General features: G+C 42.2%; 2 protein-coding genes and 2 long non-coding RNA genes across 5 annotated transcripts; 2 read left to right on the top strand and 2 right to left on the bottom strand.

Annotated features, from left to right (window-relative positions):
* Nucleotides 1–14,984: 14,984 nt before the first annotated feature.
* Nucleotides 14,985–29,395, top strand: CDO1 (cysteine dioxygenase type 1). Its single transcript, XM_077817342.1, has 5 exons — nucleotides 14,985–15,163; nucleotides 20,319–20,396; nucleotides 23,705–23,862; nucleotides 26,595–26,764; nucleotides 29,323–29,395. Exons 1-5 carry the CDS (start codon nucleotides 14,985–14,987, stop codon nucleotides 29,350–29,352), a joined length of 615 nt encoding a protein of 204 aa, XP_077673468.1. The 3' UTR covers nucleotides 29,353–29,395.
* Nucleotides 29,396–30,186: 791 nt separating this feature from the next.
* Nucleotides 30,187–90,164, bottom strand: LOC144265109 (uncharacterized). 2 transcript variants are annotated; one of them, XR_013346180.1, is made up of 3 exons: nucleotides 90,094–90,164; nucleotides 88,544–88,606; nucleotides 30,187–31,532 (listed from the first exon to the last, which is right to left on the bottom strand). It is a non-coding gene; the product is annotated as an uncharacterized LOC144265109 (long non-coding RNA). The 2 variants fall into 2 exon arrangements; XR_013346179.1 differs by lacking the exon at nucleotides 30,187–31,532 and adding an exon at nucleotides 76,515–79,135 and having other exon boundaries at nucleotides 90,094–90,157.
* Nucleotides 64,966–66,485, bottom strand: LOC144265110 (uncharacterized). Its single transcript, XR_013346181.1, has 3 exons — nucleotides 65,976–66,485; nucleotides 65,685–65,865; nucleotides 64,966–65,568 (listed from the first exon to the last, which is right to left on the bottom strand). It is a non-coding gene; the product is annotated as an uncharacterized LOC144265110 (long non-coding RNA).
* Nucleotides 90,165–90,210: 46 nt separating the features above from the next.
* TMED7 (transmembrane p24 trafficking protein 7) lies at nucleotides 90,211–100,344 on the top strand. The gene is made up of 4 exons (XM_077817338.1): nucleotides 90,211–90,318; nucleotides 90,502–90,728; nucleotides 94,547–94,792; nucleotides 97,259–100,344. The coding sequence occupies exons 2-4, from the start codon at nucleotides 90,531–90,533 to the stop codon at nucleotides 97,493–97,495; spliced, it is 681 nt and encodes a 226-aa protein (XP_077673464.1). The 5' UTR covers nucleotides 90,211–90,318; nucleotides 90,502–90,530; the 3' UTR covers nucleotides 97,496–100,344.
* Nucleotides 100,345–110,606: the final 10,262 nt, after the last annotated feature.

The raw sequence follows: 110,606 nt of genomic DNA, 5'->3' as shown, positions 1-110,606 counted from the left end.
GAGAGAAACCACAACCCTGGCTCTCTTTAATTAGTTTTAGACGGAGACTGTAAATCTTAGTTGTCTTAGTTAATCAAACTACTGGTGTGGTGCATATAGCCATTTGGAATGATGCGAGAAGCAGAAAATGAAAGAATAGAAATGAGAGGTGGAAGAGATGTAAGTCATCTTATCTATCCATCTTCCACTGCAGGATTGTTTGTCTTGCTGCATTATCAGTTTTATCCGTTTGAGTTTTAAATGAAGCAAGGGCTTCTCTTGCTCCCTTGGGGGCTATTTTACAGTGGCAATAGACCTCATTGTTAGGTGTCTGTTTCCTTGCATTCAACATATGTATTAATTTGCTCAGTTTTGTCCTATTTCAAACTTAGAATCGTAGGGTTAAAAGGGACTATGAGGATCATCTAGTCTACCCCCTTGCCAAGATGTAGCACCTATTATTTATTTAGATGTATAAAATGTGCTTTTGCTCGGGACTTGGCAGGTCCATTCAACCACACTAAATCATTCCTCTTTGTCCTTGCATTTTCACTTTTTATAGACTTAAAGGCAGTTGTTCTTTTCCTCCCACACTTGTTAGCTAAAAAATGTTTTGTTCTTTCAGTCTCTTAACTGGGGGGGAGGGAGGGTCTAGGGAGATTTCCTTATTCACTTTGGTTCCTCTCCTATGAATTCATTCTTTTTCTGGCATTGAGAGGGAGTGCTAGTCTTTTAATCTCCTTTCAGTAAAGCGTTTCACACATACCAAAATTTTGCCTCAAGGTTACAGGAGGCTTCTCGGTGGTCCTGTTTTCAGCTGCTTCTAGCAGTGATCAAGTGGCCATCTCTCCACTGATCACAATAAAGTACTTCGAAGACCACCAGTGATCCATATGCCACCATTCAGGAACCACTGATAGCAACTCCTCCCTAAAAGTGGAAATTCTTTATCTGTGTCTGTCTGAAATTATGGATTATTGTATAAACTTTCTAAAGGTGAGTCACGTAGCTTATTAAAGTGAGTGAATAAATGGCTAGCAGGTAAAAAGAATTTGAGTCAGAAGTGTGTGGTCTGTGGAATCTGGCAAGGAATGAAGCCCCACAGTAAATAAATTGATTTAGTCAAAGCTATAATGTGTAATATCTCAATTTGCAGATGAGCCTAAAATGAAGAAAGTGGTTAAGAAACACGGGAGGTAGCTGTATTGCAGGATAATTTTGATAGATCAGGCATCAAGTCAAGAGGTGAAATATGAAGTGTAAAATAATGGAAGTGTAAAATAATATCTGAGCTATGTATAGTTTAAATGATGCTGAGTTAATTAATGCAGTACAGCTGAAGAAATACATAGCTAAATTGGAGGGAGTACAGTCTAGGGCAACAGATAGTAAAGGAAATAAGAATAGTGATAAAGTTTCTTGATCATGAAACATGATGAGTGAGAGGTGACAAACTGAAATATTTCTAAATTAGATAGGATTTATTATAAAATTAAATCATGAAGGTTGATGACTGGGACCATTGACATCACACTAGGATGAGGTTGCAGACTTAATCTGTGAGGGAATTAAGGGAAGTCTTACACATCCTGGGCCCAGTCCTAAAGCTTTTAATCACGTGGAGCTTGACTATGCACCTTTCCTTGTTAAGGGTAATCGTCACTATTCAGAGTGTTCACCAGTGTGGGTACATTTTAAACTTTAGAATCCATTTGAGTTGTAGGATGAGTGCAAAAAGATAAACTAATACAAGTAAGAGAAAATATGCATATTTTCATTTTTTATTTAAATACATTTCATAAACGATATTAACTAGAACTGTATCTGTGGTGATACAACTTCTCAAACTCCCAAGTTCATTTAATGCATGGAAGGAAAATACAATAGTCATGTGACTGCCAGAGCAATTTATGGGCGTCATGGCATTACTGTACTGTTTGGTGTATCTGGACCAAGAAGTACTAGGTTGTGTGCAGAAATGACTTCTATTCTCAACTATTGCTAAAAATATCAGAAAAACTGACAAAATAATTTGGAAACTGATATGAATTTAATATTTTATGTGTAAAGCTACACATTTTTAAATCTACAGAACTAGATAACCCGCATTCAAGAGTTTAAAAAATTGGCTGAAGAACTGTCTGAGTAATTAATGTTAATTCTTGACAAATCTTGGAACATTGGGGAAGTCTAGAGACTGGAAAAAAGCTAATGTTGTGCCAATACTTAAAAAAAGCCTACATTATCTTGACATTTGATCCAAGGCAAAACCATGGAAAGGCTGATATGGGATGCAATCAGTAAAAGAAAAAAAAAATAATAAAGAATGGTAGCATAATTGATGCAATCATGCTGGTTTTATGTCAAATACGTCTTGACAAACTATTTTTTATGACTTTCGAAATTTAATTGATAGAGGTAACTATTAATATAGTAACTATACTGACATGTTCTACATAGATTCCTGTAAGTCAAATGACTATCTCATGTATATTCTGATATTAATAAATACCACTATACAAAATCCATAGATCTATTAGTGGATTAAAAACTTACTTTTTAATATCTATCAGCTATTAATTGTAAATAGGGAGGCATCTAAGGGGGTGTTTTTAGTGGGGTGCATCCAGGAATGCGTTCTTGATCTGGTGCTATTTAATATTTCCATCAGTGATAGCATCATTTTTGGTAAAATTTTCAGGTGACAAATTTGTGAAGCGATAAATAATGACAGCTCAGTTCTACAGAGCAATCTGGATTGTTTGGTAAACTGGGTTCACTTGAACCTTGAAAAAAACACGGTGTTTTTGTTTGCTGTTTTTCACACAGCTAAAGGGGAGCCAAAGGTATGTAAGGTCATAAATACCATTATGAACAAAAAATGTAGGTCTCACAGGATGGGGAATTGTATTTTGGAAAGCAGTACTTCAGAAAAAATGCTTGGGGCCACAGTAAGTAATCAACTGAACATAATGTGTCAATGCAATGTGGTGGCTAAAGCTAGTGTGATCCTTGGATGTATAAGCAGAGGAATATAGAGTAGAAGTAAGGAAGAGGTGGTATTACCACTGTGTATAACAGTGAGACATGTTTCAGAGTGGTAGCCGTGTTAGTCTGTATCAGCAAAAACAATGAGGAGTACTTGTGGCACCTTAGAGACTAACAAATTTATTTGAGCTTTTTGTGGGCTAAAACCCACTTCATCAAATGCCTGGAGTAGAAAGTACAGTAGGAAGATAGACAGATATACAGAGAACATGAAAAGATGGGGGTTGCCTTACCAACTCTAAAGAGACAAATCAATTACAGTGGGCTATTATCAGCAGGAGGAAAAATCACTTTTGTAGTGGTAATTAGGGTCGCGCATTTTAAACAGTTGACACCACTGTTTGAGTTGGTATGCAACCTTCATCTTTTCATGTTCGCTCGCTCTCTGTGTGTGTGTGTGTGTGTGTGTGTGTGTGTGTGTGTGTGTGTGTGTAATATCTTCCTACTGTATTTTCCACTCCATGCATCTGATGAAGTGGGTTTTAGTCCACAAAAGCTTATGCCCAAATAAATGTGTTAGTCTCTAAGGTTCTTTTTATTAGTGAGACAGTTACTGGAATACTGTTTTCAGTTCGGGTGTTGACACTTTAAAAATACAAATTGGACAGAGTTCAGAAAAGAGTTCTACGTGAATGGTCTGGAGAACCTGCCTCACAGTGAGAAGCCATTCTATTTAGTTTATTCAAGAGCAGGCTAAGTGGTGACTTCATTGTGGTCTATGGGGAAAAGGTTCTGATAGTAGAAGGCTCTTCAATCCAGTACAGCAGGCAAAAGTATAACCAGATCCAGTGCCTGGAAGTTAAAGCTAGACAAACTCAGACTAAAAATAAGATATAAATTATTCATTGGAACAACTTATTTAGGAATGTGGTGGATTCTCCATCACTTGAAGTTTCTGAGTCAAGACTGGATGTCTTTCTAAAAGATGCTCCAGCTCAATTAGGAGTTATGGGCTTGATGTAGAATTATGGGGTGAATTACAGAATGAAATGTATTGTGCAGGAAGTCAGACAAGATGATCATAATAGTTCCTTCAGATCTTAGAATCTATGAAAAGTTTAAAAAAGTAAGTGTGACAAGTGTCAAATCAAATTTGACTTTCACTGTTTCCTCGTCAGTTTGTTTCTTTAAACTGGAAGTTTACTTGGTATACAGCAGCAGGATAATATAATCATGATCTTGCCTTGCTGCGACAGTCTCTCTACCATTTTTGCCCCTTGTCACTTGTTACAGGCATAGTATTTGATATAGCTGAAATACTGCACTATCTGCACAGATGGTAACGTTGATGTGAATGTCTAAACTACTTCATTTGGTTTAGTATGGTCTGAATGTGTTATTAAAGGTGTAAAGTATTTTTATATTTCCTCTCATTATTTCCAAATTAACAGAAATGCTACATTTCACTCTGTGCCTAGCAACTGCTTCCTCCCTATGCAGACTCCAAGGACCTAACCTGTTCCTTACAACACCTAAATAATTTCACTTTCCAGCTAACAAAGTCTAGAACCTCTTTTTCAGCTTCATCAGAAGTGTTGATGCTACTGGAACTCCAGTCATCTGATGATTGCGCCTTACAGCCTCTCGCATCTTTTTTAAAAAAAAAAAAAAAAAAAAAAGCAGTGACAAAAGCAGTATCTCCCACCCTCTCAGACTAGGTGAAGGGGTAATTTCCTGTCACCCTCTTAGAGCTCCATGATCAGCCCTATACATCCTCTACCAGCTCCTGTATCCTAAGAAAATCAGTATGACCACCTGCCTTGTATCCAAAAGCCACTTGCCTTTTATCAACGGATATGAATGAATATTCCATAAGTATTTTCTTATATAAAAAATTAACTTGTACTGTTCAGTTTTTTAAATTAAATATAAACTAATAATTGAAATAAATAGTAAGCCAGGTAATCAGAGGTACTGAATGAAACTGGAGTTGCCTCAATTGGAACCTCCTTAATAGGGAGGTATTGAATCAACTGGTATAAGTATTAATGTCAGCTCAGTGCCAACTTTAGCAAAGACCTTCTCAACCCTGTTTAAAGTGTGGTTCTAGTCTGAAAAATGACCCCCCATTTTGATGTTTCTATGTTTGTCATCCCAATAACACCAGCTCAGATATCATTAGCTATCTGTCACCTCTGCAAATGGAGCTTTTGCTCTGAGAGACCAGTAGGTTATTCCCATGCATCATTGCTAGCACTAATGATCCTACAAATTAAGTTTTTCTTTAATGGCTGTAGAAACCATTGTGTTCTCAGCTAGCCATCTGAGGCCTCATTACCTTTTGGGCTTGTATGGATGTTACTGAGGGTATAATTGGGCCTGTAGCATTTTTGTTATTGGTGATAATGCAAGAGAAGGAAAGAATGCTCCTTGTCCACGGATCACTGATGGGGATAGCTAACAAAGTTATCAGCCTTGCATAAAACAGCATGAGCTGCAAGATAGTCAGTGTTAATCTTTATATGTTTTTCCATATACAAAGATATACTTTCAGCATAAGTGACTTTTATATTAATCAAAGACCACAAAGAAGGAACAAAAGTAAAGTCCCCATTAGGGAGCATGATATGTTTGTGTGTCTCCTCTGCCAGAACATGAGATGGCTGCTTGTCTATAAATAGTCTTTAGCTATTTAAAGGTACAGTACACATAATATAAAATAACATAATTTCCATAGCTAAATTTACCATGGTCCTGTGGCAATCTCCATGTAAATTGATGAAGCAGATGAGTTTGACCTACTGGATCGTGGTAGAAGTGAGTTAACATTAGTTTGTTTGCTTCATATGCTGTTATGGAATACCCATTCACAACTGTCAACTTGATCTAATTAAACTTTATATATATAATATAATGTTATTGCTAAATATCTGTACCAAAAGATGATGGGGTGTGCTGAAGCATAAAAATATCAAAACAATAGATAAAAATAAAAAAACATAAAAAACCATAAAAATAAAAAATCAATATGGGATGTTAAAATGGGCAAAAAAGTCTGACACACACTCTTGGCTTAGTTTTGGAGCTAATAATCCCTGCCTTCTCTGGGAAATGGAATGCACAAAAGGAAGTCTATTTCTAAAACAGCACAATTGCAAAGTAGAGAAGAGGGGCTCCAAATAGAAGACCCCCCAATAACTATTCTAGAGAGTAAGGCTTAGGGAGATTTGATTTTCTCATTATTTAACTGTTGCAAATTGAGAGAGTGGAACATCTTAGTTAAAAACGTGTTTTCTCACAATGTACATTAAACAAAAAACATAAGTGAAAACCTAAGGTTTACCACATACTTCCAGCAGGCTAATGTATCCCCAGACTGAGGACAAACCGGTGGCTAAGGGGGCCAAACTGGGGGCAGGGTTGGGGCTGAAAATCACAACTCTCTGATTAACAGTATTTACTTCGCCCAGCAGTTCATACATCAATGTGAATGTATCTGTGTCAGTGGGCAATACGTTATTCAACATATAGCATGACTTAGTGAAATGCGTACATCACACACATTGTGAGGTATATGTTTCATAGTGTGATGTGATGTATGCTTGTGATGTTTGTTATATATTTCTGAATAGTAGAGTTTTAATTATGCTTGCAACAGCTCCTGACATGCTTCTGGTTCTCACCGAAAAGATCATACATTATGTAAATAATTACATCCACAGGAATTTAGAGCAAACCTTTATGTGAGATAAAAGACACAGAATTTTGTGTGGTGTAAATCAAAACACTTTCAATTTTATTGGTACAGCCCCTATTTTATAAAAAAGTATTCTCCATTAAGGGTCCAAAACACCACAACAACATTGTAAGATGTAGTGCTTTGGAGCCTTCCTATAGAATAAGCCCAACAAAGAAAATAACAGAACGCCACTAGCCGTCACCTTCAGCCCCCACCTAAAACCTCTCCAACGCATCATCAGGGATCTACAACCTATCCTGAAGGAAGATCCATCACTCTCACAGACCGTGGGAGACAGGCCAGTACTTGCTTACAGACAGCCCCCCAACCTGAAGCAAATACTCACCAGCAACCACACAACAGAACTACTAACCCAGGAACCTATCCTTGCAACAAAGCCCGTTGCCAACAGTGTCCACATATCTATTCAGGAGACACCATCATAGGGCCTAATCACATCAGCCACACTATCAGAGGCTTGTTCACCTGCACATCCACCAATGTGATATATGCCGCCATGTGCCAGCAATGCCTCTCTGCCATGTACATTGGCCAAACTGGACAGTCTCTACGTAAAAGAATAAATGGACACAAATCAGACGTCAAGAATTATAACATTTAAAAACCAGTCAGAGAACACTTCAATCTCTTTGGTCACTTGATTACAGACCTAAAAGTTGCAATTCTTCACCAAAATCTTCAAAAACAGACTCCAACGAGAGACTGCTGAATTGGAATTAATTTGCAAACTGGATACAATTAACTTAGGCTTGAATAGAGACTGGGAGTGGATGGGTCATTACACAAAGTAAAACTATTTCCCCATGTTTATTCTCCCTCACCCCCCACTGTTCCTCAGACGTTCTTGTCAACTGCTGGAAACGGCCCACCTTGATTATCACTACAAAAGGACCCCTCCGTCCCCTGCTCTCCTGCTGGTAATAGCTCACCTTAAGTGATCACTCTCGTTACAGTGTGTATGGTAACACCCATTGTTTCATGTTCTCTATGTATATAAATCTCCCCACTGTATTTTCCACTGAAGGCATCTGATGAAGTGAGCTGTAGCTCACGAAAGCTTATGCTCAAATAAATTTGGTAGTCTCTAAGGTGCCACAAGTCCTCCTTTTCTTTTTGTGAATACAAACTAACACGGCTGCTACTCTGAAACCTGTAGAATACCATCTACTTATAAAGGAATATTCTTTGTAGCATATTATTTACATTATGTTCATTTTTATTATCTGCTTGACAAAATGTTTTATGCTGTATATACCTGTTTGCTTATTTACAGTGAATTCTGTGGTCGTCCCAGAATCTTTAAGGCACATTACCTTAAACTGATTACCTTAAACTGATAAGAACTGATAAGAATTTAGACACTTAATATTATTGGTAAATAATGAGCAGTACAGGGATCTATGAATGAGCAGTGAAGACTCACACCAAGGGGGTGAAGTGCTAGCATTCTTTTCTCTCAGGTTAGCAGCACAGAGGGGAGGTAGGGGGATCAAGTAGTTAGGGAATTAGCGTGGGAATTAGTAAATGGCTTCAATTTCTTGCTGCACCACAGGCTTCTTGTATGAGCTTGGACAAGTTACTTAGTCTCTCAGTGACTTGGTTTTCAACCTGTAGAATAGGAATAATAGTACTTCCCTACCTCACGGAATATTGTGCGAGGGTAAATGAGGCACTCATGAAAACAGAAACCATATGAGAACTAACGTAAATAAAAAGAAATTTCATGATAAGTTGTTTAATTGCTGGCCTCTGAAATACCCAAATGTTTGGTATTGTGCAATTCTACTATTGCTATTGGTTTCGTGATTTTTTTTGTAAATCGAAGTAAGAAAGAAATTGTCCACTGTCACTTCATTCAAGAGTCTGTTGCACATCCTGCAGAGGCCCACATGTATCTTGGGCATTGTGATAAAGGACTACTTGAGTATGTAGTGTCACTATGAAATGATGACCACAGTGTCATGATACAGCTCCACGACTACCAAAGGTGAGTGGTGTGGCTCCTGGGGAAAACACAAACATGCGGCATTCCTAGGCTAAGGGCTAATAGTTCATTTGGAAAAAAATAAAGGTATAGTGGTATAAACCTGATTATGGGAACTGGAAAACATGGCTTCTTCTGACTCATTTAATAGGTATTGTGATTGTGATGTGCATGTGGGAATTATGGGTCTGCAGATCATGAAAGTTGAAGACTGGGACCATTGACATCACAGTAGGATGGGGTAGAAGACCTAATCTGAGGGGGAATTAAGTGAAGTCTTATACATCAAGGGCCCAGTCCTAAAGCTGTTAATTACATGAAGCTTGATTATGCACTTCTTATTCCTATGGGTAATCTCCACCACTCATGACAGTGTTCACCAGTGTGTGGGTAAGAGGTGGAAAATCTAGCTCATGATGAATGGTCATGAATTAGTGGTATAGGACTGAGTCCCATATTTAGAAACATTTAGATTTAATACATGGGACCACTTGCCTCAACATGTAGCTTTTCTTTAAGTATGTTTTAAGTAATCAGTTTTATACAAACCTATTTAACTCTGTTTTGAAATGTTGCCATTTACAATATCTCTAGTGAATTCACTCTTTTTTGTTGGAATAAGGTGTCCTGTAACCTTATATTCCGACATTACAATGAATTATCTTGAATATGTATAATGGCTCATCTTCTACAGGAGTATAAGTACACACCTTTCAGGGATTTAAGGAAGTGTTTAAAAATGTAATGCATTCATTCACAATAAATTGAACTCTGAATTTGAAAATGGTTCCCATTTATATTGGGATTAAATCCCCCTACCACTCTTTTTTTTATTGTTTTCATTGGGTAAATCCTATGTTGACTGGGACTATATAAGACCTGGATCCTAAATAGTTCCATGCAGTCAGGAATCTGTGCCTGCATGGAGTCCATTGACTTTACCACAGTGCTGACTAGAGTGCTTAGTAATATCTCCAAATAAACCATTTTCCTATTGACTTCAATGGGGTCTTTTCACAGGAAAACTGTGAATATGGCTGGAGATATCTTTCAAGCTTTGCTCTTGTGGTTATGATACCAACAAAAGAGACAAGGTGAGTGAGTTAATAGCTTTTGTTGGGCCAACTTCTAACGGTGATAGAAGCTTTCAAACTATACTGAACTCTTCAGCTCTGAAAGGTTCTCTCTCTCACCAACAGCAGTTCGCTCAGTAAAAGATATTACCTCACCCATCTCGTGTCTTTAATATTCTGGGACCAACACGGCTACAACAACACTGCACAAGATCTTTTATAACTTGGCTATCTGTGTGCAGTGGCCATCACCATTACTAAAATCAACACAATTCTGCCTGTGAAATAGCATGGGAATATCATACTAATGTTAATTTTTTGCAAAGGTAAATCTGCACAAATTTTAAGTGTCCATTGTTCTTTATATATCTTCCTGTGCAAATACATAAAATGAAGCACTATTTACGTTTATAGAGCTTTCACCATTTCTATTTGGTTATTTCCATTCTGCTAGATTAATTTTAAAGGTATTTCTCCAGGATAAACTGAGGGGAGGAGGGGCAGATTGAGGGAAGTGTCAATTGTGTGTGTGTGGAGCTATTCTCTCTCTTTGGTGAAATGACTAGCCATACATACACAATGGAACAGTTTCAACAGGGGAGACAGAGAGATCCACTCTGGAATACTCAACAGCCCAGTGGTTAGGGCACTTATGTGAGAGACCTGGGTTCAAGTCCTTGCTCCATATCAGACAGAGTGGGGATTCAAACCCCCATATCCCACACTGGGTACAAGGGGGCCACCTCTTCCAGCAAATGTAGGCTTATTCAGAGCATGCCTACTGGATTGGGTCCCAAAGCAAGAGAGGGAGGGAGAACCTGGTTTGTGAATCCCACCAAGATTTAGCCATGAGCTAGGTAGTGAGCTGCTGGACATCATCAGGACTTAGGTGACAGTGTTTGTGCCCAGCCACTGAAATTTAGGCACGTCTGGGATTTTAAGGTAAAAACATAGTTGGCACCTAACCCTGTAGGCTTCTAAAGTCCCTTGGGGTCTGAGGGTTGGTTGTGTAAATGCCAATGTTGGACTTAATAGGCACTTAGGTGCAGAGGTGCTGGAACAATTTTTATGGGGAGTGGGGTGCTGTGAGCCATTGAACCAAATTGTAAAGCCTACATATAATGGAAACTACTTCAAGCCAGGGGGTACGGCAGCAGCCCCAGCACCGCTAGTTCCAGCACCTATGCTTAGATGCCTAAGTCCCCCTTCTGAATCTAGACTCAGAAGCACAGTTTTCTGGCAAGGTGTGAATTCAGTGTTAGTCTGTGACCGTGAAATAAAGTGTGGTATACCTGGGTCCTGTTTATAGAATTCCAGTCACCATGGCTAGGTGCTAATGGATGTGAGCAGTCCCATTTAACTGACTGGTACTGCTCAGATGCAAATGCTGTGCAGGAGCATGGCCTTAATGTGCTCTGGTAGTGTAAATTGTATTTGAACTAAATATCCTTATCATGTCTTTTACCTACATTTTATAAAAAATATATACATGTTTAGGGCTTTTTTTTTTTTAATCAATCTCATGTCAACCTTTACATTTCTTCATTACAGCTTTCCTGCTTGGAGACTTTTTGAAGTGTCTACCTCCTTCTTATGTCCATAGCATAAACAGAAAGGTGAAAGATTCATTGCATGTCAGTTTTGTTCATAAATGATGACCCTGTCCCCATGGTGACTGCATGTACTGCGCTTTGTCAAAAGAGAAGAGAAGCCACATGGAGAGGCCTCACACAAGTGGAAGAGAGGTGCTGAAGATGGTGTTGCTCTTAGTTTCTCCCCTTTTCTCAGCAGCAGCCACCTGTTCTCTCCCACCCCAGCCCTCTATTGCACACCTGCCATATTTAAAATCTAGGAATAGGTTTGTTTGGGGAGATGGGGAAGAAATCTTTTTTTCTCCACTAAACTACATGGAAGTAAGAGGGACTATTTCTGGAGGGACAGAATGAGGAAAATTATAAATCGTTTTGCTAAAAAGCATAGGGTCTGCCCTTCCTAAATGGGTCCAGCTGGTTTGAATTAGGGCTGTTGCTTAATCACAGTTAACTCACATGATTAACTACAAAAAATGAACCGCAATTTAAAAAATTAATCGTGATTAATCACACTGCTAAACAATAGCATATCAATTGAAATGTATTTCGTATTTTTGGATGGTTTTCTACATTTTCAAATATATCAATTTCAATTATAACACAAAGTGTACAGAGCTCACTTTATATTTTTGATTACAAATAAACAAAATATATTTGCACAAATAAAGAAAAGAAACAGTATTTTTCAAGTCCCCTCATACAAGTACTGTAGTGCAATCTCTCTATCATGAAAGTGCAATTTACATACGTAAGTTGTTTTTTTCTGTTTGTTACATAACTGCACTCAAAAACAAAACAATGTAAAACTTTAGAGCCTGCAAGTCCATTCAGTCCTATATATTGTTCAGCCAATCACTAAGAGAAACAAGTTTGTTTACATTTACAGGAGATAATGCTTCCCACTTCTTAATTACAATGTCACCTGAAAGAACAGGCATTCGCATGGCACTGTTGTAGCTGGCATCACAAGATATTTACGTGCCAGATGTGCTAAAGGTTCATATGCCTCTTCATGCTTTGGCCATTGATCCAGAGGACGTGCTTCCATGCTGATGACGCTTGTTAAAAAAAATGTGTTGATTAAATTTGTGACCGAACTCCCTGGGGGAGAATTGTATCTCTCCTGCTCTGTTTTACCTGCATTCTGCCATATATTTCATGTTATAGAAGTCTCAGATGATGACCCAGCACATGTTCGTTTTATGAACACTTTCACTGCAAATTTAACAAAATGCAAAGAAGGTACCAATGTGAAATTTCTAAAGATAGCTACAGCACTCAACCCAAGATTTAAGAATCTGAAGTGCCTTCCAAAATCTGACAGGGATGAGGTGTGAAGCATGCTTTCAGAAGTCTTAAAAGAGCAACACTGATGCAGAAACTAGAGAACCCGAACCAAAAAAAAAAAAAAATCAACCTTCTGCTGGTGGTATCTGACTCAGATGATGAAAATTAACAAGTGTTGGTCTGCACTGCTTTGGATCGTTATCAAGCAGAACCTGTCATCAGCATGGAGACATCCTCTGGAATGGTGGTTGAAGCATCAAGGAACATATAAATCTTTAGCGCATCTGGCATGTAAACACATTGCAACACTGGCTACAATAGTGCCATGTTAATGTCTGTTCTTACTTTCAGGTAACATTTTAATTAAGAAGCAGGCAGCATTATCTCCTGAAAATGTAAACAAACTTGTTTGTCTGAGCGATTGGCTGAACAAGAAGTAGGACTGAGTGGACTTGTAGGCTCTGAAGTTTTCATTGTTTTATTTTTGAATGCAGGGGTTTTTTGTACATAATTCTACATTTGTAAGTTCAACTTTCATGATAAAGAGATTGCACTACAGTACTTGTATTAGGTGAATTGAAAAATACTATTTCTTTTGTTTTTTACTTTGTATTCTGTGTTGTAACTGAAATAAACATATCTGAAAATGTAGAAAACATCCCAAAATATTTAAATAAATGGCATTCTATGATTGTTTAAAAGTGCAATTAATCACACGATTATTCATGATTTTTTTTTAATTGCTTGACAGCCCTAGTTTGAATGACTGGGGAGCTCTCTTTTGGCTATTGGTTTGGTGGTTGCCTCCTAAGCCTGTGCTGTCTGTTGCTCCTCCTCCGCTTCTGCACTTTTCAGGAGTGTCTATGACAACCTGCCCCTGTTATTTAACAGTTCCCCTCTCCTTTTGTAAGCAGCTAGGTTTGAGGGAAGATATTGACCTTAATGGCCTGCAGGTAGCCCGTAGAAGAGGTCTTGGTGCTGTAACCCCTTTCTCCCCGCAGCATAGGGAGATGGTAAAAGGAGGGCCTGGTGCTTGATGAAGCCAGGGATATGCACAAAGGTAAGTGCAGAACTAGAAAAGGAGAAGGATGATATGTTTAGGGGACCATCTTAGAAGTCAGAAAACCTGGGTTTTATTCCTGGTTCTGCCACAGAATTCCTATGTGGCCTCAGACATCACTGCTTGGTGCCTCAGTTTCCCTCACGGTGAAATGGGCGTATTTTCCTACCTCACTAGGTTGTTCTGGGACTAAGGGTGGGATATTCAAAAGTGCCTCAGTGACTTTAGGAGAAAGAATTCCTTAGGCATGTGTTCCTAGGTCACATAAGTGTTTTTGAAACTGTCTCCCTAAATTCATTAATGTTTGTAAAGTGCTTTGAGGTGCTGGGAGGGAAGGAAGTATTGAAGGGCAGTGTATTTATGATATTATAAACTAGGTGTTGCTGCAGAAGGAGGATCAAGGAATTCAAATCCTCAGAGACAATTGCAAATGAGCTGAGATCTGCAGAGTTGATGCTTTTTCACCTCCAGCTGGCTAGGAAACTTTATCCCTTCCTCTCAGACAAGGATGGGGACACAGTGATCCCTGCTCTGCAGAGCTGATGCAGCCAAGGCAGGGCTAAGTAACTGCTGTGAGCTTGGGAAGAGGAGTCCCCTATTAAGGGGCAGGGGGAGGGGCTGAACCGGGTTGGTGAGTATGCTGTGGGGAGAGAAGGGGTCATTCTGAAGCTATGTTGTGTGAGAAGGAGGGATACTTCGGTACTGCATGAGGTGAAGCAATGCAAACCTCTGGGATAGATAATATGGTGATGGATACTTTACTACACTAAGCAGACAGATTAGATGGATTAGAGTGGGGACCATTCATGATTTATTTTTTAATGTTCCTGCTTTTTCCCTTGAGCATGCAGGGCTGGGGCTTTCTAGCTGCTACAGAGTCTGGCACTTAAAGAAGAGATTCAAATGCACTTTAAAAAATGGCTGGGAGTGGGGCAAAACATTAGAATGAAGAAGTGCAACCTTCCCATACAAAAGGAGGGGGGACTCTAAGAAGCCATACCTGAACTCTTTGTCAGGAGGGGGGAGGAGGTTCTTTCTGTTTGCATAACCCAGGATCCCACAGCTCACTAACCAGTTTTGTGAACTTCCCTCCCACCCTCCTTGGGTAGTTGGTACATTCCCACTGTAACTTCAGGAGCATAAATACAGGCAGCACCAAGCTGCGAGAAAATTTGTTGTTTGCTAGGAAGGGGAAGGTGAATCTGCTTGTCCAAGCACAAGCAATTTTGCTGCTTGCAGCCGGTTGTGTGGAAGGTGTATCATGGAGCAGCCGGTGCAAACAGAAGTGTGGAAAGCGCAGACTTTACAGGAACTGATCCAGATCCTGCATCACTTATTTTCTAGTGATAAAGTCAGTATAGAAGAGGTGCAAGCCTTAATGGAATCGTATGAGAGCAACCCTGTGGAGTGGATGAAATATGCCCAATTTGACCAATACAGGTAAAGTCAGCACTTCTTATTTCAGTGCTTAGAGTGGTAATGCAAAAAGGAGTCTGTCTAAATAGTAAATGAACAGCGCAGCAAGCAAGACAGACAAACACACCTGGTGGGAATTGAGGGACGTCGTTTGTGCTATTTTTGGGGGGGGGGGTAAATAAAGTGAAATTAACAGAGCTCGGAGGAGTGGAATGTAAAGTCTAGGTATGACCAGTTTCCACGAAGCCTGAATTAAACCGAAGTAGTTCATGTGTGCATGCATACATGGAGCTATGGAAGCATTCACTCCAAATATCTTTTAGAATCGGTTTGAGGAATTAGAGGAGGAGTCTTTGCAATCATCTGGTGTTCTAATAGTTCGGATCTACATAACGTGACATCTGGGTGAAGGAGGCAACTGGCATCTCGGTGTAAACTTAATTATAATAGAGTGTAAAATAAAGAACATGGTTGGAATACACAACAATGATGAAGAGTCACTGTAAGGGCTGGATAACAGGACTGTATCCTCGCCCCTGCTTATACTGTTGCGATCATTTCAGTTAGGTACAGCTGTGGGTAAGAATCTGATCTAGATGCACGTGGCTTTTATTCTTTATTTTATTGTCTGCTAAAGCTAGTACACTCCGTGCTTTTCCTAGACCGCTCCCTTCAGTTCTAACTGTTCTCCAGATGCGTGGTTTTCATAGGAATAGCAAAGATGTTTTAGGAGGTGACGGATGGGAGGAGGCACCTCCCCAACCGTGGAACCGTTTGCAAATTCAGAATGAAGCCAGTCTCCTGGAAACAGCTCAGAAACTACGAACCCAGAGAAAATATCTTGGCAAGTTTCCCAGACTGATCAGCAGTAGGAGACTAATTCAGCTCAGCTCGGTACTTTCGCTCCGCATCGCCGCGCTCCACAAAGCCGGTCTTCAGGGCTGGTGCGCGCCGCGCTGTGGGAAGGGGGGCCGGGGCTCACCTCTCTTGTTCGGTAACGGTGTCCGCAGGGCCAGTTATTTACTGTTGCCTGCTGCGGTGACTCGTTAGGGACAGGTCAGCGAAAGCGCTCGCTCAAACCCACCCAGTCCCCAGCCCAAGTTCCGGGGGCGGGCTGGCGGAGGTCAAGAAGCCTCGGTTGTGCAGCGAGTGGTTTGAAATAAAGTCTACTCGGCACCAGTCATCCGCCTCGGCTTTTGTTCTGCAAAAACTCTTCTTCTCCCTCCGCCCCCCAGCCCCAACCAAGGGGTCACGGCAGTAAAACCCCCTCTCTCAACACTATCCTGCCACCTCCCGCTGCCTTTCCCAGGCACTCCTCCTCTCCCGCCCTGCACGGGTCTGGGGTGGCTTTTCCCGTGCCCTTCGGCTCTTCCTCTGCCCCCGCCTCGTGTTCCCTCGGGGCTCCCGCGCTCCGCTTCCTTTGCGCGCCTCCTTTCGACCCCGCACACGGTGCGCGCGGGGGAGCTCCCCTGCAATCCTCCTTGGGCCCTTCCCCGCACGCCGTGCTCCCCCGGGGGGTGCGGCGGCGCGCGTGCAGCCCTCCGCCTTCCCCTCTGCTCCTTGTGCTCCGCGGGCTGCGGATCCCCACGCCATGCCCGCTGCGCTATGCCCTTCTCCTGCCCTTCCCCACCAGTTGCTTTGCAGGGTTCCGCGCTGGCTGGCAAAGGGCTGTTCAGAGGTAGGGCCACGGGCAGGGCTCCGGCAGCCAATCAGAGCTGCCCCTCAGCGACGCCCAAATCAGAGCCCGCCAGCGTCAGTGACCTACGTGGCTGCCTGGCTGGCCGGGGCTTGCTGTCTAGCCTGATGAAGCTGGAGGGCGTCAGGACCAGGAGCAGTCTCTGCCCCATGGGCTCCTGGGCATCACTTGCCGGGACCTGGCGCAGATTGTTGGGGGGAGGGATAGCTCAGTGGTTGGAGCATTGGCCTGCTAAACCCAGGGTTGTGAGTTCAGTCCTTGAGGGGGCCATTTAGGGAGCTGAGCCAAAAATTGGGGATTGGCCCTGCTTTGAGCAGGGGGTTGGACTAGATGACCTCCTGAGGTCCCTGCCAACCCTGGTAATCTATGATTGTTTGCCCTGTGCTGCAGCTGGCACCCAGACACTGTTTATAATAAACACTATTACCATGGGAAGGACATGGACTGTGGCTCCAAAGTTACCCTGTGCAGCTGCTCTCCAGTCTAAGGGTTGAGCGGGAAGCTCAGTACTGGTGTAGAAGAGTATGAAGTCAATGGGCAGACCTGAGTGCATGGGCAGTGTCCTAATGCAGGAGCTTAGATTGATTCCCCCACCCCTCTCAATTTCTCCCATCCTGGCTAATTACCAAGATAATAGACAAACTTTAGAGCTGTGCTTATGTATGACTATCTGTTTAGGGTAGGGGGTGCCCAGACATCCTGTTTGGGCCGGGACAGGGCTGTCCCGGCTGTCCTGACTTTTCTGGCAAAAGTAACTTAGACATTTGTCAAGAGCAAGCGGGACAAATGCCACTTTTGTCCAAAAGTGGGGTGCAGGGGGTGAGTGGCAACGGCAGCTTCATGGGGGTGGGAGGGAGAGGCAGGGCTCAGATGTGGGCAGGGCTTGAGTGAACAGCGACACCAGCTGAGGGGTGGGGGAAGCAGGGCTCAGGCTATCGGCTCGGGCCAGCCCCACATGGGGGGGCAACAGGAGGCCTTGGGCTAGCGCGATGTGGTGTCCCATTTTCCCTTTGGGAAATATGGTCACCCTAGTTTATAGGATTTTCTGCAGTGTTCATCAGTGCCGCACCCCCCTCCGGACATTCATGAAGTTGTCCTCATGCCACCCCTGCAAGGTAGGGCAAGTATTATCCCAGTTTGCAGGTGAGGAACTGAGTTACAGACTCAGCTACACTAGCACTCAGCCCAGCATCCTTGAGCTCCACTAGTGGAAGGGCAGGTGTAGACAGAGTACAGGGATTTCTACCACTGTGTCAGCTGGCACCCATACATTGTTTATACTAAACACTATTACCATTGGAATAGGGCTAGACAGTGGGAAAAGAGTAATGAAAATTCCCAAGATAAACTTATCCTGAGTGATTTCTCCAGATTCACAGAGGCAGTCTCTGTCAGAACCTGGAATAGACTCTACATCATCTGTATCCCACTCCCGTACCTTAACCTCAAGAACATCCTTCCCTTTAATATGATGACCAGAGAGAACTTGACTGATTATGTCTTAGGTGAGTGCCCTAATCAGCTGGCTTTTGGCTGTTTTGGAGTGGTATGTCTCTCACTCTGGTTTCTTGTGGAAAGCTGTAAAAGGTCTCAGTTTCATCTTGATGCAAAACCGGAAAACTTGCATTCTTGAAAATATTTGTCGGACGGGAAAACCACTTCCTGCCCACCTCTACATTTAAGTGTGTCAGGCATGTTGCTAAATCTTGGATGGGGGGAAAACACATCACCTTAAAGTGTGGGATCTAGTTTCATTGAACACTTGGGGGTGTGCACAATATCCTGTCATCAGGCTGTGAGAAGTACCATGTTGTCCCTTCTTCACTTTCTTTGTTTGTTTGATTCCTTTCCCTCAGCCCCCTCTGATATCATCAGACTAGATTTTTCTTCTATCATATTCTTGCTTTAGCCGAGAAGAAAGTACAATATCAGTTCACGCTTAACAGTAATTGTTACTTTTCTAAATATTGATTTGCCCCTTGCAGCTGGTGTCTTTCCATTGTAACTCAAACATACATTATTTCTACACTTCTAAAAAAAACCTTATTTTTCCTCTTTATTGTGGATGCATTATACTGGATTAAAAAATAAACTCCTTTCTTCTCAGTTTGACTTTTTTCCCATTCAGAACAAACCTCAAAACTTGTGTTCCGATATAAGCATTGTAACACTAGATGTATGCGTAGCCAGCCACCCATGCTGTGCAGAAATGACAGATTGTGACCTGTTTAATCAGACAAAACTTGTATTGTGATGTCATATAGAAGAGAACTTTTATATAAAAATTAAAATTAAAAATAGTGAAGAAACTAAAGATGGAATGAGATGAAATGCAGAAACTAACTTTATGATTCAGTTAAGGCAAAATATGTGGGATGAACTGAAAATAATTTGTTACCACCATGCTGTTTTGACAGAATACAACAAAGGGATATCTTGTGGGAAAACAGCAGATTAGGCAAAACAAACAGCCAGTTAACACAAACAGAAAAACTTCTTCTGCGTGCCAAGTGAGAATCTCCCACCAGTTACTAGTGGCTGCGGCAGAGGGACACTTTTTGTTAGGGACTCATACTGCTTAAGACCCCGGGCCTGCAAAGGTATAAGCATATGCTTCACCTTTCACACTGTCAGTAACCCTATTGAAATCAATGAGGCTACTCATGTACGAGCTTGCAGGATTGGGCCTTCAGTTAGGAATCAGAGGATGAAATCACCTGTATTGTTTAGGGACAGGAGGCCCTCAAGCCATGAGAATGGAACATACCCTTGATTAACCACATGAATAACATGTATGTAAAAAGCAAGCCTTTTCTGCTTTTCTTTTTGTTTGATTTAATATAGGAAACTTTTTTCGTATCTTCTGCTCTTCCGAGCTTTGTTTTGGGTGTAGCTGTTTGACAGAAATTACTGTGTTGGTATTGGGTTTCAGACGTACAAAAAAATTATAAGTACAAAAAACCAGAATAGTCCAGAAAAGCAACAGTTTTACCATATGCGGTAACCCCTATACTTCAAAAATCTTTGCCCAGTGCAAAAGAATGCAGTCACCGAAAGGAAAATCAAGAACATTTGAAAGTGAACTGTAGAAAAATGTACACATTTCTTTTCTTTGTTGCAGTACTCTGTTTCTAATTAGAAAGCCTGCTGTTAAAATGATCTCATTCAGCAACTATTTATATTAGATTTTCTCTTCTCCTTCAGTTTCAGATATATACATCCAACCCTCAGTACTGGATTTAATTTAAAAGCTTTCCTGATCCTATCAAGCGCTAGTTGTATGTCCGTTTTTTTTCCAACCTGAAAAAGTGCAGTGGCAAAAACCACTTAAAAATTCCATTTCACTTTCTCTGCATATAATTTGCTTTCCAAAGCTAAGAAACCTTGTAATATAGGCTGCCACTAACCATGTTTATATTCCCTGTTATTTCTTTATATGCACACACATATATTTTTAAAAACCACAGATGTTTTCAATTTCAGATACACAAGAAATCTTGTGGATAAAGGAAATGGAAAGTTCAACTTGATGATCTTATGCTGGGGTGAAGGACATGGCAGGTTTGTATCCAAACAGCTTGATACCTGCAGACAGAAATAAAGCTACAGTATTTTTCATTTGGTCTGTGTACTACTGTGTGTCATTGTCCTGTAATAAGAGACAAACCATCTTCCTCACAAACATTAATGGGTAGAGGGTGGTTAACTGATAACTACAAATAAAATAAGTAGTAATAATCAGGATGACTATGCCAAAGGGGTAATTTTGAAAATTGTGTATCTCATGATTTTAGGGCATTTCTGCGGTTTTCAGTCTTCCACCAAATCTAAGCTTCTGTTTTGTCCATTGAGCTTTTTTAACCTTACAGTTACAGAGCTGGATCTTGCATTCTTTAGTAAAACTGCAGTTATTTTATAGGAGTTCTGCCTGATCAGAACTGCAGGATCAGGCCCATGTATTAGAGGCTATAAAAGCTTTTGCTTCTATTACACCTATATAGTTTAAATCCTGGTCTGTGTGGCCAGCCTGAGAAAACGAGGTTGGATTAGGCAGTTTGGAGTGTGGGAAGGAATGAACTCTCCCCACCCCACGCTACTGTATAACAAGGCCACTTTGTGGTTGCTATCACAATGATAAAGGGACAACAGCTGCTGTGACCAGTCTACATGAGATGTATGGGGGCATCGACTGGTGGATCTGCATAGTCATAGTGCAGGGGTTCTCAAACTGGGGGTCGGGACCCCTCAGGGGGTCATGAGGTTATGTGGGGGGTCGCGAGCTGTCAGCCTCCACCCCAAACCCTGCTTTGCCTCCAGCATTTATAATGGTGTTAAATATATAAAAAAGGTGTTTTTTATTTATAAGGGGGGGTTGCAGTCAGAGGCTTTCTGTGTGAAAGGGGTCACCAGTACAAAAGTTTGAGAATCACTGTCATAGTGCCTCTGAAGCTCCCTGCAGAGCTTTCTTCTATGGTATGCAGGAGTTTCAAACTTCCTATATATATTCTGTATAGCCTGCGTCTTCTGCAGTGCTGAACCTTGCCAGGACTGTTGCTTATTGGGTGGTTTTATGTGCCTGCGGACATGGGGGCAGGATCTGTCTCTCTGAGGTTCTTTCACAACTTTGTTGGCTAACCAAAAAAAGTTCTAGCCTGTAATTTTTTGTCACATAATCTGCATTTAAGCAGAAAAACTATAATTGTTTGCTTTAGATGTGAAAATGAATTAACATTGTCAGGTCTAATTTGGGATGGTGCCATGCTTCCCCAAATAGATGTAAGAGGGCAGTCTAGATCTGCAGCCCACCAGCTCTTTAGTATAGGGTCTTTTCTGAACAGAGACTAAAATTATTGTCAAATGGTGTATTGGTTTATGATTTGGACAAGCATCTGCTGGTGACTAAAGTGATACCACAACTGGTTTTCACTCCCTATGTAAGAAGGATAAAATAGTTAACATGATTAATTGGAAGAGAAACTGCTGAGGGAGTGACTACATGGCATTCATGAACTTGCCTACTTAAAAAAACCCTGCTTTGCAAGTCAACAGCAATATAACTTCTGTTTGGATTGGAACATTTGCTGTGTATAACACTTAAATCCATCATATTCTAGATTGAAGCTTGATTAGCCTTGTACATTGGGGTCAAAAAATCCACTTGCCTGAGTGAGTACGAAGCCATCAACTTCTGCAGCAGTGAAGCTTTAATTTCTTTTTAAGTACATTTCTAGCCCTTACGGCTGCAAATATAGCAATTCAAATGTATTTCTGAGTAGGTAGCCAGCCTGCACCAGTGCTCCTGCTGCTGATCACAGCTTTGCCAAACAACAGCAAAGTGAAATGAACAGCTCTGTCTGGTCAGTTTAATTGTTGCTATTAAATCCAGTGGGAAGCAGTGAAACTTCCTTTCTCCTGTGTACCTCACATCCATCACAGCAGCAAAGAAGCCCTGAAGATGGAGACGAAGTAGAAAGCTCCCTCTCCCAGTGGAACTCCAAGTGGGGTGGAGTTTCAAGTTTATTCCTAGACTGTAACTGATAGGAAAGATAGAACCCCCAAGCAAAGTCCATGGAAAGTGCCCTGTTGTTTCTCAACAGCCAGCGTGTGTTACCTAGACTTTGCTTTTGTGTTTACTTCTGGCTAGTATGGTTAATCCTTCAGCTAGTAGTTATCTGCTAAATTTTCCAACTACCTTTTTGTTGTTAAGTTATTGTAATAGCTTTCTAATACACCAGCCTTTATTGAGTATCTTTCAGTCACAGTAAATATTTCTTTGAGATTTGCTGGTGTTCTGATAATGTGACAAGTGTGCAATAACATTCATGTCCTGCACATACTGTTATACCTCTACAATACACCATAGTGTCTGTTTCTTCTGGGGGAATTCTTTGCCACTGCGCACGTGCAGAATTCATGTCCCCCGCAGATTTTTTTCTCAGCAGAAAATACATTCTGCCGGAGAGGCGCTGCAATCACGCCTTTCGCCCATCAGGGCTGCTGTGGCACCAGAACAGAGAACAGTTGGCTCGCAGCCAGCTGCGGATAGGGAGGATGAGGGGCAGCTTTCCTCATAGCGCCCTGCCCACAGGGCCAGGTGAGGAGGTCTGGGATATGGGGGGATGGATAGAGCAGGGAACAGGGAGCTTCTGGGAGGGTCACATAGATGAGGGTTCAGAAGGGCTAGTGCAGGGAACAGACTGGGGCAGGGGCTAAATGGGAGTAGGGGTGCTGGACCACATGGGGATGGGGGCAGGTGTAGGGACACATGGGGACAGGAGAAGATGTGCCTGACTGAATGGGAGAAGCTAGGAGTCATCCAGACTCTGCATGGGAGATGCTCCCCACTCCCTAAAAATCACCCCCCCCAAGAAAAACCCTGTTCCATACTTCTCCCACCCAGACCCAGCAACCTTCCAGGTTCACTCCTAGGCTCCTTCCTAGCAATTACTTCCCTATCCCTCAGCTCCTCTGTTACCCCAGATTCCCCCAAGCCTTTGCACTGTTTCTGAGGGGTGTGGAAATATGTTTCTGTTTTGTAATTTACATGAATTATGAGTCAAAGTTCTGTATTAATATGCCTAATAAGGAATCTATTTGTCAAAAAACATTTCTGGAATCTTTTTTGTTGTCTGTATTGTTACAGACATACTTGCTTACAGGTATTTTGAAATAAATTACCAAAATACTTGAAACTAGCATGACTATATTGTGTTATTTTGACAAATAAAATATGCATATTTTAAAAATATTGTGCATAGAATTTTTAATTTTTTGGCGCAGAATTCCCCCAGAAGTAGTCTGTTAAATTTGTAGTAGGTGGTATTAAATGTATACATCACACTGAGTTCAGCTATTCTGTGTTTCTATAGCAGTATTCATGATCACACTGACTCACACTGCTTTATGAAGATCCTTCAGGGGAATCTAAAAGAGACTCTGTTTGAGTGGCCTGGGAAAAAAGGGACTGGAGCAATGACAAAGAAATCAGAACAAGTTTGGGGGGAAAATCAATGTGCCTATATCAACGGTAAGCTTCTTTTTAATGTCTCATATATGACCATTTCATTGCTGTCCATCAATGATTATAACTCTTAACTGAAAAGTTCACTCTTTAATAAACTGGTCTAGCTATAGGTTCTTGTATTTCGTCTAAACCTGTTGTATACAGCACCTGTGCAGACTCAGACTCTCCTCAAACTTGTGTTTAAACTTAAACAGTCTAAAAAAGCCCCATTCATCTAAATTCATGATTAAGATACTGCAGTAAAGGCTAAGATCCTTCAACAGCTCCTGAATGCTCAGAGCCTTGCAGGATTGAGCTCCAAATCACTAACTGAAAATGCATGTGGATGTGAAGTTGAAAATGTAAAGCAATAGGCAAATCACATGTATGAAAATCCAAAATTCATACAAGTCTCCAGGGCTGGCTCTACCTTTTTTGCCACCCCAAGCAGCGAAGCAAAAAAAACAAAACAAAACAAAACAAAAAAGCAGCCGCCGAAGTGCCACCGAGAAAGGAGTGCCGCCCCTTCTGATTTGCCGCCCCAGGCACCAGCTTCCTTAGCTGGTACCTAGAGCCGGTCCTGCAGGTCTCTGTTTGGATTTATGAAGAAAATATCTCTTGGGTGTGTAAGGTCCTTTTGGGTTACAATGGAAAGCCGAAGAACAAAACTGTAGTAGAACAGTAATTGCCCACACAATCAGTACGTCTAATAGCCAGCAATAGAATGGATAATGATTGAAATGAACATTGCTCTGGTCTTTTAGAATTCTGTATTTACACTTTTTAGGATGCACAGTAGCTCATACCTATCTTGACTTGGGGTAGAGAGTGGAGGGGTCTTTTTTGTTGAACAATGTTCACTATGTACAAAAGTACACTAAAGCCCAGTCCTGCAGTGCTCAGCACAAGTAGTGAAGTAGTGCACAATATTGTATGAAAATGGTGGACTTCTTGACTACTTCTGACACATTGTAATATGTGTAACTGCTTCTATACAACTCTCTGTAGGCACTGTATGCTGTTTTCTTATTTACTTCTGTTGTGAGAAGCTTGCAAATAAAACAAAAGGCTTGAACAATTTACTTGACCCCTGTACAGCTAGTCTTTTGGCTAGCCAGCCAGAGGCCAGTGCCTTTGAAAACTTCCTGAAAACTTTTTCTTCTGATTATTTTCTATGCTTGCTCTCACCCCAGAGGTGGATTTTCATTAACCAAACTTTCTGAAGTGGAAGGAGAGAGAAATCTGTTCAAGTGCTCAGGGTTTTTATTGGGGGTCAAGGGGTGTTTTTTTTTATAATACAATCAGTGCATTGGGAAGTCAGTCTTTTTTACTGGTTCAGAAAACATTTGCACTTTATGTGTGTGTATGCTCCAAAAACAAATTGTTTGGGTTATTGTTTGTTTTTAAAGCAATCTTTTTAAAAGCCTCTAACTAGTCCTCTGAGAGAACTGTATGCCTAGCTCCTCTGCTGTGTTTCCTGGCTGGATATTTCAACTTAAAAGTAACAGAAAATTAAATGCTGTGCATTCACAATTTGTTTCTATTTGGATATCTGCACATTCAAATAAATGGTGCTGATGCAGAAAGAATATCCCATGTAGCATGGCAGTTCCTTTTTGTGCTAGTTGCCTATTACTTGGTGTTTCTACTTTGCTTATAAGACAACTCACAGGAGTGAGTTGATTTTAATCTCTCAGTACATGAATATAAACTTAGGGATTTTTACCCTCATTAAATGAAAGTGTAAATGAAATGTACAGGTGTATAGTTTAAATGAGCCAAAGTTGGAATGCACCAGTGCTTCCCACAGTAACAGTATCTGGGCTACATTGTACAATTAAGGGGTGAGTATTATATAAGATATTACATAAGCATAAAGGGCTGAGTTGCATTTGCTCTGGGAATCATAAATTTTAATTCTTGAACTCTTGAGCAGTTTTTAAAATTCTTCCACAGTGCTCAATCAACATGAGTTTTGGTAGATTTAATGTTTGGACTTTGGGTATTTTATAGAACTCTGCTTCTGCCCTCTGGTTCTCTGAAAGTGCTGTCAACTTATTAATAGCCACACTGTGGGCAGTGGCTTGTTTTATTACCTGTTCAATTATATTTGCTGTTTCAGTGAAGATTGGATGTTTGCCATGCTCTGGTAATTTGTCACTTTAAATAAAAGCCCAGACAAATGGGAAAGGGTAATTGGAAGATGGACAACTGTAAAAGAAAGCAACTGTCTCCTTGCCCAGGAATTTACACTTGAAACTCAAGTAGTTCAGTCTTAACATGGTTGATGTCCTTGTTATCAGGCTGAAGACTAGCAATGCAAAACCCTGTTTTCCTCTGAAATATCTTGTTTATTCTTTAGAAAAACAAATCTTCCATCCAACATCTTCAGAGCACCAATGTCTCCTAGGAAAGAAAGTATCATTTGGGGATGGCAGCTGATAATAAATTACCAACCATGTGCTCTTCCTAAAGCTTCTGTAGATTCCTGTTAAGCTTTATACCACAGTAGATAACAAAAAATTCTATATATGGAAAGTTAGAGAGCAAGACATTCTGAAGTCCCAATGAGTTTGGGGATCTGTCCTAAAGAGTAAAACCCAAATTCTCTTTTTTGAGTTAAAAATTCATCCTGAAAGCGTGGGTATGTCCAGCTGTCTTGTTGGTTTAGAGATGGTGCTTTTCCAGGCACGTATCAGATTTAATTAGATCTGTCTGTTAATGCAGCCTTTCCTCTTATGTCCTCGCTTGTCTAGACTCCATTGGCCTGCACCGTGTGGAGAACACAAGCCACACAGAGTCTGCTGTTAGTCTGCACTTGTACAGCCCATCCTTTGACAGCTGTAACACCTTTGATCAAAGAACCGGACACAAGCATAAAGTCAAAATGACATTCTATAGTCAGTTTGGAGAAAGGACTCCAGGTGTAAGTACAAGCTAATGAATACCCTTTATGTTCAACTATCCTGTGTCCTCATGTGAACAGAGCAGAGACCTAGCTTGCTGTGTTGCTGCCCATCATTGCAAACCAGCCCTTGGCTCTCTTGGTGGGTTGTCCAGCACAAGCACAGTTCTTGTTATGGACTGTCTGGTCATTTTTAGGATAGAGATGAAACATGTTTCAAAAGGAAGCTCAGTTTTGGTGTCAACTTTAAGTTTCCCTTTACACACAGTTTTTAAAATGCTACTTTGCACTTACACTGAAGTTCTTCCTTTGCCTCTTCAAAGCATGGTACAAATATTATTCTCACAGCATCCCTAGGAGGCAGGCAAGGATTATCTCCATTTCACAGATGGGGCAGTGTCATTTGTCCAAACTGCAATTGGATTTAGGTATTACTGGCTCTGCTCATCCATCTGCCCCCTGCTCCCCAGTAAAAAAAGGTCCAATCTTATGAGGTACAGAGGAGCCATCAGCTCCCCTTGATAGCAAAAGGAGTTGAGGGTGCTGTTGGGCTAAGCAGTTTCACATTTCAAGTGTTTTCTCCCTGTAATTTGTTGGCAACAAAAACTGACAGTGTCATGACATTTTTAAAAAACAAACTGTGAAATGCAGACTCCCCGAGCAAGGTTGGTCTGCTTAGTGGCATAGCACCAATGCTGTGTTCGTCTCTGTCTGGAGCTCTCAGTACCAGGACTGGGAGTGGTGGGCTTCCCTCTGGAACTCTTTAGTGTGTCTAAACCTGGCCACAATTTAGGACCTTTATAGAAGGAAAGCTGCTTAATGGTAAAGAAATGGGGCAGATTTTCAGGACCTTGTTTAGGATAGCCCATGGCTGGACTGGATGTTCACAGAGGGCTTGATGCTGAGAGGTACTGAGCACTCTTAACTCTCACTGATGGACTAGCAGGAAATGAGTGATCAAGCCTTTAGTAGGTGAAGTTCTGCTAAGGTTTTATGTATAATGGGCAAAATCCCTGCAGTCCAACAAGCACAATGCAAATAGCTGTGCTTCTTTGCAGCTTTTCACATTAAAGCACCCAAACTGTAAACTTTACACGTGTGAAAGTCCTCCAGACAACTAAACTCCTTCCAGTCCTTATCATCCAGAAGAAATAAGATAAATTTTGAATAGCACAGTCACATGAGAGTAAAAATTCAAGATTTTTGCTGCTTGTGTTTTCTATTTCTTTAAAAAAAATTTACCTGAGAGGAAGTCTTGGTTGGTTTGTGTGTGTAAGATAACAAGTGAAATATTTGGAAACTAGCTATTTGAACTTCAAATATTTTCCTGTTCTTGTTCTGTAGCAACTGGTAACTTTTGTACCTATGATGGGAAGTTTTATCTGATTTTTGAGAGGGAAAAATCTTAGTCATTGGATGTCTCCACTTAGTTCCAGTAACCGCAACTGGTAAACAGGGGCTGGATGGAACCTGGGTTTGGCCATACAGCTGTCTCAAATGACTGCATGTTGCAGAAAACTGTTGGCTTCAGTGAGGGTTTCTGGAAAGCTCATTGGAAACGGACAGTCTTTTGCTGTTTACCAGGTCTCAGAGGAACATGGGGAGGCAGGAAAGTGCAAGATGGGAGGAGAGGTTAAAAATACAAAGGATAGTGCAAAGTGTATGTACGTTTTCTTAGGAACAAGAAAATCTACCTGAAAATCTAAATATTATAAACATGCAACACTTTCTGTTAGCTTTCCTTTTCATTCAAACTAAACAAAATGTGCAAGTAAACTCCTGATGTACTTTTCAATTAGTTGTCATTAAATGTTTAGCTAGGGTTTAATAGAGGAATCTAGCTGTGCTGGAGGATTTTTAAAGCTAATCGGTCAATTATTCAGAAATTCTGTGTGCACCTGCACCCAGTTGTACACAGAATCATAGGATATCATTGAATCAGAGAATAACATGCCAAACACTGAAAGCCTGGTTTTTTCAGTGTTAATCAGTTAACTTACCAGTGACTTTCCCCCAGAAAGTAGCCTGCTATGTGCTTAGTCAAAGAAAACTATATGGATCTAGAGTGCACTTTGAGTGCTACTGTGTATTTATACCAGAGTATTAATATAGAGAACTTGCTTGCCAAGAAAAATCCCATAAGCTTGATCCTGCCCTCTGATAGGTATAGTACATCATCATGTTTTTTGCTAGTAGGCATTCATGTGCAAGTGCAGTTAGATGATTCTCACCCCCCATCCCCACTAAACTGGGGGTCTAATTTTCCTGACAGGATCAAGCTTGATTCAATAGGTCTGAGAGGAAGGATGTCTGGTGTGGATAGGGCACGAGTCAGGGGTTCAGGAGACCAGAGTTAAATTCCCTGTTCTGCCACGGACATACCCAAGGTCACACCATATCATATGGTCTTTCTCTGCCTCACTTCCCTCTCTCACACAGGTGTTGTGAGAATAAATACATTAAAGATTGAGGCACCCAGCTACTATGGTAATGGGAGCCATATATGTACCTTAAGTAGATGGGGCATCATAATCTACTCAAGTCTTTTCTTTTAAAAGAATCTCTCCTCTTTCTTTTAGGCAACAGCAGTGTCACAAGAGAACAACTGAGAAGCACCAGAATTAATGTGTTAAGGCCTGCTGAATGTTTGACCAGGGACAGAAGAATTGTCTAGCTGATGCTAGCTATAGTTGAATAACCCATACATAGAAATACAGTAGGGAAGCTTCCTGGCAATATGTAGTTATGTTGAATGAATACTGATTATGGGACCGTAAGGTGACTAGTGCTATAAGCTGCTGCAGGGGTTAGATGCCTTTACATAGGCTGTTGTAAAGTCAGAATCAAGTACTTTGTTTTTCTGATCCTAGCCTCTTTTAAATTCCACTTTTGAAACTGTACTGGGAATATCAGTAGCAGGTGTTTTAAACACCATTTGACACTTTTTATAGGTCTTTTTATATGGTATGTGTGCTCAGTGTATTTAGTAATCTAAACTTTGTAGCCTCAAGTCACCATTTGTACCCATTTGTAATGTATTGGATACTAGTAAGAGCAGTTGTCTTTTTTTTTTTTTTTTTTAGTTAAGCCTTTTATGTTTTAATGCTCTGGAACATTTTGATAGTTGTGCATTTTTTATTTTATTTTTGTTAAATTTCATTTGTCAGATCTGTTTTTAAACAGGAGCAATAATGCACTTCATGTACAATAATGTTTGAAAAGTTAACTGAGTTGGGCAAAGGTCTGGGTTTTTAACCAGACTAATTATGTTTAATATGGCTAACATCCAGTTTCCAGAGTTCTGCTATGTAGCTACTGAATGCCTTTAGGGAAACATAAATAAAACTGGATTTGAGCACAAATGTCAAAAGATTGCAGCCTCTTTCCTGATAACTAACATATATATAATGCTCATTACTCATGATTAATTCCATCCTCTGTAGATCTCTCATGAATATCTCTTAAATCTTACCTAGGTGATACCATTATTAGAAGAGGAGTTAAAAAGACAAAAGCATTTAAAATTTACTGTGAAATCCTGACCCCATTAAAGCCAATGGGATTTTTTTGATAGATTTCAGTGGCTCCAAGATTTCATCCTTAACCCTGAGTTACAATACACAGGAGTTTTTTCAAAACATAATTATAATAAAAACAGAAATGCACCAAAAATCAGTGAGGTCTGGTTTTTTTCTTCCTCCATAAAAGACTCTCTTTATTTATCTGACCTAACATGTACATGAGAAGATGAGATACACTAAGTGAAAATACACCTTTCCTTAATTTCCTTATAAAAACAAAAGTAGAAAATGGGGCTGTATAAAGATCCTACTGCACTCTTCACTCTCTTCTTAAGTGACTATGTTCCACTGGGCAGTAATGTAGTTATGTTTTTAAAATTTTAACAGTACCTTTTTCTAATGAGTTTCATATCTTCCTCCTTATTGGAAGTAAACACTACAGAGATTTTTAGAATCTCAGTAGCAGCCATTTACCATGTGCTCTGTGATAGGCGTAAAAACTGTTTTCTGTCTTTGGCTCTTTTTCAAGTTTCCAGGAGTAAAAAAAAAAAAAGTCTGATGGGAGAAACTTTGGGAAGGAGTTTCAAAAACAGATAAGAGTTAGGCAACAATTCCTTCATAAATCAATGGGAATTTAGTGCCTAATTTCCACAGGTGCTTATGAAAGTCCTAACCAAATATTACACCAGGTAAATTCAACACCCGGGTAAATCTCTTAGGGTGTGAGGGAGTGAATCTTAGGTTTCCAATGGAAAAAACAAACCAGAGGGAATTGCAAGATGTTAGCAAAGGGAATCAGGAGTCCAGGGAGAATGTCTACATAGGGAATCCTCTTTTGGAAACCCATTAGGAAGTTAAAGGAACATGCTGAGTCCAAAATTGGAAGGGAAAGGAGCAGCAGATCCTGCTGGCAAAAGGCACTTCAAATGCTGAGTTTTACTGATACTTTTCTGGGCTCCAATAGATTCCAAAGTGTATTCTGTCCTGATATATTACTGCTGAAATTCCCAAAAGTCTTTGCAACCTGAATGGTGGTCCTGAGCTAGGACCAAAGTCATATGGTGGCAGCACTTTCTGCCTCTTCCTAGAGGAAATGAGCCACATCACCTCACCTCTCCAACAGGAGTGTTTAAACTCGTCTTCAGAAACACAGAAAAGTCTTTGGAGTGGGTGCTAACAGTGGGTGTTCACCTATGTGGCTCCACTGTCCGTCCTTCCTCTCCTACCGAGGGGGTATTGCAGTCATGGAAATAAATGCGGCTCAGGAGCTGCAGATACAAGGAGGATTTGTTTGTGTGCTGAGTAACTGGAGGTCAAAGATTCTTTTCACCCTGGCCCAATAGAGTAACCTCTGTGCAGAGCCAGCTCATTTGTGCTTTTTAAAAAAGATTGACTTCATCATGTCTCATGGGTGTCTTCCCCTCTCGCCCTTTTGCTGTCGTCTTTTCTTTCCGTCTTTCCTAGGTCTTGTCTATTATATAGGAGAAGTTGCCCTGGTTTAACTACATTTTTTAAAATCAATCTAGTTAAGCCAAGGCAAACTTATTATGTAAATACGTTTGAATCACTTAAACCCTTGCCTAAATTGATTTAGCTTAATTTGGCAATTTACTAATACAAGTAAGACTTACCTGAGCAAGGTTTAAACTGGTTTCATTGCATTTAGTAAGGGGTTTAAAATTGATTTAGTTAAACTGGTGCAAATTCTCCACTTCACATAAGGCTCTAGTGGTATATAGGGCACTAGCTTGAGAGTCCAGAGAACAGAATTCTGCCACTTACTCATTGTAGAACCTTGAGCAAACAACATAATCTCTCAGTACCTCCGTTTCCCCAGCTGTAAAATGGGGTTAATAATATTCACCTTGTGAAGCACTGTGAAACCTATGGATGAAAAACACTACACAGTGCAAAGTATTATGATATCCCCTTGTCCCCAATAACTTGGCATCTTGCTGTTTGTTTTCTTCTCAGTGGCTTTGCACCTTCATTTTTATATTTGCTGAAGATCAGTAAAATGGTGAATCACAAAATAAAAGGAAAAATAGTGTGATTTTTGTGGACACAAGTCCAACAACTTTGGTCTCCATGAGAAGCAGAAATGCCAACACTGTAACTTTCCACCAGTTGTTGTAATCTCTGCACTGTTTAACTTGTTCGTTTGCTTTTCTGTTTTCAATTTCTAAATAACAACGTGTGCCAGATGAAACTGTGCGCTCCAGCAAGACTTGGGTTTTTTCACTGCGCTTGCCATAGGGGCAGAGAAACAACAGAACAGCAATGCCAAGATCTGTATTATCTGCAATTTGTTTTTTGTTATTAAAAAAGCCTGTTCCTGAGGTGAAAGGATACAAATGGTACATGTTGTTCGTGAGCTTAGTCTTAAATTGTTTTTCACATTCCTCCCAAGCCTGGGAAAGAGTTGTTTGTACTGCCAGGGTGTAGCCTTCCTGAGCTTAAAGCAGGCAGATCTGCCTGCAGTTACTCTGAGACTTCTGTTGTTTTAAAGCATTCATTTTGTATTGTTCTGCTCTTAGGGTGTGCTATAATAATAACATAGCCCATACTGCCCCCTAGTCTTAAATGGCTCTGCACATGAGAAAGGTCCAGCTCTGTACATGAGAAAGGTGCGGACTGACAAACTCTTTAGCCACGGAACAAGGACAAATGGAGCAGCAGATTCCCCACACTGGCTTGCCAATGTTTCATCAGTGCTGATCACCTCTAGGGTCAGGCCCCATGCCTGTTCAATACTTGGGCTTTCTGATGAGATTGCAAATAAAGTTGACAACAGTCCTGAAGTTATGGATACTATCCACTAAGAAATTGGCTGAGACCACCAACTTATTTTACAGTCATTAAATAGCACTGATTTTTTTGTCACTACCAATTCAAAATCAGATGTGAACCAGTGCCCTGATGGCAAAAAGCTGTTTCCCATTATTACTAATCTTCTGAGCCATCTGTGGTACTCAGTCTGTCTCTGCTACTGCTTATTTACTGTTCTACCTCTTCCTACTGGTAGACCCTCAAAAATGAGGTGTATTAGGAAACATGTTTTACTCACACATCTTATTTAACATGTTGTTAAGCACCTACTGTAGAGAAAGACATGTTTAAAAAGCCAGCTGGTTACATGTTAATAACGTGTTACTTAAAATGTAAGTTAACGCAGCATTTGCTAACAGGAATAATTTTTCCCATTGTAGAAAATTTCCCATTCTCCAACACGCAGCTATCCCAACCTGTTCCCTGCAGGATTATAAAACTGTAATTGCTCTAGCCCTAAAAAACAACATCAGAATGGAAATTCTGTGGAAAATTTTATTTTCCTCCGGTGATTCTCCCTGTGTTTCAGTAAGACGCATGGGAAAGTACATGCAATTACCATGAGCGTAACATGTTCTCTGGGTGGGAAGAAGGTTTTCCTCTGCTATGAAAACAAGCCACATCTTGCTGAGCTGCCCCCGCTCAACTTTCAGGTTCAGCCCCTGAGTAGTGCAATTTTTTAATCTCACTTTGAGTGCCACGTGTTGGCCTTCTAACTCATGTGTTTTTTAGGAAGCCCTCAGAGCAGAAGCCAGAAAATTAAACCTTCCCTTCACTCCCCAAACACGTGCCTCAACACAAACCACATATTTGCTGTCAGCAATCCAACTAATTAAATGTGCCAAGGAAGTGGGTTTCTGCCACTGTGTCTTTCTGCATCCAAGGACATGGCTTTATACTTAACTGAAGGCTTGTCAATACTGGAATTTTAACTTAGTTTGGATTTAGTTTGCCCTAAAGGTGTCTTGTGTCCACCATACACCACCTTTTTTAAAAGTGAATTATTTGGTGTCTTAGGTCAGTGGAGTATGCAGAAGTCTTCCAGGGGCTACTCAGCTTGTCTAGCTCAGTGTTTCTCAACCTGGGGCTTGCAGCCCCCAGGACAGTCACGCGATGGGTTTAGCGGGATTGCAAGTGCAGGGCCAATATTGGGGGTGGCAAGCAGGACAATTGCCTGGGGCCCTACGCCACTGGGGGCCCTGCGAAGCTAAGTTACATGCTTCAGCCCTCCTGCCTGGGGCTTGAGCTTCAGAGAAGGCTCACAAGTGAAAAACAGGTTCAAATATCACACTGAAATGTAAGTACAATATTTAGATTCCAATTGATTTATAATTATATGGTAAAAATGAGAAAGTAAGCAGTTTTTCAGTAATAGTGTGCTGTGACACTTTAGTATTTTTATGTCTGATTTTGTAAGCAACTAGTTTTTAAGTGAGGTGAAATTTGGGGTACTCAAGACAAACCAGACTCCTGAAAGGGGTACAGTAGTCTGGAAAGGCTGAGAACCACAGCAGTCCTCCTTGGGACAGGAGTAACTCCATGTCACAGTGAGTTTGTTCCTTTAAGGTTCATGTAGCCGAATTACTAACTACTTTGCTGCTGATAGGCCTCCAGTTACTATCCCACACTGCATTGCTTCACACCTTCATCTAGTCAAGATGTGCATTGCTTCACAGCTGGCTTAAATTGTTTTAGTATCTGTGTGCCACTCAACAGCTCCAGGGTCACCTTAACTAGCTGTCACATCTCCATTTATAATGCTGGCAGGCAGCCAGGCGTGCCCCTTTTTTTGATACCAGGTAGGAGGGAGTTCATATACTCATGAAAGCAGCCATGCCCCCTGTGCATCCGCATAGATCCCATCAGAGGTCCTGGAACTGATTATCTTCTTTGGAAAGCTGCATTTTCAGTCCCAGCTGGAGAACAATCACTAGAATGCAGATATCTGTGAGACACTGTTAGAGTAAATGAAGGTGAGGGGCCATTCCCGGAGCTGATCTCAGGTTTACAAATAAAAAGATGAAGTTCAGTGTGAAGACATAGGACTAAACCATGTTTTAACCATCTGCACTGCAAGGCTACTGAGTACTGAGGAAATGGTTGGGTTGTCTTTGGATTCCTTGGCACTAGTTATTTTTGCAGTGCAGACAGGACCTTGGAGGAACGAGGTCTGAGGAGTCTGGGTTTGCTGGCATTAAGAGTCAGACCATTCCTGGTGGGAAAATGCCATTTGAAAGTGCCCTCTTCTTGAGGGTGGTGTACAAAGCCACTTTGGAGTACATTCCTTTAGAAACGAGGCACCAGGAAGACTGTGAGATCCTAGGTTCCAGTTCCTCAGCTGATGTAAATTGGTGTCATTCCATTGCTTTCAATTGAGCTATTGCCATTTTACACCAGCTGAGGATCTGGCCCTTAGTTTAAACCTCAGATTATGGTAAATCTAGTCTTCCCTTAACCTGTCACAATCAGCTGTTTACACTGTTGTAGCAAGGGAAGTCTATTTACTGTTTAAGAGAAACTTCCAAGTCTAGAATTGTCTACGTTCCATCAATAAGAAGCATTAGAATCACTGAGGATGGCGTGAGTGTGAGAGAAACCTCTACCACACCACTGTGAAAGTGAAAAGAAATTGTGCGCTCCTCTAGCCTTTACCACCCCACTTCCTCTTCATTTACAGCTTTTTCATATCATTGCTTCAGCCCTTGATGAATTCAAGTATGCCATCGTCATCACATTAGAGATCTGATTAAGGATGCACTTTCATTTTAATCTATTTTCAGATTTTTATAATCTATTGGGAAAATTAAACCTTGGGTTTAACTCTGATTCTGGACCCCACTCTGGAAAATCAGCTTAACTGGCTACCTGGAGGTTCTCACTAGGGAAGGGGAATTCCCAGGTGTCCTAGAGCTGATATAGCAACCAACATTCCCTCCTAGACTCTAGTGTACAGGGTGTTCCTGAGACAAAGGAGGCACATGTGGGCATGTCTGTGTTATGGCAATCCCCAGCTGCTGCAAGGCCTTCTGGGACTATGGGTAACCAGTCTTTGGGTTGCTGTAACTCAGGGGTCTCAAAGACACGGCCCACGGGCCGCATGCGGCCCGCAGAGTTATTTCCTGCTGCCCGCCACAGGCGCCAACTCCACTGGCAACCAAACTCCCCTCCCCCCGGCCCTTCCCGAGCACACCATGTCCCCACTCCTCTGCCTACCTCCCAGCACTTCCTGCCACCAAACAGCTATTTGGCGGCGCATAGGACTTTCCTGGAGGGAGGGGGGAGGACCGGGGACGCAGCACGCTCAGGGGAGGAGATGGAGAAGAGGCGGGGCTGGGGCGGGGATTTGGGGAAGGGGTTGGAATAGGGGCAGGGAGGGGGCAGAGACTTTGGGGAAGGGGTTGGAATGGGGGTGGGGAAGGGGTGGGAAGAGGCGGGGCAGGGGTGGGGCCTCATCGAAGGGGTGGAGTGGGGGGCGGGGCGAGGCAAGGGGCAGGGGGAGGGCTTTAACCAAAGTAATTCTAAAGTAAATGCGTGTTTTGTCATTTGAGTGAGGTGCATGACTGAGTGTTTATATTTTATTAAAACTCCTCTTTGCATTACAGTTTAAAAAAAGTTAATACATTGACTTTTAATAGCATACTATATTATTCTTCATTTTTTTCATTTTTCACTATACTTTTGTATTGTTGTATGAAAAGGTTTCAGTGATGTGGCCCTCGGGCCAATGTACTAGTCCTCATGTGGCCCTCATGGTGATTTGAGTTTGAGATCCCTGCTGTAACTCATGGCAAGGGCCAAATCATTCCTGGCCTGTCCCAAGAGCCAATGACCACAATGGTGGTATGAAGTTATCTTTCTCTTACCTCTGGGTCCTGTGCCAAGTATAGTGTGGTCAGACAGAGATCTGGTCCAATAGATTTTTTTGTTTTGTTTTTGCTTTGTTTGTTTGTTGGCCAGATTAGATCACATAGTGAGTAAACAGAAAAACTTCCACTTGGGTAGCCTTTTAACCTGGGAATTGTATTTTTTCATGCATTAAGATAATTTTTAGATCCACCCATGTGAGCGTGGATAATGAAAACACACTCATTCTAAAACTTCAGGATTGTCTTAGCTCAGGGATAACCTAATTAGGAATAAGTAGTTGAGAAAATAAGTTTTTGAGTTTTTTAAACTCTTTATTGTAACTGTGACAAGAATCCTACATGTACATAATGCTTTCCTTTTGTTTCCAATAACATATCTAGATCTAAGCAAAGGTGGGCACAATAACTGTATAACAACATCCAAGGGGCACAAAGCCATACAGCAGGGGTAAGTCCTTGAATCAAATGTTATTGGAGGAGGCGCCAACCTATAACATTTAGCCCAGGGGTTAGAGAATTGACCTGAGATGTGGAAGAGCCAAATTCACTCCCCCCACCCCTTGCCATGGGGGGAGAGTATTTGAGCAGGGGGCTCCCATCTCTCAGGAGAGTGCTCCAACCACTGAGTGAAGGGATAGTCAGTGTGGGGCTCCCTCAGTGTCTCCTATTCAAGCTGTTCCACTCTGGGTGAATAATGAGAGCCATTGGAGCAAGGGGTTGGAGCTGGGGTCTCCCACCTCCTGCATTTGTGCTTCAGTTTGCCCACATGTAATAAGGGAATGTACTTCTTCCCTACCTCACAGGGATACATTCATTTAATGCAGGGGTGGGCAAACTATGGCTCAGGAGCCACATCTGGACCACCAGCCGATTTAATCTGGCTCCAGCCAAGGAGCGGGGTCGGGAGCCGCTCTGTGCACACATGCCGTGACTCCACGCGGCTCCCGGAAACAGCGGCATGTCCCCCCTCCAGTTCCTATGCTTAGTGGCATCCAGGGGGCTCTGCGTACTGCCCCCGCCCCAAGCGCCGAGTGGGGACATGGCGCTGCTTCCGGGAGCTGCTTGAGGTAAGCGCCGGCCGAAACCTGCACCTCTGAGCCCCTCCTGCGTTCCAACCTCCTGCCCCAGCCCTGATCCCTCTCCCGGCCTCCGAACCCCTCGATCCCAGGCCAGAGCACCCTCCTGCACCCCAAACCCCTCATCCGCAGCCCCACCCCAGAGCCGGCACCCTCAGCCGGAGCCCTCACCCCCCTCCCACACCCCAACCCCCTGCCCCAGCCTGGAGCCCCCTCCCACACCCTGAACTCCTCATTTCTGGTCCCACCCCAGAGCCAACTCCCGCAGCCTGGGTCCTCACCCCCTCCTGAACCCCAACCCCAATTCCATGAGCATTCATGGCCCGCCATACAATTTCCATACCCAGATGTGGCCCTCGGGCCAAAAAGTTTGCCCACCCCTGATTTAATGAAGCGCTTTCAGGTTTTTGATAGATGTGTTACAGAAGCTCGTAGTATTACGGAGGCACCTAGTAGCGACTTCGTAGTTAGGGCTGTGTTCTAAAATGGGATATAATTTCCAATTTTTTTTCTAAAATAGGTTGCCAATGAGGGTTAAATTTTGCACCCTGTTTGTTTCTATGCCTTTTGAATTTTCTGCATAGTTTTTGCTTGGTTTCTCTTTGTACATATGAAAAGGAAAAATGAAGCCCTCTAGTTATAAAGATCATTAATAATCATCATAATAAATAAATATTGACCTGAAAGAGTCCTACAAAAACTGGAAACTAGGTCAAATTACAATGGATGAAAATAAACAACCATAAGCTTGTAGGGACAAAATTAGAAAGGCCAAGGCATAAAATGAGCTAAGGACACAAAGATTAACAAGAAAACATTTTACAAATACATTAGAAGCAAGAGGAAGACTGAGGACAGGGGTAGGCCCTTTACACAAAGGCAATAACAGCAAATGTGGAAATGGCAGACATGCTAAATGACATTTTGTTTCAGTTTTCACCAGAAAGGTTAGCAGTGATCAAATGACAAACAGTGAACACCAGTGTAAATGGGGTAGGATCTGCGGCTAAAATATGGAAGGAACAAGTTAAGAATTATTTAGACAAGTTACATGTCTTCAAGTGGGCAGGGCCTGATGAAATACTTCCTAGAATACTTATGGAACTGGCTGAAGAGAACTCATGGAAAATGGGAGAGATCCCAGAGGGCTGGAAAAGGGCAAATATAGTACTTATTTATAAAAAGGGGAATAAGGATAACTCAGGGAATAATAGATCACTCAGCTTAACTTCGGTACTCGGAAAGGTAATGGAGCAAATCGTCAATCAATCATTTTGTAAGAACCTAGAAGATAAGAAGGTAATAAGAAACAGTGAAGAACAAATCATGTCAAACCAATCTAATATCCTCCTTTGACAGGGCAACAAGCCTTGTGAATAGGGAGTAAATAGTAGATGTGATATATCTTCACTTTTGTAAGGCTTTTGATACTGTCTCACATGACCTTCTCATAAGCAAACAAGGAAATATAGTCTAGAAAAGCCTACTATGAGGTGGGTACGCAACTGGTTAGAGAACCATACTCAGAGTAGTTATCAATGGTTCACAGTCAAGCTGGAAGGGATTATTGAGTGGGATCCCACAGGGATCTGTCCTGGATCCAGTTCTGTTAAATATCTTCATAAATGATTTGGATAATGGCATAGAGAGCACACTTATAAAGTCTGCGAACGATAGCAAGCTGGGAGGGGTTGCAAGTGCTTTGGAGGATAAGGATTAAAATTCAAAATGATCTTGACAAATTGGAGAAATGGTCTGAAATAAATAGGATGAAATTCATAAGGACAAATGCAAAGTACTCCACTTTGGAATGAATAATCAACTGCACAAACACAAAATGGAAAATGACTGCCTAGAAAAGAGTAGTGCAGAAAAGGATCTGGGGGTCATAGTGTATCTCAAACTAAATATGAGTCAACAATGTAAAACTATTGCAAAAAGAGCAAACATCATACTGGTATGTATTAGCAGGAGTGTTGTAAGCAACACACAAGAAGTAATTTTTCTACTCTACTCAGCACTGATTAGGACTCAACTGGAGTACTGTGTCCAGTTCTGGGCACCACACTTCAGGAAATCTGTGGATAAATTGGAGAAAGTCCAGAGGAGAGCAACAAAAATTATTAAAGATCTAGAAAATATGACCTATGATGAAAGATTGAAATAAATGGGTTTGTTTCATCTGGAGAAGAGAAGACTGAGGTGGAGACTGGTAGCAGTCTTCAAGTATGTAAAAGGTTGTATAAAGAGGAGGGTGATAAATAGTTCTCCTTATTCACAGAGGACAGGACCAGAAGTAAAGGTCTTAAATTGCAGCAAGGGAGATTTAGTTTAGACATTAGGAAAAACTTCCTGTCAGGGTAGTTAAGCACTAGAACAAATTACCAAGGGAGGTTGTGGAATCTCCATCATTGGACGTTTTTAAGAACAGGTTAGACAAACACCTGTCAGGGATGGTCTAGAAAGATAATACTTAGTCCTGCCTCAGTGCAGGGGACTGGACTAGAAAACTTATCAAGATCCCTTCCCCTCCTACATTTCTATTATTCTATTCTGTGATTGATACTGTGGTAGTTATTAGGCCTCATCTAGATAAAGCCCCATTGCGCTACGCACTATATAAATTATATAGTAAATTATAATCCCTGCTCCAAAGAGTTTACAATCTAAAATACTGGATTTAGAGCTAATGGATTGGATACAGTACTTGGTCTGTATTGGATGAGATTAAAATCAGTAAAATCTCCACTGTATTAAAAAGTCAAGAATGGTGGTTACACCCCAAATTCTCCATTTGCAACTTTTACATTTCTAAGTGGTTTGTAACCAGGCAATGAAATCAAAGATCTCCCACATTCACTGAGAGCTCATCTGCATGAACAAGGTGTGTTGGAGGATGCTGGTTAATCATATTCACTGACATTTTTTTAACAGATAAACCATAATGAGCCACCAGGTAAACTCCAAATATCAGAGGGAAATACCACATCTTTTCTACTCTAGGTGGTCCAAGAGCATTTAATTGTATTGTAGACTGATAAGGATAATGATACTTTGCATTTACACAGCACCTTTGTTGTAGAATCTCAGCTCTTCTCACAAACATTAATGAATTCAGCCTCACACATCCCTGTGAGGTACGTAAATCTGCATTTCTGATGAAGAAACCGAGGCACAAAAAGGTTAAGTGGCTTGCCCCAGGTTGTAGAAGAAGGTGGACCTTAGAACAGGACCCGGCCCTCCTGATTCCAAGCCATCCTCCTTAACCACAAGTTATCAAAAGTCAGAAGCTTATGGTATTTACTGCTTGGAGACACTGACCCTGAGCTGGAGCCAGTGTTCTCTCTCTGCAGACTGATGCCCAAGATGGATAGATCATATTTCAAAAGTAATATGATGACTAAGATGAGAATAAGCTAGTATATAAGAAGGTTCATAATGAAGATGAGGTTCTTCCTGAGGAGTACTGTGATAACAGCAAAAAGGAAGTAAGCAATGGAGTGTGAGTAGGACAGAAGCCTCATAGATAAGATAATGGGCAAATACTTCTGTGTCAACCAACAGAAATTTCACCATGAAGGGGTCCAACTTTTGGATTCTAACAGAACTGACTCTTTAGTAATTGTGGATCACAGCTAGATAGAATTATGAGTTACTAGCCAGTGTTTTTATGGTAGTGTTCTCTACTATTGAAAGTTCAGAGATCTGCCTTATATTCCTATCTCTACGATTTGCTCTATGACCTTGTTTCAGCAAGTTTCTTAACCTCGCTCTTTTTCCTATATATAAAATGGGAACAGTAAAGGTTACTGCTGCATCAGCAACTTTGTTGACTGGCAGTGTTAACCCATTGTACAATCCTTTGTCCACTTATGGCACTAGATAAACAATAATCCAGTTTGTGAGGATTCCAAAAGGGAGTGAAATTATATCTGAAAAGAAAATCTGAGGTCATGCGACTGGCCTCTTGACTAGGGACTGAGGGTGTTTTGTAAGATTATCTGACATCTCTCAAGATGTCCTGAACATCTGTAACTGCCATCAAATCTGATCCTGCTCCTACTGAAATCACTGTGAGTTTTGCCATTATGAGTTACTACTCCCATGTGAATGGAAGTAGCACTGGATTCAGTGGAAATTGACCCTTTTCTCTCCCTTTGACAACTGAGTAGCTTGTACAATATCCAGTGCACCTGTGTAGCAACCATTGGGCTGGCAGGGATGCAGTAACTCTTCTCCATTTAGTGTTCATTCATCGTTATCCATTAACTTTCATGCACAGCACAGGAGACAAAATGTTCTTCCAGTAGGTGAATAGGTCAATACCCTCTGTCCTAGCCAGGATCCCAAGCACATGGATGATTTTGTTATGCTTCTGATTTTAAATTCTTGGTATCCATGTCCATAAGATGGGTGTTGCTTCACGGCCACTTTGTCTTCATGGAGCAAAATTTATGATCATCATGCAGGAATCTGTTTCCTGCTTCCCACAAACTCAAGCCTCTGTTCTGGCCAAATTTCAACTCTGGCTGTTACTGCCTGCCTATATGCAATTCCCATGTAGCTTCAGCTGTATTCAGTGCTCTTCACTTCCTGTCCTAAGCTGATGAGTAGTGTTACTTTAATTGACAAGCAGCTCTTGCGTTTCATTCCAGAGGTGACATTTCAGTTATGGGTGGAGTGAACCCTATATATCATAAAACTCTTGCAGCAGCAGAACCAGGAAGGTTTTCATAGTCTGGGGTGAAACCAATCCTTATTTGTCCAGAAATGCCTCAGACAGTGCAAACATGCCAAACCATTTCAAAAGAGTTGTCTTTATATTTTTAGCATCTTACTTGCCACTGGCTTGTGCTTGTGGATTGTAGCATTAACTCACACTCTTCCCCTCCTCATCCTCCATTCTATCTTGTTCTCTCCCCTCTTCCCTCACCCTCTTTTGTCTCTCAATTTCTCTTCCTCCCCTTCTTCATCCACATCTCTCCTTGCTTGGGTTTATGTCCCCTTTAGGCTGCAACCAGTAGAGGGAACCTGATTGCATACACTGGAGCACCTCTGACAGTCATTCTTCATGAGCTTTTCTTGACCTGCTGCTCACAAACCGGGAAGAATTAGTGGGGGAAGCAAAAGTGGATGGGAATCTGGGAGGCAGTGACCATGAGTTGGTTGAGTTCAGGATCCTGACACAGGGAAGAAAGGTAAGCAGCAGGATACGGACCCTGGACTTCAGGAAAGCAGACTTCGACTCCCTCAGGGAACAGATGGGTAGGATCCCCTGGGGGACTAACATGAAGGGGAAAGGAGTCCAGGAGAGCTGGCTGTATTTCAAGGAATCCCTGTTGAGGTTACAGGGACAAACCATCCCGATGTGTCGAAAGAAAAGTAAATATGGCAGGCGACCAGCTTGGCTTAACGGTGAAATCCTAGCGGATCTTAAACATAAAAAAGAAGCTTACAAGAAGTGGAAGGTTGGACATATGACCAGGGAAGAGTATAAAAATATTGCTCGGGCATGTAGGAATGAAATCAGGAGGGCCAAATCGCACCTGGAGCTGCAGCTAGCGAGAGATGTCAAGAGTAACAAGAAGGGTTTCTTCAGGTATGTTGGCAACAAGAAGAAAGCCAAGGAAAGTGTGGGCCCCTTAATGAATGAGGGAGGCAACCTAGTGACAGAGGATGTGGAAAAAGCTAATGTACTCAATGCTTTTTTTGCCTCTGTCTTCACGAACAAGGTCAGCTCCCAGACTGCTGCGCTGGGCATCACAACATGGGGAATAGATGGCCAGCCCTCTGTGGAGAAAGAGGTGGTTAGGGACTATTTAGAAAAGCTAGACGTGCACAAGTCCATGGGGCCGGATGAGTTGCATCCGAGAGTGCTAAAGGAATTGGTGGTTGTGATTGCAGAGCCATTGGCCATTATCTTTGAAAACTCGTGGTGAACGGGGGAAGTCCCGGATGACTGGAAAAAGGCTAATGTAGTGCCCATCTTTAAAAAAGGGAAGAAGGAGGATCCTGGGAACTACAGGCCAGTCAGCCTCACCTCAGTCCCCGGAAAAATCATGGAGCAGGTCCTCAAAGAATCAATCCTGAAGCACTTACATGAGAGGAAAGTGATCAGGAACAGTCAGCATGAATTCACCAAGGGAAGGTCATGCCTGACTAATCTAATCGCCTTCTATGATGAGATTACTGGTTCTGTGGATGAAGGGAAAGCAGTGGATGTATTGTTTCTTGACTTTAGCAAAGCTTTTGACACGGTCTCCCACAGTATTCTTGTCAGCAAGTTAAAGAAGTATGGGCTGGATGAATGCACTATAAGGTGGGTAGAAAGTTGGCTAGATTGTCGGGCTCAACGGGTAGTGATCAATGGCTCCATGTCTAGTTGGCAGCCGGTGTCAAGTGGAGTGCCCCAGGGGTCAGTCCTGGGGCCGGTTTTGTTCAATATCTTCATAAATGATTTGGAGGATGGTGTGGATTGCACTCTCAGCAAATTTGCGGATGATACTAAACTGGGAGGAGTGGTAGATACGCTGGAGGGCAGGGATAGGATACAGAGGGACCTAGACAAATTGGAGGATTGGGACAAAAGAAATTTGATGAGGTTCAATAAGGATAAGTGCAGGGTCCTGCACTTAGGACGAAGAACCCAATGCACAGCTACAGACTAGGGACCGAATGGCTAGGCAGCAGTTCTGCGGAAAAGGACCTAGGGGTGACAGTGGATGAGAAGCTGGATATGAGTCAGCAGTGTGCCCTTGTTGCCAAGAAGGCCAATGGCATTTTGGGATGTATAAGTAGGGGCACAGCGAGCAGATCGAGGGACGTGATCGTCCCCCTCTATTCGACATTGGTGAGGCCTCATCTGGAGTACTGTGTCCAGTTTTGGGCCCCACACTACAAGAAGGATGTGGATAAATTGGAGAGAGTCCAGCGAAGGGCAACAAAAATGATTAGGGGTCTGGAACACATGACTTATGAGGAGAGGCTGAGGGAACTGGGATTGTTTAGCCTGCAGAAGAGAAGAATGAGGGGGGATTTGATAGCTGCTTTCAACTACCTGAGAGGATGGTTCTAGACTATTCTCAGTGGTAGAAAAGGACAGGACAAAGAGTAATGGTCTCAAGTTGCAGTGGGGGAGGTTTAGGTTGGATATTAGGAAAAACTTTTTCACTAGGAGGGTGGTGAAACACTGGAATGCGTTACCTAGGGAGGTGGTAGAATCTCCTTCCTTAGAAGTTTTTAAGGTCAGGCTTGACAAAACCCTGGCTGGGACGATTTAATTGGGAATTGGTCCTGCTTTGAGCAGGGGGTTGGACTAGATGACCTCCTGAGGTCCCTTCCAACCCTGATATTCTATGATTCTATGATTCATGCAGTGGAGGATGGACAGAGACACACTTTCTGTGATGATATATAGATTGGTCTACAGCGTCCTTCTCTCCAGCTTCTAGCCGTACCTATTCTGTTTTTCAATGCTGATACCAGGTAAGTAAATGTACTGAGTTCCCAATGTCCTCTGTCTTCCCCTGACAAAGATTTCTTTGCCTTCTTTTCCCCTGCCAGACCCTTCTTACAGGTCTTGTCTTGGGTATATGTGGCATTCCCAGTTTGATGTGTATTTATGTATCTGAAATGTTGGAGTGTATTTCCAAGTAAAATGTATTTCAGTGGAGTTTAATGTGCGCCTATTTATAGCTTTCCAATGCTGGCAAGTACAGAAAAGCTAGCACATTGCCATGTGCTACGCAAGATGCTTGGGTGAAAGACTAACCAGCATCTCAAAATCATTGTGTGACAGAGGCTGTGAGAACAACTTAGAGGGAAACTGTCTGTTCCTGGGGTGAGAGTGGGGGGTGAGTGCCTGCATCATAAGGAACCCTAACACTAGTTTACAGTTCTGTTCATGTGTTGGGGGAAACTGACTTCCTGCCTTCAGCCAGTCTTGATGCTGTGATTCAGCTGTGGCTTGTGTATATACAGAGGAGGGCTGACATTAAAAAGGGCAAGAAATTGCACTGTAGAATGAAGCGTTAATGAAATCTACAAGTCCCTCTCTTGGACTCATTTTGAAGGCTAGGTCCCTTCCTTACTACAGTGAGGATCCTCAAGAGAGACACCATAGCTGAGTAGAGCAAGGGGAGGGAGAGCCTACAGGGATTATTATATATTATTCTTCCACATGCAAGATGTGCAACCCAAGAAATGACAGAAATAAGCAGTTATTTTAAAGCTAGAGGCCAGATCCCGATGTCCTTAGTAAGATAAAAATCCCCATTGCTTTCAAGGGGAGTTGTTCAGGGTCAATCCCTAGCACTGTAAAATGGAAGCTTATCTGCTACCCAACATGCCAAGTAAAGTGACCCAGTGCTGTGCCAAGTGTCTGACACATCACATATACCAAGGTGATCTTGAGGGAACACAAAGGGAATCGAAACTTTCCATACAAACACCAACATCATTAACGGCTAAAGTCCATATAAACTCCACCTGGCTTCTGAGAAAGGCCAGCTGAGGTGTGTGGTACAACAGATGGATGAAGTTTCTAACGCCTCTACTACCTCACACTTTGAGTCTTCTTGGTGCCAGGTCTGAGAACTCTTCCTTTAGTAGGCAAATCTTTTAATTCAGAATATCATAAAAAATAGTGCACACATTAAATACAAATATTATATCTTCACTTTGGAGGATAGAAACATTTTAAAAATTCATCTGTAAATTTCAATATAATTGGTGCAATAAATAAATAAATAAAATATGTATTCAGAATGCTAAACTCATTTTGTTTGACTGTCTTCATTTTCCACTTTTCCAACAGATTAGTTTGAGAGTGGAAATATTTTCTGAAAAGTGTATTTGGGTCACTATTTTGAGAAAGTGAATTGTGATTTCCTAATCACTGTTATTTGCACAAGAATCAGATTCTAAGAGTTGTATTCAGCCAGTTGGGAAGCAGTTTGGATTTTCAATGCTCACAAATAAGCCATAGTTCAAGAACTGTTCGCAGAAATTTTGCATACCATTTTGAACAACAAATACACAGTGGTGAAAGTTATAATCTGTTTGTGGACAATTTGCCAGCAGTAATTAAAGATGAATTGGTTGAATACATTAAGCAATATGAATCATTTTCTAATCTAAAGGAGCTATGTTTAAATAATAATTCTAGCTTCACTGGCTCTGTAAAGTTAAATGGGAGTGTAACTACAGCTAAATCATGTGTTTTGATGCAGGACAAGGTATTATGTAATGACCTGGCTAGTGTGTATACCATTGCCCTCTAATGGGACAGAATTAGCAGGACAGTCTATGATACACCATTGATTAATTCTAATAGAAAATCATTTTTAGCTCACATGGTAGCAGTGTATGCTTTTGGAGCAGAAGGATCTGAGTTCTCCTAATGTCATTATAAAGTTCCGAATGGCCAGAATATGCTATATAATGAAAACTTAGGTCCTAGATGTGAAATCCTACAATATTATCTATCAAAGAGGGAAACAGAGTTGCTGTTATGTACAAATAAGCAATACTTTGTTTAACACTCAAACAGCATATAACTGGTATAAATGCATCATATGAAAGTTTTAAATTCTCTATTAAGAAATACTGTATCTGTTCAAATGGAAACATGGCCCCTTTCTGCTGTCTGGAACTTGACTTTTTTGTAGTTTAGTGACACACTGTCTACACTAAGGTGTGAGAACAGTGAGCCAGACCCAAAAGCTGATTTAGTCCAGGGGAGACACAATGGAAAAAAACTCCAGTTGATTTCAGTGGGAGCAGGACTGAAGTATTAATTTTCACACCTTTACACCTTATCTTTGGATATCTGTAGGTCTAATCTGGAGGCATAAATGTGCATATTGGCAGGTGAGCATAAGGTCTAAACACAGTGGATCTAATTTACCTCGATTTCAGTAAGGCATTTGAAACGGTTCCACATGGGGAATTATTAGTTAAATTGGAAAAGATGGGAATCAATATGAAAATTGAAAGGTGGATAAGGAACTGCTTAAAGGGGAGACTACAATGGGTCACACTGAAAGGTGAACTGTCAGGCTGGAGGGAGGTTACTAGTGGAGTTCCTCAGGGATTGGTTTTGAGACCAATCTTATTTAATCTTTTAATTAATGACCTTGGCACAAAAAGTGGGAGTGTGCTAATAAAGTCTGCGGATGACCCAAAGCTGGGAGGAATTGCCAATACAGAGAAGGACCGGGATATCCTACAGGAGGATCTGGATGACCTTGTAAACTGGAGTAATAGTAACAGGATGAAATTTAATAGTGAAAAGTGCAAGGTCATGCATTTAGGGATTAATAACAAGAATTTTTGTTATAAGCTGGGGACGCATCAGTTGGAAGTAACAGAGGAGGAGAAGGACCTCGGAGTATTGGTTGATCACAGGATGACGATGAGCCGCCAATGTGATATGGCCATGAAAAAAGCTAATGTGGTCTTGGGATGCATCAGGCGAGATATTTCCAGTAGAGATAAGACAGTGTTGGTACCATTATACAAGGCACCGGTGAGACCTCATCTGGAATATTGTGTGCAGTTCTGGTCTCCCATGTTTAAGAAGGATGAATTCAAATTGGAACAGCTACAGAGATGGGCTACTAGGATGATCAGAGGAATGGAAAACCTGTCTTACGAAAGGAGACGCAAAGAGCTTGGCTTGTTTAGCCTAACCAAAAGAAGGCTGAGGGGAGATATGATTGCTCTCTATAAATATATCAGAGGGATAAATACCAGGGAGGGAGAGGAATTATTTAAGCTCAGTACCAATGTGGACACAAGAACAAATGGATATAAACTGGCCATCAGGAAGTTTAGACTTAAAATTAGACAAAGGTTTCTAACCATCAGAGGAGTAAAGTTCTGGAACAGCCTTCCAAGGGGAGCAATGGGGGGCAAAAGACATATCTGGCTTCAAGACTAAGCTTGATAAGTTTATGGAGGGGATGGTATGATGGGATAGCCTAATTTTGGCACTTAATTGATCTTTGACTATTAGCGGTAAATATGCCCAATGTCCTGTGATGGGATGTTAGATGGAGTGGGATCTGAGTTACTATAGAGAATTCTTTCCTGGGTGTCTGGCTGGTGAGTCTTGCCCACATGCTCAGGGTTTAGCTGATCACCATATTTGGGGTCGGGAAGGAATTTTCCTCCAGGGCAGATTAGCAGAGGCCCTGGGGGTTTTTCACCTTCCTCTGCAGCATGGAGCACGGGTCACTTGCTGGAGGATTCTCTGCACCTTGAAGTCTTTAAACCATGATTTGAGGACTTCAATAGCTCAGACATAGGTGAGAGGTTTATTGCAGGAGTGGGTGGGTGAGATTCTGTGGCCTGCGTTGTGCGGGGAGTCAGATTAGATGATCATAACGGTGCCTTCTGACCTTAAAGTCTATGACTCTATGACTGCAAGATGGCAGGATTAGTTTACCAGTAGAAGTTGTAAATTAAGGTGGAGGTGGTCTGCATTAACTTAGACCCACTTGTTAGCTGCTTTTCCTGTTGCAGCTGACTATTCTGGTCTCTTAACATGTACATTACACCAGCTTAAACTCCCTTAGCCTTCGAGTGTTGAGTTCAGAGAGAACGTGTTGGTTACACTTTGGTAAATGGCAGTGATTCTCAGTTAGCCACTGAAGAGGCTGGAATCAGGTGTAAATTACACCAACTTAAATTTCCTTAGACTCATTTCTGAATTTGGACCCACATCTCTCAATCTAAATATGAAATCCATGAATCAAAACACTTAAGTCCAAGTTCTGTCTTAACTTATACTCTTGCAACCCCATTGAAATCATTTGGTTATAACTGAGGACAAATTTGGCCATCCGGTTTAAATTTCGTCGTTGAATGTATGAATGTGTGACTCCCACTGATTACAATGGGCACTAAACATATGGAGACAAGGTTCAGAATTTGGCCTGTGGCCAGCATATCTTCAAGTCTTTGCTTTGCCAAGATGACTGGTGCATTTCTAAAACATTTCCCTTTTAAACTTCTAGAGCCACTTCTTTCAAGAAGAGATTTTGCCCTCTGTGCTGCGGTGCTTTTTCAAACACAATTGAAGAAACTGATGGAAAATGAAGAGAATTAGCAAACTGAGTTGATGCTAGGTTCCTGCTCAGGCCAGGCGTCTGACTCTGAACTAAAACAAAGCTAACTTCTGGCTCTGCGATCTGGAGGGCAGTAAACCTACCAGAACTTTTGCATCAAAGGATGAGGACAGGTCTCATCCCTCTGTTGACACATGTGAAAGTAGAATGAATTATATTGAAATTATAATCCATTAAAGAAATGCTACTTGAAAGGTTTGTTGAAATATAGTTGTCAAGAAGAGAAACATTAAGGAGTGTGAGACAATGGGTCCTCAAACTAATTAACTTAGAGCTTCTACTGAGCTAGGAGATTGGTAAACGTTAGTATGCAAATAAGATATGTGTGTATATTTGTCAGTTTCTGCTTTCTTTTGTCTCTTATGTTAGATTGGCTTTGGCTTAGCTGTATAAATAAGTTATCTTGAGCCTCAGAGAGGGCCTCACATCTGGGTGCATTAGCAAAGCGCTTTGCTAATAAACAGAGTGGTCTGACAAATTATGTGAGTCCTGAATCTGACTTTGACACACAGAAAGATTTGCTTATATACCAAAGATTGAGGAGAGTTGTGACCCCTTTTTTCATTACACAAGCACAGATGGTACATCCAGTCTTGCTGTAAATTCCCTGTAATAAGGCACCTTGTGAAAAAATTGGCTTGTGGTTGTTGGTTTTTGTTTGTTCCTCAACCCCAGAGCTAATCTATTCCTCGTTTTATTCCTTACCGTTCAAACTCACTCAGGTAATGAGAAAAAGTAACAGCCCAAACAAATGCTAATTTGAAAAACAACCAAACTTTTGATTTACTACTATTATTAGCATTACAGTAGTGCTTAGAAGCTCCAGCTGAGAGGAAGTTCCCATTAAGCTAGGCATTGTGCAGACATGTAGTGACAGATCATTCCGGCCCCAAAGAACTTACAACCTACACAGACAAGACAGGCAAAGGGTAGGAGAAAGGATGTATTACCATTCTGTTTTGCAAATGAGGAAGTGAGGCACAGAGAAATTAAGTAACTTGCTTAAAGCTACACAGGGAGACTGAGGCAGATCAAGGAACTGAACACAGATCTGTGTTCCAGTCCAGTGTCACAACTGCAAGACCATCCTGCCTCTCCATTTTGATACTATGGGGCAAAATTTTCACATAAAGCATTGTGAAAAGGTGGTGAGATGTAAATGTGACCGACTGACAATTTCCTGCCATGTGCTGAATGAAATTTACTGAATTAAGTTAAACATTATTGAATTAGGTTTAACATCTTTGGGATTCATTGTATTGAAAATGAAGTGTGTGTGTTACTGTGGAATTGTAAGTATTTCCATGGAAAGGTAGGTAGGAGAACAACAAGGGCTGATAAGGCAAATTCACTCAGATTGTAACACCTCCAGAGAAGCCGCCGCCTGGAGAGGTGTGCAAATACTACTTCAGATTGGATACTCTGGGGACCAACAGACAAAGAAATGGTTTTTTGTTAAGTAGGCTGGTTTTAAACTGGCTCAGGGCCTTCTTCCTGATCCAGTAACAGACAGGATGCCTTATCCATGGAGGACACCAATCCATACGGTAGGTTTGGAAGGGCTGGGCCTGCTGAGGCCAGGTAGGACTGTGCGCTCATTCTGAGCTGAAGCCTTGGTAAACTTGTACCCACAGGGAATCCCCCTGGAATGGGGCCTTCAAGGACTGCTCCTGCCAGTTGGAGTGAACTCTGGCAAGCTTATTAGCATGCATGTGGGTTCTTTTATTGTGTTTAATATGTTTTCTCTGTAATGCTTTGTACCTTAAGAATAAAGTAGGCTTTCTTAGAAGAGCTATGTGGTAACTTATAATTGCAGCAATTACTGTTAACTGTCTTTGCAGAGAAATCAAGCAGGTGTCCCTGGGCAACCTGTCTGTGCTGGGGAATAACACAATGAAGGCAGGGAACTGTGCAGCCAGGAGATACCCCAATAAGAAGGGAGAGAGACCCATGTCTGCACCCAAGAGAGGTGATGGCCAGGGGAGCTGGAAGCCTGATAGTGAGCGTCCTTGGAGGGCCACTGAAAGAAAATACAGGAACAGTTGCCCGGAACCGTGACAGTAAATACATACAAAAATTAACTGAAATGTTTAAGATCAGCAACTTGGCCATCTATGCTCAAATCCTGACTTGGTCTTTCACGCATGTGGGGGAAAAGTTGGCCAGGAAGGCAAACATGGGATGCAATTTTCCAGCAAGCTCTTCTGGTGATGATGCTGGAATAGAACACAGAATTCTCAGGGGTAGCAGTTGGGAGGAAGGGGAAATTACGTTACCTGGAAACTGAGGCTGTTTGATATGGACAACACAGATAAACACTAAACCAGGAACCCCAACTGCCACTTTCAGAGAAGCAGTTTTTAGAGCAGAACTGCCCTTTGTGGGCTCAGTCCAAAGTCCATTGAAGTCAATGAGAAGCTTTGCATTGGCTTTAGGTCAGATGGTGAAGACTTATTGGCACACTTGCTCACCTGTCTGGAATCCCTGCTTGACTGCAGTCACTGTGGGGATGTGCTAGTGTTTCAAGCACTCTGATTGGTATGACGAAGCCTATACACAGTCCAAACAGAATGTGGATGCATGTCTAGTGCTATTTTGTAACACAAGTTTTTATGAATCTTAAGTGTCTCTGGTTACAGAGCCTTGCAGTGTCCATTTAGTGCAGAATACTTCTCCGCTTTAGGATTCTAGAACAATCATGGGATTAGGAAATGGACAGAAATTCAAAATACTTGAAGGTGTTCTCTGTTAACCCTTCATGTGGTTTCATTGTAATCCTTGGGGGGATCTTATTTGCAGATGCCTCACTAAGGTGATGTGTTGCCTGAGCAGAATTCTTACTCTTTTGGTAGGATCAGTCTCCCAGTTATGATTGAAACATTTGTAATAGTTCTCATTTAGGAGCTTTGTTCTGTGGCTTAGGTTTATGGGAAGCCAAGGGTAGAAGAGGGACTAAGAGATTGGCATATATACACCTCTGTTCCTTTTATTGGAAACTGTTTTAAGAATGATTTTCTTCTATCATCTCATTCCTAAAACCAACTCCAGAAAATTACTACATTATATTTACTACTAGACTGAAATGCTATGTGGATCAAATATATTGTATATCAATATTACTGTAGTGGGAGTGCTATCTGCTTATTCTGTAATATTGATGCTCTGAGCCCCTGAACCAAAGCACCTCTCTCTGACCTCCACAGTCTTATGCTGTTTAATAAAGTGCCACAGGGCAAATTAATGCAAAGAGTAAAACACTGCATTAAGTAAGCAATAGGTGAATACTTAGGAACCATAATTCTTGTGACAGTAGGTATACAAATGGTTCTGTACCAGAGCTTATCTACTCAGGAGGTTGAGAAATGGATCCCGTATCCAGGGTGTGAAAGTCTGGCTCCAGTGAAGTCAATGGCAAAACTCCCAGTGAGAACACAACAGTTGATCGTCTGTTGACGTTTAGGACTAGGGATATTGGGGCTAGGGGACTGCACATCTTCCTCTTTCCACTGTCTTGCTATATTGTCTTGGCGCTGCTGCTAACTCTTTCAGGTGTATTTAACATAGATAAGTTGTGCTGAACATGAAATTATTTAAGTCTCATTCTTGGTTGCTTGCCAGACAATACATAAGATCCCTACTTCCAGTGTATTTTCCTTCCATGTTGTGGAATAAGTTATGATCAATTCTGCATTATTCTTTGTGTAGCCATTTTTTAAAAAAGTCCATATATGACATTCCCAGCCTCTGAAATATCTTGCCCCACACCAGCAAGTGCCAGCATCTCCATCTATCTGGAGGGCAGGGAAAAGCATGAATCTTTTGTGCCACTTAGATCTACAGGACATTTAAAAAGAGAGAGAGAGATGTGTGTTCCAAATAAGAGAATGGGGCAAAAATGGATTGTTGTGTTTTATATTAGCCTTACTGGTGGTTGCTTAGTAGAGATGCGTCTTCTATGGTTAAAAATACTGAAACCAAATTATTGTTAAAATATATGAAACCCAAAATGTCAGAGCCTAATCCTGAGTTTTTTAAAATCAATCCTTATGCAAACAAAGCTCCCAGTAACGTAAGTGGGAGATCAGAATTATTATAAATCTCATCACCCAAAAGACTTATTCCTTTACCTTCACTTTCTGACAGTAATATATATTTTAGAACTCCTGAACAGCCAAAACCAAACAATGCTCTTTGCCACTGAGGTGGAGGAGGCAGAGTGAATCGCTCAGGAACTAACTTCCTCTTCTGATGAGTATAGTAAAAATACTTAAAGTACAGACTTTAGGACTGGGTCCTATAATAATACACTACGGAAGACCAAATAGAAAATGAACCTCACTCCCACCTGGCTCCCTATAACTTAATACCCTTCCAATGGCCCATCATATTTTCTGGAAGTAATAGATATTCAGGAATTAGGAATGAGAGTTTTGTTTCACTAACAGCTCCTTAAGGGCTAGACTACAATTCTGCAAGCATTCAGAGTGCAGGAGCAGAGGCATTGCTCATAATTACATACTGACATGAATGGTGCTTTTGTGACTATTTCATAGATCCCAGATTCCAAGGCCAGAAGAGATCATTGTGATCATCTAGTCTGACCACCTGTATAACCCAGGCCAGAGAACTTCCCCAAAATAATTTCCAGAGCAGATCTTTCAGAAAAACATCCAATCTTGATTTAAAAATTGTCAGTGATGGAGAATCCACCATGACTCTTGGTAAATTGGTCCAATGGTTAATTACCTTCATTGTCAAAAATGTACACCTTATTTCCAGTCTGAATTTATCTAGCTCAGAGGTTCCCAAACTCGGTTCATGGCTTGTTCAGGGTAAGCCCCTGGCGGGCCGCAAGATGCTTTGTTTACCTGAGCGTCCACAGGTATGGCTGCTCGCAGCTCCCAGTGGCTGTGGTTTGCCGTTCCCGGCCAATGGGAGCTGCGGGAAGCAGTGGTCCAGCCTGCACCGCTTCCCACAGCTCCCATTGGCCAGGAACTGCGAACTGCGGCCACTGGGAGCTGCGAGTGGCCATACCTGCGGATGCTCAGGTAAAGAAAGTGTCTCCTGGCCTGCCAGGGGCTTACCCTGAACAAGCCGCGAACCAAGTTTGGAAACCCCTGCTCTAGCTTTAACCTCCAGCCATTGGATCATATTATACCTTTCTCTACTGCACTGAAGAGCCCATTATTAAATATTTGTTCTCCATGTAGATACTTATAGTCTGTGATCAAGTCACCCCTTAACATTCTCTTTGGTAAGATAAATAGATTGAGCTCTTTAAGTCTATCATTATATGAGCTCTTTGAGTCTAGCACTATTTCTGTCATGCTTTGGGCTGGAGTAACTTTCCAGTATAATGTCCCATTTCTGCAAGTCACTTAAGATACAGTATATCTAACTTCAAGTAGCTGAATAATTGGGACTACTTATGCTTAAAGTTAGGTACATGGTTAAGTACCTTGCTGAATTGGGACCTAAAATACTAAACGTTATGGGCCCTAGCATATCAATTTCTAAGAAGGAATTCTATTTGTGTAATCTGTCTGTAAATGGCCTACTGTTAAAACAGACCCTAGTGCTTATTCCCTGCTTTGAACTCTGCTTCTGATTCCTGGATTGACCCCCGACTCTGAGACTTGGCTAGATTTCTGATTCCTGACTGTGGCTCTGACCTTAGGCCTGGTTCCTGGTTTCTAACTGGCTCTGCCTCCTAGCTTGACTCCGGGCTCTGATTTCAGCTGCAGCCACCCAGCCCTATTCCTGCTCCAGGTCCTACCCCCTAGCCTGGCCACCCACATCTCAGCCATGACAATAACCTCCTATGCAATGACAACCTTTATGACCTGGTCCAGCAGCACTCTTTCAACTGCAGTGCACAACTCCAGCAGAACAGGCCCAACAGTTGGTCTACTCACACCACACTAGTTAGTCCAGATAGCAATGGCCATCTATTTCTCCATTCTGAGGGGAACTATCATGCTGGAGTTCTGCCACTGCAGTTCTGGAGGAGCGCTGCACAGATTTCTATGAAAGGAGCATTCATTATCCTCAAGTTCTCATTGCTTGTCATCCCAGGCCTGCATCACTATCCTGTTTCATGAGACAGTGCTAGTTGGCCAAACCCAGAAGTGTCGCTCCACCAAGTGAAGCTGTTCCAGGATAATGTTCTGCTGAAGTAACTACTTGATTTTATCCACATCCTCCTCTACCTGCATTGCTGCAGAATCACCGTGGCTGTCTCTGAAAATCATCCAAAGCCAAAGACATCCAAAGCTGCATGACCACCATATAGTGAGCAACTTGTTCATATTAATGATGTTCGGGATCATGGTACTCAGCAGTGTTCTCTCCATTCTTACTGACAACAATTTGAAAGTGGCACCTGCTCACAAAAAACAGATTAATTATAGGATGCCAGAAGAGAAATCATGGGAGATGTTGAGTTTGACCCCAAATCCCAGAATTACAGTAAGTTCTGGTAGGCACCCCACAATTCACCTGAGAAAAATCTCAGAGTGCACAGAGCCTAAGGGCAGAATATTGCACCAGGGGATATCTCTCCAGAATGCTGTGCGATTATTTGGGGAAAGTGCAGAGCTGTGTGGATGCAATGATTCACAAGGGAAGTAGCTTAAAGTGGCATAAACAAAGCATTTGGATGCACCCTTTCATTAGTTATAATGTAAAAACATATTCTGAAAAAACTTCCCAGGGTAGATAAGGCCCTAGAAGCAAAAGCATTGCCTACTAAGCAATATTGACATAATTGCATGCTGACTGGGCACAATACAATTTCCATGGTATCTACGTCTCAAAAAAAATTTTTTTTAATGTAATGGCACCCAAGACAATCAGAGAGAGAAAACAGTAATCCATCTACCACAGGACCTTTCATTAAACAACATTCACTTCTTTCACTTTATTTGGTTTGCATAGTGTCTTTGTATTGAATGTTCTCTTTGTGCATAAAGGCATCAACTTACATATGGTAGAAAACTTTGAAATCAGTCCATTATTCAAACAGACATAAAATTGCTAAAAGACTTGGAATACCCAGAGTCAGCATATGCACAGAAATAGGAAATCTAGTATCTGTGGTAGTGAAGCTTCTACCTTTATTATAGGAAGGTAGGTAAATGGGGCTAGCAGTCTGCTATACCCACATGTGATTGGCATTACTCCACTGAAGTCAATGAAGCAATGGCAATCTACATCAGCTGAGGATCTGTCCCATCTATTTATAGAGAGGCTGTGATCCGAGGTTCTTCCCCCTCCAACATATGCCTTAAGGTAGTAGAGGGAAGGGAATAGGAAGGGAATTTCCTGCCCCCATATTGTTGCTGTTATAGGCTCCCCAGCAATCTGGTAAACTATAACAAAAGAGCTTTAAACCTCCCATGCTCTCAGGAGCTGAAAGAGCCCAGTAGCTCAGGATAGCTTTGACACCATAGACAAATCTATCTGGAGTGGCAAGCCCCAGGGACTTCTAAAATGCTTGGGGGCGGGTTTGTTGTTTTTTTTTTCATTATAAATTGCTCAAAACTTACAAAACCTGACATTCAAGTTGATAACCTGACAGATGGCCAAGAGTGCAGGCGCACCAATTTATCAGATCAAATAGGCTCAGCCAGTAATTCAGTGATCCTTACTATCCAGGATAGGGCAGATAAGCAGGAGTATACGATACAACATGTGTGCAGCTTTGAAGTGGTCTTGACAATTCTTCCCTGCTTTAGAGCCTTCCCTTATTAAGTGTCATCCTTGCCTTCCAAAGGGATGTTTTTGCTGTAAAATAACAAGCATATTGTATCCTCTACCAGCTACTGCATTTACATGCAGTCCGTGCTTGCCAGTGTATAGTTGTTTCTTTGTATTTTTTAAAGTATAAAAAAAAAAGGGCCCAATCCTCCGCTGGAGGAAAAAGGCTCCGTTGACTCAATGGTGTTCCTCTGATTTAGACCAGCTGATGATCTGGCCACTAAAAGCTTATTGGGACAAGACACAGCAGTTTACAAGAGGTAACTCCTACCACTTAGACTGAAAGTCCCTGGGATCACACACAACTCTCTTTTTCTTTCTCTAAATCACCATGGACTGTGGAATAAATTCCACGGATGACAGAAGAGGTAAGAAATGGAATTGCTGGCATTACAACTCACACAATTCATTGATTAAGCTTGTTTGATGATAACACTTTCTGGAGTAACAAGGCTGATCTGAAACTATTTTCCCTTGTACAGAAGGTGATAGGATTTCTCAGAGAGTGGTCGGAGGTGGCCCTGACAGGATGGAGTAATAGTGTGAATTATATTGCACATTCCATGGTTTAAACAGTAATTTATTTTGCAAGACATGCATCGTAGATTTAGGAGTGTTTGCCTGGAACATTTAATTTGTAAAGAGGTCAATATTTAAAGAGATTTGTGATAGCAAATACATCCTGCAGGATTCCTTGAAAGTTAATATGTCACATTACCCAATAATGATCTACAGCTGGAGTTGTCACTGGGCATACCATCATGTCTGCTAAAACAAGAAGTTATAGTGGGGTTTAGTGCCCTCAGTGAGAAACTACTTAAAAACTTCTCAGGAAACTACCGTGTATCTTATAATCAAATTTCAGCAGAGCTTAAAGAAACATCTCTATTTGTGAAATCCCAAATGATCCCCTCCGAGCCATAACAGGGGAACAAAATGGTGCAACTAGGACAAAATCAGTTGGGCGATGTTCACTACCACCAATGTGTAGTGATCAACGGTCCCTTCTGTTCAGCTCCATCCTAACAGGCAGTATGGGGGAAATAGGTATTCACAGCAGAGGAGGTGAGGCTATGAAATGTGCAACTGTTCTGTGGCTCCTGTAGGACTCAGCATAAAGATCTGCCCGCAGTAGTGCTACTTTGAACAGCTACATCCTTGATGCCATGTTAACACCACTAAAAGGCTCACATGACAACAGGTGTTGGTGGGACAGTCAACTGTCATACAGCAACTGTGCAAAGCGTGCTGCCTGGACTTGGGAACAGAAAGGGAACGGAACAAGAATCTGATCTCATTTGCACTGATATAAATCCACTGAAATCAGTGGAGTTACTCTAAATGTATATCAGTATAGTAGATTAGAAAGGATTTACAGAATCCTTTGAGTGCCAATGGCCCAAGAGTTGCAGGTTTGTCCTCTGCTAATCCTGAAGATTCTAGGCAGCCAGCCCCTCCCCAGACCACACCTCTTTCAGATCCTTATTCTTACAGACTCTGCTGCCTCCTAGAAGGGGTGGTGCTGCAGACCAGAATGTGCCCACAGCAGCACACCTTTTGAGGTGGGTATTTGCCCTCTGTGCACATTTCTGACTGAAGGGGAAGCTATAACCCTAAATTGTTAGTGGACAGATGAAATTTTGAGGAATTCCCACAATTTTCTGAGTCGTAAAGATACTTTGCTTTTATAATCCCCTTTTCGTAAAGGGGGTTTATATAATTAGATAGAGGGCTTCTGGTTTTATGTAATATTTGCAGCAGATTTGGGTCACCTCAGTTCTGCAAATACAAAGGAGATTAGCCTGGTGAATTAGAAAAGTAATTCTGGAGTCTAAAAAGATTTTAGTTGAGGTGCCCAGCATCCCCACTGCAGTCTCCCCTAAAATGACCTCTCAGCAGATCCCAGAATTTCACAGTAGAAACCTTTAAGCGATTATGACAAATTCTTGAAATGAAAGATGGATCAAATTGGTTTTAAATTTCAAACACCTCTGACTGTGAGGAATGGCTGCAGTAAATCTGAAATGTTCCTTTTCTAAAAAAAAAACCCCAGACAAAATATGAAAATATATCAAAGGTAACAAATTCTCCTCGCACTTTAATGAGGCTTCATGAATTTGCAACCCTTTCAGCCATTTTCAGATGTGGGAGTAGTTTCTGCTGTGATTCTTTTGTAAATGCCATGTTTTTGTGGATGATAAATGTGTTGCTAAGAACCTACAGATTCCAATGCACAGAGAGAGAGGGGACTTGCTGTGACTTTCTAGAATATCATGATGATCCTATTGCAAACGCTTACTGTGCCACTCAAATCTTCTTCTTAGTGGATCTTGCTACCACGGGGTATTGTGATAGCAATAGGCCGACAAGGGTTTGTCACCTAATCGACCACCTATGAGCCTGCTAATGCCTTATAGTAACAGGATTTGAGAATTTCAACATCTACCAGGTCACCTTCCAGGCAAGGTCAGAGGATAAAAAGGCCAAAGAAAGGATCAGATTGAAGAGGGAGGTCTGGAATAAATCAAAGGTCTGACAGTTTTCAAGGTAATGATTTTTTGAAATTTAAGAAGACTAACCATTATGTATCAGTATAACTAAACAGCATGAAACATTTAGCTAACTGATGGAATAATGGTGCTTGTATATTGTCAAATGCTGTAGGACGAGAAGAGAGAGAAAATGGAGTGTAAGCATTCAGCAGCACCCCATTTTATAAGCTTTTCAATAGTTTAAAGAAAGGGCCAAATCGTATTTTCATGAAACTCCTTAGATTTCAATGAGGTTGGAGGAGTGTTATTGAGAACAAAATTTGACCCACTGTATCAAGTCTTATGCCACAAAGACCTACTTATCGTTGAAGCATGTCTTCAAAGTACTTGAAAAAACAATTTCTGTTCTCTTCTTGCAACTCCTTTTGTCCTTGTGTCTAAGGGTTGCCATTCTCCACCTCACTACAGAGTTCTGTGTGCTGCGGTGCTATACAAATACCTGTTGTTTGTATTGGCTTTGTAGAAATTTATATTTCAGTGCAGTGGGATAGCTGGGGATCTATAATTATTCTTCTTTATGCTGTTAAATCTTTATATCTTTTGTCCCTCAGTGGGACTACTAATGTGCTTAAGTACATCGCGGGATCAGTCCTGCAGCGCATAGTACAATGGGGCCCCAACCTGGTTGAAGCCTGTAGTCATTATCTCCATATGTATTATACATTTTATACTTAATATAAAGGCAACTGTAGAAAATACTAATCCTGTGGATTTTTTAGGCTGTTTTATGTTTTTAAAAGGCCTCCTGTCCCAACATATTTCATTCCCTTCCTTCCTTCACCCTCTTACCTTTTTTGTCACTTCTGCCCCATATCCGCATTTTCTTTCCCCATTTTCTGCTGATGCTCTTCCTAGACTTGACTTCATCCTGCACACTATTTTGTTTTATAGTAAAACTGAGAATTCTGGCTGCTGAAAGCTTTGCCTTCCTTCCTTCCTTCTTTTTTTTCTGTTGGGATGGCTAATAAACAGTAGTAACTAATGTAAAAGGACAGGATCCTCCCGGGACTGACATAAATTTAACTAATGTATCAAGAAGAAACAGCAGCAGCATTAAGGGGAAGTATTTAATCCCTGTCTTCCTGTGTGAACCTCAAAAACAAAAAAAGGCACACACACTAAAATCAATGATTTGCAAAAGGCAAGTCTACGCTACAAAATTATGTCGACCTAAGTTATATCGACGTACAGCCGCCACAGTAATTACATCACTTTTGCATGTCCGCACTACGCTCCTTGTGTCAGCGGTGCATGTCCTCACTAGCAGCGCATATATCAATGCAGAGAAAGCAGTCCACTGTGGGTAGCTATCCTGCTGTGCAACTTTCCACCATTTAGTGCTGGGTGTTTTGGGAAGGGTTTGCAAGCCTCTTGTGGGCAAACATGTCACGCAAGGGTGACTGAGAACATGATTTCAGTGTCCCATGATGCAGTTTTCTCCTGCCCATAATTTTATCTACAGCCCATGTTTTGCGCCTCTTTTTAAAACCCCTTAAACCTGTGCACCTGCCATCTCCGTGAGAAGCATGTATCCTGCACAGCTCTGCACTACTGTGATGAGCACTGGAAGTGCAACGTGACTGATCCTGCAGTATTTGCGGAGCCGTAGGGAACAAGACAATTCCTTGGAGGCTAGCTTGTTGTGGGACATAGAAAGAAACAATGCAGTTATTGTTGGCCTTCATGGAGCAGCTGCAGAGGGTGGAGTGCCGGTTCTAAGCCCGAGAAACAAGCACTGAATGGTGGGATCGCATTGCTATGCAGGTCTGGGATGATGAGCAGTGGCTGCAGAACTTTTGGATGTTCAAGGCCACATTTCCAGAAGTGTGTGCAAAGTTTGCCCCAGCCCTTCGGCGCAGCATCACCAAAATGAGAGCTGCACTGACAGTGGAGAAGCGAGTGGAGATCACTCTGTGGAAGCTTGCAACACCGGATTGCTACTGGTCAGTCAGGAATCAATTTGTAATTGGGAAATCCACTGTAGTGGCTGTTGCGATGCAAATGTGCATTACCATTAATCATGTCCTGATATGAAGGACTGTGACTCTTGACAATAATACAGGACATAGTGGATGGTTTTGCAGCAATGGGGGTCCTGAACTGCAGGGGAGTGATAGATAACATGCATATTCCTCTTTTGGCACCAGACCACCTTGCCACAGAATACATCAACCAAACGGGCTACTGTTCTATGGTTCTACAAGTGCTGGTGGATCACTGGGGATGCTTCATGGACATGAATGTTGGCTAGTCAGGAAAGGTGCGTGACGCTCACATCTTTAAGAATACAAGACTGTTCAGAAAACTACAAGCAGAGACTTTCTTTCCCAACTGGTGAACTGCCATTGGGAATGTTGAAATGCCAACAGTGATCCAGGGGGACCAAGCCTATCTTGCGCTCCTGGCTCTTGAAGCTGTATGTCAGCCAGCATGGGTGGTGCATAATGGAGGCTGGGGGAGGCTAAGCCTACCCAAACCTCCACTAATGCTCCTCACTCCGGGGCTGGGCCACAGCAGAGCTCAGAGTTCCTTTGGACAGCTGGGACTTGGGGCGGGCTGGGGCTCAGGGCGACTCGGGCGGGGTGGAACTCGGGGAGGCTTGGCCAGGGGGGCCAAGGCCAACTCAGCGTGGATCGGGCAGGCCAGGGCTCAGGGCAGCTCTGGTGGGTGGGTTGGTGCACAGGGTGGCTCGGGCGGGCAGGCTGGGGCTAGGGGTTGCTCAGCCGGGCTAGCTGGGGATTCTCCGGCCACGGTGTGAGGAGGGGCAGGGAGGATGGGTCCTCAGGCAGAAGGGGCAGGGCGGGGGCTAGCCTCCTTGAATGGGGGTTCACGCCCCGCCCATGCCAGCCACATTGGCAGCATTGAGGAAAGATTCAACTACTGGCTCAGCAGGTGCAGAATGACAGCTGAATGCACTTTTGGTAGATTGAAGGGATGCTGGAATTGTTTACTCATGAGACTGGCTCTCAGTGAAAAAAATCCCAGTGTTTATCCTGCATAATATCTGTGAAGCAAAGGGGGAAAAGTTGCAGCTGGGCTGGAGGTAGAGCGGCTGTTCGCTGAGTTTGAACAGCCAGACGCTAGGGCTATTAGAAGAGCTCAAAGTGGAACTATCTGGCTCAGGCAGGCTTTGAAAGAGCACTTTAACAGTGTGCCACACTAATGCATTGTGGTGTACTGTGCTCTACTTGGCCCTGGTGTTTTGGGGCCTTTAGGAATTGTGTGGTGCTCTGGTGTACATCATTGCATATAACACTGTCAATGCACCCAGACCCACTGACAGCAATTCTGGGCCCCAGGGCAGAACAGTCAATGGGCTCCCGCATGTGCCCAGCGAGCTGCCAGCTGCGCTGCTGGGTGCACTCTTCTGGCATGGCCAGGGCTTCCACATGCCCGCCTGGCTGCCTTTGCTGCCACCAGTACCACCCCGCCCACGCTGAGGAGCACAGGCGCTGACTTCCACATTTCCCCCTGCTCAGTCCTAGGCCCCTTCCCCCAATGCCCCACTCCCGCCCAACCTCTTCCTACTCCTGTTCCGCCCCCTCCTCCGAGGGCACCCCATATACAACTGGTGCCTTCCCATAGTGGGGGGCACAATCTAAAGGGCAGGTCACGTGCCCCCTCAATGCTGGCAATGTGGCTGGCATGGGCGGCGCCTGAACCCCCATTCGAGGAGGCTAGCTCTCTGCCCTGCTTCTTCTGCCTGAGGCCCCACCCGCTCTGCCCCTCCTCCCTTGCCAGGGCCAGAGGAGCCCCAAGCCCCAGACCGCAGCCAGAGCATCCCCAGCCAGCCCAGCTAAGCAGCCCCGAGGCCTGGCCTGCCTGCCCAAGCTGCCCTGCGCACCAACCTGCCCGTCAGAGCTGCCCTGAGCCCTGGCCTGCCCTGAGTTGGCCTTGGCCCACCTGCCCGAGCCATCCTGAACCCAAGTCCTGGCCTGGGCCGCCACGCAGGACTGCCAGCAGCGTCTCAATGGCTAGAAAGGGCTGGTCCCGTCCCTTCCACTCCTGGCACCTGTGCCAGGCATCGCTCAGGCCCCGCCTCTGCACCGCCTCTTCCCACCCCCTGCTCTTCACCCCCCAGCACCTCTGGAACTCTGCCAAACAGCTGTTGGGGACAAGCTGATCAGTGGATGGCAGGAGGTGTGGGGGAGGAGGAGCCCGCCAGTGGGTGATCCTATGCTTAGGAGCCCTGTGGCCCGCCCAGTCGATTTAAAAGGGCCCTGGGCTCCCAGCCTCCACCGCTGCTACTGGCCCCTGGACAATTGCCCCATTTGCCCTCCCCTCCCCCTGTCGGCAGGCCTGAATGCACCTATTAATTTTGTGGTGCTTGTTATACATTTATGATTGTAACACTGTGTTTGTCACTGATTCTATGAATTGTGTCACACTGTACAGCCACATGTAAATCGGTGCTTTCAGAACTACTAGGCACTCTGCAGCATACGTTGTGAACTAATAATAATTATTTTCCAAATAGTAGAATTTTATTCAGTAACAAAATCAGTGCAAAAAAAAAATCTGAGACATTTAAAAGCAAATATATAAAAAAATAATAAATTAGTGGGAAAGAACTTAAAGGGAAATAATTAATGTTCATTTTAGTTACACATACAGCTACTATGGCTCTCTCAGGTCAGTGTATGTGAAGCTGTGATTGTCCTTAGTGTCTCCCATTAGGTAGGGGTAAGGATGCAGCCCCATATGCCATGTGGAATGTTGAGGGTTGGGTGTTGGGAGGTGCTGCAGTGGAGCTTTCCATTGACCGCAAGGGGAGGTGAGCACGTGATTATTGAACCTGTGGGTCCACAAGAGGCTGCAGTATTGGAGTTTGCTGCCAGAGAAACCTCATTATGTCCTGGTGCATCTCCCTCTTCTTTATCTGCTGGGGTTCCTGAGTCTTTCTCCTACTTGCTATTTCCTTCTCCAGGCTGCAGTGTTCACCCTCCAGGGCCTGTGCTCACAGTCTGATGCAGCACTGGCTTGTAGGATCTCCCTGAACATGTCATCCCGCGTCCTCTTCTTAATCCTCCTTATCTGACTCAGGCATTCCACAGGGTTGGAGGGGGAACCTTTTTAGGCCACACAGCAGAAGCTGCAGATAAAGCACCCAGAGGTACCATTGTCAGTATAGTCACAATGGAAAGCCAAAGTTAAGATTCAGAACTCCATTCCCTTGCTCCCCTAAAGTTTTTAACAAGAGATACTTACTGACACTTGTGCTTGCGCATGGTGCTACTCACAGCACCAGCCGTGGTGAGTCAGAGCCACCAGGGTAAGGGAGATGAGGAGAGAATAGCTCAGTTGCATGAAACGATGAGTAAAGGGCAGTGGCACTGAACACTGGCACCATTTTCCACAGGCAGTGGTGATTTTAGCTGATCTCTCACTCCTGAGGGTAACAAAGACAAAGAGAGAATAGCTGCTGCTATCATCCCGAAGCCATGTACTGCAATGGCGCCTGCAGAATTTATCTCCAAATGGTGTGGGAAAGTGTCTTACCATGGAGGAAGAAATAAGGCTGCCGTCCCTAGAAACCTTCAGGAGAGGGTTGCGGAATATCTCCAGGAAAGCGTTGTTGAGATCTCTCAGGAGAATTCATTGGACATCCCTGTGTGCACAAAGAAAGTGATCCGCTTCTCCTCCTCCCCGCATACTTCTACAGGGGAATCAAAAGCAGATAATGCTCGCTCTCTTTGTCGTACTGCTACCTCTTTTAGTATGAGTAAATTAATGAAAGGTCAGTAGCTGTGTCCTGTTACATTGGGGGCGCCATCTGTGCATCATTGTAATGGGAAACACAATTACACACTTACCCAAGGTTCCTTCCCTGGCATTGGACTCACCCATGCTCAACTGCTGGGACTGACTGAACTGCAATGGAGTCTCAAACAGGTCCTGGCTCGCAGCATAGCTGGATCTCCCCAGTCGCATGTCCCTCCTCCTCCTCCTCTTCCTTCTCTACCTCCTTGTTCTTGCTGTTTGCACCAGAGGCCTCAAAAGTATCCACAGTGGTCTATGGGATGGTAGTGGGGTCTCTGTCAAGGATGGCATGCAGCTCTTTGTAAAGTGCAAGGTCTGCAGCGTGGCCCCCAATTGGTTGTTGCCCTCCTTGGCTCCTGATATGTCTGACACAGTTCCTTTGCTTTCAAGCGGCACTGCTGCTGGTCCCTGTCATTGCCATTCTCCTGCATCCCCCGTGCAATCCGCTTGTAGATGTCTACATTTCTATGGCTGGTCTGTAGCGCAGCCTCTTTTCCTCACAGGCCCAGGAGATCCAATATCTCCTGTCTCTCCAAGCTGAAGCACGTCTGGAATGTGCAGCTGGCCTGGTCAGCTGGGCAGTTGCACACAACAGGAGAGAACTGCGAGGTGTGCTTGCCAAGCTGGAAAATCAGGAAAAGGCATTTCAAAAATTTGCTGGGCTTTAAGGGGAGGGGAGCCTGCTGGTCTCCAGGATCCTGGGAAATGGAGCTCACAATTGTGACCAGAGCAATCAGTGTTTGGGCATTGTGGGACAGCTGTTGGAGGACTGTAAGGGTCAACATAAGTAATGCAGTGTCTACACTTGCACTGTGTTGACCTCAGTACATCTACCATGGCTCAACACTGCTTGGGGAGGTGGTGTTACTGCTTTGCCGTAATCGGGTACTTACACTGGGAGAAGATAAATTTAAGTTAGACACATGCACAACTAGGTCAATGCAAACTGGCTTACATCAACCTAATTTTGTAGAGTAGACCAGCCTAAGATGTGAGTTGCTAGAACCAAAACTTTTAATTAAGTGAACAATCCATGCTTCTGAATTTGTGATTCAGTTATGACTGGATACACACAGTACAAATAAACCCGTGTTGTTTAATCAGCACAGCTATATGCTTGGAGTTCTAGAGGACGATGTTTGCTTGGCAACAAGTTGGGTATTTTTACCAGTGAAAGTGAATGTAGATCTCTGGTTGTTTATCTTCCAGATTATCCCTTTATGTAAACTGAGTTGTGTACATCCACCATATTATGGGCTAGTTGGGGGTAGGGTGGTGGTAGGAAACTCTAGCATAAAATAAACATCAAAACTATGGGGTACCATGATTTCTCTGTTCTTGTGTACTGCAGAGCATGGAGAACTTAAAGGGGACTTGCTTATCCCCTTTTTTGCTTTTTTACGTTGTATAAAGATGACCTAAAAATGTTAGGGCGTTGGGATGGGGATGGAGTGGGGGGTTTTTTAACTTCAAAAGATCAGGAATATAAAAATGTATCTCCTGTAGTTTTGTTGGATGAGCAATCAGAAGGATAAGGGATTTGTACAGTGAGTTCTTACTACCTTAACTGAAGCGCTGAGGATGGTGAATCTTTAACAAAAGCTTTTTATTCACAATGTTAATTAATGATTAAAGATAAACAGGTGTTAGGAAAAAACAAAAAAACTGTGTGTTAAACAATCTGCCTAAAGATTCCATCCCTTCTCTATAACTCAATTTTTACTTTCTTGGTCCTTACAATATCACCATTTCACTAGTTCTCCAGTCATAGCCCTGGTCTACACTAGGAGTTGAGGTCGAACTTAGCAGCGTTAAATTGATTTAACCCTGTACCCGTCCACACGACGAAGCCCTTTTTTTTTTTTTACTTAAAGGGCTCTTAAAATCCATTTCCTTACTCCACCCCTGACAAGGGGATTAGAGCTTAAATCGGCCTTGCTGGGTCGAATTTGGGGTACTGTGGACGCAATTAGACGGTATTGGCCTCCGGGAGCTATCCCAGAGTGCTCCATTGTGACCGCTCTGGACAGCACTCAACTCAGATGCACTGGCCAGGTAGAGAGGAAAGGGCCCGGAAACTTTTGAATTTCAATTTCCTGTTTGGCCAGTGTGGCAAGCTGCAGGTGACCAAGCAGAGCCCATCAGCAGAGGTGACCATGATGGAGTTCCAGAATCGCAGAAGAGCTCCAGCATGGACCGAACAGGAGGTACGGGATCTGATCGCTGTGTGGGGAGAGGAATCTGTGCTATCAGAACTACGTTCCAGTTTTCGAAATGCCAAAACATTTGTCAAAATCTCCCAGGGCATGAAGGACAGAGGCCATAACAGGGACCCAAAGCAGTGCCAGGTGAAACTTAAGGAGCTGAGGCAAGCCTACCAGAAAACCAGAGAGGCGAACGGCCGCTTCAGGTCAGAGCCCAAAACAAGCCGCTTCTATGATGAGCTGCATGCCATTTTAGGGGGTTCAGCCACCACTACCCCAGCCGCGTTGTTTGACTCCTTCAATGGAGATGGAGGCAACATGGAAGCAGGTTTTGGCGATGAGGAAGATGATGATAATGAGGTTGTAGATAGCTCACAGCAAGCAAGTGGAGAAACTGGTTTTCCCAACAGCCAGGAACTGTTTCTCACCCTGGACCTGGAGCCAGTACCCCCCGAACCCACCCAAGGCTGCCTCCCAGACCCGCCAGGCAGAGAAGGGACCTCTGGTGAGTGTACTTTTTAAAATACTATACATGGTTTAAAAGCAAGCATGTTTAATGATTAATTTGCCCTGGCATTCGCGGCTCTCCTGGATGTACTTCCAAAGCCTTTGCAAAAGGTTTCTGGGAAGGGCAGCCTTATTCCATCCATCGTGGTAGGACACTTTACCACGCCAGGACAGTAGCACGTACTTGGGAATCACTGTAGAACAAAGCATTGCAGTGTATGTTTGCTGGCATTCAAACAACATCTGTTCTTTATCTCTCTGTGTTATCCTCAGGAGAGTGATATCATTCATGGTCACCTGGTTGAAATAGGGTACTTTTCTTAAGGGGACATTCAGAGGTGCCTGTTCCTGCTGGGCTGTTTGCCTGTGGCTGAACAGAAATGTTTCCCACTGTTAGCGACGGAGAGGGGGGAGGGGCTAGCCACGCGCTGGAGGGAGGCAAAATGCGACCTTGAAACGAAAGCACATGTGCTATCTATGTAATGTTAACAGCAAGCTTTACCATGAAAGAGTGTACCCATTGTTCTAGAAAATGTGTCTTTTTAAATACCACTGTCCTTTTTTTTTCTCCACCAGCTGCATGTGTTTCAAGGATAACAGGATCTTCTCCTTCCCAGAGGCTAGCGAAGATTAGAAGGCGAAAAAAACGCACTCGCGATGAAATGTTCTCTGACCTCATGCTGTCCTCCCACACTGACAGAGCACAGACGAATGCATGGAGGCAGACAATGTCAGAGTGCAGGAAAGCACAAAATGACTGGGAGGAGAGGTGGCGGGCTGAAGAGAGGGCTGAAGCTGAAAGGTGGCGGCAGCGTGATGAGAGGAGGCAGGATTCAATGCTGAGGCTGCTGGAGGATCAAACTAATATGCTCCAGCATATGGTTGAGCTGCAGGAAAGGCAGCAGGAGCACAGACCACCGCTACAGTCCCTGTGTAACCAACTGCCCTCCTCCCCAAGTTCCGTAGCCTCCTCACCCAGATGCCCAAGAACGTGGTGGGGGGGCCTCCAGCCACCCAGCCACTCCACCCCAGAGGATTGCCCAAGCAACAGAAGGCTGGCATTCAATAAGTTTTAAACTTTTAAAGTGCTGTGTGGCCTTGTCCTTCCTCCTCCACCACCCCTCCTGGGCTACCTTGGTAGTTATCCCACTATTTGTGTGATGAATTAATAAAGAATGAATGAATGTGAAGCAACAATGACTTTATTGCCTCTGCAAGCAGTGATCAAAGGGAGGAGGGGAGGGTGGTTAGCTTACAGAGAAGCAGAGTGAACCAAGGGTCAGGGGGTTTCATCAAGGAGAAACAAACAGAACTTTCACACCGTAGCCTGGCCAGTCATGAAACTGGTTTTCAAAGCTTCTCTGATGCGCACCGCGCCCTCCTGTGCTCTTCTAAGTGCCCTGGTGTCTGGCTGTGTGTAACCAGCAGCCAGGTGATTTGCCTCAACCTCCCACCCCGCCATAAACGTCTCCCCCTTACTCTCTCAGATATTGTGGAGCACACAGCAAGCAGTAAAAACAGTGGGAATATTGGTTTCGCTGAGGTCTAACCGAGTCAGTAAACTGCACCAGCGCGCTTTTAAATGTCCAAGTGCACATTCTACCACCATTCTGCACTTGCTCAGCCTGTAGTTGAACAGCTCCTGACTATTGTCCAGGCTGCCTGTGTATAGCTTCATGAGCCATGGCATTAAGGGGTAGGCTGGGTCCCCAACGATAACTATAGGCATTTCAACATCCCCAACGCTTATTTTCTGGTCTGGGAATAAAGTCCCTTCCTGCAGCTTTTGAAACAGACCAGAGTTGCTGAAGATGTGAGCATCATGTACCTTTACTGGCCATCCCACGTTGATGTTGGTGAAACGTCCCTTGTGATCCACTAGTGCTTGCAGCACTATTGAAAAGTACCCTTTGTGGTTTATGTACTCGCCGGCTTGGTGCTCCGGTGCCAAGATAGGGATATGGGTTCCGTCTATGGCCCCACCACAGTTAGGGAATCCCATTGCAGCAAAGCCATCCACTATGACCTGCACATTTCCCAGGGTCACTACCCTCGATATCAGCAGATCTTTGATTGCGTTGGCTATTGCATCACAGCAGCCCCCACAGTAGATTTGCCCACTCCAAATTGATTCCCGACTGACCGGTAGCTGTCTGGCGTTGCAAGCTTCCACAGGGCTATTGCCACTCGCTTCTCAACTGTGAGGGCTGCTCTCATCTTGGTATTTTTGCGCTTCAGGGCAGGGGAAAGCAAGTCACAAAGTTCCATGAAAGTACCCTTACGCATGCAAAAGTTTCGCAGCCACTGGGAATCATCCCAGACCTGCAACACTATGCGATCCCACCAGTCTGTGCTTGTTTCCCGAGCCCAGAATCGGCGTTCCACCGCATGAACCTGCCCCATTAGTACCATGATGCCCACATTGCAAGGGCCCATGCTTTGAGAGAAGTCTGTGTCCATGTCCTCATCACTCTCGTCACCGCGCTGATGTCGCCTTCTCACCCGGTTTCGCTTTTCCAAGTTTTGGTGCTGCATATACTGCTGGATAATGCGTGTGGTGTTTCAAGTGCTCCTAATTGCCAAAGTGATCTGAGCGGGCTCCATGCTTGCCGTGGTATGGCGTCTGCACAGAAAAAAGGCGCGGAACGATTGTCTGCCGTTGCCCTGACGGAGGGAGGGGCGACTGATGACATGGCTTACAGGGTTGGCTTACAGGGAATTAAAATAAAAAAAGGGGGTGGCTTTGCGAGAAACAGAATGGCCCCCTCAAGGATAGAACTCAAAACCTCAAGGACACAACTCAAAACTGGGTTTAGCAGGCCACTGATTTCATGGAGGGAGGGAGGAGAAAATGAATACAAAACAAATCTTGACTATTTCTTGTTTTGAGCCACTTCGTCTCTCTTTATACATCTTGCTGGCAGCAGACTGTGCAGTATGACCGCTAGCCATCGTCATCTCCTGGGTGCTCGGCAGAAGACAGTGCAGTATGACTGCTGGCCATCATCTTCTGCTGGCTGTTGATTAAAAGACAGTGCACTGCCGGTAGGACTCAGTCGCCATGAGACGAAACTTAAAAGGGAAATGACCAGGCTGAGTCACTCAGGCGGGCTCCATGCTTGCTGTGGTATGGCGTCTGCACAGGTAACTCAAGAAAAAAGGCACAAAACGATTGTCTGTCCTTGCTTTCACGGAGGGAGGGAGGGAACGGGGGCCTGATAATATGTACCCAGAACCACCCGCGACAATGTTTTAGCCCCATCAGGCACTGGGATTTCTACCCAGAATTCAAATGGGCGGTGGAGACTGCGGGAACTGTGGGATAGCTACCCACAGTGCAATGCTCTGGAAGTCGATGGTTGCCTCGGTACTGTGGACACACTCCGCCGACTACATGCACTTAGAGTATTTGTGTGGGGATATACACAATCGACTGTATAAAAACGCTTTCTACAAAACCGACTTCTATAAATTCGACTTAATTTCGTAGTGTAGACATACCCATAGAGTCTTCCAGCCTAGGATCTGAATTTCTGAGGTAAAGTAAAACAAAGAAAAAAAACCCAAAGCAGAATTTAAAATAATTTTTGGGGCTTCTATATATGTAACAAAGAAGCAAAAAATGATTGAAACCCAATTTTCTTTTTCCCTTGCTGGTCACCTTTAAGAAAGATGGACAGTCTCAATCTTGTATCAGAACTGAACTTTGCTGAGAAACTTCATTCCATTTTGTATTAGAACAGAGTATATGGGAATGGTAACCGTATAACAATACGTGGATGGAAGATAAAAAGGTAAATATTATACTGTTTGTGATGTGTGAAAGGAATACCCATTTATAGCTTGTCTCATTGTTAGACCAGATCTCCTGAAAGGAACTGCATTTATTCTTCACTAATAATATAAAGCAGAGCAAATAATCTAATTGATAAGAACATTTTTAAGAACTTTTTCTTTGTTTTTAACTGTCTGGCACAGATACGGCCATGTGGCTAACTTTTCACTTGTATACAGAGACAAAGTAAAAGTTTGAGTCAAGGCTCTTAACTAACCTGTGTTTCAATGTCATGCATCAGCCTGTTACTTAAATACTATTACCACATCTTTGTTATTGCAGTAAACGGCTGAGGTCATTTCTGAAGTATCTGCTGCATATATGGAATGAAGTCCTCACTTACACACACCCGAACCTTGGAATCAATGTCATTGGCTTTAATGAGGCCAGCATTTCTCCCATAGGATACTGAATCAATGTTTCATTTTTACTGAGTTTTCTGAAATACACAGTGTATCAGTGGACATGGTCTGATAAAGAGATTGAGTATGTTTTCAGTGCCAGTGCTTTTACTTAATCTAAATAAATAATAATTACTGTTTTCCTTGAAGAAGCTAAAAAAATAAAAGTAAGGACTTGTGTTGGTGGTTGCCAGCAAGTGTGTCTTTGATCTATGGGCAATCACAGAACTGGCTGAAGCTGATATGTATGGTAGCCACCCTTCATTCTGGCTAAATGGAAGTAGCAAATTAAGCTCCATTATGAAGTAAGAAAACTGAAACAATAGAAGCCACCACCCAAACTACACAGAAAACCTAAACAAGAACTAACTCTGGGAGACCAAGAGGGGATTCCCAGGGAACTGACTGGTAAAACAGGGACTGGGACATTGACTGGATTGTAGCTGTGTGTGTCAGAAGCAGCAAGCAAGCAGAGAATCAAGAGAAAGCAGCTAAAAAAGCCAAGAGAAAACCAGAGAAGTACTGATAGTGTGGCCTTGAGAGGAAGTGAAAAGATAGAGCTTCCTTTGGCAGAGTGAAGGCTGGAAAGGCAGGCTTGAAATTGTGAGAAAGGAAACTTCCTCCTGTTGTTTGTTCCTACTGTGTTCCAGGAAACAGGACTTTGTGTACATTCATTGTAAATAAATAGCATTGCACCAAAGAAATACCCGACTCATAATCAATTTTTCCTCCTAACAGAAACAATCCAGCAAGGCCTCGAATATCAACAAACTGCGCAGGCTAAAAAGGGCAACAGAAGTAAACAGAAAGTTTTTAAAAACTTAAAAGAAGAAGAACTGGTTTGTAGATCTTTGGTAGATATGTAAAAATAATTGCAACATACAGCACAACCTAATAGGGCAGAAGAGTGTGACTGCCCACAGTCACGTGCAGGATTGCGGCCTGAATTATCTATCTTTCCTGATGGGGAAACATCTGAAATGTAAATGTTACTCATATATTCTAAATTTAAAACTAAACCAAAGCCACAATTGTGAGTTAGTGGAACCCTGGCTGGCAGTCTCTTCAGAGAGACCAAAGGTTGAATGAACTGGCTTGGAAACTGAACTACCATCTTACCACCTCAATCTGGTTCCCCTCCAGGAGAGGACTGAGACCAAGTGGTGTGCAGAAGCTAACACGGATTGCCCGAACGTAAGCTCTTCTGTAGGTAGAAGACCTCAGTCTCTAAAACCCTAAATTAAGCACCTCTTGCAAGCTCTAAAATTTCACTTTCAAAATGCTTTCGAGTGAAAGCCTCCCAAGTGGTAGCATGGTATTTTTCTGATGAATGTTTTACAGCCAAACCTTTTAAACTCAGACCTCAGAGGGAAAAAACTCACTGGTTTGTTTGCATCATATATTTGAAGAACTGGAACAAATGAACTCCTGCGTTTCAGAATCTATTGAAATGGAAAAAGATTGAGATCTCTCTTATTTTGCAGGAGGGACATGAAAGTAACTTTGGCCCTTACTGATACCCCACATGGTTAGTTGATTTGCCTGTTAAGCTTTACAAAGGAGAAGAGAACTTCTTTTCAGAGCCACAAGACATCATTTCACAATTCTTTGTAAGATGCAGTTCCCAAAGGGGTGAGAAGAAGTTACGGTCCCCGGACACATCCTGTATCACTGCACCAGACATCTGCTGCAGCATAGGTGGCAAGTATGGTGATGTTGAACATGTTCATACTGTTTAAAACTTTATTTTTGTAGATAAAATAGTACACAATCATGTAATAAGACTGTATTGCGAGGCATACCCACCAGAGAGCAGAGTACAGTCAGCCTCAACTTTGGTATTTCCTGACTTTAACTTGCTTTACTTTGCAATCTTAACATTTTTAATATGGTTTTCTTGTGTAGAATATATATCTGAGAAAAGCATTCAGGGCCAGCTCTTCAACTAGTGTGAATGAGCATAGCTCCACTGGTTTCCATGGAGTTCCACTTATTTACACCAGCTGAGCTGCTAGCTCATAACAACTTACTTTCTGCAAGTTCATCAGTGAATTTTACACATAACAAACTTCAACCAACCAAAGCTATGAAAAGGGGAAAATGTGGGAGGGGAGACTAAAAGAACCAACAAGAGAAAGTGGATGATAGAAAATCGCTTTGAATCTTACCCTATGAAGGACAGTAGCTAGACACACTCGGATTTCATTTATAGGTAAGTATTAATAATTCTAAGCAAAAATTTATTTTCAATTACGGTAAAATCACAAAGGTGCAAGGTTGTAATTGAAGGCAGAATTTGGTCCTCCTGGTGTCTCTTTGCAAAGAAAAAAAAAGAAAAAAAAAGTAAAGAATTTGAGTGTATATATATCATACTTTGAAGAATATATTGATACTTAATAGGGTTTGGATCAACAGAAGTTCAACTGGGTAATGTCTTGTGGTCAAGAGAACCTGCTCCAAATGTCCACAATGAGGGAACTAATAATTATTTCTAGAAGGTAAAACAGAATGTGTTTATACTGCTATTAACATCCCTTATATTCTTGGATAAATTGCTCAGGACTAAGGATTATTTCCCCACTCACTGTACGCTGCAGATGAAACAGTAGAGTATAATTTGAGCACAGTCCTATTAGGCTTCTTCCCTCTCCAATTGACAGTTCCACAGTACTATGAATAGTCACAAGAAAACAAAAATGAAAATACAAATGTATTTTTAAAGCTTAAATACAACAGGCTAAGAATGAACAGCAGCAGGAGATAATAAACAGCAGTGGAATTATATAACTATTTTACATAAGGAAAAATATTTATATACAGGAAAAAACATTTTTCATCTTATATTATAAAAATGTTTACTCCTCTAGATATAAACCTACTTTTATAAAAAGTATCGTCAGCAGACTCAGAGCATTATCATCATTACTCATATAAAACCTAATGCTGCTTCAAGAATGCTGAGTGAAACCATACGCTCAATGTCCAGTAAAGGTGAACGTTATTTGTATCTCCTGCAGTATTCCAGCTTTTGGGGACCTCTAGAGCAGTGGCTCTCAAAAGCTGGTCTGCTGCTTGTTCAGGGAAAGCCCCTGGCGGGCTGGGCCGGTTGGTTTACCTGCCACGTCCGCAGATTTGGCCGATCATAGCTCGCCGCTCCAGGCCAATGGGGGCTGCAGGAAGGGTGGCCAGCACATCTCTCGGCCCGCACCGCTTCCCGCAGCCCCCATTGGCCTGGAGCAGTGAACCGCGGCCAGTGGGAGCCGCAATCGGCCGAACCTGCGGACGCAGCAGGTAAACAAACTGGCTTGGCCCGCCAGGGGCTTTCCCTGAACAAGCGGCGGACCAGCTTTGAGAACCACTGCTCTAGAGTATTCAGAGGATCAAGTATCAGTAAATGTGTGAAGTCATTTATCTGGTTTGTCATCAGAAGTGCTCAGCTTGATGTTCCAGACAGGTTACTCTGCTGAATTATTGATGAATAATGTCATTTTTGGTATTGTGACCCTATGGGTATAAACTGCAAGAACATAACGAGCTTTACTGATGACCACATTGAGATAGCAACTCCTACAAAGGATATACAGGATGCTGTGACATTATTAGATTAAAATATGACCATTCAAATCATTGTTGCGACCACTGTTACGTAATTGCAACGAATCTTATACAAAGTGTGCTAAGAAGGTGTCAATAGAAAGGGTTAAGTGGCTTGCAGGCTAAATGGCCCAGAGTCAACCTTTAGAGACATGTTAGAAAAGTATGTGAATTCGGGCCATTCCATGCTAGATAGGCTAGAACTTTGAAATGCAAACCTATATTGTTAGGAAATTAGAGGTAATGCTAATTGTATGTTGTTTACTTATATCTTGTTAGATGTTAGCCATGTAAACAGTTCCTGTCTGTCACTGTAGCTATTGATTCTGAGATCAAAAGGGAATATTAACATTTAAATGAATTCTTCGGTGAAATAATGTCATTGTCTATATGTCTCTCTAAAGTCTGTGATAAACTGCTTAATGAATAAATTCATCATCATCATGTTCCTATTACACCTCTTGCGTTTAGGGCAGTGATGAAGTCGCTCCACTCCTGTCTGTTTCTGGCAAGTCTTTCAATGGTTCCCCAGCTGTGCCACAGGTTTTTCAGCTCGGCTTCCACAGATCTTTGTCATGTTGATTTTGGGCAGCCTCGTTTCTGCTTGCCTTCAGGTATCCATCTTATTGCTACTCTGGTGATGGAATCAGTTTCCATCCGAAGCACATGACCGATCCATCTCCAATGCCTCCGGGCAATGATGGTGCTCAGATCCTCTTGGCTGCACTGTGTCAGTAGATCTTGGTTTGAGATTGTTCTGGGCCAAAAGATATGGAGGATTTTTCTGAGGCAAGTTGTATGGAATGCAGACAAAGTTTGGACATGTTATACTTGCTCATTCCCCAGCATTCTGCACTATAAAGTAGTGTTGAAAGTATGCAGCTCTGATAAATCTTGAGTTTGGTTTTGGTGTTGTATTTTGATGATTTCCCGCCTGTATTTAAGCTCTTAAATGTGTTCCTGGCTTTATTGATTTTATTTGGGATGTCCTGTCTTGTTCCACCATCTTGGCTGATGGTGCTGCCCAAGTATGTGAATGTTTCTACATTGGTGAGAACATAATCCTCGATCCATACCGGTGATGGTGAGGCAATATTAAAGGTCATTATATCTATCTTATTGCGGTTGATTTTCAGTCCAATTTGCTGGCTGAATGTGCTGAGTCGAGTTGTTTTTTCTTGTATATGGTATGTGATAGGAGAGCAACATCATCTGCAAAGTCCAGGTCTTCAAGGGATGAGAAGAGTGTCCATTTAATGTCTCTTGGCATGTCTTCTGTTGTACGTCACATTACCCAGTCAATGGCAATGCTGAAGAGGATCGCAGACATGACACACCCCTGACGTACTCCTGTTCTGACTTCAAAACTGAGCTCACTGTGATCAACACTACGTGTAAAGTTGAAATAGAAGTTTTTGATTATGTTGATTATATGGAAAGCAATTCCATATACCCACAGAACGCGCCACAGGCTGGTTCTGTGAATGCTATCAAAAGCCTACTCAAAGACTTTGAAATTTATGTAGAGTTGCCATTGCCAACTCTTCTATTATGTTTTGTAGAGTGAAGATCTGGTGTGTGCATCCACACCCTTTCCAAAAACCAGCTTGCTCTTTTCTGCGAACGCTATCAACTGCCTCTGATATACACTGGACTATGATCTTAATCAATACTTTGATTGGCACAGATAAAAGTGTGATACCACGCCAGTTATTACAATCACTGAGAGTTCCTTTCTTTGATATCTTCACTATAATCCCATTGGTCCACCCATCTGGCACTTTTTCCCTTTCCCAGACTGATGTAAATAGGGGGGCTGGAATAGATGCTGTTAATTTAGGATTTACCTTGAACAATTCTGCATTCAAGTTATCCTTGCCAGGAGCGTCCCCATTTTTTAAGGATTTGATGGCTTGAATGATCTCTTCCTTAGTTGGGGTGTCTGTGTTGATATCAAGATCTTTTTCTGCCTGGATGTTTGCTTCCTCTTTAGGTGGTTCCCTGTTCAGCAATTCCTTGTTCTTTTTCGGAAATGAAGCCACTGGCATGAAGACTGAAGTGCTCAACACCAAGACAAAAACTAAACTTGGCTTTTGGAACGTATGGACAATGTACGAAGCAGGGAAGCTAGCTCAGGTCACAGCAGAGATGAGAGGCTACAGCTTACACATCCTGGGAGTTAGCGAGAGCAGATAGATGGGATCAGGAAGATTAACAACAGCCTTGGGAGAAACTTTGCTGTTTTCTGGACGGGATGATGGACAACAGCATGAGGGCGTTGCCATCCTTTTGAAGAAGGGAGTGGAGCATTCCCTGCTTGAATGGAAATCCATCAGCAGCAGACTTATGAGAGCCAGACTGAAAGGGAAACATATTAATATCACCCAGACTCCATGTTATGCTCCAACAAACGACAGTGAATTCTACCTTACACTACAGGCGAAGTTAGAGAGAGTACCACGCCACGGCCTAACTATCGTCATGGGAGACCTGAATGCCAAGGTCGGTAAGGACAACACAAACAATGACAGAGAATGGGAAGACATGGGTGTGGCACTATGAATGAAAATGGAGAAAGGCTTGTTGATTTCTGTAATATGAATGACATAGTCATCGGCTGAACCCTATTTGAACATCCTGAAATTCACAAGCTGACATGGTGTTCTCCAAATGGCAGAGATAAGAACCAGATTGACAATATCATGATCAATGGCAAATGGCGACACTCACTGACAGATGTGAAAGTGAGATGCAGTGCAGATGTTGGCAGTGACCAGCACCTTGTGACAGCCTCCATCAAGCTAAAACTGAGAAATGTGGTTTCAGAGTAGCAGCTGTGTTAGTCTGTATCTGCAAAAAGAACAGGAGTACTTGTGTGGGTCCACCAAACAAGGGAGATAGACATTATGATATTGACAAGCTCAAGTCCCTTGAAATACAGAAAGCCTTCATTCTGCAGTTAAAGAACAGGTTTCGAGCACTTGCAGACTTTGATGAAGAGGAGAGGAATGCAGATGAGGAGATCAACATGAAGTGGGATAAAGTAACAGCAATTTATAAACAGAGCAGTGAAGCCTGTCTAGACTAAAGGCGGAAGAGGAGGAAGGAATGGATTACACCCAGCACATGGAACACCATAGAAACCAGACAAGCACTGAAGAAAAAAGTTTTAGACACAAAATTCCAGAAGCTAAAGGACAAATACTCCGAACAGTATAGCAAGGCACAGCTGGACGTCAAATGCCTTGTGAGAGTGGACAAATGGCATTATATTGATAATCTGGCAACATGAAGAGAGGATGCAGCTGCTTGTGGTGAACAAGGAACCGTCTACAAAATGATGCACCTGATCAGTGGTAAATGGCAGGCACCAACAAACACTCTCATCAGGAACAAACAAGGACACCTCCTAACAACTGAAAAAGAATGGATAAATTAGCTACACGGATTAACATAAGGTAATTTCCAAAGATGCTTAGGAAATAGGTCTACTTCAAAGTCTCCATGATTGTCTATTGTTCGCCTAAGGACTCTGAGCTGTCAAAAGAAGGCCTGGAACTGTGTAAAACCTTTGGGTCCTGATCCTTTTTATCTCAGATCTGATTGATGCTTCATGCAGGAGAAGCTTAAGTCATAAGACTGAGATCTCCAGTCCTATCTGGATCATCCTGAATATGAACATTGGACTATAACCTATGAACTAATTCTGAAAGAACTGCTTGCAACTACAAATCTCACCATCTCTACTATGAATCTGATCTCAGAAACTGTGTTCATGTCTGTATGTATACCGATCTTTTAACCAATACTCGCTCTCTTTTCTTTTTTAATAAATTTTAGTTTAGCTAATAAGAATTGGCTGTAAGTGTGTATTTGGGTAAGATCTGAAATATTAATTAACCTGAGAGGTAATATGTCTGATCCTTTGGGATTGGTAGAACTTTCTTATATGATTGATAAGATTTTCAGTAATCCTCATCATATGTGACTTGGGCTTCTGGGTGGAGGCCTAAGGCTGGGTTGCTTTAAGGGAATTGTGTTGTTGGCTTCTGGGTAACCAGTAAGGTATTATAGAAGCTGTTTTATACTGTCTTGGTAAATCTAAGTATTGGAATATCCACCAGCTTTGGGGATTGTCTGCCCCATTCTTTGCAGTTGACCATAATTGAGTAACCTCAATGCTGCTCCCTGGGACTCCCAGTCACAGATGCTCACTGTGATTGTGTGCCTGAACTCCAGAAAAGCATCCGCTTGTTGCTTTGGTTAGGCATCAGCCACCATCACAGCATTCAGCTTGCACCAGTTCAACACACAAGCAAAAGGACCTGTTTGGTTTCATTATTAGGACAGGTGAAGTCCATGGTCTTTCTGAAGACCTAATGACACCTAGCTATTTTAAATATGTTCTTTCACTCTTATTCACTGTGATGGGGTCCAAAGGCATTACCGTGTCCCTTACAAATGGCAGATTAACAACAATTCAATCGTACACAAGTTTTCCAAAGAGGGACCCATGAAAGTGGCTGTTCCAGGAACAGAAGGAGAGACTACCAAGGGAAGGCTGGGCTCTGATCCTGAGCCTGTGGGTCTGGATTAGAAAGCCTGCGCAAAGGGACATTTAATATGACTGGTTGACCCATGTGTTTTTTGTTGCGTTGGTGTTGTTGAATTGCTTCACCAGTCTAAAGTAAGCTGTTGGATATCCTTACTCATCCTCATGTGTTTTCTTTAATAATAGGGTTTCTATCATGTTCAGCTAGAGGTACTCCACACTTTGCAGAGAATCCAGCAGTTGCTCGTTGCAATACCACAATTTACAGCTGCTGTTTCTGTACCTCTCTCAAACTATGAGTATTCCACAGAAGTGATAGTTGAATCACGTTGAAAGAGAATGTTTGCTATAGGTGTAAATACAAGGGCAACTTTCCTCTTGACCTCTATCCTCCTGGCTGCCATGCCTCACATAGCTAGTACAACTCTGCCAACTGTGGAATAGATTATTGGCCAGAAGTACTTCTAAGGCAAACAAGCTTTTGTTCTTTTTAACTCTTGGAGTCCAGATAAATGCCATGGGTGTTTTGCAGTAAGTGTTCTGTATTGCTGAGACATGGTTACTTCCGGCTAATCCCTTCATCTTCCCTCTGTCTGTAATACCTACCTGTGATAAAGCCACCTGTTTTCCCAGAGTACCCATGTCTTGTTAGATCTTCACCAGCAGCCTCCTAATCAGTAAATTCCCTGCGACGTTTCAGTAAATATTAGTATTTAGATTCTCCTTAAACTTCTCCTTGGATTTGGTGGCATCATCAATTATCCTTCCATCTTCACTTTTGTTCCAGTCATTCTAAAACGTTTCTTCCTTCATTTACCTCTATTCTGAACACATTTATGCCATCTTAAGAGCTTTCAAGATCACTGGTATCATAGCAGTCTACTCCCATCTACTATTTACTCTGATTCTGGGTAATAACATAGGCAATCTTATTATTTTATTTAACACATATTGTATTAGTGTCCAAAGACCAAAACAGGGTCAGGGCCCCACTGTACTAAGCACTGTGCAAACACACACCAAGACATAGTCTCATCCCCAAAGAACTTACAGTCTAAAAATTCTTATTTTGTTCCTTTAAATTGTATCCCATTATGGCAAATGGAGATCATTGAGTATATCCACTTCATGTTCCCCTTGACTTTTCAACCCAATAATACCCAAACTGAGGGATTCTGCATGCATTAGAGATCTAGTTAAGCCTGTAGTTGGAATAATTTAACATGATAGCTCTTGCTTTGGCTGGATGCAGTTACTGTGTACCATAAATTGTTTAACACCTGTGATCTGTCGTCTTCTTCAATGCTTAGCCAGATAGCTGGCCATAGTGATCATTCGCCATTTGGTCCATTTCTGAGAAACCGCAAAGGCTTGACGGCCTGAGAGCCCAACATTGGAAATGACTTGAGGAACCCATGTAATAGGGGGTCTGCCTCTGGGCCACCTCCACCCCTCAGTTGGTGGAATTTTATCCCGGATGTTACCAGCCACCCGGAGTGATCTGTAGTCCTTGTGTTACCCCATAATGAACATGGCTCACTGTCCTCCTCTGACTGGACCTTGCACAGAGGTTTAATTAGTTTAAAACTGCTTCACCTTTACTGCTAAGGCTGAAAGACGTCCTTTAGCTCAAGTAATGAGTCTCCTTATACCTTTACATGTGGCCTTAGGGGACAAAGAGATGCACTGTGTTAGCACCTAGTTCCCATTAATAATGCTTACTGACTTAAGAGGTTTCTTTTTCAAGTATGGATGATCTCCACATCATGGCAATAACCTAGTAACTTGCCACAAATGGTCCTGGTCTCAGGCTTTGCCTTGTTCCTTTGCTTTCTGAATGAGGAAGTTGAATGATCGTATGACCAACCGTTTGGCACAACCACAATTTCTTTAAGATCCCTTTTGAGTTTCAGTGGGGAGTCTGAAATTGGTCTGAGCTCTAACATAGCTGGCATATTGTTCACCTTATTGTACCTCTGGTCTTTCCCAACCCCCTGCTTTCAAGCACCAAAGGATCACGGTCACTTATGAGTCTGCTGGCTCAGGAGTTTTGTGGGACAAGGGTTTTCAATCAGCTAAAACCACTGTTAAGCCTTTGTGGCACACTCTGTAACTGTTTGAGGTGCCATTCACATTTTATTTTCTCCACGATACTGGTGTGCACTCTCTTCATCCATTTATTAGACTTAGTCATCAGCTATCACCTAAGTTTCAGAGTAACTTTCATCAGACCCTTCCTTGGCCTGCTAGGAGTGTTTACTTTAGTGCCTGATCTGATTCTTTTTAAAAGCTTGCCTTTCACGTCAACATACCCTTTGAGGTCCTTTCATTCAGGGGTTGGAAGGAAAAAAAGCTTTTACCATTTTGAGAGGAAGGGGACAACTGAAGGGGTTCATACATTGTCCTCTAATTGATAACATACAGTTCCTAAAATGCACATATATGTGAATTTATATTACACTTTCCAAAGGAATAAAATAACTTCTTGACACTGCTCCATACGTATCTGTTCCAACTCTCCTCAGTGATTAGTCTCTGTCCACCTGATAATGACTTCATCTATTAATGCCCTCTTCTACAACCCAATGCATTGCTTTTCCAGGTGCATGTGTGTTTTCTCAAGGAATACCTAGCTCTCCTGACCTAGGGTGACCAGATGTCCCGATTTTATAGGGACAGTTCCGATTTTGGGAGCTTTTTCTTATATAGGCTCCTATTACCCCTGCACCCCCGTCCCGATTTTTTACACTTGCTATCTGGTCACCCTATCCTGACCAGGTTTTTTTTTTTTTTTAATCCACCAGTTATTCACGGCAAAACCCTGGTAATTTTCCTTTTTATTGTACCAAAACCTAAATTCCAATCTGTGGTTTTAAACATTGAAGCTTCAGCTCTCATAACCTTTTGTGTAGGTCCACTTCTTTGTCTCATCTTTCTTTTTAAACTCAATTCCCACTTCTCCTTTACCAAATGTTGGCACAGCTGATATTTTTGGACCCCAAAGTTGACTGCAAATGGGAAAGTAGAGAGGAAACAAAATTTGTTCACACTACCACCAGACTCTTCTTATTTACTTGTCTGAAGTTCTGTATTGCCTCCTTCATCTCTCTGGAAATATAATAGTAGCATGTTTATTTGAGAGTTGGTCATATTAAGGTTCTTCCTTCCCTAATTACTGTTCCTTATAACTTTAAACAGCAGTCATAAGATGAGGGAAAGTAACAGACAAATGCATTCTTATTTTTAACATTTAACTACAGACTGCAAATGACCAGCAGGGTTTACTATAAAAGAAGCAGAAATATACTCATATTTAACAGAAAGGAACATTATGTATAGAAAAATAATTATCTCTGTACAAAGATACTTGCTTTTCCCTTTCTAAACTTCCTTATTACTTATATAGTCTCATCAATGCCCTAGATGCATTACACACATGACAAGATCCCTGCTCCAAAGTTCTTGAAATCTAAATAGGTAACTTAGAAATGGAGGGAAAAGAATGGAATGTAACAAAAGTCCTTAGACAGTCTCTTGGATCACCTGGGACATTTCCTACCGTGTACATGGTCCATTTGGGGAACCCCCCTTTCTTCCACTGCACCCAGTGAGCTGGAGCACACCTTCTTCCAAACTCAGCGGACATAAGAGCACTGCAGCTGGGAGTGAGTGTCCCAGTTCAGACATAGGCTCCGTCTTCTGCTGCTGGTGGGTGCTCGACCCCCACCTCTGCCCCCAGCCCTGCCCTGACTCCACCTCGCCCCCATTCCAACCGCTTCCCCAAAGTTCCCAACCCAACTCCGCCCCCTCCCTGCCCCAATTTCAACCCCTTCCCCAAATCCCTGCCCCAGCCCCGCCTCTTCCCTACCTCCTCCCCTGAGTGTGCCGCATTCCTGCTCCTCCCTCCCAGAGCTTGTTATGCCGCATAACAGCTGTTTTGCGGTGGCAAGTGCTGGGAGGTAGGAAGAGAAGCAGGGACGCAGCACCTCAGGGAGGAGGCAGAGCTGAGGCGGGGGGGGAGGGCGGGGGGGGAACTTGGCTGCCGGTGGGTGCAGAGGAGTTGGCACCTATGAGTCCAGGTAGAGAGACTTCTGGTAGCAGAGCTCATGCTAGCTAAAAATAGCTGTGTGGCTGTTGCAGCATTAACGGAATACTAACCACCTGAGCTCAAGTCCATCCTACTCCTTGGGTCTGAGTTTGGGTGGCTAGCCCAATTCTCTATCAGTACAGCAATGTCCACACAGCGATTTTTAGTGTGCAAGTGAAAGCCCTGCTAGCACAAGTTTATCTACCTGGGCTGGGAGACACTCCCCGCTGCAGTGTAGCCATATCCTAAGGGTATGTCTATACTACCCACCAGATTGGCGGGCAGCATCAATCCAGTGGGGGTTGATTTATTTCATCTAGTCTAGACGCGATAAATCGACCCCCAAGTGCTCTCCCGTCAACTGCTGTACTTCACTGCCACGAGAGGCGCAGGCAGAGTCAAAGCCATCAACTCACCGCAGTGAAGACACCGTGGTGAGTAGGTCTAAGTACGTTGACTTCAGCTACATTATTCAAGTTGTGTAACTTAGATCAATTCCCCCCCTCACTAGTGTAGACCAGACCGTGTCCAGCCCTAAACTCAGAATATAGCTGCTTGTTTGAGATCCAGAGCTCAAATGAAGTCCTGATTTCATTTGTTTACCTTAGAAGGGAGGTGAGTAAGAGGGGGACAGCACAAACGAGTACAAAATCATGAGCCACATAGACGTTCCCAATTTACCTTCTCTATTCACCCTTTTTATAATTCAAGAACAAGGGGACATCAAATGGAAATGAAAGGTAGCAAATTCAAAGCAATGAAAGAAAGGATTCTTTCACAGTGCACAACTAGCATATAGAATTCATTGCTATAGGATAACATTGAGGACAAGAATTAAGCAGAGTTCAAAAAAGATTGGACAGTCATAGGGATAGTCAAAATATCCAGTACGTCCCTTGGCCCACACCGCTTCCAGCAGCTCCCATTGACCTGGAGCCGCGATCAGCCAAACCTGTGGACGCGGCAGGTAAACAAACTGGCCTGGCCCGGACTGCCAGGGGCTTTCCCTGCACAAGCGGCGGAACAAGTTTGGGAACCACTGCACTAGAGGTTAGGAAGAAACATTCTTCAGGTACAGTTTATCATATAACTGCCTAATGCAGAGTACCTTCCACTACTTTCTGAAGCAGCTGGTGCTGGCCACTGTCAGTGACAGGATGCTAGATTAGATGGACTACTGGTCTGATCCAATATGGCATTTTCTATAAACCAGTTACCTGGAAAGGAAAGGTGTATTGAAAATGGCATTTATCTTCTTAGAGATGTCCTCATTCCAGGTTTTGCACCCAGCTGAATCCCTCCTACACCATGGGACAGGTAGTCCTGCATCATCTCCACACAATCCCTTAGAAGCCTGAAAGCTAAGGGTCTCATTCTGGGAGCTTTAGGAAGTAGGTCTATGTTACCTAAGATTGGGAATGTGGGTGTTCTTTGTATTGTTTTAATATTGTAATATTACACTTCAGTTCAATGGAAGAAACACATCTGAGCATACAAAGAGTTTAAGCACATGGTACTTTGAACATAAAATGGGGAAAGGAACTTGAAAACTGTTCTAACTAAATAGCTCCCCCAAGTGTGTTTAAGAAATTATGGTAGGTAGCAAAAAAAGCAACAGCAACAAAACCTAATCAGCAATGAGTTTCTGCATATATGTCTGCACATGTGTGCAGTTGGAGATATGCAAATTTGGCAGGATTTGCAGTGGGTTTAATACACCCTGCAATGAACCCTGCAACTTGGTTTGTGGGGACTGGAAGAGAACTAAACTGCAGATTCACAGTGATTTCAAACGTCCAAAGCTTCCCTTTGCCTCAACCAATGAGCACTAGAACCTTCACTTCTTATTTTAGATGTTAACAGGGGTAGGAGGATATCCTTGCCTTTGTTGGGGCCTGCTGAGGGCAGTGCAATTTGTTGGCTTCCTAGAGGTGAATAACTCATTCCAGGGTCACTGAACTTTAGGAAAGAATGAGACTTCAGGTGAGTAAATGTATTGAACCTTAAACAGAGGTGGTTTTAAAGTTTGGGAGTTTTTCCTCTACACTATGACTTAGCACAAATCACAATGGTAATAAATACAAGAGTGTTTTACAGGTGCCAGGGATGCTCAGGGTCAGTTCTTCAAGTATGAAGGGCAATGTGCTATTGACAGCCCTTTTAATTTTATAAAACCTTACCAAAGTGAAAGAAAGACAGACATTATTTAGATATCAAAGTCAGATTATTAATTTAAAATCTGGTAGCCAAGATTTTGATGGATATATAAATGGTAACTGTACTTTGATATGCTGGTCAGAGTGGCAGTAGTCAACTCAGGCAAGAAACTGTACATCTTGGTAGACTGCATGTACAATGCAATATATTTTAAAAGAGAACTGTATGCAAAGAATGGACTTGATCATCTTAGCTGCACTCGTACAAGTGCATTGGTAGGGAAACTGAATGATTTATCAAATCTTTTCTGCTGCCAATTTCTATAAACCTATGAAATCTTCAATGGGACATTTGCATGAGTAAGGACTTCAGGATCGAACTTATTGAGGTCTTTCCATTTTAACACCCAAACAAAAAGAAACCTTGCTTCAGTCCTAAGCTCTCATTCTGATCTCACTGACTCTGGTTAAACTGGGACCTACTCCACACAAGTCAAAAAAACTGTTATTGGTATAAAACTGTATCTAAAATCAAACCCAAGTCCATAGTCTCTAGGTATCATCAAAGGTTCCCTCTGCTAATTGTTTCAAAGCAACAGATTTGAAGCTTGACACAGCTATTACCCAGATTGAGAGCAAGATAAAAAGGAACATGTATTCCTGCTTTTCTTCTTGCTTCTAGCTTTCTTTAGTTTTTCTCTCCACTTTCCATTCCCTCAACTTTATATGTCCCACCCCTCAGGGCATGAACTGCCTGTGCTGCCAAAGTTTGTCAGCATTCCCAGACAGAACATGTTCTAATCCATTCATCACTGTGCAAGAGAGGTTTGCTGTTTTGTGAAGGTATTTTAATCCCCCTTCCAGCCCCTCACAATGTCACCTACCTATACATGTGCAAAAGTTGATGTCAAGCTAATGAAACAATACAATAGAGTCTTTTTCTACTCATCGACTGAGAGCCATATTCTTACTTCCAATATCTCCTGAGTACGAATGACCTCCATCCAGCTCCATTTTCCTGCAGCTCCAGCACTCTATAATCAGAAAAGGGACAACCCCAGCATTAGTACAGTTTAGCATTTTGAGATATGTATTGACTTTCTTTTCTAGGTAGTCGGTGCTCATATAATTAACCTATGCCTAGGTTTCTTAGCACTGAAGCTAAGCTGGGTAGTATTAGCAGTACATCCCTCCACTGGGTTCTGAGGGGTCTGTAAGCAGTGTCTTTTTTATATTAACAGTAAACATAGCATGTGGTTGCAACAGAATGGTCATCTTACAAAGGTTTGTGCCTGCAGAATTTGCAATACACTTGCTTCAATCTTAACAGATTGGGTTCCATGGTAGAGAAAAATCTAAATACATTAACGCTTACTTTATATAGCATTGAGTGTAAAAATGGAATGGAAAATCTGCAGTGGGAATAAGGAGATATGGATAAAACTAATAATGTTTTGGGTTTCTGTGTCTCTAAACAAAAGGAAAGACTTCAGGACAGGAATTTAGAAAAAACAAGGAAGTAGAAAATCATCACCTCTCTCTCCTTATATAACAAATAGGAACAGGGTAATACCCCTCTAGCGGGACTCAGTGTTCTATTATTGTAAAGTCCGCCAGAACACAACCAGATCAGCAGTGTGTATGTAGCTAAACTAGGCCTTGCATACTTCTATAGGTTTTGTACATTAACCATGATTATTTAGGACCCAAATGTGCCCATGTGGTATCTTCATATTATTTTTGTTGCGTGAAGAACAAAAGACCCAACTGTGAGGGGTTGGACCCCTTGGGAAGTCACCTGATGTGCTGAGATACCACTGAGTCTACCTATTCTGCCAGCATGGGCCCCCTTTAACCTGTCTTGCTGATACAGGCTCTTAAAACCTCCTCTAACACATACAGGCAGAGACACACCCAGCAGCAGATCAGCTCTGGAAAGACTCAGTTTAAGGGACTTGCTCCAGCACTCAAAGATACATTATGAAATTTGCCCCCTCCCTCAATGTGGAAAGTGTGCACACTTCTTGACCCCCCCCTTTAGAAATTACAGAAACTGGATTTAATAATAAACAAAACATTTTATTAACTATAAAATGCAGATTTTAAGTGGTAAAAGGGGGGGGGGTCTTCTTTCATAGCTTAACTTCTCTTTCCTTCTCGTCTTGTTATCCTTCACTGTTTCACCTGACGCCGAAGTGACAAGGGAGCAATTTGAATGAAAGACGCTGCCAGCCGCAGACCGAGACAGCTGGAGGCGAACAGGCTCATAGTGGTGAATTTAAAGATGCCTGATTAGTGACCAGGCGGCATCTACACCGTGCAATTGCCATGCGATCTCCTGTGACTGGGACGGAAGCGAAACAAGCTGCAGGCGCGGTTGGGGCACAGGCTGAACTGCGGGGGGCAGCGGGACCAGCGCTTCAGGACACAGCTCCGCACGTTACCACCAGAGCTGCTGCCAGCACCCCGCCCCGGGGCCCAGACACCTTGCCGCGGCTGCGGGTCGTCCCGCCCGCCTCACCTTTCCCCCGCCGCCATTGTCCTTTCTGCCGCCCCGCCCCACTGTCCTCGGCCGCCGCCGCGCCCTCGCCTCCCCAACCACCACGTCGACAAAACCATGAGAAGCACTTCCGGTTCAGGGGCGCGTGACCGGCGTAGCTACTTCCGGGTTCCCGGATCGTTCGCTCCCTTCGCCACGCCGCACAGACACCGGCTGCCGCCGTCTACTACATCCGGGCCTCTCGCAGTGAGTTCCCCCGCTCTGCGCCCTCCCCCCCGTGGCGCAGTCTAGCTCGCGGGCCCCTGCCCCTGGTCACGGTGACGGGCTGTGCGCTCGGCCTGCTCGGCCTGCTCGCCCGCGGCCTCCGCTGCTCGAGCGAGCACCGCTCCCGGACCTGCTCCGACTCATTCTCCTTCTTTACTCCTTTAGCTGCTGCCCCTCCCCGCCCCACTGGGGAGATGCTGCTGCGGGGCTTGCTGGGCCCTGGTGCCGCGGCCTGGTCCGCGATCTCGGGGTTGCGGGGGCTGGTGCTGCTGCTGCTGTGCCTGGGGGGCGCTGTGCGGGCCTCCGAGATCACCTTCGAGCTGCCTGACAACGCCAAGCAGTGCTTCTACGAGGAGATCGCGCAGGGCACCAAGTGCACCCTGGAGTTCCAGGTAACAACCCGTCCCGGGGACTCCCCCGGGCAGCGCACCGCCCAGGCCGCGCCCAAGCAGCGCCAAGCGGTGCTTCGATGGGGGATCGTGCAGGACACCCTATACACAACCCCCTCATGCACTCCTTACATCTTGAGTCAGACACCTGGCTTGGGTCAAGCCCAAGTCTTGTCTTAGGCCTGAGGCACCTGTACCCACACCTCACCAAATTAGAGGTACCTCCAGCTTGATCGTGTTTCCATGAGCAGTTTGCACAGGGGATCAGGTGCCCCCTGGAGTTTTGGGCATGTGTTCTGTTTCCTCTAGCCAGTTAGAGATACTTAAAACAGCCCCCCAATACACTCTCACCAACCAGCATTGCTTCATAATTCTAGTTTAGCAATAAGTAATGCTCTTATAAAGTGATCTTATAGGGCACCAGGTGCACCTTACTATTCCAGATAAAACTATCCTTAAATCAGCTTAATATATGCCTGTTTGCCAACACTACCTCACCCACACAACCAGCCAACTAGTATCCCATTTCTGTGTAAAGCCAGCTGTTCTACTAAGATAACCCACACCACCCTTCACCACACACCTGTTGGGCTCACCCTCACTTTCCCTGTCTTCCCTTTCACTGTGTGATTATCTGGTTTGCAGCTGATTGATATTTCTAACCCATGTGAACTAAACAAGACTGTCCCTGAATTTCATTGTGATTGAGTTCAAACCCTAAATCGTACTTCAGTATTAGGTTTTGAATGATTAAATATTAACCAGTTGTGATCCTGGAATATTATTGCCCAATAAAATGCATGCAAGGCTGTGCAATTGTTATGTGGGAGGCAAAAATGTAAAAGTGCTATGTTCTTGATCTACAGTAAAAGCATGTGTGTGTTGTAAGCTTCTTGGAAAACTTCCCAAAATTGATCTATTGTATGTATTTATGCATACATCACCTGTGTGTATCTGTGAAACTCACATCAGCCTTGTAAAATGGGCAATTTGCCAAAATGATGTTGCTATAACAGGATATTCCTTAAAAAGAAAAGGAGTATTTGTGGCACCTTAGAGACTAACAAATTTATTTGAGCATAAGCTTTCGTGAGCTACAGCTCATTTCTTTTTGCGAATACAGACTAACATGGCTGCTACTCTGAAACAGCATATTCTTTGAGCTTCTTAGGGATTGTACTACTTGGAGCCTTATTCATTTAATTGGTGAAGACTGTTTGCCAGCCTAATAAGTGAATCACTGTTAACTGTACAACATTTTCATTTGTGAAAGGCACTTAACTTTCTTGTTTTATCTTGTGTTTTGAGACTTGTTGGAGAAGGTAAATTTTGCAATTAGATTGCTACGCTTAATATACTTGACATTGGAAGAATTATGTCTTTATCTGTAGATGTGTATTTCACCATACATGTACAAACTGACAAAATACTTCTGTTGATAATAGAAATTTACAGATAAGGAAAGTAAGAAAAATGCTGCTTGAGAATTTGAGTCCCACCTCAATGTGTATAAAACATGTTGTAATACATGCTGCACAATGCACATATTTACAGCTCTGATGAAACAGCCAGCTCTAGTGTTCACAAAGTTGAAACTAAACAAAATTATGTAGCATTCACACAGCTTTAACTTTTTTTAACACATGGTCGGTCTGCTGTCATCCACATAATTTTCAAAAATGACGAAAGTTTAAATCAATAAAAATAGAAAAAACTGCTTAAAAATAAACATTGATATTATCCATCAAAATTATATATAAAAAAGCAAATTCTGTCAAGACTAAATAGAATACATCATAAATAATAATGAATTAATGTAGTTGCTTTTCAGTGTTTAACATGTGCCCGTGCTTTTTGGAGGAATTTTGCGTCAGTGAATTCTGCCCCAAATATCTTTCAGCTTGTTCTGCACCCATAGAAAAATCACTCTGGTGGTTTTCTATTTCTATCAGTTTTGTCTTTCAAATCTAGCATTAAAACAAGTCCTAATCATCCGATACCTAGCCAAATTAATTGTAGCTCTTTGGTAGTAATTGAATCTCCCACTTGTAATTAAAGATTGCTGATCTAACATGCAATTTCTGAGGCTAAAAGATTTCTTTGACTACAGATTCCCAAATATTTCAGTCATCTGTATTTTGTTCAGAAGAGTTTTCCACAAAAACTGGGCTTCTTTCCGCTATCTGAGCTATTTTAATTTGTATGGGTAGAAGTCTGTCCTAAAACATTTTTCTTTAATTTATGTCTAAATGTAATATCTTTGGGACAAACCTTTCAAACTGATGCGCCCATTTCTATCTGAATTGTGGAAGTTGGAGATAAAACCTGTTGGGGCTAATCTGTCCTCTGCAGGATTGTTGTTTTCTAGTGCTTTGTTTAATCTGTTTTAAAATTTGTGGTGTTTCTATCTTCTCCAGTCGTAGGCTTTTGAACAATCTGTTATAGACATTGCTAGTCAGATGAGCTTGTTTTTATTTCAGTTAGTGTCTATGGATGTACTCAAAATGTTCATATTAAAAGGGGGTAAAATGCTTGCTCATATTTAAATTTGTACCTCATTGTTTATCCAGATATAAATCAGTGTTTTCTAAATTTGCCAAAGGCTTTCTTTTACATTGTCTATAGGTTTGTCAGTGTGATTTCAGGTGCTGTGAAAATATTTTGTTTTATATATTTTTACTTAATCACATGAGGGTTTGGGACACTTACAAGCTTTGGCTAACTTCATTCAGTGTTGGGAGAAGACACAAGCTCTGTTCAAGGGAGGCAATAGAATTCCTAAGTCTGCAGCAAAATCCCTAAATGCTACTGCAACAAAGTTTTCTATAAAGTTGTGCTGAAATCAAACCTATCTGACTTGTTTCCAGTGAAATTTAGAAACTAGGTTTACTATGAAGACTCTGTCTATAAAACCTATAAAGAATTCTTAAATGCATAGTATCTGTATCATAAGGATACATCTTTTTTTATTTAAACCTAGTATGCTTTTCTCTCACTTCCAAAACTATGCTGATAAAGGTTTGTAAAAGCAAGTGGCCATATCCAGTTCCCATTCTTATGCCACTCTGCAGCACAAAGCAGGAAGAAAGCTGGCGTAACAGGCTGTCTGTGTGTAACACCCTTCCTGTCATGTCAGAAGCAGGAGTAGCTGGGACATTGTTGCATTCTGGCAATTCCAACCTGCCGGAACAGCTCCAACCTGTTTAATACTGTAAAAAGAAAAGGAGTACTTGTGACACCTTAAAGACGAGTACTCCTTTTCTTTTTGCGAATACAGACTAACACAACTGCTACTCTGAAACCTTTAATACCATATTGGTTTTTTCTGGACTTGAAAAGTGGGCCTAAAATACAGTAAATCTTACTGTTCTAACACAGTATTACTTTAATTTTATTGTCTCCTTGTCAGGTTCTTGTACTGTACCTGTCACAGAAATATCTGAGAAACTTAAGTAAAATAACTTAATTGAAATGAAACTTTCTCTCATGTATTTGTATGAATTAATGTTTGAAGAAAACATACCAATCTTCTACAACTGAATGGATGTACAATATTTTATTCTGAGTTATTCTTGTTCTGTTAGTGTGTAAAACCCAAGTTCATTGCTGTAGGCTAATATAAATTGATACTCTTGAATTGAACAACTTGACTGGTGAACTCAGTTTATTACAGCTCTCTGTATCTTCTCTATTCTTGGTTTAGTGAATTAATTAAATTAAATAAGTCAGATCGAATGACTTGTAGAGATGCTTAGATAACTGTGGTACTAGGAATACCTTTCTACTCTGTTAAAGTGCCAATAATCTTTCACACTTCACAGGTGATCACTGGAGGGCATTATGATGTTGATTGTCGACTGGAAGATCCTGATGGCAATGTGTTGTACAAAGAGATGAAAAAACAATATGATAGCTTTACCTTCACTGCATCTAGGAATGGAACATACAAATTCTGCTTCAGCAATGAATTTTCTACTTTCACGCACAAAACTGTGTACTTCGACTTCCAAGTTGGAGAAGATCCACCTCTGTTTCCTAGTGAGAACAGAGTCACTGCACTTACCCAGGTAAAGGGCTGATTTAAAGTGACTTGATAGCCAAATAAAAAATGGAGCAGATGAGGCTTGGATTTTCAAAGGCGCCTAAGGGGTGTAGGTATCTATATTGCATTGAAAGCCAATAAAATTGGACATTTAACTTCCTCAGACTTCTTTGAAAATCCCAGCCCGAGTTAACTAGGGAGCTCTATTAAATCAAAGACTTAATGTTGTTAACAATGAACTTTTGTCTACTTAAAGTTTGGATGTAAAACTGAGCTTGTGCAAACTGGAGTAGCAGTCATTAATCACAGAAGTAGAACTAAGATTTTAGGGATTTACATCCCAGTTAGCAAAGAGCAAAGCCCCTCACAACAGGACATTGTTTAAGGAAATGATTAGGATGAGAAGATGTTGGAGGAATACTATGTCACAGGTTCAGGAAGGAATTCAACAGCAGACATAGTGAATTTTGTACAATCAGCTGTTTTGTCAACAATGATACATGCATCTGTCTGTAGCCACAAAAGGTCCCAGTCTCAGCATGATTTGTGGAGATGAATGGGATTGCAGGAAAGAAATGTATAGTGGATGAATAAAATGCACTTGAAAGGTTACAGAGTAAATATATCTGAATTCACAATATTTTAATAATGGCAAGTCATCTTTTTATACCATCATGGCAAAATATTGAGATTTTATACTAAAAGCTAATCTGCTTTTCCTTGACCATACTAACTGTTTAACTAAAAATAGCTGCATATGATGAGACTAATAATTCTCTGAATTGTTAATATCACAGACGGGTATATTTTCCTAAGGAAGCTGCATTTCAGTGCTGTGACTGCACTCATGTCTGAAAGTTGAAGTGTTGGTGCTTTGAACTTTTTGAACAGTTGTTTCTAAATTTTACCTTTCTATAGAAACATCAAGTAATTGGAAAAAAAAAAAAAGTGAAATTAGGCTTTTACATTTCATGCCTCTTTTTAAGGAAAGTAAAACTGAATAAGATAATTAGTAAATGCCCAACTTAATATTTAGGATAGATATCTGTCCAATAAGTCAAAATTATGAGAAGCAAAGAAAAGGCTAGCGAAACAAATTGAAAATAAAGCATGTTTCACATCTAGTTGGTTAGTATTGTTATAGATGTTTAGCTTTTTTATTTATGTACAGTAGGACAGGAACACTGCTTCCCCACAAAAAAGGCTTCAACTGTATGAAATTTTATTCTTAAACCTTAGGTCTTATTTCTGTTTTTGTTTTCTACATGTCTTTCTGTGAGCCTCACTTCGTTTCTCCTAAACACAAACCCATTTAATTGTGTTCAGTACATTATCCACAGACACCTTGTGTGCTGCCAACTGGCAGCAAACTCACTCCAAAATTGCTATTTAGGTGAGTGTGCTCACCATTTCAGTACTTTGGAACCAAGGATAGAAACACCATCCCTTAGCTATCTTTCTACTGGCCTGAGTGGACCCAAAGATCTCTCTCTTCCAGTGCATTTCACAATTATTTGCAGTTGGTAAATGAATGTAGGAACTTGAGGACTCCTCAGTTCAATTCCAGATTTTGTAGGGGAGTTTGCTCTAGTAATTAAAGAGTTGTCTGTCGCTGTCCCCCTTCTGCTCCTATCTATCCTGCCTCTTTCTGGTTCCTGTCCTCCACCCTTCCTCTCTATTTTTTCATATTCTCTGGCTCCTGCAACTCCCTCTCCTCCTGACCCATCTAATGCTGCTGTGCTCTCTTTCTCCTCATCCCTGTGCATTCCAGTGTGGTTTCTTCCTCCATGCTGCCTGGGCACCTGCAGTGGGAGCATTGAGAACACTGGGTTCTTGTCCTGCACCATAATGTCCCTTTGCCGGAAGGAGCAACTACAGGGGAAGTCCTATTCAGTGCAGGCAGACTCTTCAGAGAATTTAGGGATCTGAGCATGTATGAATTGCGGTTTTTCTAAGTGCATGGCCAACTTGGACAGATTTTCACAGGAATAGCAAAAGGCATATCCCTAACACCTAGGTGGCCCCTATCGAATTTTAAGTCCCTGCTTCAAAGGCTCGAGGGTTTCTCAACAAACCACTGAAATAATTTTTTTTAAAATATGGGCAAAACAATGTATGTTTCCTTAATCTTGTTCTCTGGAATGGCTGACCCATTTTAGCTGAAACAAAACAAAAAAAAACCTGAGGCAGACACTTGGCATAGAACATTTCAGCCTGAACAGTTAGTTTGGCCAAGTTCTAAGTAACTGAAAATGAGGCCATATAATGGGAAATGTGAGGCAACTTTAATGATATATTTGTGCGGTTGGGGGGGGGAATATTTAGTATATTGGTTAATGTGGGTTAGATGTGACCGAGCTTAAAACATATTAGCTGAGAGAATAAATATACTCGCATCTAAAATTACAGAAGTCCTGGCTATATATGCTCAGATACAGCACAAAGAGAATTCTTCCAATGCTTTTCTAACTCAGAAATTTTTTTTGTCTAGATGGAGTCTGCTTGTGTTTCAATTCATGAAGCTTTGAAGTCTGTTATCGATTATCAGACTCACTTCCGCTTGAGAGAAGCACAAGGTCGCAGCAGAGCAGAGGATCTAAACACCAGAGTAGCCTATTGGTCAATAGGGGAAGCCATCATTCTTCTAGTAGTTAGTATTGGGCAGGTATTTCTCCTCAAAAGCTTCTTCTCCGATAAAAGAACCACCACAACCCGTGTTGGATCATAACCAGTGTGAAATGATGCTTCAGATCCACTGTACACCTGTAAACTTACTGTTCTCCAGTTAATTGTAGATACAAAAGAACTAAAGATGGGCAACATTTTTAATACCTTTTTACCCCTTCCCATTCATTAAAAATTACAAAAAGTAGTCAAAGTTATGAAAGGGACACCTTTTTATTTGAAATATTTGGAAAAGTTGAGAACTTACTGTTTTTTTATGTGTGTGTTAAGCATCCAGCAGTGATCTGTTTTTCCATTATTTTTATTCACTGATTAATCTGTGGTATGCTTTGAAAAAACCCCAAATAGTTGATATGGAAGACGGTACATGTGAAAAATTGATGATATTTTAGCTTTTCAGGCTGAAGGTGTTGGATGAAAAACAAAAGCAAATGTGATGAACTGTAGTCACAAAGCATTGAACTGCATTGTTTTGATTTGCTCTGAAAAATCCAATCAGTATATCTTTCTTTGCTGTAAAACTGTTGCAAATTAACACTACATCATGGCACAAATATGGTTCGATAGAATGGTAAGTCTCCACCTTTCACAATTGTTAAGTTTTATATTTAAACAAGTTTGTTTAAAAAAAAAAAGACATTCTTCCTATATTAAAATATAATGAATTTCCTGTTTCACAATAGTTTTTTTAATTGAACAAACTGTAAACTGAGATTACTCAGGAAACCAATTTTCTATACTCTATTAAAATCAAAATTTCCAAGGTGTGCTTTTTTTTTAAAAAAAAAAAAAATGCAATAAGATAGGGAGAATCCTGTAACTTTGTCACTGAAGTTGTGTAGTCTCTGTAGTTATGTATGCTGCTATGGCTCTTCAAAATTAGGACAACAGAGGTAAACTGGCTTGTTAGGCAACACAGCACTGACACTGGACATAGTTGTATGCCATCTGTGAGAGTCACATACAAAGCTTTCTAGTAAATCATTATCAAGTCCAATTTGTTATTTATACTGCATTGTATCTCCATGGTTGTGATACATTGTTGCCTTGTGCATCTAACTGCCACTTCTGGTTTGCTAGTGGTCCTGCAATGTTTCAAAAGTTTCAGGGTGTCTTTTTTTGGTAGCTATGTAGTCCACATTATTATCATTCCTCATGTCTTTAAAAGATGCTGTATTGTGTACTCTGAAAAGTTTTGTTTTATTAGGATGTGGAAGTTGGCAAACGTACATAAATTGTTTGAACTAAGGTATTCAAAATAAGGTTGAAAGCTAGTACAGACTAGTCTGGAAGGACTAAGGTAATTAACCAATTCTCACGTGCACAGGAGAAACAACTAACCTAAAGACACAAGAAAATGTAGGGTTTTTCACTATTTTCCTCTTAATTCAAAAGAGGTTGTTAACTTTTACTGTGTGCTAGCTTAACAGTTTAAGGACTGTAATTCTGATTTGTTGCTAGTGTTGATCAGACATTTCCAACTCTGGAGAAACTAAAGTTTGTTTATATACAAAATAAAAAAAGTCATACTTGGGCACATGACAAAAAACTCAGGGCCATCAACTTAAAACAGTTTAAAATGCAGTGGTTGTAGTAAAAGGAGGTTCTAGATTTATTCTTACTGTGATTAAATCAATTACCTGTAGTCTGGGACATGCAAGAAAAATTTGAGCTAATTCCTATTTTAGGGGTCACTGAGGTTGGTAGGTGAAAAACAGGATCTTAGTTTAAGGAATCTAGTTGATATTCTCATACCTTGTACTGAATTTTTTTTAAAGCACCTACAACTTCCTTTATTTAGAGGGGTAAAAACAATGCCAGTGCTGGTTACAACTTTTCAAAAATAAACTAGAGCACAGACTTTTCCTGAACGCCACAAGCCTGCACCTGTATGTGCTACTCTTCCCCAGTTGTGCTTGGCTGCTTTATTCTTGTGTGGCAACAAGCTGATCTTCTGCAGGATTCTTACAAACTTAATTACATGCAATAATAAAGCAAATGGGTGGAGTTAAGGCAAGTGTTGCACCTTTGCCATTATAACAATTTGATGAAAATGTGATTTGATTTTGGCAGTGTCCCATTGTAATCTTCTGAAGCTTGAGCTATCACTTGTAAGTAGATCAGTTAATGAGTAGCTTTAATTGCAATGAAAACATTTGTTTTAAAGATGTGAAATAAGTTTTTTGTTTTTTTTTTTCCCTACATCAGTTGCTTCATGTTACTGTCAAAATTGCTAAATGGTATAGGCCAAATATTGGTTTATATCGTCACAGATACTCTCTCTCTCTGTTTCTTTTGTCTTTTTATTTTTTCCTGTTTGAATGTGTAAAGTGGAACTGTTTAGCTCAGTATACCTCCCACTGCAGAGGTCTTGTGGAATTGACTGTTAAATTGAAGTTGGGTATTCAAACCAGTCCTCCTGTATGTTGCTGCATTATGCAGCAATAGCTTAAAAAAAGCCTTTATTTTTCTGTTCTAAAAACATGGCACAAAACCACATGTTTAAACATAGCTGTATATATTTTTTAGAATAAGTGACTGAATAAAATGAATAGGATATAATAGACACATGCTAACAAATCAACAGTGGGTGAAAAAACATTTTAAGGTGTGTTACAATTAAAGCTTCATCTTTTTATATTAAGGACATGGTTCAAATAAGAGGTGTATGGTACACAGCTAAATCACCCAGTGTTTGATAAAATACAGTTTTATTATGTACTGCAAAAGACACCAGTTTTTTACTATTCTTTGGATGTTTGTTTATGGAACCTCTTCTTGTGGCCTGAAATGTCAATTCCTGTTTTAGTTTGAAAACATTTGTTAGTTTTGAATAAGACAAAAGGCAGACCCTGTGAATATTGTATGGGAAAATAAAAATTAATATATGAACATGGTCTGAATGGATTTTTATTTTGAGACTGGATGGGAAAGGAGTTTTCTCAAAGGAAAACAAGTGAGATTGAGCCTTAACCTATATTTTAGAATAAGTATTTTTTAAAGTACTTATCCATTCATTAATTCATTAGATGCCACTTGATTGCTCATCATCCACATTTCTTTACATTTGAGATGGGATTACTGCAAGGCACTCCATATGAGGCTATACTTTAAGGCCATTTAGAGACTTGAGTTAGTGCAATAAGTTTTCCTGTTTGTTAAGCAATGCATCATAATGAGTGCACTGCACCAGTGTTTTGTAACATGCACCTATTGGATTGAGTGGAGCTTAAGGTGTAGTTTTGGCTTACAAAGAGACTGGCCTTTTTGTGATACTGCCACAAGTATGAGGTTGTTAGAGAATAGTATAGTTATCTAAATGTAATTATCTAGTTATATATTTAAACTGTACATATCAAATAGGATCTGGGGGTTATAGTGGGTCACAAATTGAATGAGAACAATGTGATACTGTTACGAAACAGACAAGTGTCATTTTGGGAAGCTTTAACAGGAGTGTCTTATATAAGGAAATGGGAGGTAATTGTTTAGAAAATGACCCACAAAGAAAGGTGGAAAGAATTTGGCATATTTAGTCTAGAGAAGAGAAGGCTGAGGGGGGACAACAGTCTTAAAATATATAATAGGTTGTTATAAAGAGGATGGCGATCAGTTGTTCATCTTCAAGGGTAGGAAAAGAAGTAAGGGACTTAGTTTGCAGAAAGGGGGAGATTTAGGTTAGATTTTTTTTTTATTAATTAAGGACAGTTAAACACTGGAACAGGTTACCTAGGGAGGTTGTGAATCACCATCGCTGGTGGTTTTTAAGAACCAGATAAACATCTGTTCAGGGTACACGTAATCCTTACTCCTTAGGTAATCCTTACTCCTTAGGTACATGTAATCCTTACTCAGAGGAGCCATGGGGAAAAGAAGGATTAACTAGGTGACTCTTTAGGTCCTTTCAGCCCTATGTGTCTGAGTCTAAGGCTTTCTCTACACTGGAATCTAAACGACACAAGTTTTGTTGTTCAGGAGTGTGGGGAAAAAACAAACCCCACCCCAAACAACAAAAGTTTTACTGACAAAAAGCGCCAGTGTGAACAGAGCTCTCCTGCTGACAAAGCTACTGCCGCTCATTGGGAGTGAAAGTTTTTTGTTGGCAGGAGAGCTCCCTCCTGCTGACAAACAGCGGCTATACTGCTCTTTTAGTGGTACAGCTCTGTCGCTAAAGTTGTGTACAGTAGACATAGCCTAAGTGCCTAAGGCTGTAGGATCAGAATTCTTACAAATTTGCTTTTCTTATACAGTACGTGGAGTTCTGATTATTATACCAGACTGCTGCTGAGAAGAGTAACTGACAAGAGATAAATATTTAGTAAATGAAGCAAATCAAAAATACTTTGAAAACTACTTTATTCGGTATTTTATGTTACCATTCCCTTTGGTATGTGGACACCTTCCAGAATTGTGTTTAAAAATAAATAAAATTTATGCCCTTCCATTTCTTCCTCTTCCCCATCTATATAGTATTCTGTATTGGTTTTTATACTGTGCTCATTGCCACCATATCCCTTGAGGAGTTTGTTACATATTTTTGTCCAGCAAGTAATTAGTTGAAATGCTTTTAGGGAAAAACAAGATTCAAGAGGTAGTTTGTGGTTATTCTTTGTTCATGGAATGAATTCCGCAGACTCAACCCAGCTGTCAAGAAAGTTGTTTCCTGTATACATAAGTATTGGCTTTGAGATAGGACCAATGGAATCATCTAAGGAGAAGAGTTGGTGGTAGGGTGAGGTAGCCCTTTGGTCCCTGTCTGTTGAGGTTGTTGAAGGACCGAGACATTAAATTTAACCTGATGTTGAATAAGTGAGTCATTACAATAGAAGTATATATGAGTAATATATCTTCGGTGGTATTTGCTGATGAAACTGTGAAGCTGCTCTTTTCCTGCATCAGTTAGTCTTTTCAGAACCAGTGCTTCAGTTCAAGGCATTGCAGTAATCCCATCTGGAGGTAACAAATGGTATCTGTGATCAGTCAGGTGGTTGTTAGACTTCATCCCATCCTTTCCAACAAACTGATGCTATGACTCCATCAGGAATCTAAGATAGACTGCCTAGATAATTTGGAGAGAGCAGGGTAGTAGCCATCTCTTCACTATTTCATTAGGCCTACCAGTTAACTAGCTTTTTTTAACTAGCAGTTTACTTAAGAATGGGGGATTTGACACTAGGTGATAGCTGGCAAATTCCAGTGCAACCAGTGAAGGGTTGGCTAGGATTGGCCAGTTCCGAGTGCTCAGTAACAAGGAATGCTGAATTCCTTCTCTGAGGTGGCGCTCACTTAGAGAAGGAGGTCCTATTTATTCTTGACTCACTTTCACCATCTGGGAGGGGCTGATTTTCTTTGGTATTGAATTTCTGTTGTGTGAAAAGCTGAACTACTAAGTCCAGAGATCGTTTGGGGATAACATACCACCTTATTCCAGTTGTCATGAGAAATCAAAGAAAAGGGGGCAGGAATCAGAGCTTATTTTCATTTCAAATGTCTCCCAGTATTCTGAGGAAATTAGATTTTTTGAGAATTCTCACTTTAATTTATTACAAAAGGTTTTTTCAGCCTGTCAGCTTTATCTGCCCTGCTCCAAAATAAATTGTTCTTTGTAATTCACTTTTCCTTCTCACTCAAAAAAAAATCCATGCACACCCAAAACAAAACCTCTGTCTAAAAGCTGGATGATACCTAAACTCATTTCTTTTACAGTAGAATAAATAAAAAAAATAGCATTGGCGATAAACACTACATAAAGTACTACATAAACTTCTTACTAATAATTCTTTGAATGTACTGTTATAATAGTCAGGGATATCTATAGTCTTGTTTTTTATTAAAGGTATTGGAGATTTTTCAGGTCATCATGGAACTTCTCTTATTTCCAAGAGTAACCTTCCTTTTCTGTATCATAGTATTCTTCACAGTGTAACCTGAACATAAGAATAGCTATACTGGGTCAAACCTATGGTTCTTCTAGCCCAGTATCCTGTCTTTCAACAGTGACTGGTGTCAGATGCTTCAGAGGGAGTGAGCAGAACAGGGCAATTTATCAAGTGATCCACCCCTGTCATCCAGTCAGAGCATCTGACAGAGGTTTAGGCACACTCAGAACATGGGGTTGCATCCCGGACCATGGATGCAACCCCATGGCTAATAGCCATTGATGAACCCATCCTCCATGAACTTGTCTAATTCTTTTTTTAACCCAGTTATACCTTTGGACTTCACAACATCCCTGGGAACAACTTCCACAGGCTGTGTGTTGTGTGAAGAAGCACTGCCTTTGTTTGTTTTAAAACCCGTTGCCTATTAATTTCATTAGGTAAACCCTGGTTTGTGTGTTGTATAAAGGGGGTAAGTAACACTTTTTCTCCACATCATTCATGATTTTATAGATCTCTCTCAGATCCTCCCCTTAATTGTCTTTTTTCCAAGTTTAACAGTCCCCATCTTTTTAATTTCTCCTCGTATGGAAGCTGTTCTGTTGTTGCCCTTCTTTTTCCAGTTCTGGTATAACTTTTTTTTTTTTTTTTCAGTTGGGGCGGCCAGAACTGCATCCAAGATTCAAGGTGTGGGTGTACCATGAATTTATATAGTGGCGTTATATTTTCTGTCTTAGCTATCCCTTTCCTAATGGTTCCTAACATTGTTAGCTTTTTTACTTCTGCTGCACATTGATCAGATGTTTTCAGAGAACTATGCATGACTCCACAGTCGTTCTTGAGTGGTAACAACTAATTTAGACACTGCCATTTTGTATGTATAGTTAAGATTGTTTTCCATTTTGCATTACTTTGCATTTATCAACACTGAATTTAGTCTGCCATTTGGTGCCCATTCCTTTGTAACTCTTTACAGTCCGCTTTGGACTTAAACCATCTTGAGTAATTTTGTATCATCTGCAGACATTGCCACCTCACTGTTTACTCCTTTTTCTAGATCATTTATGAAAATGTTGAACAGCACTGATCCCAGTACAGATCCTTGGGGGACGCTATTTACCTCTCTCCATTCTGAAAACTGACCATTTATTCCTACCCTTTGTTTCCTATCTTTTAACCAGTTACTGATCCAAGAGAAGACCTTCCTTCTTATCCCACAACTTCTTACTTGCTTAAGAGCCTTGGTGAGGAATCTTGTTAAAGGCTTTCTGGAAGTCCAAGTACAGTACATAAGAACGGCCATACTAGGTCAGACCAAAGGTCTATCTAGCCCAGTATCTTGTCTTCTGACAGAGGTCAATGCCAGGTGCCCCAGAGGGAATGAACAGAACAGGTAATCATCAAGTGATCCATCCCCTGTCGCCCATTCCCAGCTTCTGGCAAACAGAGGTTAGGGACACCATCCCTGCCCATCCTGGCTGATAGCCATTGATGGACCCTATCCTCCATGAACTTATCTGGTTCTTTATTGAACCATGTTATAGTCGTGGCCTTCACAACATCACAGTATATCAGACTATCAATTGGATCACCCTTGTCCATATAGCTGTTGACCTCCTCAGAGAATTCTAATAGATTGGTGAGGCATGATTTCCCTTTACAAAACCATGTTGACTCTTCCCCAACAAATCGTGTGTCTGGTAATTCTGTTCTTGATGACAGTTTCAACAAATTTGCCTGATACTGAAGTTAGGCTTACTGGCCTGTAATTGCTGGGAGCATCTTTGGAATCTTTTTTTTTTTTTTTTTTTTAAATAGGTGTCACATTGGCTATCCCCCATTATCTGGCACAGAATCTGATTTAAGTGATAGGTTACATACCAGAGTTAGTAGTTCTGCAATTTCATATTTGAGTTCCTTCAGAATTCTTGAGTGAATATCATCTGGTCCTAGTGACTTATTACTGTTTAATTTATCAATTTGTTCCAAAACTCCTCCATTCACATCTCAGTCTGGGACAGTTCCTCAGATGTGTCCCCTAAAAAGAATGGCTCAGGTGTGGGAATCTCCCCCTCATCCTGTGCAGTGAGGACAGATGCAAAGAATTCATGTAGTTTGTCTGCAGTGGCCTTGTCTTCCTTAAGTGCTCTTTTTGCACCTAGATCGTCCAAGGTGGCCCCACTGATTGTTTGGCAGGCTTCCTGCTTCTGTTGTAATTAAAAAATATTTGCTGTTAGTTTTTATGTCTGTAGCTAGTTGCTCTTCACATTCTTTTTTGGCCTGCCTAGTTATACTTTTATACTTGACTTGCCAGAGTTTGTTCCTTTCTATTTTCCTCAGTAAGATTTGACTTCCAATTTTTAAAAGATGCCATTTTGTGTCTACCTGCCATTTTTATTCTGTTTAGCCATGGTAGTATCTTTTTGGTCCTCTTTTTTTATTTATTCATATAGTTTGAGCCTCCATTATGGTGTTTTAAAAAATTTTCCATGCAAACATTTCACTCTTGTGACTTTTCCTTTTGATTTCCCCATAACTAGCTTTCTCATTTTTGTGTCGTTCCCTTTTTGAAGTTAAATGCTACTGTGGTGTGTTTCTTTGGTATTCCCCCCGCCGCCCAAAAGATGTTAACTCACGCAATTAACTCAAAAATATTAACCTCTATTTAAAAAATAAATGGGGATTAATCGCTGTTTTAATCACACTGTTAAACAGTAGAATACCAATTGAAATTTATTAAATATTTTGGATGTTTTTCTACATTTTCAAATGTACTCATTTCAATTACAACGAAGAATACAAAGTATACATGCTCACTTCATATTATTATTATGAATATTTGCACTGTAAAAATGATATAGTATTTTTCAATTCACCTCATACAAGTACCATGCAATCTCTTTATTGTGAAAGCGCAGCTTAAAAAAGTAGATTTTTTTTGTTACATAACTGCACAAAAAAACAAAACAATGTAAAACTTTAGAGCCTACAGATCCACTCAGTCCTATTTCTTGTGCAGCCAATTACATTTACAGGAGATAATGCTGCCCACTTCTTATTTACAATGTCACCAGAAAGTGAGAACAGATGTTCACATGGCACTTTTGTAGCTGGCATTGCAAGAAATTTACATGCCAGATATGCTAAACATTCGTATCCCCTTCATGCTTTGGCTACCATCCCAGAGGATGTGCTTCCATGCTGATGACACTCATTAAAAAAATGTGTTAATTAAATTTATGACTAAACTCCTTGGGGAAGAATCATGTGTCTCCTGCTCTGTGTTTTGCCCGCATTTTGCCATATATTTCATATTATAGCAGTCTCGGATGATGACCCACCATGTTGTTTGTTTTAAGAACACTTTCACTGCAGATTTGAGAAAACGCAAAGAAGGTACCAATGTGGTACTTTTTAAAGATAGCTACAGCACTTGACTCAAGATTTAAGTATCTGAAGTGCCTTTCAAAATCTGAGGGCATGTCTACACTTACCTCTGGAGCAATCGATCCAGCGGGGGTCGATTTATCGCATGTAGTGAAGACGCAATAAATCTACTGCTGAGCGCTCTCCCATTAACTCCAGTATGCCACCAGAGTGAGAAGCGTAGGCGGAGTCAATGGGGGAGCGTCAGCAGTCAACCCCCTGCAGTGAAGACACCATAGTAAGTAGTGTCAACTTCAGCTACGCTATTTTCTTAGCTGAAGTTGCATAATTTAGATAGACTCAGCTCGCTCCCCCAGTGTAGACCAGGCCTGAGAGGGATGAGGTGTGGTACATGCTTTCAGAAGTCTTAAAAGAGCAACACTCTGATGCAAAAACTACAGAACCCAAACCACCAAAAAAAGAAAATCAACTCTTGGTGACATCTGACTCAGATGATGAAAATGAACATGTATTGGTCTGCGCTGCGTTATCGAGCAGAACCCATCATCAGCATGGATGCATGTCCCCTCGAATGGTGGTTGAGGCATGAAGGGACAGACGAATATTTAGCGCATCTGGCATGTAAATTTCTTGCAACACCGGCTACAATGGTGCCATGCGAACGCCTGCTCTCACGTTCAGGTGACATTTTCAACAAGATGCGGGCAGCATTATCTCCTACAAATGTAAACAAACTTTTGTCTGAGCCATTTGCTGAACAAGAAGTAGGACTGAGTGGATCTGTAAGCTCTAAAGTTTTACACTTTTATTTCTGAATGCAGTTATTTTAATTTTTTTATTGCTTGACAGCCCTAAATTAATTACCTTATAGTCGCTATTACTGAGTAGTTCAGCTATAATTCACCTCTTGAACCAGATCCTGTGTTGCACTTCGGACTAAATGAAGAACTGCCTCTCTCCTAAAGGATTCCAGGACTAGCTGCTGTAGCTGAGGCTGGGCTGTGTAATTCGCACTTGGAGGGAGGCCTCATTTCTTGGAGGATAGAATTAGGGAGGTAAACAGATGATTAGGCTGAAAACATAACTAAACAGAACTACCTTATTTGTGCTAACTAAGGTAAGTAAATAAGTCAGTAGGCTAAAAAGACCAAATGTCTGAGCCAGCTAAGATAAAAGGGAGAACATCCAGTTCACCATTTACTCACAATGGCCAAAATAAGAATGTAGATAAGAGGTAAAGCGTAAATTGAGCATGGACAGAGCATGCTGCCCAGAGATTAGTTCCTGCAAAGTTACCATGCCCGTCCAAAAACTTGTGATGCAATATGTAGTAAAAGCTATACAATGTGCAAATACATATAAAGGAAGAGGTTTGCTGTGTAACTTTGCATGTGAGATATATCCCATACCCACCACCTATGCATGAGTCTGCTCAGCTCAGTAGAGCTTTGCTGTATGCCAAATAAAGGAACCTGAGTGACTAAATGTGCAGTCTGAGTTTTTTGGATCCCAAACCGGAAAAAGTATTCTTAATAAGCTGAGTGGAAAAGATATCAGAGGGAATCCCAGTAGTTGCTCCAAGAAGCAGTCATTCATGGTGTCTAGAAATTTTTTCTCTGCATCCTGGCCAGAGGTGACTTGTTCCCAGAAAATAATGGGGATAGTTGAAATCCCCCATTATTATTGGGTTTTCTGTTTCATGTAGCCTCTAATCTCCCTGAGCATTTCATAGTCACTATCCTCATCCAGGGCAAGTGGTCAGTAGTATGTTCCTACTTCTATTATTATTTATTATGCAAGCATGGCATTTCTACCCATGGAGAAACCATGGTACTGTTTGATTCATTTAATATTTTTACTATATTTGTTTCTATGTTTTCTTTCCCATAGAGTGCCACTCTCCCACCAGTATAAGACTATGAGCCACAAAGCTTGGGTATAGGAACACCTGCCTAACAGTGAATATGGAGAAGGCTGAGGAGGTGTGGGACTCCCTAGACCAGGCTGCTGAGCAGGTCCGCCAGTAGTTTGCACCCCTCCTGTAGGATGTCAGTGCCCAGTTACAGGCCCTGGTGGAGAAGCTGCAAGGGAAACTCCAGCTGTAACAGCCCCTGCTCACCCAACACTGTAACCACCCAACAGCCCAGAGCCCTGGCAATCCAGGGGCCTGCATTCTCAGGTCCCCCACTGTACAGTCCTGCCCACTGATACCAAGCTAGCCACAGAGGTCTGTGACTCCTGGAGCAAACAGGCATGAGTCATGTCACCTGCTAAACCCACTCCAGACCTCCTGCAGGGCCCAGTTCTTCATTGTCCCTGTGGATGAACCCCAGTGCATAGACGTTGCCACTCCAACCCTGTGCTCACACTTGGGCCTGGTAAAAATGATGCCACAAGGCTCAGGGCAACTATGAATCGGGCCCTGAGCTGCGTTTGTGCATGTCCTGGAGATGTGAGGGGGGATAACTTCTGCCCATCCCATTCTCCCCTCTCTAACCACAGCTGAACCTGATGCCTCTATCCTATCCCTGCTGTTAGATCTCCTGTGTTCACCAGTGCTTTCACCTGTAACTACATAAATTCTTGCTTTGGGCATAAGGTAAAAAAAAAATGAATAGGGAGAGGCAGGCACCCAAGAACACAATCCACAAAGCTAATATGCTAAGAAGAGAACTGCCTAAATTAGCCCATGGAAGGTGCTGATGCTACAGCTGTGTCCTATGCCCCACCTCTCTCTGAGATAAGTCCCTTGGTCTGCTAGAGATCCATCATTTGGGGGGAAAACATAGAATACCAGGGTTGGAAGGGACCTCAGGTGGTCATCTAGTCCAACCCCCTTCTCAAAGCAGGATCAATTCCCAACAAATCATCCCAGCCAGGGCTTTGTCAAGCCTGACCTTAAAAACCTCTAAGGAAGGAGATTCCACCACCTCCCTAGGTAATGCATTCCAGTGCTTCACCACCCTCCTAGTGAAAAAGTTTTTCCTAATATCCGGCCTGGTACTCCCTGTGTAAGTACCCTAAGCACTAGGCTATAGAATCATTCTTTGTCTGCCCCAATTAATATTTAACTATTCAACTTGATCTGAGAGTGCCACATGCCCTTTCAAATTCCTCTTCAGCTGGCAAAAGGGATCTTGAACCAGGGGTCTCCTACATTCTAGGCAAGTACTTGAGCCATAAGATTAAAACCTCCTCTGCGGATGAGTCCTGGCTGTTCTGTGTGAAGCTTCCATGAGGGGTCCAATCTAATAGCATATTCGCAAGTGGCCTACTGGATTAGGTCCCTCCATATGACTTAAGGGGCTGAATGCCTCTTTCCCAGTTTGTGAATTGCTCTGGGGCTTAGTGGGAGATAGGCATCTGAACATCTGAAGTGAGGCAGCAGTATTCATCCTCAGGCAGGAGTCAGGTACTCAGCCACCTCAAGTGGGGCTGCAGAGTGCACGCCCAGAGGCAAAACCATAGGAGCTGAGTGACTTTAGGAGCCCACGGGGTTATGCCGCAGCCCAGTGGGAGTTTTGTGGGTCACAGCGGTGCCTTAAAATGGAACAACGCCTAAATCACTTTTTGGAGCCTCCTCTATAACTACTGCCACTGGGCCCAGAGGTTCATTGCGCCCAGTGTTCTCTCATTCGGGTACGGCGGTGCCCAGTACCGGGTGCTACAGAGGAAGGTGAAAGAACCCCTGAAATGGGAACTGATGCGGTAACATGCCACACCACGAAAACTTCTGAAGGCCTCCCAAGGGCGGCTGGCTTACGCCTTGACGCATGAAGAGCAAAGGAGGGTGAGGTGATACCGTTTATTGGCCCAACTAAGGGGGGTGAAAGAGACACGCTTCCAATACACCGAGCTCTTCTTCGGGTTTGTCGCTTTTCCAAACTG

This window comes from Eretmochelys imbricata, chromosome 5 (genome assembly GCF_965152235.1).
Source record: "Eretmochelys imbricata isolate rEreImb1 chromosome 5, rEreImb1.hap1, whole genome shotgun sequence".
Taxonomy (NCBI): Eukaryota; Metazoa; Chordata; order Testudines; family Cheloniidae; genus Eretmochelys; species Eretmochelys imbricata.
This window is presented reverse-complemented; position numbering and strand designations above follow the sequence as displayed.

What these genes read in the sequence shown, in the direction of transcription:
- CDO1 (XM_077817342.1), top strand. Translation starts at nt 14,985, where the DNA reads ATGGAGCAGCCGGTGCAAACAGAAGTGTGGAAAGCGCAGACTTTACAG. An exon ending in GCCCAATTTGACCAATACAG is followed by an intron (nt 15,164 to 20,318) that starts GTAAAGTCAGCA and finishes TTTCAATTTCAG; the next exon opens with ATACACAAGAAATCTTGTGG. An exon ending in TCAATGTGCCTATATCAACG is followed by an intron (nt 23,863 to 26,594) that starts GTAAGCTTCTTT and finishes TCGCTTGTCTAG; the next exon opens with ACTCCATTGGCCTGCACCGT.
- TMED7 (XM_077817338.1), top strand. Translation starts at nt 90,531, where the DNA reads ATGCTGCTGCGGGGCTTGCTGGGCCCTGGTGCCGCGGCCTGGTCCGCG. An exon ending in AGTGCACCCTGGAGTTCCAG is followed by an intron (nt 90,729 to 94,546) that starts GTAACAACCCGT and finishes CACACTTCACAG; the next exon opens with GTGATCACTGGAGGGCATTA. An exon ending in GAGTCACTGCACTTACCCAG is followed by an intron (nt 94,793 to 97,258) that starts GTAAAGGGCTGA and finishes TTTTTTGTCTAG; the next exon opens with ATGGAGTCTGCTTGTGTTTC.